We start from the raw sequence: 130,790 nt of genomic DNA, 5'->3' as shown, positions 1-130,790 counted from the left end.
CATTTCAACTATTCATCTCTTCATTTCATGATTTCATCAAATCTAAGACCATGTGCATTCATAATCGAGATGTACCAGGATGTGAAACCACTATATTTTGGGACATGCGTTAGACAACATGGGCACCCGTTCCCCTTCGCATGGTCGGTTGCGTTACCAAAGATGTCAGCCTTGATTGAGACAAGACATTGGTCATGTGATGGCCTTCGGTAAGCAGCAGGCCCACCTATAGCTGTGTCAGTAGTGCATGAGTGACACAAGCAATTCCGACGAGAAATGATCGAGTCAGAATGTGACCATATCATCATGAGACGACCTACTCATTTTATGTTAGCATTTCCTGTACCCCTGAGACGCTATGACTGGGGAGCGTTTGCACTGTTCCTTAACAACATTTTCAAGTGATTGGTATATACATAAACAGCAGATACAGACGGATAGAGGGTGTTCATCACCATGCACCCTACTGATACTTAAAATAGTTTAGTTGAAAGTACTGCAATATACGAATGGATCCAATATGATACTATTGTAAGCTGAAAGTGTATCTCTATTAACGAAGTACTTCAGTATTCTGATGAGTCCAATATGATACTATTGTAAGCTGAAAGTGTATCTCTATTAACGAAGTACTTCAGTATTCTGATGAGTCCAATATGATAATACTGTAACCACATATACAGGTTCGCCTTCTTACACAGGCTAAGCTGTAACCAAGACAAGAGGAAAAAACCCGTACCGCTATGTTCTAGTATAAATTAGGGCAGTATTGATGTTATCACCAAGTCATGGGGTGAGCTACGCGACACACGCCGGGGTCACTTTGTGTGTTATCTGTGTACGTTACTTGGGTCACACGTATCAGTTTGGTTGTTTTTTTTAACGCAACAATATTCCAGCTATGTGGCGACGGCCAGTAAATAATCCAATCTGGATCAGATAATGCAGTGACCAACAACTTAACAATCGATCTCCACAAGTGCGACACACTCACAAATGTGAACCAAGTCAGTGAGTCTGGTCACTCGACCCCGTTATAGTCGCATCTTACGACAATTTTTACCCGAATCTTGTTGTAAATATTAATTACCCATGACATACATGCAAGGACAGATCGACGAAGTGAGGAACAAACACAAGGCACGTGCAACAACGTACATATTGCATTGTGGCGATGCTTTCCTGATTTTTTCGACAACAGTGCATCAAAGTAAACATTTTCAACATTAGTCCTGTTTATGGATGTCAAATGTGCCAGTTACAAATATTGATGGATATGTTGTCACACACACACATGTATATACACCCGATGTGTGGTCACTTACACTCTAAGTAAATGATGGACATATATATTAAACACCTCATTTTTCCAATTGTCCAAGACAAAACTCAAATTTTACGGTGTTTCCATATTTTGTATGTGTAATATACATACATACATGCATGCATGCATGCCTACATGCAGTCACATATTCCTTCCTGTTGGATTAAGATTCGTCATATAAACACCTTTAAAGATAAATTACCCTTTTCCTTGAAACGTATACAAACACATTCATATTAAATGCAAACATGACAACAAAGCAATTGGCCATATTCGGTGTATATATGTTCGTCACCACTGCTTGTATCCTACTTACATAAACTCGCAATAGATCGTGCTTATAACACTGTGATGGACACAACGATATTGTCACTTTATTGGCTCTATTCTCGGTGAGTAGGCGTACCCAGCAACCAAAGCGAATCATGATAGACAGATGATCGGTGTTCTTGCTCCGTAACATGGTTCGTAACATAACTTCCTAACCCATTGTGAACAGTCCTCATTGCACAATCACTGGTATGCCTGGTCCAGAGTTTACCGCAGTACAGATGCCTCTTGCAGCTTTAAACAGTGTGATTGATTATTGGGTGTTATTGATTCATTGGGCCAATCTTCCCAGTTATCTCGGGACTGAAAGAGTTGTTGGGATAAGCAGTAGAAATTGCTCCAGGATTTTCCACATTGGGCTCGTGTGCGTAGTAGGGAGGAGGCTGGTTAACTGTCTGGTGATTGTTGGTGTTGGAAGGTAGCTGGCCCTTTACTAATGACCGGAAGTCTTTGTTCAGTAACCAGAGGAAAGGAACGATAGCAGATTTAGCGTAACTGAGGTAACATATGACAGCTGAGAGTATGAAATACCAGGTGCAGTCCAAACAAGGGAGACCTATCAAAGCCATAACTTCGCTTGGGAAGAAGAGAGCAACCGTCAAGAAGGAAACCAAGATGATATCCACGGGTGCAGTGGGATTGGTAGAGGGTAGGGATACTGCACCTTAACCATACTGACCAAACGCCTGGGGTATTCCCTTTTGACGTAGAGCAATACTGACCACTGTCGTGATGATAGCGATTAGAGATGGTACCCAATAGGACATTACAAAAAGAGCTCTTCCGAATTTTAGTGCTGCATACCAGCCACACGTTGGTACGCTGGAAGACTGTCCAACGATCATTATTGGCACCAGAACGATGATCGGTCCAAGAATAAAGAATGCCACGAGCATGCATGTGACCATTCCTTGGTACGATGAAACTGTACGTTGAAATATAAAGTCCAAGTTCAGGGCGATGATGGCGAAGCAGCTGTTGGCAACAGTGATGTAACTGCTCCCCTTACAGTGCCTTCATAGCTACACACGACACGTCGTCACCAGCATGTGTGTCCACATCGGGAGAGGAAAGATTCCGACGAAAAAGTCTACCAATGCCAAGACCAAGACAATGACATACTTGGAATTTTGTCTGAGTACTTTCTTTGACAAAATACTGCCAATTATTACCAGATTGCCGACTATGATCCCTATTGCAAATAACCTGTTGAAGACGACCTGTGCAATTACATATCCGTTCATCTGAAAAATGAAAGAAGACAACAGTGTTTGGTTTTTTTTATAGCAATAAAAAAACCAAAACAAACAAACATACATATAATGCTTAACACTGGGTTACGAGTGATTTAGCGTCGCTGCAAACCTTATCTAGGCACTGGATCTCAGACTAAAGTGAGGGAGAAAGCCTAAATGATAGGTTCTTTGATAACAACTTAGTCGCAACCCGCGATCACGAATAAACTGCTGATATACCAATAAATGTGTAAGGAGTGAAATGAGTTTCGAAAACACGATCACAGACTCCTGAAGGGCTCAATGGAGGCAACTCTCTACGTCCCTTCCTAACTTATCTTGGCGGTAAATTTCATCTTAATAAGCTTGACCGAAATCAGTCTAAAGCTTTCAAAATAAGCTTTCACACATATAGACACTGATGCATCGAAAGAACCATACAATGATCGTACTGATGGGGCCTTTTGGATACCCAATTTATTGGACGCTCAGGTGGTCAGATTCCCTGATTATCTTTCTTTTTTTACAGCTGAACATTTTGCAAGAATCGCGATGGGTAGATGAACATGACCATGAAACAGTTGTCTTTACATATTCCATGGCAGCAATCAAAGCTATAGAAGCTGGTGGAAATAGATCTAGCGATGACATTGTTCATGACAAATTAAAGTTGGATATATCTTGAAGTGCATAACATACGATACTATGTGGTCCCAGCACATGCTGGAATACATTGGAACGAGATTGCAGATAATTTGACTAAATCCGGATTACAGTTTCCTGAAGTTGATTTATTCAAATGTCAGCCACTCTCTAAAGATTTTGAAAATGTTTTATTGAAATGTATCGAATATTATCTAATTACAGGCCATGGGCATTGCAACATAAGTCCGATGAGTTAGCCAAGGGGCGGTGGGTTAGCCTTTGGGCGGTGGGGACATCTGTGGTTAAAGTGTTCGCTCATCCGTGGCCGTGATATGGCTCAAATAGCGTTAAAAGAGGCGTAAAACTGTACTCACTCACTCGACTAGACTCAGAATCCAACCGGGACGCTTAAGCATAAATAAACGTTAACTGGAAATAATGATATGGTATGGTTTTCAATCACCTTCTAAATGTAGAACCTTCGTCTAATAAAGCCACGTTATGGTGAAAATAGGGTACAGACCTTGAGTGTTAGATAGTGTTGATTGTACGTTAGTTCGGTGGTCTGTCACTGTCAATTGCCGGCCGACTGTTACTATTACCTTTTTATCAAAGACAAATTAATGTTTTATACCTCATTTCGTGTCACGTGATAGATAAAATCACAGCAACCAATAATATGGGGCATATGCTTATCACTTGACGAGGCCCAACTACCAGAAAACATGACAACCTGCCTACCTGGTCCCCCGTTTAAACGCTAATCATGGCATTTATTTCGAAGCAAAACCTGTAAAATGTCTTTTGAATGAATGGTAAAAAACTACTTCAACGTAATATACTGTTTTGACATATATCTATCGAATTATGGTGTGGTTCTTTATTCCAGGTGAAATATATTTTCTGTAATAAATGATAAATATTTCCGTGACTCTCTTAGCTATATCGACGAACGTCACGCTTGCATCAGGTCAAGTGGAGCGGTAGTCATTCAATATTGAGCAATAACAACAAGCCTCTGTGTGTCAAAATAGTTCTTAAGACACTGGTGAGATACTTTCCACGTAAAGAGAGTGAGAGAGTGAATTCAGTTTTCGCCGCTTTCAGCAATATTCCAGCAATATCACGGCGGTGGACACTAGAAATGGGCTTCGCAAATTGTACCCATATGGGGAATCGAACCCGGATTTTGACCGTGACAAGCGAACGCTGGGCCACCCCTTCTCCTCTTTCCACGAAATTTTGCATTTGATACTTTACTAATGTATAGTATGTGTTTTCACTCAACATGTTTCCTTGCTCTAGTTTTCACGCTACTATGTTACATCAAGAGATGAGTCCACCTGGGGTCCTTTCTTGTCGTTTGGATGGTCAGGCTCGCTGACTTGGTTGACACAAGTCATCTTATCCGAGTGGCGCAGATTGCTGTTCATGCGTATGATGTTGATCACTGGTTTGTATAATGCAGACTTGGTTATTTACAGACTGTCGTCATATAGCATGTTAATGCTGGTGAGGGCGGCGGTAAACAAGAAACCAATCAACCAACCAACCAACCAACCAAACAACCAAACAAACAAACAACCTGGAATCGTCCCTCGCCATGGAAGACCATATCAGTTACCTTTAGAGCACTAGTTTGACAAGGGCATTTCTTGGGATCAACTTCACAGACTGCAAAGAGTGCAGAATACAGCTGCAAAGCTAAATACTAATACTAATTTCTGCCTAGAGAACACATTCAACCTGTACCCAAACCACTTTATTCAGGTAGTATATTATTATATTCATCATTAGTATATTCATCATCAACCACTCTTTAGAAATATTATTTATATACTTGCCTTACAATTCACTTGCCCTAGCTGTCATTTGGAAATTCAATTCAATGCTAATATGTTAGTGAAATAGAGTGGCTGACAGGAGTTGTAAATTGGTTTGCATGCAACCCCATATTTGGTGCACGTCGATGGATCGCAAACATGTTCCGGAATGGACACAAGTAACCATCAACTCTTTTAAATGCTATACTCTGTTCTGGGTATTTGTGATGTGATGTATTTTTGTGTTTTACTGGTAATATATATGAGGGCTGAAGTAGAATATGTTAAGAACCACAAGGACAATTCAATGGTACCAGTCAATCCTTATTAATATTTGAAGAGATTATACTACAAAAAATGCGAAAATGTGCCCAAAAACCTACCTAGAAGATTTTGTGTAATCTTAGTAATCTTCTTAAGAAGGGCTGAATATCAGCATATTGGCAATTAGATCTGCCGAAGACACCCCATTAAACTTGAATATCCAGGCTTTCTTCAATATCATTAATTCGTTGAACAGTGGAAATATGCACTTAAATATTAAGAGTGAATGAGTTTCCGTCACTTTTAGCAATATTCCAGTATTATGACGAGGGGGAAAACCATGCATTGTATTCATTTGGGGAATCGAACCCGCGCCCTTTGTGTGACGAGCGAACGCTTTAACCACTAGGCTACCCCAGCTCGGGCCTCTTTAGAAGAGAGAGCAAGGGTTTCGAGCTATTGAGGATAGGCGGTGAATATCCTTACTGTAAGCGACTCGTAGCTTGAAACGAACAATAATCCGTGATCTAGTTTTGTAGTATATGAATACAACATCATGAGGTATATGGTGTTGATTACACCGACGGGGCGACATGTGATACTGCCAGACAATATCACTGACAAGGAACTTGTTATGAAACAATTACCATGTCGCAGATGGGTCTTATTAATACTATAAAGGGTAGAATTTCAAATCTAGTCAGTCAGTACATGTACATGGTTTCACGTAGGTACATTAATATTATATTCAGTTTAATCTCACAATATAATCAGTCGGCTATCGACAATGTGCATTTCTGTATAATCTCACAATGTTGCCAGTTTTCGATAATGTGCAGTCTGGTACAGTACGAAGTGTATATTTATCTTCTTTACCTTTCATTGGTGTCCAAAAGAAAATAAGAACAACGATGACACACAACCCCCTTACTCATCACGAACTCCAGAGCCAGAGCAATACTCTTATGTGTCTCACGTTACACCGCCTTACCTATTGTGTGCTTTGTATCTAAGTATTGGCACAGCTATGATAGAACCATCAAACTACTGTATGCAGGGTGTATTTCCATACTGTCTTCAATTCCAAACTGCCTACAGGCCTACAGGTTAAACACTATGAAACGGTCCAGTGACCAGGACGTGAAGGTAATGGTCTGACATGTTCTACCCTTGCTAAAATGAACTTTACCAGTTAGTTGGTTAATGAACTGACCTGTTATGTAGCGTGTGCCTACAGAAGTTTTAAAAAATAACAAGTGTTGGTTGGTAAGACATCCTTATTCATTCTAAGAATTCTCAGTCTTTAGATGGAGATATGGATATATCATGAAAAATTGTTGTTTTACGGTGGTTTTGCAATCTGTAAGTGGTTTTTCTTACACAGTTGCACAGAACTCACAATCACTTAGCAAACTTGATGAGATGTCCAGCACCATCTAGGTACTGAAGAGGTGTTTTTTCTGCGGGTGCTCCTTCGGTCTGAGGGTTCTGGCATTAAGTTCCCCTTAAACAAGTTTGATTGACTTTGGGAGGGCACCACAGTTGAGCTGACCTGAAAACTTGTGTTGGCAGTTTGGGATGGAGGCAGTTTGGAACTATAGGCTGTATGGGATCTAATTAACCATATTCAAGTACGTACAAGATCAGTCACTTAGTGAGCAAAGGCGGTTCCTAAGGGCGTGAAGGATTTAACGTGGTGAGTGTAGCAGGGGTGCGCACCTCTCCCCGTTTTTCTTGAATGTTCATTAAATGACCGTTGAAACTCCCATGAAAACGGGTGAAAATGAAGTGAACAACGCACCAAGCCAGCGTGAGCCAATTCCACAAACCCGCGATTTAATATAGTTTTGACTTCTTAGCAGCGCCTGAGAAAACCCTCCAATAAAGATGTCAATTTGGACAAGATAGTTTCTTAAACAACACTGTTCTGTAATTGGTATAAACATAACAAAGACAGTATTCATTCATTCATGTGAAAATATTGTAATCTGAATGTGTATCAATATTAACGGGATACTTCAGTAAGCACAAATAATGTAAGCACACATGTACGGGTTCGCCTTGTTTGATGAGTCACACCTTCGTATACAGGCTATAAGCTCTAACTTAAACAACAGAAACAATATCCGTACCGCGATACACTGGTATAAACTAGGATAGTATTGATGTTACCTTAAATATATGACCAATTCATAGTGTGAGCTAAGAGATACAAGCTGGGATCAGTTTGTGTGTTATCTGTGTGCGTTACTTGAGTCACGTGTGTCTGGTTGGTTGTTGTTCTACGCCGCACTCAGTGATATTTCATCTATGTGACGGTGGCCCTTAAATAATCCAATATGGCGACCAACAACATGGGCATCTATCTACGCATCTGGGATACGATGACGTGTCAATCAAGTCAGCAAGACTGACCACCCGATCCCGTTAGTGGCTTCTTACGGCACACATGCGTTATTGAAGATTTGTTTCTAACCTTGAACCTCACGGATGTGCATCAGTGAAAGTGCTCACGACATTGTCCGTTTCAGCTTATGCTTGTAGATATAAGTCTAAGGCTTAAGACAGTACGGAGGTTTGTACAATGACACCAAGTTTGTCAAGTTCAGTGACTTGGATGATTTTGTATAATTGTACATCGACATTTTTTCATTTTACTCATATTATCAATCACTGGTTAGTCTGTTTTACTCCAATGTTTTAGAGACCACCATCACACTGCAGACATATTGCCAATCCATGCAACTTGTTCACCTTCAACTGAGCCCATGGAGAACTGGGTTAGAACAATGGCCTTCATTAACCCATGCCTCGTTCACACATGTCATTGGTTCCCACTTGTGCAGATCCATGTTCAGGCTGTTGATCACTTGATTGTCTGATCCAGACTCGGTTATTTACAAAGCGCCGCCATATGGCTGGAATATTGCGGAGTGTGGCTCACTCACCCCGTCAGTTGAAAGAATGCCCAGTCTTGTGCACAACCAAGACACACGTACATGGTGAGCACTAGGTTTCGCTTGGTAAAACTGCGATGAGTGGTCCCCTCTGCAAGTGGTTAACATTAATTATCCTTACCGTACTTGCAGGGACAGATCTACGACGTGAGGAACGGAGACATGACCCAAGGCTCAAGATTTATAAATGTTCTTTAACAAAAATCGTTCCATTTTACAAAGTACTCACGATACACACTCGTGATATTTATAAATGCGAATTCACATTCATCATAATCGATGGGGGCAGAAACTGGATTAGGTGAAAAAAGTGATCGGTTCGAAATCTTGGGAAGTCTTCCGTTATATATACACAAACGGAGAGTGAGAGATTTTAAGTACCTCTTCTCACCAACTGCCATAGAGCAAGCTGCGAGGAAAAGCCTCGCCTTACTTACATATAGCAATCATTTATTGAAGGTAGCAGTAGGGTTTTGTTCCAGTTGGTGGTTGGTGGGACTGCCTTGTAATTACTGTGTTCCACTTCGGGTTGAGGAGAAACGAAACTAAAGCATTCCATGCTTCTCGTAAGAGGCTGTCTCAGTTGTGGAGATCAATATAGTAAACAGTCACATATTCCTTCGTGGATTAAGATTCGTCATATAAATGCCTTTACAGATCAATTACCCTTATCCTTGAATCGTATACAAACACATTCATATTAACTGCTAACAAGACAACAAAGCAATTGGCCATATTCGGTGTGTATATGTCCGTCACCACTGCATGTATCCTACTGAGATACGCAATAGATCGTGCTTATAACACTGTGATGGACACAATGATATTGTCACTTTATTGTCTATATTCTCGGTAAGTAGGCGTACCCAGCTACAAAGCGAATCATGATAGTCAGATGATGATCTGTGTTCTTGCTCATACCATAACTTCCTATCCTATTGTGAACAGTAATCACTGCACAATCACTGGTATGTCTGGTCCAGATTTTACAGCAGTGCTGATGCCTCTTGCAGCTTTAAACAGTGTGACGTGGTCCATGGGACGACACACAAATCTTTATTGATTCATTGGGCCAATCTTCCCAGTTATCACGGAACTGAAAGAGTTGTTGGGATAAGCAGCAGAAATTGCTCCAGGATTTTCCACATATTGCTGGTGTGAGAAGTAGGGAGGAGGCTGGTTAACTGTCTGACGATTGTTGGTGTTGGACGGTGGGTGGCCCTTCACTAATGACCGGAAATCTTTGTTCAGTAACCAGAGGAAAGGAACGATAGCAGATTTAGCGTAACTGAGGTAGCCCATGACAGTTGAGAGGAAGAAAGACCAACTACAATCATAGAAGCAAGCGCCATTTATCAAAGCCAGAACTTGGCTTGGGAAGAAGAGAGCAACCGTCAAGAAGGAAACCAAGATTATATCCACGGGTGCAGTGGGATTGGTAGAGGGTGGGGATACTGCACCTTGACCATACTGACCAAACGCCTGGGGTATTCCCTTTTGACGTAGAGCAATACTGACCACTGTCGTGATGATAGCGATTAGAGATGGTACCCAATAGGACATTGCAAGAAGAGCTCTTCCGAATTTTAGCGCTACATACCAGCCACACGTTGGTACGCTGGAAGACTGTCCAACGATCATTATTGGCACCAAAACGATGATCGGTCCAAGAATAAAGAATGCCACGAGCATGCATGTGACCAATTTCTTGCACATTCCTTGGTACGATGAAACTGTACGTTGAAATATAAAGTCCAAGTTCAGGGCGATGATGGCGAAGCAGCTGTTGGCAACAGTGATGTAACTGCTCCCATACAGTGCCTTCATAGTTACGCACGACACGTCGATTTCCTGAGTCACCATTAGGTGTATCCACATCGGGAGAGGAAAGATTCCGACGAAAAGGTCTGCCAATGCCAAGACCAAGGCAATGACATACTTGGAATTTTGTCTGAGTACTTTCTTTGATAAAATACTGCCAATTATTACCAGATTGCCGACGATGATCCCTATTGCAAATAAACTGCTGAAGACGATCTGTGCGGTTACGTTGCCATAAAATCCGACGCTCATCTGAAAAATGAAAGAAGGCAACAGTGTTTTTTTTTTTTTGGTTGTTTTAGAAAAAAAACAAAAAACATACATACAATGCTTAACACTGGACTAAGAGTGATTTAGCGTTGCAGCAAAAGGTATTTAGGGCAGTGCATCTCGGTCTAATGTGAGAGAGAAAGCCTAAATGATAGAGGGCTTAGATGACAATTTAGTTGTAACCCTCGACCACGAGTAACCTGCTGATCAACCAATAAATATGTGAGGAGTGAAATGAGATTGGAAACCACGATCACAGATGCCTGAGGGGCTCAGAGGAGGCAGTTCTCTACATCCCCTTCTAATCTTTATCGGTAGCTCGATGTCATCTGAATAAGCTTGACCGAAGTCAACCTATTCTATGACTCCTACCTCATCACTTTACTTTGAGTGCTAAGAAAGGCCCTCCACCTTCGAAGACAACATGTATCTTTGAAATATTTCTTTTAAAATGTCTGTGTTACAAATGTCATGTGTGACTGGACTCATGGCAAATTTCATTTTGGGCTGAATATACAGAGGTTAGCTGATCAATATGGTATTTACAGCTGTAATCCAGTTGACCCTTGTACTCCGCCTGCCATCCCGCCTGAACCTACTCCGCCTGAACCTACTGCTTTTTACAACAAATCGCATTTCATGTTGGAGAAACATGATTATTTGAGGTTTTCAATCCAGAACACCGAGGAGCGTTATTTGATATGTGTATACATTTATCCCAATTTATGTTAAAAGTGTTGTCGTTCTTTTCGTCTCGATTGTTAATTCCGTTTCAAATTACCTGATTGTTTATTGTGTCAAGTCAGTGGCCCATGTCGCCCTAAAACTACAAACCAGCCAACCTTCCAATTTATGAGACAAAACATGGGATATTCCTTTAGTACATGTGTATATTTTCAGAGGTAACATTCAAGTGAAAGAGTCATTTTCAAAGAGTAAGTGTATGGTTTTACGCCGATTTATCAGTACTCCAGCAATATCACTGCGGGGATACATGAAATGGACTTCACATATTGTACCCATGAAGGTATTCGAACCCGGGCCTTCGGTGTGAGATGGCTGGTGGGTTAGCCCTGGGACGATGGGGGTAGCCCTGGGGCGGTGGCGAAATCCGTGGTTGTAGTGTTCGCTCGTCCGCCGCCGTGATATGGTTGGAAAAGTGCTATAAGTAGTCTATAAGTAAGCTATAAGTAAACTCACTCACTCACTCGACCAGACTCAACCGGGACGCATAAGCATAGATAAACGTTAACTGGAAATAATGATATTGTTTTCAAGGGATTTTCAAACACCCTCTAAATGTAGAACCTTCGTCTAATAAAGCCACGCTATGGTGAAAATAGGGTACAAACCTTGAGTTGATTGGACGCTTAGTTCCGTGGTCTGTCACTGTCGATTGTCCGCCGACTGTTTCTATCACCTTTTTATCAAAGACATATTCATGTTGTATTTAGACATTTACCTCATTTCGTGTCACGTGATAGATAACAACACAGCAACCAATAATATGGGGCATACGCTTATCACGAAGCCCAGCCATCAGCAAACATGACAACCTGCCTATCTGGCTCACCGTTATAACGCTAATCATGGCATTTATTTCGACACAAAACCTGTGAAGTATTTCTCAATAAAAAGGTAAAAGAATATTTCAGCGTAATCTGCAATTTTGACGTAGATCTCTCGAATTACGCTGTGGTTCTTTATTCCAGGTGAAATATATTCTCTATAATGAATGATGAATATTTCTGTAGCTATGTTAGCTATATCGACGCACGTCACACTTACACTGGGTCAGGTGGAGCGGTAGTCATTCAATATTGAGCAATAACAACAAACCTCTGTAAGTGGAAATATTTTAAGACACTAATGACCACGATACTTTCCACGTAAAGAGAGTGAGTGAGTGAATTCAGTTTTTATATCGCTTTTAGCAATATTCCAGCAATATCACGGCGGTATACACTAGAAATGGGCTTTGCACATTGTACCCAATGGATTTTGTACCCGGATTTTGACCGTGACAAGCGAACGGTGTAAACACTAGGCTACCCCTTCTCCTCTTTCCACGAAATTTTGCATTTGATACTTTACTAATGTATAGTATGTGTTTTCACTCAACATGTTTTCCTTGCTCTATTTTTCACGCTACTGTGTTACATCAAGAGATGAGTCCACCTGGGGTCCTTTCTTGTCGTTTGGATGGTCAGGCTCGCTGACTTGGTTGACACAAGTCATCTTATCCGAGTGGCGCAGATTGATGCTAATACGTATGATGTTGATCACTGGATTGTCTAATCCAGACTTGATTATTTACAGACAGCCACCATATAGCATTAATGTTGGTGAGGGCGGCGGTAAACAAGAAACCATCCAAACAAACAAGTAACCAATCTGGAGTCGTCCCTGACCATGGAAGACCATACCAGTTACTCTTGCAGCACTAGTCTGGCAATGGCATTGCTTGGGATCAGCTTCACAGCCTGCAAAGAGTGCAGAATATATCTGCAAAGCTAGTTACAAATACTAATTCAAGCCTAGAGAACACATTCAATCTGCACCCAAACCACTTTATACAGGTAGTATACTAGTATTATTTCCATCGCTTGATAAGTTTTCTTTTGAAATATTATTTATATATTTTCCTTACAATTCATTTGTCTTACTGTCATTTGGAAATTCAATTCAATGCTAATATGTTAGTGAAATATAGTAGACAGATAAGAGTTGTAAATTGGTTTGCATGCAACCCCAAATTTGGTGTATACTGTCATCAATCTCAAACATGCCTCGCAAATGACAACCCCTTTAATTACTATAATCTGTTCTGGGCATTTGTGTTGTGCTTTACTGGTAATATACATGAGTGTTGAAGTAGAATATGTTGAGAACACAAGGACAGTTGAATGGTACCAGTCAATCTTTTGAAGAAAGTATACCAAAATGAATACGAAAATGCGTCAAAGAGCCCAACTAGAAGATAAATAAGAGAAATGCGCTAAGTAATCTTCTTTAGCAGGGCTACACATGAACACATTGGCAGTCAGATCTGGGGAAGACACCACATTAAACTTGAATATCACTATCTTTGTTTAGTGGAAATATGCACGTTAATGTGTGAGTAATTTAGCTTTTCGTCACTTGTAGCAATATCCAAGCAATATCATTTGGGAAATCGAATCCGGGTCTTCGGTGTGACGAGCGAACGCTTTAACCACTAGGCTACCCCACCGCCCCTGCACGTTAATGACACTGCTTCTTTCTCTGAACGCGTGTCTTAATTCTTCTGTTCCCAGTTTCATTACGTTTCGCACAGGGAGAACATTTTAATCTGCTGTGTGAATATTGAAGCATATTGAATACACAAACACATGCTGTTCGTCTGTCTGCAACACGTCAAATCAGTCGAACAGGGTGTATAATACATGTTATGTTTGGGATTACACCTTCTCAATAAAGTACAGATTCTAGTACTAATAGACACCTAATTCTGAAGGTATGGATTTGAATTCCGTATCGGGAATTCAACCCACGAAAAAGATTAGTATTTGTACTTTACTGACAAAGTGTAATCCGAAATATAGCTTTTGTTGCATTTGACATCTTAGTATATTTAGTATTCAAAACATGGGATTGTTTGTCTATGAATGAGTTTAGTGTTAAGGGGCGCTCAACGATATTCCATGTAAGTATATGGTGGTGGTCTGTAAATAATTGCGTCTGGATCAAACATCCCAGTGATCAACAGCATAAGCAGCGATACACGCAAATGGGATATGATTGCATGTGTCAAACAAGTCAGCGAACTCGACCACCTGATCCCGTTAGTCGCCTCTTACGACAAGCTTGGGTTACTGAAGATCAATTCTAACCGGGATCTTCATTGTGGTTTGTCAGTTAGAATACCTACGATTGTGCCTATCGACCTATGCCTACAACTCAAAACATTGATTACTGAACAATCCTGTTTCCTGCTGACTGCGTTCCGTCCTATTGCGCAACTTGTATAATCACTAGTTCAGGATTTTGTGACCGACACATTCAGCTGGATATATAAATATTAATCAATATAGTTTCATAGTCTTTTACTTGTATATTGCAACACTACGCTCATTCGAATCGTGCAGCGTGCTCTTTTGCACAGCGTGCTCTGACAAACGGAAATCTGGAAATCGTGGAAATTTCAAAACGAGGCACGGCCACTAGAAAAGTTTGGCTGTCTGATGCGGACTTGGTATTCTGTCAATCACACATTGCACGCTACAAAGATACACTCAATGAGCGCAAGGAACACATTACAGGTGTAACTAGTGCGCCAGGTGAACTGTGAATCATTGTACGACCTCTTCACACAGGGGCAATCTATGCCGTCTTAGTTGACGACATGCTGCCTAAACGTCAACATAAAATATAGAAATACGTTGATTTTAAACTTTAAAATGAAATTTAATTTGTAAATACCATTTTGTTATGAAACCATGAATTGGAATCCAGTGTAACCAGTGTTTACTGTGTCTCTTTTCACTTTCACAAGAGAAAATTCGGATCGGCTGAAAAGTAAGTCATTGTCTGAACTGGTTAATGAGACTCACGTTTCGGTTTTCAACTTTAAGTGTAAGAGTTGCGATGACTGGTCACCACTGCAGGTGGTAAACGTAAATTACCCGTGACTTACTACCAATGACAGATCCAGGAAGTAAAGAATGGACACAAGGCACAGGGTTCAGGATTTTTATATTGTTTAATAGAAACCATTTTACAACGCACACATAATACACACTTGTGGTGTTTACAAGGCCAAAGTCCCATTCAATCCGAATCGATGATATCAGCAACTCACAATGGGGATTAGATGGAATTATCCGAAATCGATACTGGAAAGAGTAATTGATACTCATGCAATGAACAATTGACACGCTCTCTTATTTGCATACATTAACAGAGCAGTACATCTTTTTAAACACTGACTAATGTGTTCAAGATCAAGATAACCCTTACGTTAGTGCAAAGTGTATAGGCAGTATTGATGAGCTTGGTGTGAAATGTTGTAAACACTATATCAGTAGTATTTATCAGTATATACAATACAATTATATGCGAGTGTGTGACGTTAACACGTCCATATAGTCACACACAGAGATACATAGATACAATCTACATTTCTCAAACTCACCAGCGCCACAAGGCAAAAAGTGAATAGTGCCGACAATATTAGCAGAGTGCATGAATTACATTGTTGAATTAGCCCGTGATAAAGATATATAACAATAGCTATTGCATAACCCGCTTGTCCACTCGGATTAAATACCACTGCACTTACAATTGGCATTCAGCAATCCATACTTCATCATAGGATGCTTCTAACGGGTCTTGGTTGACTTGGCATTTCATGGTACTACATTTGTGTACATACATCCTTAGATGCTCACCACTAGATTGTCTGGTGTCCCCGATGGTGGTGTCAGATTATTCACAGCCATTACAGTGCTGCGTTATGAAACAACATCATAAACTATCACATGTTCCTTCAAGAATAATTATTGATCATATGAATATCTTTAAAGATCAATTACCCATTACTTGAATCGTATTCAAATACATTCATATTAATTTACCAATTGTCCATATAAAGTGTTAATACATCGGTCATAACTGCTTGGTTTCCTCATGTTTTCACAAAATAGGTAATGCTTGTAACACTGCGATTGGTACAATGGTGTTGTCACTTTACAGAACATATTCTGGGTAGGTAAGTGAACCCAGCAGCCAAAGAGAATCCTGATGTCAAATGATCCGTGTTCAGGCTCCGTAATATCCCATCCTGATGATTTTCAACGATTCTCATTGCACAATCACTGGTATGTCTGGTCCAGATTTTATAGTGCTGCTGCCAGTGGCGGCTGTAGTCAGCATGACATGGCCCAAGGGACGACAGGCAAAGTTTTACTGTTTCGTTGCCTCATCCTTCTCAGTAACCACGGCACTGAAAGAGTTGTTGGGATAAGCAGCAGAAACAGCTCCAGGATTTTCCACATATTGCTGGTGTGAGTAGTAGGGAGGAGGCTGGTTAACTGTCTGGTGATTGTTGGTGTTGAACGGTGGGTGGCCCTTCACTATTGACCGGAAATCTTTGTTCAGGAACCAGAGGAAAGGAACGATAGCAGACTTACCGTAACTGAGGTAGCCCATGACAGCTGAGAGTATGAAATACCAGGTGCAGTCTAAACAAGGGAGACCTATCAAAGCCATAACTTCGCTTGGAAAGAAGAGAGCAACCGTCAAGAAGGAAACCAAGATAATATCCACGGGTGCAGTGGGATTGGTAGAGGGTGGGGATACTGCACCTTGACCATACTGACTTAACGCCTGGCGTCTTCCCTTTTGATGCAGAGCAATACTGACCACTGTCGTGATGATGGCGATTGCAGATGGTACCCAATAGGACATTGCAAAAAGAGCTCTTCCGAATTTTGGTTTGACATACAAACCACACGTTGGCGCACTAGGATCCTGCCCAACGATCATTATTGGCACCAGAACGATGATCGGTCCAAGAATGAAGAATGCCACGAGCATGCATGTGACCAATTTCTTGCACATTCCTTGGTACGATGAAACTGTACGTTGAAATATAAAGTCCAAGTTCAGGGCGATGATGGCGAAGCAGCTGTTGGCAACAGTGATGTAACTGCTCCCATACAGTGCCATCATAGTAAGACACGACACGTCGATTTCCAGAGTCACCAGCATGTGTGTCCACATCGCGAGAGGAAAGATTCCGACGAAAAGGTCTGCCAATGCCAAGAACAAGACAATGACATACTTGGAATTTTGTCTTAGGTCCTTGTATGACAAAATACTGCCAATTATTACCAGATTGCCGACTATGATCCCTATTGCAAAGAAGCTGTTGAAGACGATCTGTGCGATTGTGTTGCCATAAACTGCAACACCCGTCTGAAACACGAAAGAAGGCAACAGTTTAAAACCCTCATACATATGAAATGCTTAACATATTTGGTTAAGCCTGATTTAGCGTGGCAGTAAGTAGTACTCCAAGCGCTGCATTTAAACTACTGGGAGAATGAGAGAGTGAGTTTAGTGTTACAATGCACTTTGCAATATTCCAGCTATATGGCGGCTGTCTGTAAATAATCGGATCGGGAAGTCTTGTGTGATAGATGTCTTTAATAACAACGTAGCTGCAATCCCGCGACCACAGGTAAACCGACTGACAAACCAAGAAAAAACCGAGGGATGAAAAGGGAATCGAAACCGTGATCCTAAAGGGCACAAGGGTGACAACACTCCACGCCCCTTGTTTATGAGACTTAAACCTTGGATATTGATATTTATATGAAAATTATTCTGAAAGCCAATTTTTTAATAGAAGAAGTTAAGAGTGAGAAAGTATATGGCTTGACGCTTCTTTAGCAATATTTCAGCTATATCACAGAAGGGGGCACCAGAAACGGTGCCCATGTGGGGAATCGAACCCGGTCCTTTTACCTTAGACGGATCCACAATAGAACCGAAACATAAACGTTAACAAGAGCAAACTGTAAATGAGGGTGTTGTTCAAAGGATTTTCAAACACCTCTATATGAAGAAACTTCGTTGTTTGAAAAGCGTCTTTATGCTTGAAATACGGTACAAACCTTCATTGTTAGAGTTGACTGGACGTTTAGTGCAGCGGTCTTTCACATTCAGGTGTCGCCTGATTGTTTCTGTTACCTTTTATCAATGATGAATTTCGGCTGTATTTATATATTTACCTCATTTAGTGTCACATGATAGATAGCATCACGACAACCGATAATATGGGTCATACGCATATCACTTGACGAATCCCAGCCATCAGCAAACCTTGCGTACCTGCCTCCCCGTTATAACGCTAATCATAGCATTTATTTGGACACAAAACATGTAGAATGGTTGTCGATGACTTTTAAAAAATTTATTTCAACGTAATATATTGTTTTCACGTATATCTATCTAATTACGCTGTGGTTCTCCATTCTAGGTTCCCTATAATGAATGGTGAGTAGTTTCGTAACTGTATTAGCCTTATCAGCGCACGTCACACTTGTCTTAGGTCAGGGGGAGCGGTAGTCATTCAGTATTGAGCAATAACAACACGCCGCTGTGAGTGGAATTATTTCTTAAAACAGTGATGATGATGCTACTTTCCACGTAAAGAGAGTGAGTGAGTGAATTCAGTTTTTGCCTCTCGTAGCAATATTCCAGCAATATCACGGCGGTGGACACTAGAAATGGGCTTCACTAGTTGTACCCATATGGGGAATCGAACCCGGATTTTGGCCGCGGCAAGACAACGCTCAACCCATAATGCTATCCCACCGTCTCTTTCCACGAAAGCAACAACAGAGTAAACTATATGTCGCACAAATACTTTCTGCAATGGTTCAGTACATATCAGTTTGCATTTGATACTTTGACCAATCAATGCATGCTATATGTTTTCACTCAAAACGTTTTAGTTGCTCAGGCTGCTGTGTTATCTCAACAGATGAGTCCGTCTGGTGCAAATATACACTGCATTGCAGTAGCACATCTGAGATATCAGTGCCACAAAAGGCGACTATGCCTGTCGTAAGAAGCGACTAACGGGATCGGGTGGTCAGGCTCGCTGACTTGGTTGACACATGTCATCGGTTCCCAATTTTCCCAAATCGATGCTCATGTTGCTGATTACTGGATTGTCTGGTCCAGACTTGATTATTTACAGACCGCCGACATATAGCTGGAATATTGCTGAGTGCGTAAAACTAAACTCACTCACACAGCGATGTCAGTTATGTAGTACTTTACTAATCATAATTAGTATATTCCATTGCACACCACTGTTCTCTATCCTTGTTACGAGTATTGTTGCTATTGGTGGTGGCGCTGCTGCTATTGCTAAACGCCTTACCTTAATGTTTGGAGCAGACAATGTGATATGTATGGTTTGTGCAGACACATTCAATCATGACACCGGGTCTCTGAAACCCAACCCATGGCAGAACCAGCACAGGTTGCTGGGGCCCTACTTTACACAAGATGAACCACGAGGACGTTTTGTTGTATGCTTCACCAAACATAGAATCTGAAGTTCTGAAAATTTAATATTCACCGGCTTAGAAGCCAGTTTAATAACAAACTGTGAATGCATGCTCCAAAAAGTCCTACAGAACGTCTGTCCATACCGCTCCCGAATTGGGAATGGACATTGCCTAACAGGGTTACTTGAAATATTTTTAATGTTTTGTACTTCTGGAAATTTCAAAGGTCATTAAACCCATGAAATACTGCAGAAGGTTTTATATCGTTCAGAGGTAAAGCTGTATGCAGCATATTAGTCACACGAGCGTGGTCCTGGACAGTCGAAGGTCATTAAACCCATGAAATACTGCAGAAGGTTTTATATCGTTCAGAGGTAAAGCTGTATGCAGCATATTAGTCACACGAGCGTGGTCCTGGACAGTCAAAGGTCATTAAACCCATGAAATACTGCAGAAGGTTTTATATCCTTCAGAGGTAAAACTGTATGCAGCATATTAGTCACACGAGCGTGGTCCTGGACAGTCGAAGGTCATTAAACCCATGAAATACTGCAGAAGGTTTTATATCGTTCAGAGGTAAAGCTGTATGCAGCATATTAGTCACACGAGCGTGGTCCTGGACAGTCAAAGGTCATTAAACCCATGAAATACTGCAGAAGGTTTTATATCCTTCAGAGGTAAAACTGTATGCAGCATTTTAGTCACACGAGCGTGGTCCTGGACAGTCGAAGGTCATTAAACCCATGAAATACTGCAGAAGGTTTTATATCGTTCAGAGGTAAAGCTGTACGCAGCATATTAGTCACACGAGCGTGGTCCTGGACAGTCAAAGGTCATTAAACCCATGAAATACTGCAGAAGGTTTTATATCGTTCAGAGGTAAAGCTGTATGCAGCATATTAGTCACACGAGCGTGGTTCTGGACAGTCGAAGGTCATTAAACCCATGAAATACTGCAGAAGGTTTTATATCGTTCAGAGGTAAAACTGTATGCAGCATATTAGTCACACGAGCGTGGTCCTGGACAGTCGAAGGTCATTAAACCCATGAAATACTGCAGAAGGTTTTATATCGTTCAGAGGTAAAGCTGTATGCAGCATATTAGTCACACGAGCGTGGTCCTGGACAGTCAAAGGTCATTAAACCCATGAAATACTGCAGAAGGTTTTATATCCTTCAGAGGTAAAGCTATATGCAGCATATTAGTCACACGAGCGTGGTCCTGGACAGTCAAAGGTCATTAAACCCATGAAATACTGCAGAAGGTTTTATATCCTTCAGAGGTAAAACTGTATGCAGCATATTAGTCACACGAGCGTGGTCCTGGACAGTCGAAGGTCATTAAACCCATGAAATACTGCAGAAGGTTTTATATCGTTCAGAGGTAAAGCTGTATGCAGCATATTAGTCACATGAGCGTGGTCCTGGACAGTCAAAGGTCATTAAACCCATGAAATACTGCAGAAGGTTTTATATCCTTCAGAGGTAAAACTGTATGCAGCATATTAGTCACACGAGCGTGGTCCTGGACAGTCGAAGGTCATTAAACCCATAAAATACTGTAGAAGGTTTTATATCGTTCAGAGGTAAAACTGTATGCAGCATATTAGTCACACGAGCGTGGTCCTGGACAGTCGAAGGTCATTAAACCCATGAAATACTGCAGAAGGTTTTATATCGTTCAGAGGTAAAACTGTATGCAGCATTTTAGTCACACGAGCGTGGTCCTGGACAGTCAGCGATTGTAATGAACGGCTGCTGATCGAGTCACTACGAGTCTTTTATTTGTGGACATCACGGTAGAGGTCGGGTGTTCACCAGTCCATTTCGGAGCTTTGTTTTCTTTTCTTTTGTCTTCTTTCTAAACGCATTCAGGAAACGGATTTGTTCAAGGAATTGCGTAGTGAAGCAGTATCTGTATGTGGTATATGTAATTATGACAATGTATCCAGTTTTAAAACGCCTAAATCTACACCAGGTATGCTCATAGCGCTAACAGTGAATAAGTATTAATGAAGTCAATTGATAAACGTTTTGCATAGGAATGTTTTAAGATGAAACCCAAAGTGTGTAAGTGTTAGAGCTTAAGTCGCCAGGGAAGGAATTGCATAGAGAATTCCACTTAACCGATGCCATGTTCTGGCAAGACTTGTATCCAAATGATCTGTGCTTTCAGCTTTCTTAATGTTTGCCTTAGGACTAGCCAGGAGCCAGAATCAAATTTGCATTAGTTACGTCATGCCTACGACGGTAACTCCGGCTTGTGTATGTCATGATAATTATTTTTAGATTTCGATTCTTATTTTCTGCTTCCTACTTTCGATATGAGAATACATGAGTACATATCTTGATACTTATTTGTGATTTTGTTGTTTAATGTATGCGTCTTCTTTACCGTCTAATAAAAGAATTTAAGAAAAAGGTAATAATTTCTCCCGGAAGCAAAATGTTTTATCTAATTAATTTCATAAATGAATGAAAATGATATGTTCAGTTTCAATAACAAAAATATAATACAAATATATCATTTCATAAAAACATCATCATCTAAATTTGGACAAAATCAGGGCCTGCTTTAGCGAGATGTAACGATCTCTCTTTGAAACAAACAACAACAATCAAACTGCATTATAGAGGTCTAAAAAGCGTCTTCGTTATCACGACATCGCAGTACGCTGTATGGCTTGAACTGTAGGCTGGAGACCCGTCTCAGTACCCAGACTCGTCATGATCATGTGACATAGATTAAACATTCTGCTATGTAAGTCTTTCATGATTAAAAGGTTGGTTTGTCTTTGAAGATTTAGACCGCGACTTCTGTTGAATATATATGATACATGATTAAGATATTGAAAAAATCTAAATATTAACCTCCGACCTCCGACCTCCGACCTCCGACATCAAAACCTCTGAGATCAAAGTTTCAGGTATCATTGCTGGATAAATGGAAAACAAACTACACCAATATTTACTGCATGAATTATGGGGACAATAAGACCTATACAAGTACAGATATTGACAATATTCCTACACATAATATATAAAATCTACTGACTTCGTTAACTTCTGGTATGAAATATTCCCTCCCGTCCTACCGCTCTAAAGGTGTTGTTCACATACTTAAACTTTCGATAAAGTCATGTTTGATAACAGAACAGAATCGCACCCTTGTGTCTTGTTCCATAGCAAATATATCAGCATTCGTCCTAATAAAACTGTTGTATTGACAGTTGTCAGCAGGGAGAGTGACATAAAGTACCAAAACGACGCTACTATTAACCATATTATCACACTCAAATGAAAATACCTATGTATTTAGAATCCAGTTCACACTGAAATACTATGGACCAGTTATTCAACAAACTACACCAAAAATAACTGCATTCCCTTAGAGTATATCCAAGATTATACATTTGCCTCTCATAGAGGCAGATCAGTACTTTGAGTTGAAGGAATCGGCCGGTCCGGTTTATCTGACAATGGTATGTCCATCTTTGACATTCACCTCCTGATAACACCAATTACAAAGAAACTATGCCATTTGTGAGTTGCTTCAGAGTATATGTAATATGACCCTACTCTAAAACTGATAAACAGCCAGGGACTGTCGATGTTTTACGACATATCAAAACTAATCACCTATATGTAAGATTTGTTCTTGAACTGTGTTTATAGGAGAAAGACATTATGGTATCCGAAAAGCTATCACATCAAACACGAAGGTCAAATGAACAGTTTATAGATCCTTGAAGCAGCAGCGGCGAAGATCAGAGCATCTGAAAAACAAAGTGTAAATCAAGAGGCAATACGCTTTTGACAAATTGAGAAAAAACATCGAAATTTGAGAGAGAGAGAGAGAGAGAGAGAGAGAGAGAGACAGACAGACAGACAGAGAGAGACAGAGACAGAGACAGAGACAGAGAGACGGGGTTGGGGGTGAGGCTTACCACCGAAACACAATGAAAATCGTATTCTGTTCTAAGTATTTTAAGTGGCACAATATCAGTATGTGAATCACCACATCAAACCGCGTTGCCGATGTTGCATAATCTGAATGTTACCTCAGCAGCAAGCTAAAGAAGAAATTGAACCCAACTGTAACCATGGATTAGTCTCACTACGGCAGTACATTGACGCTGTCTCTGTATAACTGTTCCGTTTTGTAAACATTTCTAGAAGGTTAGAACGGCCACTAAAGACGTTGAAATCTCAACACTCGGCTCAGTCTGCAGTTCACACGCTCATCTCGATCGCGGTGGACTCCATACTGAACGGTGGAAGCCATACTGAAACTGGATGCATTACAAAACCCCTATCTAAGTACTGAAATCAACTGGCTCCAAATAAGTCACCATGTTATACAAACTTCAGTCAAACACCCTTCTGTGGAAATTTGATGTGTCCCAACTTGGTCCCATCTTTTCAATATGTTGTGATCGTGAACGAGGCTCAGCCTTAAGTGGCGTCATCGACACCGTGGGTTTTCACTGGATGTGGAAGAATTGTTCAATGTGCGGACATGCAATACCTAGTTTCCTGTGAGGCGTTAGAAGATTAACAGGCACACGACTTATCCCACAGGGTATCCATTCTTCTTCTTATTAAACACAGGCAATTTTGAACAACCTCACTTGTCTCAGGTGAGACAACATGTAGCATCATTGTGCTTCATTGTGGAACAGAACTGAAGTCTTTAAATTGTCAGGAGTCAAGCTGCAAAACACGGTCACCCATTCAAGTAACTCTCTTTGATCGAGGCTGATAACTTCAACTGAATTGTGACGTGCACAGAACCACATACTTGTTAATTTATATGAGATTATAACCTTCAATACGTACCAACGAACCTTGATCTTGCCAGAGATGCTGGGCTGGTTAAAACTACAAACACAGAAGATGAGAAACACATAAGACTAATAAGACAAGACCACAGGCCCGAGGATTAAATATGTTAGCAAATACACAACGCGTATGATGTACTGCACTATGAAGCATTTCGAGTTGGTGGTCATGTCAAAAGAGTGCATGAATCTTTAATCCTCGCAAAGACACCAAGGCCTGTGTATAGGAGGTATGGTTCCTAAAAGTAAACGTTTACGTTATTTTGATAGGCAATACTTCACATGGGGTATAATTTTAGTTGTTCTCTTTCAAAGGCATAGGTAGTGATATTTGTATGTATGTCCAATAATACGCACAATACGGGGTATTCGACAGTTCATGTGCAACCCTTGTCAAAGAAACAGTTCATGCACGCACAAACGTGGTTAATTCATTCGTGGATTTAGTTTGCAATGAGATCACAATGTTTGCCGGCATGGTTACAATGTACGATGTGAGTTTATGTCAATGTTTATGTCGAAATCAGCCATTGGGGCAGGATACGCTCACCTTTTGCCCGTACCATAGTATTGTCATTATGTGACAGTGATTCATAGACAAACGTTCATGATCAAGATGGCGGGGCTGTGATACCGACTCTGTTCTCAGCAATAATGACGATAGGTTTTGTTTGTTTGTGTTATTGTTCAACGTCGCAGTCAACAATATTCTCACCACTTGAGTGCGAAGGTATGAGAACAATCGAATCAAGATTAGATAATCAACGTAAGACAAGTAAAATTTAAGCATACCAACTTTTAAACTGTAGCATATTTTGTTTTTCTAATTTTAATTTTCGGCTAAATTTTCCTTCATTTGCCAGTGGCTGATGAGATGGTGTAAATTCAAATAGGGTCCATTCAGGTAGTAAAGGCACTGTAAGTCCCCATGGTCCCTAGTATGGTGATCTATCCTGAGTTGTTGGCGATCTATCCTCAGTTGTTGGCAGTCTATAGCCCTTTTTCACACTCTTTTGTCCAGCATGATTTTGCTCCTTTTAAAGTTATCTGCTAGCTACTTTTAACTTAATTTGTGATAATCTAGTGTTTTTACTGTCCTTCGTCGACAGAGTTTTATATATTATATATCTGTCTTATGAATTTAGAACTAGTTTTAGTCACGATATGACTGAAAATGCCGATGTGACTTTAAATCTTCACACACTCTCTCAGATAATCAACAGCATGATAATAGATCTATTCAAATGAGATGCGATGACATGTGTCAACCACTTCTAGATGGAAAGAAATGCGTCTAGTTTGAGTAGTTTCGTGAAGCGGTCGGGACATGCTCACAAATGATTGATAAATTAAAAGATATTTCATAAACAAACCATGTAGGTCCTGGCAAAGAGGCCCCTTCCAGTAGGTTTGACATCCATGTGGACATACTCCAGTGAAAGGGTCACACGTATCTCCTCGACAGTAGCCACACATCCTTCCACAGTTTTGTCCATAGTACAGCGAACTACATTTCGTTGTGCACCGGGCCCCTCTCCATCCGGCGTTACACCCATGAGGACAAGCACCGTTAGTAGAGTTACACCTCGGCCCATCCTTACAATTCCCACACGGAATTGAACACTGTGATCCATACAGTCCAGATCGACAGGCTGGAGCAGAAACATACGTTTTTCACTTTCAAAGAAACGACAACTAAAGAGCAAGTCTGGTGGGTATATATCAGGTATGGAATGTCCCACTGACAAACTTTATGGACAATGGTGCAAGAAACGGTATCTAAATGTCGCAATCACGAAATGAAAAATGTTATCCATAGAGTTTGTCAATATTGTAAACCCCCACTTCTAACACACCACTCAAAGCAGTTGTGTTCATTTCTAATGCATTATGTACCTCTGAAAGTAGTTACGACATGAGGGAAACATGTTGCGCAAGTACTAACCCTCCAAAACCGTATTTTATCCTTTAATGTCATGTAATGTTTTCGAGAATTTCAGTTAACCGTTCATATAACTTGGGATGGGATGAATGCTTCGTTGGGTAACTGAGGTTATTCTTTGGTCTGGGATTTACGTTTCATAAAGGTGTCATGTTAATTTTCCATTCATCATACTTAGGTCTGTAGTTAGTGTAGGCATTCTGGAGAAACTCTGTGATCTCAAATAGTGACACTTGGTTGGTTACCCTCTATATGCGCCTGGGTTTCACACTAGTGGTAAACACTTCTGGCATGTATCAGGTCTTTTCATCCCTTTAATGCACTTAATACTTGCACACAAATTCCCCAAGTTAATTGTTGTACAGAAATGTTGGTACAGTCCAAGTGTCTTGTTTTTTATTGTTAATAGTCATGTCTGCTTAGCGCTATTTGACTTTAACCAAGACGTGCATCTTCACGACCCGCTTGAAGAAAGCTATTTAACAAACGCATTAATCGCAAAAGATGTCTTTTGTGTACCTTTCTGATGGCACGTGTCTCCTTCCCAACCTGTTTGGCAGCCGTTCGGACACTTTCCGCTCACGTGATTGCATGTAGTTCCCTCTTTACAGTTGCCACATGGGGAACACCTCTTGCCGAATGTTCCAGGTTTGCATGCTGGAAATTCACCGTTTACATGTTCAGTAGGCTTATCTAGACTGGGTGAACATAACTCACGATGTGTAAAGAGGGACATAAACAACATGCTCATCAATATGCTGTCCTTTGGAACACAGTTGGCATGTTAGCGCATTGTGTACAGAAGTGCTTGCTTGTAATTTCGTAAATATCCTGCCCTTTCCAAAAATACCATTAGACGTCCCCCCCCCCCCCCCCCCCCCCCCGGCATCAGTCAACATAGTCAGGCCACAGGACTTACCCTTAGAGCAAAAGTTGCCATCGTAACCTGCGTCACACCCACCCAAGCAGGATCCAGTTGTCTTCTCACACAGGGTCATTCCACCGGTACACCGTCCACATACACTTGTACACCCAGCGCCGTATCTTCCGTCCGGACACCCTGATAAGTTAGTGTGAATAGTTACACAAACTACAGAAAGTCAATATGTTTTCATGTAGTAAGACGACCGTGATTAGTGAAGACCTTGCCGATACTATTTTTGTGGTAGACAAGTTTCTATTTTCAACAATATGAGTGATGTTTTCATTTTTTTCAAGGCTTTTCCAAGATCATTTCTATTTTTTTAATGAAACCTTTGGCATCTTCACCCATCGAGCTTCCTGCACAACAAACCCACACCATCAAAGAGTCTGTCATTGGGGCTGTAGGGTTTCATGGCTTGGTTTATAAGGTTTCACTGTGAATACACATTGCTCTCCACCGACATGACCTCTTATTCGTCTGTTCCAGATTTGATTGTTGACAGCCCGTCTTCATATAGCAGGCTTACGGGGTGTGACACAATAAAGCAGAAAAACCTCTATGCGCAACACAATAGATAGTCCAATGCCAATAGCGTCTCCCCATTGCATTGTTTGCAGTGTCAGGTTTAGCAATGGAGTGTATGTGTGTGTATATGCACAGTCGAGGGTGACAATCTTCAGGGCATATTAATACAAGACTTTTTCAGGGTTCGGGAAAGTAACGCCTTTCCATTCTTCCTTGTCCCACGATCTGCACAAACCATCCAGAGTCAGCACAGCTCGACATGGTGACACACATAGTGACACAAATCAAGGGACTTGATGACAATGACTTTTTTTCACCAACCAGCTACATTGTAGATATTTGTAATGCATTTATGGTTGGTTTTGCCTTCTTAAACACATCCGTTGTAAATATCTACTTGTACAGTTGGGTAGTTAATGTTATGTTTAGGACCCACATTTACATTGTGGGTGTAGAATTTAATGGCGTGCTTTCCATAAATTCGATTTCGGGTATTCCATTTTACTGAACCCTGGTAGCTTGTATTAACTGCTGTTGTTACAGAGCTACAGCTATTCGTAGGGGTTATTTGGTATACACCCCGGTGGGTAATGGGTGGTAACGTTTAGAGAACTGTATCATAAGGTTTAGATCAAATACCTTTTTTGTTACTCTTGAGGTCATGGGGATGTATGTACTTGAAGTGTTATTTGTGACTTTATTCTGCAAGACTAGGTTTTTATTGAGGCTTATCCCATCAGGTTTTTCGTAATCTTATTTGCCTAGGAGACATATTCTAGGGCTCGACCCCACGTGCTCATTTCTACAACACTAACCACGCAGAGGCGTGTACACAGCTATTAAGCGTTGATTTAGTAAATTCCTTGGACATAGCCGACTAAAATGGTTGTCTGGTTGCCTTGTTGATTGTTTATGCAGAGAATGGTCTCAGTTATCTTTGGTAATAGCGGTGGGTATTAATCGGCTCTCCTTGTTATAGCTAATTGAGATCTTGGCACCCAAAACATATCACTTCAGTTACATGTACCTACATACGATATAAATGTGTGCTATTCTTTCTAGCGTTACATTAATCTCCTTTAATACCAGACTGATCTCAAGAGCATAGCTTGGCGAGGATATATTCCCATATCTGAAAAGAGGTCAAACTCATTCACACGTATGGATTGATATTTATGATTCTATAATTCTGGGCATTGCAAGAATTAATTAGGATTAATTATGAATAGGACATTTATATAGTGCACATATCCACGCGACTAGTACATGCTCAAGGCGCTGCTTCAATGCAAGTGATGGTCACAATCTTTATATTTTGTGATTAGAGAAATATGTTTTATGTTTAATGAAATGAGTTCCTCTGAAATGCATAAATGAAACCCATTTGCATGTCATACCAAACCAAAATATAAGTAAATTTGCCCGGAATATAGGAGTAGGACGGATTAGGAAGCATTAATGATCACGGATGAATGATTTTTATCCTGGTGGTGGGTAAGGCTGACATCAATTGTCCTCGATGAGCAGGACGGACTTAAATAAGCCATGTTACCTGTTTCTCCAAAATTGGGAGAAAAGACGTGAATTCCTGTTAAGGTTCTGAAAGACTTCGAAGAAAGTAATCCCATGTGCGTATGGTTCCGGTTTTCAGGGATCACTCGAATGCCCCTGTAACACATAGTAAAGAATGACCATTATTCAGCATTCTTGACTTCTCGTAAGGCGTTCCATTCCATCATTGGGGAGATGCCCTGGATAGTACATCTATTGATGATTTTCTGTGATTTTAACGCCACACTCAGCAATATTCTTGCTATGTGGTGACAGTACGTAGGTAATCTGGACCAGAAAATCCAGTGATCAACAGCATGACCATCAATTTACGCATTCGGAATACGATGATATGTGTCAACCAAGTCAGACAGCCTGACCACCTGACCATCCCGTTAGTCGCCTCTTACGACAAGCATGGGTTACTGAAGACCGCTTGTAATCCGGATCTTCACGGGCCTTTGAATGCGTTTCAGTATTAGTATACTGATTTTACCAAAGTTAATTATATTACCTGTATGTTCTATCAATGATGTAGAGAAAACCATTGAAGACAGCGATGTCCATCAAACGAGGTTTGACAAAAGTGTTCGTGTAATGAGTCTTTCTGTCGGACCCATCCTTCAGGATGGAGTACACGTTCCCGTTGTATTCGCACCAATAGAGACGCCCGGCTTAGAGAGAAATACAAGCATGATAAACAAAGACATAGGAACCAATTTAATAGGGACGATATTGTGATTACTGTATATTCGGGGAAAAACAATCATAATTACGGGGCCGTGAAGATCAGGGTTAGAATTGGTTGTTAGATCGTTGTAATTCTATCACAAAATGGATGCTCAAAACGATTAGTGGATTGTCTGATCCAGACCGCAATGTCGTATTTTTCCAGATGGATGGGGAGTGAGAGAGTTTAGATTTTCGCCGTCTTTAGCAATACTCCACGGAGGGGGGACACTAGAAATAAACTTCACACATTCAGCCCACATGGGGATTTTAACCCGGACCTTCGGCGAGATGAGCGACGCTTTAACAATTATACCACCCCATCGCCCCTCTGTGACCTGAAACAGACTCAGCTGTGTGATATGACAACAAAATGTTCACTTTTTTCGTTGATAGTGAGTCCAGTCGGCGCATAGATTCCAGTTGATGTGAGGACCTTTCTTCCACTGCCGTCATAGTTGCAGGATTCAAGGATGTCAGTGTCGTGATCAAGCCAGTATAGCTTTCTAAAAGCGAAGGATATGACAGTAACTATACTTAATTGCCGAATGATTAACGCACAGTACTCCTGCTATATGACGGTGGTATGTAGATATCGGAATCTGTAAACCAGTGATTGATAGAAAGAACAACCTCCAAAGGGCAAATATCTGTCAGAACATCCTAAGTCAAAACAGGAGAACTAATACGTCTTGTATGACAAGGTCATCTGTGTAATTACGATTGCACACACACGACTATATTGATGGAACGAATAACCTGTTACCTGTCACTGAGAAAGTTACCTATTAGTTACCTGACTTCCGTGGACGTGAAAGGGGCGCTATATAAATTACTAATGATCATTAATAGTCATACCTGTCCGTTTTGTCTGCGACGATGCCGATAGGAAAGCTCACGTTTGCACTCGCAATGACTGTACTATTAGATCCATCCATGTCGATGCTACCAATGACTTCATTTCCTAAGTCGGTGTAGAAGATCTTGCCGTGTCTACCATCAACGGTTAGGCCTTGCGCGTTAGAAACTGTAAAATATTTTCCAGTAAACGTCAGACCACTTCCGTTTCGTTCTTTGTTGGTAAACATCGCACTCAGAAATATTCCATCTACAAGACACTTGTGATAGACATCAAGAGCATAAAGACAAACAGTATCACATCATAGGCATAAAGACAAACAGTATCACATCATAGGCATTAAGACAAACAGCATCACATCATAGGAATTAAGACAAACAGTATCACATCATAAGCATTAAGACAAACAGCATCACATCAAAGGCATTAAGACAAACAGTATCACATCATAGGCATTAAGACAAACAGTATCACATCATAGGCATTAAGATAAACAGTATCACATCATAGGCATTAAGACAAACAGTATCACATCATAGGCATTAAGACAAACAGTATCACATCATAGGCATTAAGACAAACAGTACCACATCATAGGCATAAAGACAAACAGTATCACATCATAGGCATTAAGACAAACAGGTTGGGGTACGATGACAATCGACCATATTATGACATACATCAGGTACTTTCCAACCTTTACTTATGTTCGATACATTACACGACGTCTAAACAATCACAATTCACCAACCATTGTTCAGTTTCCGAACCAGAGTATCATTTCCACCATCCAGTTTGGAACTCCGGATTTCTTCTCTGCTGATATCCGTCCAGTAGATTCGCCTGGTGACATTGTCATAGTCGATGGCTGTGGGTGTGATTGCAGATGTGAGATTGTGCCGAGTGATCGTGTCCTTGAATACGTCCCACCTGTACACGGATCCCACGGTGAATAGTGAATGGCGTTCAGTCAAAAGTATCACAACTTCAGGTTGATCTAAAACAAACACATTATTGGTAGTTTTGCAGCGTCAACACTCAAGGCTAAAAAACAAGAATCAGCGTTCGAAAAACGTATCCAAATATCCGCCATTATTGATAAACATGAGATGATGCTGAGGACGAGTGAAATGGATTGAACATCGGCCTCTTCAAGAATCACACCTCACTTTAAGTGAAATCAAATAATATGTAATTATGTAAGCTGGGTTGATGGGAGGTTTAAGCTTAATTTTTATATCTGTCACAAGTTGACAATAATCTATTTTGTAAGTTGTTTAAGTATCTCTCATTACAGCGAAGTGAACTACCCAACTCTTTCCAATTCGTATTTAATGATGTGCCTGATGTCAAAGGAATAATAAGCATTGCATAACAGCGTTACAGAATCTGGTGACGTCACCTTTCATCCGTAATTAATGTCAAAAGGTAGCCTCACAGCATTTGTGTGTTTTTGTTATGTTTCGCGCAAAAATATGAATAGACGGATTTCACGTAGATACTATAGTGTTACATAAAGGAACCTTTCAATGCAGACGCTTCATTAGCTTAGAACCAGCTACATTTTTGTATTTCTTGCCAGGTGACATTTTTTATATTAAAATCAATATGTTTATCACATTAACCTTATGAGCAATAAAATGTTATAAATTATATCTAATGATACAGGACCAGATACTCGGTTTTTCTTATATGAAACAATGGTACATGCAGTTTAACCTTATATCTAGCTGTAGACGACAAGAACTTGCTTAACAATGTATTGTTGCAATACCATCATGAAATTCCTCGTAAATATTGTTCTTGTAACATTCTCTACTTATCAAGTAGTTTTATAGTAGCTACAACATTTCCGTATGGACAGAACAAGTTGAAATACAGTAATCACACAACAAATGCATAAAGAAACCGTTCATGTTAAAATATGAAATACAAATATATTGGGTTTCATATCCAATAATCTCTATAGGCTTGTAAATTAGGGGTTTAGAAATATATTATATCCCCCGAAACCAGCAAACATTCAATTACCTGAGCACGCAACAGTGTTGCGCGTGACATTCAAAACCATTTCTAATGGTGTTTGTTCACTAAGAACGGAAAACACGCAGTCACCGTCCAGTGTTCTTTCGCTGACTGAAGGTAATCCATGTCATGGTGAACCAAGTCATTGGAATGGTTAAAACAGGAAGAACACAAAGGGCAACACGGATACATCACTACAACGTCAACAACAAAATGAAGTCAGAGATTCCCCACGTTTAGAACGACCCTGAATGACGATTACTGCTCAGGGAGAATGGATAGTGCTCAGTGAGGAGCCGGGTGCAAAGGGCAGCTTTGACAGTGTCAGTGTCCTACCACAACTATGTAAACTGAGGCGTCTTACCCAGGATCTATGTGATGCCACAACTACCCGTCGGTGTAAACTGCGGTGTCTTTCCCTAGGTCCGTGTCCTGTCACACCTGCCCCCCGGAGTAAATTGAGGTGTCTTTCTCTAAGTTCGTGCCCTGTCACACCTGCCCTCCGGAGTAAACTGGGGTGTCTTTCTCTAAGTTCGTGCCCTGTCACACCTGCCCTCCGGAGTAAACTGGGGTGTCTTTCTCTAAGTTCGTGCCCTGTCACACCTGCCCTCCGGAGTAAACTGGGGTGTCTTATCTAAGTCCGTGTCCTGCCATAACTGCCTACAGTGCAAACTGCGGTCTCTTACCCTAGCTCCGTGTCCTGTCACACCTGCCCGCCGGTGTAAACTGAGATATCCTACCCTGGACCTGTCTCCCGCCACACCTACCCCAAAGTCAAATTAGAAGTGTCTTAGCCGGGTGTCTTGTCCGAGTCGTGTTACATCTGCTTGCCAGTAAATAGAACAGAAATCTGTGTCCTGCCACTACTACCCGCCAGAAGAAATGGAGGTGTCTTACCATCCATCTGTGTCCTGCTGAACATAGGTGTCTTACCTTGAGTCTGTGTCCTCACAACGAGACCTATGAAGAACAAGACACATACCGATGCTTTCATGTTGTCACGACTTGTGGATAGTGGCAACCCACGTAATCAGGGTGGATAGCTGTGTACTGCTTAATGTGACCCTCCCTGACAGTTCATGTGTCACAAATCAAGTCACCGGTATCAGTTCTAAAGCTGATGTCTTCCAACGGTATAATTTTCATACAGCAGGAAAATCCCCCACAGTGTTTTTATGTCTATTACGTATACAAGGAAGCAGTGTATGTAATTTGATTCTTACCTACAGTATCTAGACTGACAGAACAAACAGGCCTTGAACTAGCATAGTTAAACATAACAGCGTTCTATAGAATAGGATTTCAATGTGCTGTATACAGCGATACATGAAACTTTGTATCTGATATAGTAAATGGATAGCATGCTTCATTTTTCTATACGTTCAGTATTCAAGTAATTGTTGAACAGGTGGTCTTATCTTGTATTGCTGTCCTCGTTCTGGGCACCTGTTTTGGCTGATACGCTCAGTTGGCTTTGTGTGTCGCGTAGTATTCTGTGTTGAGCAAGTACAAACAGACGTCCCTATGATCCCATTCAATAGAGAAGGATATATATAATATGTAAAGATCGCCATAGGCTCTATCACGTGACAAGAGAATATAAGGCGCCCTAATTGTAGTCAGCTACCCTGCAAGTGTACATGGAAGTGGGGCATATGTTCTTTTATGTTTGATTCATGTTTGATTTATTATTTGTCTGTAAAACAGAGTTTATTCACCAGAAATGAAATGTGCAAACAGAGGTCATATGACCTTCACCATGTTTCCAAGCAAACAACAGCATGTAAAGGTGATTTAGTTTGTCATAACAGGAAATGTAAATCATAAGTAAATCAATAATTCCTCTATGTTACGCCACAGCATGTAATTTGTGGTACTTAAAGAAAGCCAAAAGCAGATACATGTACAAGCAAATAATATCTCTGCATGTAAGTGAATACACTGTGTATTAGCATGCAGACGTGAAGCAAATAATATCTGCATGTAAGTGAATACACTGAGTATTAGCATGCAGATGTGAAGCATAAATGATTGACATGTACAGAAAAAAACCTTTGCATGTAAATGTGATGCAAAAAGCATCTGCATGCAAATGTGATATAACAATACAAATGTATGTAATAAAGCGGAAGAAATTAACGATTTCCTAGAGCATTTAACTGCTTATAGATACAAATAAAGGTCTACTGAGCTTGTATTGCTGTCTGTTTGGTGTGTCCATTTAGTGTGTATTCAGTCATAAATATCAGATAGATAAAACCAGGATGTTTTGTTCCCCATGTTTCGTTGGTTTGGAAAGCTCATGCAAAAAGAACACCGTCCTTGAAACACAAAATTCTTTGTTTTTCTAGATTCTTACACTATTCTTTACCTCAGTTTGATGACGGTGTAAGAACTGTGAAACTTTGCCGTTCTCCATAAAGTTGAAGGCTTCGTTATTTACTCTTATAGCTAAAATACATAGAAGTGTCATGATACGGACCTCCTGTTATCAGCGGGCCGCTGCAAATGATACCGGACCGCTCAACCCTAACGACGGGCCACCATTAGTTCTCTAGTGAAGTGATGTCATAATAGGTGAGTGGGCAGCTTTGATGCGCTGACAATACAAGATGGCGGCGTCTGACTGTATTGGCACGACAGCGTCGGCTCGAGAGATTGAAAGGGCGCTCCCTTAAACTACCGATTCGTGGAAAAATCGAAATTGACAGCGGTCTAGATGAAAAGACTCTTGATATACCCCAAATGGAGAAGAAATCAGCAAATACCCCAAAACAACCAAATGTATGGGGGACCAAGGCATCTACCGGTGAGCCTTGAAGCGAAGCCTAATTTTGTAACAGTTTTGATATAGTAAATGATGAGCCAGATAAAATCATCACGATTTGTTTTTACAAATGATATTTTCATTGCTTTATTGATTGGGCATCTCGATGTGACATAAACATTGATCTAAAATCAGTAAAAGCGGCAGAACTGACCAATATGTTGAGTACCTACAAAGAAGGCGGAGCTTCCCTCTAAAATATTATATTTCAGGATTCAGAAGCATTCAAGAGAGAGCATCTACTGACATACTCCAGTGTATTGTCAGCCAAGGTGCCTGCAAACACTTGGGTGAACCACTTGGGTAAGCCAACCTGTTGACGTGAAAGCCGAGTTTCGGTTCAAGAAAATGACTTACGGCCCATTCGACATGGGCTTGGGCTGGTAGATATTCTGGGGCAAACAAGTCAAAGCAACCCGAATTCCAGCTTTAGCAGTAATATTGGCTTTCCTACTGGTGGTAACCTTTACAATTGCACTATAAACGTTGTTGTTGGACCAAACCGAACAATGGAAACTGACGTTGTGTTGGATAATGGCGACCATAGTGTGACGTGTTGCAGGTCAAGGTCGACTATCGTCACGTTCTGTTGTCACGTCACTTGTGTTGTTCGATGACGTAATTGCATTCGGTCAGTCAACCCCGAAGTTGGCTTAGAGTAAACATAAAGTCAAATTCCTACATTGTTCCCTTTTTCTTTTCAACAAAAATTCCATGTGTTTTAACAATAAAAACGGTGTCCATGACGGTAATGCTATTTTTGAGGGCATTATCATTTGCAGAAGCCCTCGGTCTTTTTTAACTGCCCTCCTTAGTCGGGCAGCTAATGGAAGAACTAGGGCTTCTGCAAATGATAATGCCCTAAAAATGGCATTACCCTTATAAGAGTCACTACTATCTGGAATTCCGATCGGGGATTTTTCACGAAATAAATACATTCCAAATGTCCATTTGTGTAAGAATGAAGATTTTTATGTATATCAACTTCTTTACTGTGAGAGCACAGCGTTTTGGAGTTAATGCTTGTGTTCTCATAATAAAAAAGTTGATATACATAAAAATCTTCATTCTTATGTATTTCACTTCTAAATGCCCTTCAAAGACCTGTCCATTTGTGTAGTTACAAATGATTCAGTTATCTTTTCGCAATCACTAAGTTTGACAATCGGAAATTGTACGATCACAGATAGGGAAATGTTACAATGCACGAAAGGGTGTGGGGTATTCAGGTGATTATATCGTTCGCTTTTCCCACCCAAAATGGGGATCGTTTCCCCACAAGGATATAATGTGTGAAGCCCATTCCTGGTGTTCCCCGCAGTGATATTCCTGGATATTGCCCAAAGCGGCATACAATCATACTCATTGACTTATGTCAGGGTTTTCTGGCCCAGGTTCGATTATCTATAGAACTCTGTCACATAACCAGAAAGCTTCTGCATCTTGGCAATCTTCCTTTAGATGAAGATATCACGTGTAGCGAACGCACGTGCTCACGTAGGTATTGAGTACCTTGTACACTGACTAAGTACATTGTATGTACCTTTGACGCTTGAATAAAAGATCGCTTTACTGCGACGGGTTTTGACTCCTGGTGCTTCAAGCATTGATGTTGCTATTGATGTTTTCAGTAAATCGTCACAAAGGTCTGGGAATAAACCAAGGACTTCATTTCACTGTCTGTATTATGGAAACGCTCAGTTTCTAGAGTTTGAATAAGTAAAATGGTTTTTTGTACCACAGAGTACGGTTTTAATATATGATGATTACATTGCACCAAGCTTAAGGTGAAAGATGAACTTTGATGGTTCTTGCACAGATTATCAACCACCAAGTCCCAAATGAATGACTTCTAGTAGATGAAACGATGTATTTGTGTGTGAATGTGCGCGTGCGAGCGTGTGATTTGTAGGTATACTGAACCCAAAAGAAACTCCACACGTGTTACTTTATATCCCAAACATACCCATATAGAACGAAATGTGCAGTTACTGGTAAGTCTGGTTTATGGATGAGTTGAGCGTACACTGAATCAGGTTTAGGCACTATGGTGCGCTTGCTGCTCCTCCACAGACAATAGCACAATAGGACCATGTTTCATATTTCACAGGAACTAGACATCTGCCTTGGAGATTGTTATACCGCGAGTGAGTGAGTTGGGTTTTACACCACTTTTAGTAATATTAATATCCCAGCAGTCCCACGGTTTCATACACTATGCCCATGTCGGGAGACGAACAAGGGTCTTCTTCATGACTAGCCTAAGGCTACTCCACCTCGCTAACCACTAGGCTATCCCGGCGACCCCAGCACGCCGGATGTCGTTCTCGAGGGAAAATCGTACTGTTTAATAAACCCACACATAAGAAACGGTTACCTGAATCTCAGTTAAACCTGAGGACACGGAATCTTGATGAATATGAACAGACGCTGTCGCAACAATGAGCCTTTTCCAGAACTTCTTATTTACTCAAATAATTATTTGAAGATTTATTTGAAACTTAGAAGTATTTATTGATTTTGTTACACCTATCTACAAACTAAACCTCGAGTCTGATTGTTCGATAGCCATTCTAGAAGTTAATGAGTAAACAAACAACTGATTACAGCCTCTTGTTTATTACATAGAGCAGTGTTTCAGTTTAAATTCTTTCACCCTTAAGAAGCTTTCATAATGTCGTTTGCTTCATTAAACACGAGTGATATTGACATTCCACATATTAACATGAGAGGGGTATGTATTCAAAGTCTCCTGACCTTCCTCCCATGTATTGTACTTACTGCAGTCAATACCGTATTGTTGTGTATTTCCAACTGGGTGAAACAAGATAGTAGGTGTAACTTCTGTTGCAGAAGCAATGTTTGCATTAGACAAAAAGTTTGAATTTTGACCCAAATCATGAATGAAAATATCAGTTTTCATATTAGTTCAAATGTATGAAACATCTTAAAATCCGCTTTAGTAAACTTCCATTGGATGTAGATGCATTGAAGTACTGACAGTTGGGAAATTATTGCTACTACATAGATTGTGGCATAAATGACCATAATGTTTATTCATAAGAGGTGGATCAGAACAGTTCATTTCAGAGCTGAGTATGTGCCAGTTGCCAGGTGTAACCAAATATCACCACCATCATTAAATAAACGACCTCCAGCACTTTGATTATGATATAAAAACCAGTTAATGCCCACAAATGATGGTGTCAACTAATGTTTCCAACATGCAGGAAGTTGGTCAAACAGTTCGTCAAGAATGTGCAATTGGGAATGTATTGTGAAGGGAGCAACAGTTAAGTAGAATGTAACACAGCGAGCGGTCTCACGGCGGCTATGGAGATTCAGGCGTTGACAGATGCAGAAAGATATTACTCCAGTTAAACTGTGTGTCCCCCTCAACACGGCAACTAGCCTTGATACATATACTCAATCATTTCCCGAAAGTTCGGACACATGCCACCATCGCCAACACTGTAGAAATCTCTCGCTGTCTGCCGGAAGTAGCAAATAGAAAACCAAGAGCAGATAATTTCCGGAAAACCAGAATCCTAAAAGTGTTGACCATCTATTTAATGAAATGTGACCCATCGTAATTATTATTCAAAATACTAAACATTGTGATCCAATAATAATTATTACTTAATTGATAACACAATATACAGAAAATACACACTCGTAACACATACATGTGCTGGAAGTTCAAACCAGCATGGTTCCGTCATATTAATGTTGGTCATTTACAGAGTTGCAGGCGAAGGTTCGTGGTTTGTAATTTTTTGTGTTTTGAGACAAGGAAGCCTTAGGACCTAAACTCGTTGTACGGATAATACTCTGTACTTTGGTATATTTCTGTACAATGGTTACACAATTGGTATGTTGTTTTGATTTTGATTAATTTATTACGGTCAAATGCATTTCTATAACTTTCCTTTCTGTCGTGTATGAACCAGATATGTTTTGAGGAAATGCGGCAAATAGGAAAATTACAGCATATTTATTCGGTGTTGCAAGTCACTGAATAGTATGATGTAGTTCCAGAAACTGTAACAGGAGTTGACACAGAGTAGTATCATATAGCTTCAGAAACTGTAACAGGAGTTGACACAGAAGAAACCACCCACTGAATAGTATCATATAGTTCCAGAAACTGTAACATGAGTTGACACAGAATCAGCAACGTACTGAATATGATATAATATTCCAGACACCGTAACAGAAGCTGACGCAGTAACTTCAGTGACTTCAGTTAACTATGAACCTGGTGTGATCTAACTTTCTTCTCATGTTCATGTCCGATTGATCAAATTTCAGATTATATCCGTCATGTCGTACAGCCTTTGGCTGGTTGTTTAACGTCACACTCGGCAATATTCCAGCTATATGGTATCGGTCGGTATATAATCTGGTCTGGACCAGACAATCCACTGATCAACAGCATGAGTATCGGTCTACGTAATTTGACATGCGATGACATACGATCCTCTTGGTCGCCTACGTTGCTGAAGGCCAACTCGTACCTGGGTCTTCACAGGTGTGCAGTCATTGCGATAGCGGTCATCACACTTTCCACCACATCTGTGGTGACTGACCCTTATGTTGCAATATGTTGTCTCTCCAGAAATGAATAAAACGTCTTTATGGGGGTAGCTCTAAAACGTTATCACTCTTATTCATATTTGAGAGACAACGTACAATATCTAAGAATGAAGATTTTATGGATATCAACTTCTTTATATGAGAACACAACGTTTCGGAGTTAATACTTACTCCTTCATCAGGTGATTGAGAAAGGGGTACAGAGCTATATAGCTCTCATATAAAGAAGTTGATATCCATAAAATCTTCATTCTTATGCATTTCACTTCTAAATGCCCTTCAAAGACTTGAAACGTACAATGTCATGTGCAATGCATTTACTGCTGTCTGTGGTAACTTTAATTAGCTAGACAGTGTATTGTGGAAAGGAGGCACTGCGTTTGGACATTATTCGTGCATCAGTAGTATCAGTAGTATTAGTAGTATCAGTAGTATCAGTAGTATTAGTAGTATCAGTAGTGTCAGTAGTATCAGTAGTGTCAGTAGTATCAGTAGTGTCAGTAGTATCAGTAGTATTAGTAGTATCAGTAGTGTCAGTAGTATCAGCAGTATTAGTAGTATCAGTAGTGTCAGTAGTATTAGTAGTATCAGTAGTATTAGTAGTATCAGTAGTATCAGTAGTGTCAGTAGTATCAGTAGTATTAATAGTATCAGTAGTATCAGTAGTATTAGTAGTATCAGTAGTGTCAGTAGTATCAGTAGTGTCAGTAGTATTAGTAGTATTAGTAGTATCAGTAGTGTCAGTAGTATCAGCAGTATTAGTAGTATCAGTAGTGTCAGTAGTATCAGTACTATCAGTAGTATCAGTAGTATCAGCAGTATCAGTAGTATTAGTAGTATCAGTAGTATCAGTAGTATCAGTAGTATCAGTAGTGTCAGTAGTATCAGTACTATCAGTAGTATCAGTAGTATTAGTAGTATTAGTAGTGTCAGTAGTATCAGTACTATCAGTAGTATCAGTAGTATTAGAAGTATCAGTAGTATCAGTAGTATCAGTAGTATTAGTAGTATCAGTAGTGTTAGTAGTATCAGTAGTATCAGTAGTATCAGTGGTGTCAGTGGTGTCAGTAGTATCAGTAGTATCAGTAGTATTAGTAGTATCAATAGTGTCAGTAGTATCAGTACTATTAGTAGTATCAGTAGTATCAGTAGTGTCAGTAGTATCCAATTCAATAACGAACTCGAGCAAACTGGCATTACGCCAAAGAAAAAATCGCACAGACAGCGATGCCTTTATCAAACTTTTATGGCTCCTCTCATTAACATTTTAGTCGCTTGTATTTCGCTGTAGATGATGAATGTACACTTGGTGGTCTGTGTAATGGTATTTGTTTACGCTCTCTGTGCAGGCAGTATCTTCTCTGTCGGACAGTGATAGAAGCCACTTAAAAATGTATGGAGCACATAAACTCTTTTCAACTGTTTTAGTGCTCACTGTTAGTCATTCACCATACGCAGAACATGAAACCAGCAGCCAGGACCTTGCTTAAAGCCTTCCTTCACCTCCAAGCTATAATTTTCACTAATGAACGTCTTATTGAGGAAAATGTATTTAAATACAGGGGGACTAATGTACATATTGACGTTCAGTACAATCATCTTCTGACGACAATATCTGACATACCTTCTCAGGTAGAATGCGCTATCTACGTTGCAAAGAGACTTCAGTTCGTGTGGTTTGTGTACAACAAACAGGAGAAGACATGTGTCTCCAGTGAATGTTGGTCACTTCCCGTACAACAATCACAGTCATCAAACAATGTATATTACAAACAAAAAGGTGAGATGTTATGTCACTTTTATACAACATTTGTGGATATATGTAGTTTGTAAATGGCATCAGTGTCTTATCGTCTACGAGTAGGTAATGGTTAATAGTCAAACAGGTACAAATACAATATACAAATATTATTAAATTACCAGAAGGAATAATCTTCTTTCAGATCTACTGGAGTTTTCACTAGTTCTTCATTAGTTAAACAATATAACATGTCATCCGTCGTTTCATAATTGAGCATGCAGGCAAGGTTCAAATAGACACACCATTATCAACATTCTATGCGTGATTTTGAACAGTAAGCATGAACTGTCATTTGTAGAATATACTGAGTAAATGATTGTTTGAGGAAGTACACATTCTACATCATGATTCAAACAAACACCACCGCATAATAACTGCATGTACGCATCAACCCTACTATCACTAAAATAAAATACTACACAAAAATAAAGTGAACGGAATATGTACAACAATGTAAACGTAAATATGTATAGAAACGTAAATGCAAATATATCCAGCAAAGTAAACGTAAATATGTGCAGCACAGTAAACGTAAATATTAACAACAATGTAAACGTAAGTACATACAACAATGTAAGCGTAAATATGTACTGTACAACAATGTAACCTTAAACATATACAACAATGTAAACGTAAATATGTCCAACAATGACTACGTAAATATGTACATGAATGTAAACGCAAATATGCACAGCAATGTAAACGTACATATACACAACAATGTAAGCGTAAATATATACAACAATGAAAACATAAATATGCACAACAGTAAAAACGTAAATATGTACATCAATGAAAATATGTACAAGGAAAACGTAAATATTGAACGAACAATAAAGATGTGCAAAGCAAATGAACAGCAATGAAAACGTAAAAAAATGCACAAGGTAAATACAAAAGTGTACAACATTCAAATCTTAAATATGTAACCAAATGTGCAAACGTAAATATGTGCTAGATATACGTTACGTTGTAAGCCAAAAGTCACTATGTTCTGTAAACTGATTGGTTGAAAAACATGATCAAATGATATTTGATTCCCGGGAACTCCAAGACTGTACAGTACGTATTGACACGTAGAAACTTCCCAAACAATTGTTTTGTTGTGTAATCGGTGGAGGTGACATCATTCAAATCATATTGTGAGGTAAAGTTAGAATGACGTCACAAATGAGCCGCCCAGATGCTACCATGGGGACCAGCTGAAACGGGACCAGCTGATGTAAACGAGTGCAGACAGTAAAACACTTTGGTTTACTTTTTGGTTTACAATGTCGATAAATATCATGTGTTATTGAGTATTTGACGCCGTTGGGTCCAAATGCATTCCCGTGCTTCAAATACTCAATAACACCCGGAAATTGGCCAACACATGATGTTTATCTCTTAAACGTGCAACGATGAGCTAACAATTACGTCCAACCAGCAAAATGGATTGGTGACCGTAGCTAGCCGGATACTCAGTGAAGGATAGTGGGAAGCTCAAACAAATTAACAAAACCTGACACCTTAACCCTGCCAAATGTATTGTGAAGCGTGAAGCGTCACTGAAGACCATCACCATTGTCTTCTTTGAATTTTGGCATGTCTGCGGATCCGTCGTTCACACTGATTTCGACTCGGTATATGTCCTTTGCATGTCCTTTGTATGCTTTTAGCGACGTTCTTTGGGACGCGCTGTAGAGTCCTGGTAGTCTTTGTCTCTGAACAACTGTCTGCTGGTGAAGGTTTTTAGTCACATATATGTTGCGGAAATGACGTAAACTGATTTTAATTTGACGTCACAAAAAATCAGCAATTTATCATTCGAAGCGGTGAAGGTAATGCTATGGGACGGGATTTACTTTCACCTGAAAGCCTGACTATCTGAATGTGGGAAATTCGAGAATTTTTATTCTCTAGTGCTTTTACCGACTCCGGAAGTTCGCTGGTTCGATACCCGTCCGCGTCATGCCAAAAGACGTTCAAATATGGTATATCTGTTCCAATAATGGGTTAAGCAAGGACAAGTCGATTCGAAGTCAGTATAGTGTGTCTGAGTGCCCGCATAAGTCTGGGACAGTACAAACAGCCATACATACACACATGCAGGTCGTCATATGAACCAAATGTTCTCAAGTACGACTTTAAACTCTATTTCCCCTCACATCTGGTCTTTTATAACTATGTCAATATGTTCGTGACAGGGCTAAATGCCCTGAGTTTTATGGGCAGTTGTACAGCGTATAGTCCGATACAGTAAGAAATTGCCCGAAACCGAAAACTTCTCGTAAGATGAAGGTTGCTAAACTGTTAGGTTGTCTTCACAGGAAATGTCATCCAGTCATGTTCTGATGTGAAAAACGCCGATTCCATTGCCACTGATGGTGAGTACTGGATCTTCCCTGACGCGCCAACCTTCATGGGATGTCGGACCAGGATCTACTGTCACGACATGGGCACCGCATCCCCTAAAGAGTTTGTCACTTTGTCTGTCGCAAACACCGCTGTATACCCCCACCTTGGGAACCCACTGTGTACAGGTGAATCTGCTTCTTTACTACCGGAGGTAGCCACGGGAAGACCTGGCACATGGCACTTCTTCAAAATCAGAGTAAACATTCAGGTAACCCTTAAACTATTCAATTTTTCATGATTCGTGCCATTCACAAGGATCCAAAACGAAATCGTCATAATCTACACTTTTCGATAATATTCAACAATTCTTAGTAAAATCCAAGTAAACATACGGAAGCAGTTCAATTTGAAATGAGTGAGATGTCAACATTGACGTTGTCCAGCCAATACGATATAAATACTAGCGTCGTCATTATTGACATTATGAGATGTCATTATTGACATTATCTACCCAGTGAGATGTCATTATTGAGAGCTGTAAGACACTGCTCCATCATGTGACGTTGGTTTACATATTCCAGGCAATTAATAATAAGCCATATTGTCAAACTTTCTCAAATGTCTTTATTAACAAGGTTAGATTTTCAGTTTGCGATGTCGAAGAGGTATCTTGTCGGAGAACCTCTTCAGTCCGGAGTTTCTCTTGTAATCTACAACAAATGCCTGTTTACTTAGGATGCTTCGGCATGACCACCATTGCTTAATTCGTGGTTTTCTGTCTTTGCATCAGCCTTTTTATTTCCAAGTGGTCTAACATCAACAGCTCCCGAAGATAAAGAATCCAAAAGGCCAAAACTTCATTGATTGTAAAGGACGAGTATAAGTGAAAGAACTATACACAATTGCTTGTACAACGGTGAAACTTTCACTAATTGACCGCTGACATAGTCATTAAGAATTAATGAAACGTAATGCTCCACGACTTCCAGAACAGACAGTTTGCCACTTGGTGATTGAGTGAGTGAGTGTTTCAGCAATATCACAGCAGGAAACAAGAGCCCGGGTCTTCCAGCCTATGTTTCCAAGAATCGGCCGAGTGAGTGAGTTTAGCTTTGCGTCGCTGTTAGAAATAAAGCAGACATCACGGCGGGAAACACCCATGTGAGGAAATGAACTCGAGTCTTTGACGTGACAAGTGATTGCTTTAACCACCTGGCTACCCCACTGCCCCACCATGGTGGCATCTGGTCCTTGCACAGAGCTCAGGTAACGAATTTGTTGACGTCAGGCAACGTCCAGGTATAGTCTTTTTATGGGCGCCCGTGTTTGGCATGTGACCCATGAGAGTTTCTAGGACGTCAGTCCTGCCCCATAACGAAGCACATGTGAAACATGTGGTCACACCTTAGGCACGTTTGTTCAAAGTTGCCTCTGTTCACTCAGCAGAAAATGGGTACCCGGTTGGATAAAGTCATGTGACTATAACCTTCTTGCGCCTAAGACGCAGCTTGTGTTATTTGGGGTATTAAGAATCACATTCTGTTTGTGCGCCGCGGGCAATCGCTTGGTGTTTTGAGGCTGTACACTATGGAAAATGACTTATTATGCTTTACAGATTAAAATGCAGTAGAGGCGTTCGGGTGATCCTGGCACAGTCAGGCCGGTAAGGCTCATTATCAGCTCAGGGCTCTTGTCCCTCTACACGCCCGGACAGCCAGTGGGATTTCTCCCGGGAAGCGCTGCCCAGTCGAACCCACCAAGAGCATCCCGGAGAATATCAAGACTCCCAAACACTGCAGGCTCCTGCATTACCCACAGTGTCAGAAAGGTGTCACCAAGAGATCAGGAGACACCAAACCACGTACACCGACAACAATGGTCTGACGACAGTGCACTTGGGATGCAAGAAAGACATTTCAAAGGCAAGGTCCGCATACTTTGCATGTTCTTCTTGAATCTTGCCAATCACGTTGCAGTTTAAAAGGACAGAAAATTCCAAGACATAAATAAAATAATTAGTTTTATCAAGAAGGACAAGATCAGGTTTGTTAACAGGAAATCTGATGTTGATGAAATTTTCTCATACAAATCATCTACTGTCTAGCATTAACTTTATCCTGATTTTTATTCATCTCAAAGGCAGCTTGCCATTTTATTAGGAATTAATATAGGAATGAAAATGTTCTTATAATCGAATAATGATATCATGACATAAATTTGAATTTATCCCCAAATTCATTCCGTATAGATATGTTTATGAATTTTTAAAATATTGTAGCTATACTTATGCATAGTGTCTGCTAAAATACACATGCAGTCTCATACAAAATTATCAGTGAAAATTTCAGCAATGTCTACAGATACAGAATTGATACAGAGAATGGACTGCCCGGGAATGTTCTGATATCCTTCCCGGAAAGCCATAAACAATCCAACTAAGGTCTGCGGTTCAGGATCACGCTATCACACAGATTTATCAAGTTCTTGTACAAATGTTCAGTTGTTCTCAGTTCTGGTGAAAGGGGAAGGGGGGCAATGTTGCGCAGAGCAAGAAAATCTCTGGTTAATCGCACGAGGCCATGTTTTTAAGGGCATTGGATTCAAACTTGGAAATGGTTTACATACTGATACGGCACACATACGATTCATTTTCGAACACTACATGGAAAATACTAGCTATGCTTTCCGTTTTCTATATGCATTAGACTACAACTTTGTCCGCAAATACCACTGAAATGTGAAAGTTAGGTCGTGTTTCCCTTTCATGATACTAAACCTTATAATCCGTTTAAGACTATGGCTGTTGTCATGGAAGATCGTACATTCACAAATTCAAGTGGAGGACACATTCGAAACTACGGAACCGCTGCTGACTGCTACGTTGAGTCTAATCCAACCTGTGGTCCAGTGGGTACATTCAGTGTAAACACCCACGGAACCGGAACTGTCATCGATAAGAACGTAAGTGGCTTAGGAGTCTGTATAAGAAATCGTCACTATATGTAGCCTCACCGGTGTGGTTTGATTGTTGTTCAAAGCCATATTCAGCAATATTTCAGCCAAGTGTAAATAATCGAATCACCACCAGACAACCTTGTGATCAACAGCATGAGCATCGATCTACGTAACTGGTAGACGATGACACATGTAAACCAAGCCTGGTAGCTTGTCAACCTGATCCCGTTGGCTGCCTCTTACAACCTCATGAGGAAACGTGTGTTTAGGTTAAGCTGTAAACAACGGTTTGTGTCCCTGTAATGTCTTTGGATTTTCAACCAAGTCATTTGTGTTGGTGCATGGTTTGACTTCAGTTAACATAATCACTTTATATAGAGAGTTTGACATGACATACAAAATGAGAAGTTACCGTGCTGGTGAGCTCACTCACGAAGAGCATATTTTCGTCTACTATCGTTCTATGTAATCTTAGTACTTTTGAAAATTAAACGTAAACTCTCCATAAGAGAGAGAGGCAATTTGACCACAGATTCATCAATCCGAAAGACACATAGATGGGTCAAAGAACTGATCTCTGGGTTGTGAAAATGTTAAGACATTATCACATACTGATGCATATCCTGTTCCTTACAGCTTAAGTGGGCTGGAGATGGGCATCGATATTTTGTTCCTTCTGTAACGAGGTCTGCAGATGGGGTACGGATCGACCTCCTGTGTGGAGGGTATTGTGGGTACTGCAGCCCAGTCGGACCAATGTTCCTTCACAAGAATCTTAACGAAGGTACTGACATCATTATTTTTGTATACAAACCGAATGTGTAAACATCGCAATCGTGATCAAAAGACACGTGACAACAAAGATGTGTGGGGTAACTATGTATTTTAGCTACTGAGGAACTCTAAGTTCCAAAACGGATCAGCAAAGAACCTAACTACATTTCATAATAAAAAGGACATCGCATTTCCAGCTACAACTTGATTATACGGTGCCCTTTTTATGTCTATCAGCGCCAGGGAAGGGCCTCTGTGGCAAATGCTTTCCATTCGTTACATTGTAGTTCCTACATCTGAAAATATAAAATGACATACTTAGTCACACTGCTATGGTTTACAATGCCTGGATGAAGACTCAAACCGGCAGCATGCTTCTGGAGTCATATATGCACGAGCATGCGACATTCCACCACGGCCAGTGTATGTGATGACTTCAAGAAGAGGAGTCGTAATAATTACCATCTCTGTACATTACCTCCTTTACTCATTAGAATGAAGGAACATCCGCGGTTTTTTTGTATGGACACGGAAAGACAGAAACGGTCGACAGAAAATAATGAGTTGGACAAGAGGATGATGATGATTTGTGTACAAACGTCTTGGTAATGGACAGGCCATTACTGTGCTCTGGTAATCCCATTTTCGTTGATGAGGTTGATTTCTTGGTTTGGTTTTGCATTCGCTCGTCATGCGGAAGACCCTGGTTCGATTCCCAAAATGGTACAATGTGTGAAACTATTACTGCTGTTCCCAGACATGATAATGCTGGAATAATGCTTAAAGGTAAAAACAAACTGACACGATAATCCCATCAGTGACGAATTTCATAATCTCATATGAAGGGCCTATATGTTGGTCCTGGAGCCATCATTTGAAGGAGGCATCTATGATCTGTCATTGTAGGTAAGTGACCAATACATTCGATGTACAGGGTCATTATGTATTTGAGTAAACGACATATTTCACTTTCAAAAAGACCAGTGACAGTTGCGAATGGACGATACATGACTTCAGTTGTTTTTAATGTGGCGTTTATTTTTCAGAGTTGGCAAGGGAAGGCGCCGTGTTTGTGAAGAAGACATCATGCTGTCTATAGTCACTGAAATCGCCAGTCAATCACAACCGTCGTCTTTTGTAAATTGCTTTGCTGTTTGTTGTCATGGCAAAGTGATTGAAGTGCTAGTAAAATGTAAAATGTCAGATAGTAACACTGACTTATGGCACCACACACGCTGATGAACCAAGGTGAAATTTATCTCTATGAAGATTTGCACAAGGAATGATTTGTTAATTAGCGTCGGGTAGGCTTGTTTACCTTTTACCTGTTGTAAATTTGCTGTTGAATTTATTTGAATTTATCACATGTTGAACGATTTGCCTATCAGTATTCAGTCAGCTTTTAACCAATTAGATTGTTTAATCATCTTAATCCTTACATTATATGTTGCTTCAGTAATTGTGTGCTAGTTATTTTGACTTGGCATTTGGAATCAATCAGTGCTTGTTGGTATCCATTACCGTTTCTTGAGCACGGAAACGGTCCTCTCACAAGACATCCGACCAGGACCAAATTTTGATAATTCATCACTGCACCACTATTTACTCATTGCTGCCTGCAGACCATCTGACCCATACGTAGTTCCATGATTGATTGATGACCGAAACCTATTTGTTTCAGTATGGTAAATTAATTCATTCTATTGTATGGGCATGTACTGATTTCAATTTCTGAATAAACCTTTTTCAACTTGAAAATAAAATGAAATACAAAAATGGCTTATTTTAGGCATTATAAACCTTACATGTGATTTGAAGGGCCAATAAATTTGTAAGCATCTTTGTAACTGTCATCTTTTGTCGGTTATCTTCATATAACGTGATATCGCAATTGTTTTATATACCATTAAATACGTAGGGCATATTGGATTTACATGCCTGATAAAATTTAAATAATGAAGCCAAATATGGATCAGACGATGTAGAGAAATTCAGAGAAAATGTGACAAGTTATTATAAACTTTAATGGATCTATATTACCTTTTCTCCTATGCATTGGTATTGGATAGTGGTATGCTCGCAAAAAGGAATCTCCCCTACATTATTTATGTTCATGTTCTTTGAAAAAGTGGAAAATGGCACGTAATCTATGTGAAAACTGAAATGATGAAATCAGTGGTATTTACCCCGAGATTATATTTCAAATTAGGATTTCATTTTGTGACGGTAAAAATTCATAATTATACAGAATATTTTCAGGCCAACCACAGTATCCATCTATGTAGAATGTGTACACCTCTCATTGGTCGTTAAGCTGTTTTTCCTTTCAGCTGGTTAATGGGCTGTGATTTTGGGTGTTGATTTCAGTATATGTTTATTTTTGTATTTTCCCAGTGGAAAACCGGATGATTTCCGTGAAATTGTGACTAGTTTGCGACATATGCCGCACTGCTGTCACGCTCATTTGCCGCCTTCAGTCATGGTAAAGGGATGTTTATCTTGTAATTAATCCTGAATGCGATCGCACATTAGTTGTCATCGTTTAAAAATTGCCTCAGTGATAACATTTGAAGCCTACAAACGAGAAGGTGTTTGGAAAATAAAGGATCGTGTGTTGTTTCTCTCGCATGGAACATTCCAACGATTACACTGTACGCTGACACCACACTCAGGTATATGGCGGCGGTTTGCGAATTATCGAGTCTAGACCTAAGAAACCAGTGGTCAACACCATGAGCATATATCAACACAACTGGGATGCGATGACATGTGTCAATCAAATTTACCAAAATTCCCCCCGAGCATGACCATCCGATCCAGGAAAACTCTTAATCGCCTCTTACGACTAGTGTGGGTTGCTGAACTGTAACCGGATGTTCACGGGTTGTCAAAGCAGAGGAACTGGAATGGTGTAGCATAGTGAGGCAAATGAATGAAACTTTAATGTAAATAACGGAAGTAACTGACAACAGTTTGTGATATGTCTGACATCAGACAGTAACCACTGTCCACAGAAGGTATCCGTCAATATGCACAGAAAAGAGCGATATCCAGTCGTGGTCAGCAGCGTGTAGGACCATGTCCTATTTGTGACTCAAAAGATTATTCCCCTCTTGCTGTAGTACATGGATATAGTTGGTTCTTTCCATGGTGTCTGACGCAGCACTCAGCAACTTTCAAGCTGTATGGCGGCGGTTTATATGTAATTGAGTCTGGATCAGACAATAAATACAAGTGTATGATGCCAAATACACATGCGCAGTGGCAAACATCGAGACACGGATGATAACAAGGGAGTAGTAATTAAGTAATTAATGATCGATGTACTTTTACTGTTTATGAACTGACCTTTATTATTAAAAAACACGTACACATGTCTGATGTATGCAAATATCAGTATCTGTTCATGCAAAGTGTCATTTCCTATGTTGTTCAAACGTCCGCCCACACCAGAACGTGGCTTCGACAGTCACATACAACTAATGGATTTTCCTGCCGCTTCACCAGATCTGACACCCACTGATCATATTAGCCAATCATCAGTGACAACGTAGAAAACTTGGAAGACACTGCAGAGTGGAAACGAGCTGTCTGAGGAATCTTGTAAATTCCATGCCTCAGTTTGCAGAAAAATTGGTCATACTGTCAAACTAGTCATTTACAAAACGCCGTTTTCCAGTCCGTGAAAGTCTGCTCAAAGGCGCTTCAAGGAGCTCTGAAATGGTGGGCTGTCGGGGTATTAACGCATTTTGAACGATTCAGTAATGTACTGTGTGTATGTGTGCCAATTTGCATAGACTTACGTCATATTTATATCTTTGTTTTATCGGAATTATACAGTGGGAAAACGCTTCCACTGTTTGTAAAACTTTGTCATCAAACTATAATCATCTGCGCACACCCAGAAACAGCAGTCGATTCGCGTGTACAATTTATTGAAAGATGCTGATTTTAAATGCGCGATTTGCAGAATAGAAAAAACTTCAGCTGTAACGAGTAACCAACAAATGTGTACAGCCATGTTTACAGACAGTAGCCCTGTCTCTCGTCAGGCTCTGTTGCCTAATCCAGTAAGTCGACTCCAGTGGACAGTGTTATTCAGTCCAAGAAAAGTAAAAACCTCGTTATCTCCTGAAATCTCACGATGCCCCTGTGACTCAAAGTGATTTGCGCTAGACCTTTGACCGTTTTCCTACCTCACACACAACCTGTTTAATCAACAGGACAAACGTTGCAACTTAATCAATCTGAATGTCAAAGATTGTGCAGCTAAAATAAACACATAGGAAGAAACATATCCGTAGAATTAAAAGTAAATGTGCAGTCTTATTGATGTAAGTGTGCATATCATATCAGGTGGTTAGGGCATGAGTACAGTAGGCGATTATTGATAATTTTCATAATCATAATATAAAGTAATAATATATTAGATACTCTCATTCTTTTTAATTTTCATACAGGGGAATGTTACCCGCACCTGTTTTTAGCAAACTTCCAAATGTAACACATTTTTCAAGTTTTTAACTGCGATCCCTTTCCAATTACCGGTATGACCTAAACAACTGCCTTAGTAAATTACAGGTTGTTTAGGCATTTTAAAACCTCGATACATACACATATGTTAAAGGCATAAGCAAGATCGCTACCGTAATGGTGAGCAGGTGCATGGTAAACCAATTTATTTCGTGTAAGTCCGGTGGCTTGTAAAACTTTATACTTAGATGGTATTGAGGGCTTACCCTACCTTTTTAACAACAGTCATATGTAAGTCCGGCGATTTTCTAAAAGGGTATATACGATCCTAGTGAAGATCCTGGCTTAAACTAGTACTGATCTCCAGCAAATCATGCCTTAGCTTGGCCGCAGTTCTGATCATCCATTTATCTACTAATGCAATGAGTGTCTGTAAGAACGAAATTGTTTGAGAAAAAATAAAAATGTGTTCCTCCTTCGTCACTTTTTTTCTATCAAAAATTAAAATAAAGTCCTACTTTGAAAAAAGGATGTGCCCGAGACACATTTAGTTTTTATGTAGCCTAATCATGAAACAATATATTATGTTATTGATGCAGGATATATGTAGAAGGACAGTTTCTGTATGGGTTGAATCAAGGACTCCTAGAAGCTCCTGTACACAGCAACGATGATGACAGCATCTGGAATAGGTTTGAATAGACGTTTACCGGGCTTTACACAAAAGCATGCATGGTGTGTGATACAGACGTACATGAAAGGCATTTTCGCCAACCCGAAGCTGGTGGTTGTACGTTATCGCTTGAACATAGTGTGACAAACTCAATATCAAAGCACCAAAGGAGTCTACAACATACAACCGTAATCCCCTCGAGACGGAATATATGCGTCAGTGAAACTTCCTTCATTTACCGCAGTTTCAAATGTAGTATATTTGTTAATTCCTGTTTGTTTGCCAATATTGCACACAGTGGAAAGAACTGAAGGAAGACATAATCAAAAGAAGAGGACTGGTGAGTCGGTGGGTGAATGTTTTTTTTATGCCGCAGTCGCACATGTTACTAGAGAATAACGTGCATGAACAAAAGAATACACATCCGCACGATTGACGTTGAACATCATCCATCAAACTGGATGATTTCGAGAATTAATTCCATTTAAGTACACAGATGGGGTTTTGTTGTTATTTAGAACATCCGCGTTTCCATAGCATAATACATGTTCATGGATTACATGTTAAGATATATTATTAGTAGAAATCCTTACAAATAGCCACTGATCCTGCCTTGTAACTGCATGCCGAGTCATTTGGAGGCGCTGGGATTAAAAATACAAATTAAATCAAAGGATCAAATAATCATATATTTTAGTTCAAGGTATACTCAACATAAATTGTCAGCTGAACAGACAAATATTAACGTTACATTCGCTTTCCAGTTACAGACTCACCTGCTCTGTCCTGACATTCTTTGCCGCTAAATTCTGACTGACATCCTGTCGGACATGCACCGCTCACAGGGTCACAGATGTCTCCATCTAGACAGTAGCCACACTGCCTGATGCATCCTTCACCATAGGTGCCTTGTAAGCACCTCTGCTTGCAGGTAGAACCTCTCCATCCCGCACTGCATCCAGCAGGACACGCACCTGAACTTGAGGAACATGATCCACCAAACTTACAGTTGCCACATCTGTTCTGGCAGCTACTTCCATACAGTCCCCTTGAGCAGACTGAAATAGATTCACCCGTGAAATATCGATACTCGAAAACATTCTGAATCACAGCGTATGTCATGGACTACAAAGGATAATGTCTTTTGTGTTAATATTGCATCTGGTATAGTATTACATGCTAATATATGTTAGGCGTCATAATAACAGGTGAAATCATATACAGCACATGTAAAGAAAGGTTTCTCAGAAATAATAGCACTAAAAGTGTCACCGTAATGTTTAATGAGTCGACAAACGTGATACATCGTGATATGTGGACAAAATGTTAAAACAGCACTGGCAAACACCAGTAAAGACCACCCCACCATCTCAAATATCTATCTGAAAAAACTGTCTCTAGCTCTTTGGGTTTTTTTTCTGAGACTGTAGGTATGCCCTTCAGATCTACGTCAATGCGAATATATGCAGCTTTTGTGGTCATAGAATGATGAAAATGCCGCATTTATTTGGGCTGAATTTGTGAACAGGGACAGAAAAGAAAGTCTTGAGAAATACGTCAGTTTGAAAGTCCACACGTGTTGTCTCTTTGTACTGTTAGTCTTTACATACCTCTGTCCTGAGACTGTTTGAACAAGGTGAATAAAAGATTGGGCTTATGAAAATGGCGACAGAAACATAAACACCAAGAGTCAAGTTATAGTATCCTATTACAGAATTTTCTGTTACTTCACCCAGTGTTGTTCGTCCTTTCATGTACTGTACCTCGTTCCTTGCACGTGTTCCCCGTCCAACCTGGCTGGCAGCCGCTTGGACAATATCCAGTCTTATGTTGACAAGTTGTCCCTGACTGACAATTACCGCACACCGAAGAGCATTTCATGCCATATGTTCCTCGACTGCATTCTGTGATGAACACCCAAAAGTATACGTTAGTTGACGGACAATATTCGGTCTCCATCAGGAATACACCAATTTGGAAAAATACCTTCAAACTGGATGTAATATAGGATTTTCGAAATTTTTCGTTCATCACTACCAATAGAGGTTCCCTTTCAGATACTAATATAAAGATAACAAAACGTAATGATAAAGGGAGTCCAGTGACAAATGAAACGAAACCAGCATGGGAAAATGATTCCCTGTGTTCCATGCTTTCTCTAGATTATTTCAAATTGTTGCTGAGCAGGAGATGTTCGTTCATGGGTTTGATGAGCGCACAATACCCCTTATCAAGAAAGGAGTCATGACTGATCCTGAAAGCCTCTGCTGTATTACATGTTTGATTACGTAATACCGATTCTTTACAGTCTGTTTGAGAAACGTCATGTCGTCATGCTGCTCTTCCAGTGATATTATGTCTAGAGAGCAAATAGATGATCTTGGCAGAGCCAAAACATACCCCCATGATTTCTCGATGTGTTGCATTGGCAACTAAAATGCAGACGACTGTCTCTCATAAATGGATTAATGAGACGTTTCGTTGTTGTTAACCTGGTTGAGGGACTTCTTCGTTTATTCAAGTCTTCAAGAGTTGCTGGCCCACTCAAATAGAATTGTATTCATGTTGGCTTCAGATGCTATTCTATTCCAATCAGAAAGGGATTATTCTGAATGTATTGGGATTTTTTATTTCGTTTGCGTTTTCAGCGCAGCAGAGAGAAGAGTTATCATTCTGGGCACCCACAACACGGATCCTCAACAGCCCTTACTTAAAGCTTTCACACGAATGACATCAGCATCAAACTCACAAATATTCTTCTTTTGCCAGTTTTTCTTTTATTTCTTTGGGGTAGTTGTTTAAAGCACGAAATCCAGCGTCTTTTGCACACATTTGTTTATCTGATTGTTTATCTAATCTAACCGACTCTTTTACCTGGATTAATTCGGTTGGTCTAAACAGTGTGAAAGGGGATATTCTTTGATGCTGCCCTGGGCCAGCCACTTCCCACTCGGAATGGCGTACAGTTGCAACAATTGCTGTATGTGGCGATTACATTCTCAAATCAAAATGGAACAGGGTGAAATCTGGATTTGACAGCTGGACATGAACTTTCACAGATCCCTGATAAGAGATTAAGTTGCTTACCCTGAGCTATTCATGACTGGCATCGCACCCAATGTAAGAACGTCCAAGGGGAAAATATTATTGTTTTGTAACGTGATAAATGGTATGTGCTGGTATGATTATATACCTTCCGGTATAAACCAAACTGCATCTCCGTTCACAGCTAAATGTAAATATTGCTTTGAAATGTATATGAAACTCAAATCTAAACACATCCCATAATCAGCAAAATTTTATAACATGGGGAATTCAGTGGATAAGGAACAAAGATTGTCATAACTCCCTTCATAAGGATTAATAAGACTCCATTGTTTAGACTCCCAACTCATAAAGCTGAAATACAGCTGCTTCGACTACATAACATACAAACTCGATGCGTCATGAGTCGAAAGAAGCGGGAATAAAACCCATCTAAACGTTTTGTTGTCAGTTAGAAATAGTCTATAGTCCAATGTGGCCTCTAACATTAGCACATTTTGCCACTATACTTAGACTGACTGAGTGCTGTTTAACACCACAGCCTTCAGCAACTCATGCTTGCCATAAAAGGCGACTATGCTTGTCGTAAGAGGCGACTAACGGGATCGGGTGGTCATGCTCGCTGACTTGGTTGACACATGTCATCGGTTTACAATTGAACAGAAACATTAGAACATGGCTTGGAACCATATCACGAGAGCCCATAACCAGGTTCACCTACAGCATTTTTACATAACTACCCCATCATGGAGTGGACATATGCACTTACTTTCAGCGCAGAAGTTCCCAGAATAACCTGTGCCACACCCTGCCAAGCAGAATCCCGTGGTCTTCTCACACAGAAAAGTGCCACCGGCACACTGACCACACACACGTGTACACCCAACGCCGTATCGTCCGCCTGCGCATCCTGCACAGAAAGGTTAGCCATAAGGAGGTACTTTACATCTAATTTGATTTTACCTGTGAAATCTTTGATTTGACACAATGGAATGGGCCAGGTGACAATAGTAATATGTTAAAGTAGTTACAGATGTTGTAATAGACCTTAATACTTTACTCTCCTCATATATTCATCAAATCTGACACATGTCAACGCCATGTCCTCTGTATACCAACAGATCCGCGAATATCCGGGGTAGAATAATTCCTCAGCAACTTATGCTTGCCACAAAAGTCGACTATGCTTGTCGTTAGAGACGCTTAACGGGATCGGGTGGTAAGGTGCGCTCTCTGGGTTGACAAATGTCGTCGGTTCACAAATGCGCAGATCGATGCTTATGCTGTTGATCACTGGATTGTCTGGTCCAGACCCGATTATCTACGGACGTCCGCCGTATAGCTGGAATATTGGTGAGTGCGACGTAAAACTAAACACCCTCACTCACCGTATTCGACCACATATCCACACCATTCCGTCAAGATCTCAAAATATGTAACACCACCACGACATGTTTAGAAAGGTACCATAAACATAATTGTCACTGTATCAACAGTGTTACAGTTAGTTGCTGTATTCTATAATTTACAAGGTTTACAAATCAGAACAAATTAATCAAAAGAAATCCATGTAGTAGTACAAAATTCGATGCATACAAAACACAGTGGCAGCATGCGAACAATAGGTAGTGTTAAAAACATGAACGTTTGGCCATATGGTCAACATACTGTTAGCTTTGGCCTCATTGTATCTCTTTAGTGCATATTGTGTAAATGCGTAGTTTTAGACGTAGGATTACTGAAAGTTTTGTTTACCTGTCTCCACTGAATTTGGAGAAAAGACGTGGATCCCTGTTAACTGGTTGAATGATCCAGAAGAGAGTTGAGCTGTATGCGTATGATCGTCGTTTTCTGGGATCACAAGAATATTCCTGTAAAACGAACATTAATATTCAATGGAACATGTGTACCTGATGAACCTCTTAGTGTCAGTTATCAGCTTATCCTTTCACAAATATATAAATGGTTGTTGGGTTTGGCCGCTATCAGCAATATTCCAGCGATATGGGGGGTGGGTAGTAAATAATCAAATCTGGACCAAACAATCCAGTGATAAACAGCAGGGGCATCGATCTACGCAGTTGGGATACGATGACGTGTCAACTAAATCAGCGAGTCTGACCACCCGCCTTTAATTACAAACCCGGAACATCACTGGTAATGAATGAACGATTAGGGTTTTTAACACTGATCTTCAAACAGTAATTATTGGTTCATGCAGGGAAGATCAAACATACCCTCATCAACGAAGAAATTCATAAACTGCCATGGCTTAACTTAATTTGATTGATGTTCCTGACATGTCATGCATGTATATTCGCTCCGTATGCCCTGTACTGAGACAAGTATCAAAATATGCTATCAAACCTGTTAGTTCTATCAACAACGTAGAGGAAGCCATTGAAGACCGCTAGGTCCATAAAGTGAGGCTTGTTCACAATGTCCGTGTAATGTGTTTTCCTTTGTGTGCCATCCTTCATGATAGAGTACACGTTCCCGTTGTATTCGCACCAGTACAGACGTCCGGCTGCACATGACAAAATCATGCATTTTGTATACGAGGAAAATATTTCACGAACAAAAACTGACACAGATGTATTTACTGAGTACGTTTAGTTTTACGCTTCACTGAGCAATATTCCAGTCATATGGCGGCGGTCTGTAAATAACCGAGTCTGGATCAGACAATCCAGTGATCCACAACATAAGCATCGATCTGCCCAAATGGGAAACGATGACATAAGTCAGCCAAGTCAACGAGCTTGACAACCCGATCCCGTTAGTCGCAACTTACGACAGGCATGGTCACCTTTTATAGCAAGCATACTAGGCTGCTGAAGGTTTATTCTACCCCGGACCTTCACGGGTCGACACAGATGTATAACTTACACAGATATAAGTTATGGTCATATATAAATATATAAATAATTACAAGAATATACAAACTAACAAATGGAATGGAATTGATCAGTTATCTTTGGGATAAATGAAAACTCAAATACATCTATGTTATATTCATTCTACAACGCATTTAAGAGAAGTGTTACCTTGTATTTTCAAAAAGTACATATATAAAGATCTGTCAAGTTGAATTACATAAAGCATTTCCGGGACTATTGTGGGCTACTGTGTAAAACATGATGGTTCTCTAAGCAGGCTTTCGTAACTTTACATCCTGTAGTAACTCTATAGTTTACCACTGACTTACAAACACCGTAGCGGTATGAACGTTTTGTGGATCATCCTAGCTATTCTCGAAACGTTCGTAGCCCTACGAACTTCTTAAGCCTATTCGTAACATATCGGCAACGATCGAAGTTAAGATTTCTTAGGGCTACGAACGTTTCGAGAATAAGGTGCCTGGGCCTTGAGACCGGTTAGTCAATACAAAAATGACAGTTTCTTCGGGGTAGATTATAATATCATACACTTAAATGGACGTATTGTCAATGATGATATAAGTAAGTATAATCTATGTGTTCAATGTGGCTCCAACAGCGCGTGTGTTCCATGACTTACAAAAAGGCGCAAGAAATGATTTCCTTCGTAGGAAACCATTTGCAGTCATAAAAAACAATGAAATAATTACCTGCGATGAATATGTACCTCTGTAACCATCACCGAATTATAATGATCACTTAAACGGTGAGAAGTCTACTTGAAGAGTAGTTTATGTCATATGCTCATGAATCTATACTTAAACAAGTATATAAAATTTCTTATGTATCTAGGGGCGGTGGGGTCGCTTAATGGTTAAAGCTGTCGCTCGTATGCCGAAGACCCGGGTTCGATTCCCCACGTGAGTACAATGTGTGAAGCTCATTTTCTGGTACCCCCCGCCGTGACGTTGCTGGAATATTCATAAAAGCGGTGTAAAACTAAACTCACTCACTTACTACATATTTATTTTAATTTATGTTTTGCAGATTCAATCCTATATGTTGAGTTGAACTGATTATTAGAAACTGTCGGCTGGTCTCTTCTAATTATTATAAGAAAATTAAAACCACTTGTAAAACATCACTGAAACTGATTACATGGGTAATGAAAATACCTTTATATATTCTCTAACATGTCCTATACCATTTTCAAATGCACTAACTATTATCATGTTTCTTTGCGTTGTAATAATGGGGAGTTGGTGTAGTTACACTGACATTATGTTATGAAACCAAATCCTCAACTCACTTTGCTCGTTGATGGTAACCCCCATTGGTGCATAAATGGCGTTAACGACATGTGATACGACAGTCCTTCTTCCACTTCCATCATAGTTGCAAGTATTGATTGTGTCACTTGAGTGATCAACCCAGTACAGCTTCCTGAAATGTCAATGTACGGCCACCTGCAGCACTATATATCAGCGTCAAAATAGATCAGTTTCGTGAAGATCAACGGCAAAATAGATCCGACCCGTTAACTAAACCCACTCACTCAGTCGTAAAGAATTGACATTCACACGAAACTGTTCGAATTACTAATCCAAAACGTTACGAAAACCGTCACTGCCATAGTGCTGTCACGAACGTTAATTCGCTGTGAACTGTAAGAACTCAGACATAATCATAATAGAAACTGATGGCGTGTGGTCCTTTGCATAGAAATTAGGCCACAATCTGGAGAAGCTGAGCACCGATGCCCGCGGACAGTGCTCGGATGGGTGCCCGGTAGCTAGACGCCTTGCAGTTTCTTGGACTTCAGCCCTGCCCCAGAACGAAGCACATATGATACATTTGGTCTCACCTTATGCAAGTGGGTTTGTTCAAAATTGCCTTTTCAAATGAAAGTCAATATTTTTTAAAATGTTTTGATTGTGACCTCCATGTCAGAGACAGTTGCTAAAAATCCAGTCACTACGTAACTTGTAACACCGCGGTATGTAATACAAACTTACAAGTTAAAGCAGTATGACAATTAAAAAAAGCGCTAGTACAATCTGCGGCACTGGTTAACACAACATCAAATCATTTCTATTTATGTTGGGAAAAAATGTTCTTGTCATTCTAAATATGTAAATTCGTGTTGCTGAGATATTGTAAAGATGAAATACATGCAAGAAACATTTAGTTTAGTTATGCTTAAGTTCATACCTCTGATACGTATTATTCACTGTTCAAGGTTTCCGGGATTGATGTGTATATTTACAACCTGCAAAGACAATATGTTGTGATTGACAAGCTGTAACCATTGCCGATTAATACTAAATGTTCTTACCTGTCGTGTTTGTCTGCTATGATGCCTTTGGGATAGATAACATTTGAACTCGCAATCGTTGTTCTTGCAAACCCATTCAGATTGATGCTGACGATGACCTTATTTCCTCTGTCCGTGTAGAAGATCTTGCCGGCATCACCATCAACAGTGAGGCCTTCCGGGTAAGAAACTGAAATGTAAATAGCGTGAAACGATCATGCCACACGTTTGGATCCGAAATACTCGGAATGTGAAAGATCCTTCGAGGACCCCATCGGTCCAGATCTTTGCAGAAGGGAAAACAACTTGCCTGTTTGCTTATCTTATCAGAGGAAAGGCCATAAGCGCCTTGACCTCTTACACAATGGACAGGAAAGTGATCTGTGCGGGAATGTAAAGTATTTATGAATCCATGGCTAGCAAGAGCACAAAAAGTAACTGTGTGACTTTGCTTTGTCACCTTAGAAGTATTTCAGTAACGTCATGGTGTCTCATATGGGGGAAAAGGCCAAAGTGATTTAAGTCCAAAATGATGAAAATCTTCTGCGTTTACTACTTTGGTAAACCGCAATCCTGACAAATGTAATTAGACTGATAGTAATCGGCTTTGAAGACACTAAACACTTCAGCTCATTTTACAATAAAACTTTCTTCCTTAATAATGAATTCACTTTGAAGACACTAAACACTTCAGCTCGTTTTACGATAAAACTTTCTTCCTTAACAATGAATTCACTCACTGTTGTTTAGCTTTGCTATGAGAATATTATTTCTAGCAGTGAGTTCAGCACTCCGGATTTCCTCTCTGCTGATATCCGTCCAGTAGATTCGTTTGGTGACTTTGTCATAGTCAATGGCTGAAGGGGTGGTGATAGAAGTAAGAGGGTGTTTTGTGAGCTTGTCGCCATACAGATCCCATCTGTATACAGATCCTGGGGTAAGTAGCGTGTGGCGTTGAGTCAGTAAGATCACAACTTCAGGGGGACCTGAAAACACAACGAAAACAGAATGGTGCATTACACAAACATAAACGAAAGCCCAGTCATCAACATTTCGGATCCATTAAGCTTTCAACTATTTCTACAGTATTATAGAGCGACGGTTGGGTAGCCTAGTTCGCCCGTTCCGCCGGAGATCCGGGTTCCCTAAATATGTGCAATGAGTAACATCCATTTCTAATGTCACGCGCCATGGTATTGCTGGAAGATTCCCCAAAGGGGCCCCCTTATTCACCACTCTGTCATGACTTCTATCCTCCTATCGTTGCGTATAAAGCTACTATTTAACCGACAGTGGGACCTGTTCCTCAAAGTGATCGTAGCATTAAGATGATCATAACTCCTATACTTTAACATTAACTTACGACTGTCGTATCGCTACGATCGCTTTGAGGAACCATCACCTGGTCTGTTTGGTTGTGTTGTTTCTCTGTACTTTGAATTAAATGCATTCAATAAATTGACCTATCAAACATCATTCTTAGGTGCCTTTAGAAGTCCTTTCGTTTCCCGTGTTTCCAAATGTTATGCAGATATTTATGAAAGTCAGTTCTGGTGTTTCTTTATTTTTCTTTATCATGGTATTTTGCTCTTAAGGAGAGTCATTGCAGAAAATGCTCCAAGTATGACTTGTACATATTCAGGTAGATGGAACTACAAATGAGATTATTGTCTGTGTTCGGTCTAGTTTCATACTAGTGGACCAATGTGGCAGGCTTGAAAAGAGAACTTTCTGAAAAGTTGAAATTGGTTGACAATTTTAAATGTACTTTCTGTAACAAAGCGATAAAAATTTGTCATATATACTGGGAAGGTGAGGAAACAAAAAAAAATGGAATGAACTTCAGTTATGGATTAATCAAAACATACAGGAACTACGACTGACAAAATTTCAAGTTTGGTTTGTTACCTACTACTTTATCACACGATACTTACTACTTAAAAATATATCCGCCCTGAAAAAATAATACTTAACTTAGAAAACTTCATAAAGATTTTAAAAAATGTGTTCACGGTGGAAACATTTATATGGTCTCCTCTATTCCCACTATTTGATTTAGAATGACCAATATTAACTGCTGAACTGCCATGTGCGATATACCTACATATATATTTAATTTTTCAGCATTGCATACTCACATATTATTACATGTATCAATATCCTCGAACCTTGCATTGATGGGAACAATGAAAAAATGTGAGGCCACATACTCTCGTCTTAAAATGTATCAAGATGTGGATAACTGTATCGATGCACGGAATATCTGCCTGGGGTCGAAGCATCAAAGGAAAAGAACATCAGCCATGTCCTCACAGTGGCTGTTACGCGTGGCATTGAACGGATACAAGTGTGTACTTCGTGGCATTGAATCCTGCATGGACTCACATAACGTGTAGTTTATGGAGCTTGGGTTTACCTCCATCCTGACACTTGTTCCCTGTCCAACTCGTTTGGCAGCCGTTTGGACAGTGTCCAGTCACATGATGACACGTGGTCCCTGTTTGACAATGACCGCACCTCTCAGAGCATTTGCTGCCATATGTTCCTTGACCGCATTCTGTGATTTCAAAACAGAAACGTACATTTTTAACTTTTCCTATATGTCTTTGGACCAGGGTATTACCAGGAGCTATCACAACTACCCAATTTCAATGCATATTTCTCACACTCGAATGTCCCGGAAGGATACATTTTTCATCATGTGTCCATTTGTGAGTAATTCAACCCGGAAAAGTTGCATATTTGTCTGACAAACGTGTGTATTTTCATAAACATATGGACAGTAGATAGCAAAGTTGAGAGCTTCTGCATCCTTTCCTTGACTGGATATAAGCTGTCCCTTTGTTCCCATTGAGACAATGACTAAAGGTGCTGTGTAGTACACAGTGGAGCAGGTGGTTGATCTTGCCTTCATCGTTGAAGAAAGCTTTAACTTCAAGGCCAAGACAAAAGGTGGTCGTGTCAGGAAAGGGTGTCAGTCATCACAAGCAATAGACCTATACTTATAACGGTTACTGCTCGTAATCTTGGAATATTCATTCACGAAAGAAAGCCCCCAAACAAGATAAGGAAACAAAACAGATAAGGGTAACTACCTTTTGCGGTTTAAAAGCATAGTCTGTGCGCAAAAAAAGAACAGTAAAAAAATGGCTATATCTTGGAACATTAATTGAATACTGTATGCATCACAGAAATTAGGCTAACAAGTAAGGATGCTGTAACCATCAAGGAAATGCTACCAGCAGGACATAATGAATGTCAACAGGAATGGTCACATTGGAGGAGAAGATGCCATGCATAATGAAATCACTTGAAGTGAAATCAGCACCACATCTGTGGACTTCGAGTGAAAAGTCAAACACAAACCATGACCCTTATCCGTTTCTACAGGCATAGAGGTCGAAGAAGCATGCATGTCTCAATGACTTTACATCCATGTCTTTAGAGCTTCTTGAACGTATGTTATGTATCACCGACAGTGTGTTCTTGCTTTTAACTGTAGACTTCAGTGTTCACTTTGAGGATGCTAACAAGTTCTGTGATTACATTGCATATGCTGGCCTTTACAACACATGAGCGTTCCCATACAGAAAAATGGACATACAATCGACCTTGCCAACGTTACTGTCAAAGATCCTATTATCTGGCCATCGTTTCGTCTGTACGATTGCCTAAACCGAATCATTTTCGTAAATAAGTAACTTGTTAAGTGTCAAAATGTGGCTCTTTTCAAAGCAGTCATAGCTGCTTCAGACTTAGGAAGCTGAATCCCGAAAATGACCGAAACATACAGCCAGCCAGCTGAAATTATAGACAAAGAATATCCAAAGAAGCTGTACAAGATCATTAAAAGCATGCTGATGACATCAGATGGTGACATTTCAGTATTCTTCAATGATCGAACAGATCCGCCTTGATACAGATTATTCTCAGGTCCACCATGAACCACGTTATCTCTATGTTTTCAGCTCATTGAATTCAGTGTCACTCCAACTTGTTTCAGAAGAGGAGTTGTCAAAGATCATACTGAAGTCTACTATCGGAACTGAAGTTCATAAGTAAACATTTGTAGGAAACAGACATATATTCACTCTGCACAACAAAACGTTCCACAGTAGCGAGACTGCCCCGTTGCATATTCGGAACGAGAGACTGTCATCCATGGACAAGTAGGAGGTTGTCGTGCTTATTCTTTTGGACCTCTCAGTCGCTTTTGAATCAACCGATCGCAACATCCTCCTACAGTGGCTGAGAGTCCCACTTGGTACCACAGGTACAGTTCTTATGTGGTTATAGTCATATTTGCATCTTTGGTCTCAGTGTGCAACAGCCGTGAAATCTACATCTAAACCAAGACCCTTCTCATGGCGTCACCCAAGGATCGGTCTTGATCAGCCTTGGGCCTACTGTTCTTCACCATGTACACAATTCCTCTTAGAGATATCTTCACAAGTTCCGGAATATATTTCAGTGGCAACGTTGATGACACACAGAACCATATTGCTGTCTGACCAAAACTCATTACCACTGAACTTGACAGACGAGAAAAATGCATTTATGAAGTTTGCAACTGGATGAAAATTATCTTTCTCAAATTGAACGAGGGAAAAACTGAAGTTCTTCTTGTTGGATCCCAGCAGCAGCTACAGAAGATACACGATTCTATAAACGCATGCAGATGTGGAGATACACCAGTAGTATAATGCAAACAAGTACGGAATCTGGGTGTTATTTCTGACTCCAATATGACAATGAAGAATCCAGTAGCAGCGGTTTACAAAACAGGTCATTCCACCTCCATCAGATTGGAAAACTCCGCAGATACCTTTCTCAAGATGCATATAAAATGCTGAATCACTTATTATCTCAAAACTAGATTACTCTAATTACCTGATATATATATCATATTCTCAACACTCCTTCATAAACTGCAACTCTTCCAAAATATTTCTGCCAGGATCATTACAAGGGCATATCGTATCCGTTATTAGACAACTCAATTGGCTATGAGTTCCTAGCAGAATAAAGATTCCGTATTTTCAGGACTCTGCTCCTTCTCATCTCACCACCCTGGTTCGGCCTCACAAGCCGGACACTACATTCCCAAAGACAAGGATCCTCTCCAAAAGTCTCACTGTAATACAGCTCTGGGTGAACCCAGTTTCATATGCGCAGCAGCATCCATGGGGAATGATGTTCCATATCACATTTATTATCAAACAGAAAAAAAATTCTTCAAAATTGCCTACGACTGATAAAACAGCGTGTATACAGTGTAAATATTGTGTAGATATTGTGAATATGTGAAAGCGCCGTTGAATAGTCAACCTGGGACCTTCAGCGCTATTCAAAATGACTAGACTACATTAGATATGATAATGTGAAAAGCATGGATAAACAAAGCCACAACTGGTTATTGTATTATATTGAAATATCTATTTTCAACACTTCCACATATGTCAGTATAGATATACATCCATCTTACTTGTAAGAACTTTTTAGTTTTTAGTCCATCAACTGAACATGTGTGATCATTATTTATAATCATCCACGCACCCCCTACAGCAACTGACAATGTGTTAAGCTTTATATTTACCATCAGTACAGAAGTTCCCAGTATACCCTGGGTCACACCCTGCCAAACAAGATCCCGTGGTCTTCTCACACAGCGTCATGCCACCAGCACATCTACCACACACGCTGGTACATCCAGCACCATATCGTCCATCAGCACAATCTGGAAAGGAATACAACATATGAGAACACATATCACAGAACAACTGTACATTCAGAATGCACTCACTCACCATTCCATGATATGCATTCATCATGAAATAACAATGCATTCACCGTACCATCACGGTGCATTTATCACACTATCATCAATTTATCACCATCCATTCATAATATCATCACCATACAGTTACCAGTTAATGACCACACCGTCACCATTCATTCATCATCCATTCACCATATCATCACGTATTTACTGCAATATCACCGCATCATCGCTATGCATTCATCCTACCATGGCCATTCATTCGCCATATCATCACCACCCATTCAACATATAGTGATAATTCATTCACCAAAATTTGCCATTCCACGACCATGCAATACCACCATAATACCAAAACTATACACGTGACATCACACCAAGATCGTCTGCATCCTCAAAGCATCGCTGCAAACCTACCAGAACCATATCACCGCTAACTAAACTAAACTAAATGTCATCTCAATGTCAACTCCACACCATACTGCTATCATGCACATACCTACACCATACCACACCACCCCAACGCCACAACTATTAACATACCATCACCATACTGCAAAAATAGACATACCAAGATCAGAGTGCTACCAAACTAAATGCTGCTATAAGACACATGTCAACACCATACTGCTACTAAACACATACTTCTACCAAACAAATACCAACACAACACTGCTACCAAAGACACTGCAACACAACACTGCTACCAAATACACACCAACGCAATACTGATACCATTGCCAAAGACACACCAACATAACAGTGTTGCCAAATACATACTAACACAATACTGATACCAAACACATACCAACACCATACTACAAACTAACACAATACAAAACCAACACAACGCCACGAAACACATGCCAACACCATACTGCTGCCAAGCTCATACCATCACGAAACTGTCACCATGGACATACGAACGCCATAGGCTTGTAATCTCCAAACAATGTCATCATACACTTGGCAACCACATAACATCGCCCTACCAACATCACACAACCACCATACACATAACACCACCATACCATCACCATCCCAACATCATGCACGGGTGTCCAAAACGTTTGTGGTCGGACCATGAAATACTGCAAGTGTGACAAAGTATTTCTTATATATTTCACATCAGGCTGTTCCTTCTTTTGCTCCTCAAATCGTCTCTTTGCTCCTCTAATCGTAACAAATACTTAACTGCGTCAGTATTTTAATGACAGTTATTAAACAACATTTATGCCTTTATGACATAAAGTCAGAGTTTGTCTGATTATAGTCAGCGTTTCATTGAGTATTTGGGGTGGTTGGGTAGCCTAGTGGTTATAGCGTTCGCTCGTCACACCGAAGACCCGCGTTCGATTCCTCATATGGGTACAATGTGTGAAGCCCATTTCTGGTGTCCCCAGCCGTGATATTGCTTGAATATTGCTAAAGCTGCGTAAAACTAAACTCACTCACGTACTCACTCATTAAGTATTTGATGTATATTATTTTCGATTGCAAGTCATCGGCCCGTTTTTCAGTCAATCGGACTGTAGTTTAGTAGTTTCCTGTCGCAATCCCCCCTCACACATAGGAGGAAATAGTAAGTTGTGTTACCTGTCTCCACTGAATTTGGAGAAAAGACGTGGATCCCTGTTATTTGGTTGAATGATCCAGAATAAAGTAAACCTGTTTGTGTATGGTCCTTTTCGGGTATCACAAGGATCTTCCTGTAAAAACAATTACTATTAGAATGTGTATGTCTGGTAATGGGCGTTTACGGCACCATACATTACTGCATAGTTCAACCTAACCTCATAGCGTCAGTTGTCAGCGAACCGTCATCACTATTTCATGTTTTTGAACTATAGATGGATGGATGGCCAAATGGGCGTGTTGACGGTGTGTGGTTGAGTGAGTGTTTGAGTGAGTGGTTGAATGATTGTTTGAGTGAGTGATTAGTTTAGTGAGTGGTTGAGTGGGTGAGGGTATAGTTGACTGAGTATCAAATATAAAATATAAACGATACACCACACTGCAAAAGAAAACAATCAAGCAATACCCTTGGCAATGTACAAATACACAAATTGCCATGGCTTGTCTTGTGGTACCTCATTTATCAAATAATCAAAGAAATGACTTTGTTGTATGCTTTTTTCTACACATGTGCACTGATTATACAAATCATGTAATTCACTATCAAACCTTTTTGTTCTATCAACAACGTAGAGGAAGCCATTGAAGACCGCTATATCCATTAAGTGAGGCTTAGTCACTTTGTCCGTGTAATGTGTTTTCCTTTGTGTGCCATCCTTCATGATAGAGTACACGTTCCCGTTGTATTCGCACCAGTACAGACGTCCGGCTGCACATGACAAAATCATACATTTTGTATACGAGGAAAATATTTCACGATCAAAAACTGACACAGATGTATTTACTGAGTACGTTTAGTTTTACGCTTCATTGAGCAATATTCCAGTCATATGGCGGAGGTCCGTAAATAACCGAGTCTGGACCAGACAGTAGAGTGATCAAGACCATGAGCATCGATCTTCCCAATTGGGAACCGATGACATAAGTCAGCCAAGTCAACGAGCTTGACAACCCGATCCCGTTAGTCGCAACTTACGACAGGCATAGTCACCTTTTATGGCAAGCATAGATTGCTGAAGGTTTATTCTACCCCGGACCTTCACGGGTCGACACAGATGCACAACTTATACAGATATAAGTTATGTTCATATATAAATAAAAATCATAATAAGGGACATGGTATTAAGGAATTTTGTGTCCCAGGAAAATACTTCACGAAGAATCTTTGACACAAATATTTGTTATGTTCAAACATAAATGTACTATTCAAAAAGAGAAACGCATAGCTGAAAATTGTAATCAGTTTATACACTTAAGGTTCAGTAATGCAGATGAAAACCTGAATGAACATTAACGGTCCAGTGCTGCAAGAAGCTGTACGTCACAAATGACGTGTTCCAAGGTCAAGGTCGCAGAGCAGTCAGTATCTTGTGTGGCCACCATTAGCATCGATGGTTGCTTGACATCGGCGTCCTATAGACTGGACCAGATTCCGGATGAAGTGCCTGGGAATGAGTTGGTACTCTTCCGTCAAGGTCATAAAAAGTAACGTCTGTGGTTGAGGGTCACGCTGTACACACACTACGATCCAACAAATGTTCAATAGGGTTAAGATCCGGTGATCGTAAGGGCCAATCAAGAACCTGAACGTTGTTCTGGGCAAGAAAATCAGTGGTTATTCTTGCTGTATGCGGCTGAGCATTATCTCGCTGAAAAATGACCTTCTGGCGGTTCATTGAAGGAAGGACATGAGGCCTGATGATTTCATCACGGTAACGTCGAGCTGTCATATGGCCCTGGACATGAATGAAATATGTCCCGACACTGTTTGAGATGTCAGTTTAAACAATGACACAGTCATCACCAAATCTGTCCACTTCCTGTCCACAGTTTGCAGCGTAGCGTTCATTACGACGTCGAAATGCACGTGCTCTTCTGTCGGGACGTCGCAGCATGTAACGTGACTCATCACTTTTGATAACAGTTCTCCAACTTTGCAATGGTCATGGGAGATATTGGCGACACCGCTGTCTGCGTTGTTGCCGGCGTTCACGTGTAAAGACAGGTCCTCGCAAAGGTCTTCTGGAACGAATACCAGCCTCACGTAAGCGGTTCCTCACAGTCTGATCAGAAATTGTCCTGGCACTACCGATGTTGTGGAGGATGCTGTGAAGAACGTGTTCCGCAAATGTCGAAGCCGAATAACCCGTCCTGAGCGGGCGTGGTCACACGTGTTGACCCTTGCTGCTGGTAGCGATGCCAAAGTCTTGCTGTGGTACTCTGTGGCACATTCAATTGCCTTGCAATCGCCTCCAAATAAACTTATCGCATTGTTGCACTAAGCCTCAGTAAGTATAGGCATACCCAACTGTCGCAAGGGCAATGCAACCCCCCGACTTTTATTGTAAATGATGTATGGAATGTGCGAGCTAAAGGAAACGCATGGATTTCTTCCTGTTCACAAGTTATTGCATTTATTGAGGAAAACAGGTTTTGGTGCCTTTTGGTTGTCCTCGATGACAATGGATTCAAACTCACAGCTTGCAGACAGCGTTCACCATAGCTATACTGGTTATATAGACACTAATAATTATTCAAATTCCAAAAGTTACATGGAAAAATACTACCTATGCGTTTCTTTCTTTGAGTAGTTTATATATAAGTATTACATACAAACTTGCAAACAGAAATCGTTGAATAACTAAACTCTAAAATACGAGTATATATTTATTTCACGACACATTTAAGTGAAATGTGTTACGTTTGTGTAATTTGTCACAGTACAACATCTGTTAAGGTCCATTAAGGTTGAGTGCTAAGCACACAAGTCATTATTGATGAGGTCAATTGTTCAGAGGAAAATACTTGCGCTTTGAACCCTGTTACTATTTCCCAAAATGATGATAATTTCAATTCACTCATTACATTCATTAGGGGCTTTAAACCATGTACATACGCTAATATACGTATGAACATATGTTGTGTTTTTAAAATTTGTTTTCTAGCTTTCACCTTAGATACTTGAATGTAACATACAGGGCGGGAGCAGATACCGCTTTTGGTTGATTGATCATTCAGCTGGTAATGGATGCAGGATGTCACAGATCAGAAACTGAATTACCCGTGGTAGTTCTAGTGCAGTCTTTAAGGAAACTTTCCATGAAACGAAGCCAACGCACAGTTCAAATGATGTTCGCAATAACGAAGTAGTCGTGTCACCCCATATTATATATAACGCTATATGCACTCGCATTGTTAAAACGACTATGCTCGGCAGAGCGTGCGATCTACTTTGTTGAAGAAAAATCCTTCTTATTCAAAAAACTTGAAACTACGGAAATCATTTTGTAAAGAAGTGCCGAGTCATTCAGCTCTCACCCGGTGTCAAATACCTGCACCTGTGAATACTGGTTTGGATGTGGACGAACATCCATCGAAGCATACATTTTAGAATATATGACATGTGGACATGCAGAGTGAACATCTACTGGAGCAAGATATTTACTCATGTTCTATACAAACACTTGTAATACTCATCACTTTGACATCTTGTCAACGCATATATAATACGACCCGTGACGACTCGGGTTAGAACTGGTCTTCAGTAACCAATGCTTGTTGTAAGTAGCAACTAAAGGGATCGGGTTGCCAGGTTCGCTAACTAGGTTGAAACACGTCATCGTTTCCCAGTTGCGTAGATCGATGCCCATGTTGTTGATCATTGGATTGTCTGGTCCAGATGGTATCCTCCATTTGTTACACATGCCAGTTGTTACACACCCAAATACATATAAGGTCACAGACCACTGCACACACCTATTACATTTTAGTGAAGAAATGGATAGTCCACTCTCGTTACAGACATTAGAAAGAGAACACAACACAATTGATTAGCACTACATATAATTTCGTTGCATTTTATATGCATTTGTTTGCACTGATGTCATCCTTGTAGAGTCATGCTAATCCCAAGATTTCTGTCTTGTTCCACATGGCTTGAGTGAAATGACAGAGACACCCCTTGATCTCAGCATTAGGAAACACAGCTTCGACAGCCTGGATAGATGCAAGTTCAAGGCCTGAACCTTTGATGGAGCAAGGCCTCTGTAACTTCTCTTGGGCACGGGTCTTGTGCAAACTGAAAAATTTTCTGTAATTTGTCATCTGTCTGTTCGGAAGCTGTGCTTACACCAGGGAGAAGGCTGAGTTATCAGCTCGAGCATGGACGATATACCCCTGATCCCAAAGCGCAGAGCAAGACGTGAACGTATCCTCCACGTAAAAGGTATCTTCCCTTGCAGATCTAAACAATGCATCGAGGCGCTGACATATCTGTCGTGTTGTGGACCTATTTACAGACCGTCGCCATATAGCTGGAATATTGTTTAGTGCCACAACTAATCTCACACACTCGCTCACGCATATATAATCTGAAATAACACTTCAATAGATCTGTATGCATGTTTACTATGTATTCATGATAGTATTGCGACTTCCATAGGCTTCTATAGGATTGTCTCGCACGCACATGATTTTAAATGAGACGTCTGATCGAGAGCGGCTTGAGGTCAGTACAAGATGTCCTGCTTCTGTGACACATACCTCGGCCAACGGTTAAGATGGCCAGGGTTTATTTACCTGTGTTAACGGCAAGAACAGACAGAAATATATGTACCACATACAAGTGTGCCTTGAAGCAGAGGCAAACAGTATCGCAACAGAGAGAAATATTACCAGTTTTCTTATATGCCAGCGAAGCTATCAGGGGTTGATAATGGGGTTTCCTCGCTTCGGTTCAAAAAATGTTTTTAATATCCAGACAGAATATCGTCACCATCGAAGGTGGGTATCCTTTTCCTCACAGGGCTGTGTTTATACATGTATTTAATAATACTTTTTTTTTACTTACTTTCAAAGTTACATGTTACCGCGTAAGATATTTTTAAGGCCCCGTCTATGTCAAAGGATCGAAAGCCAGATGACTTCCCTACAAAATGAGCTAAAAGGTCACAATCGGATCACTATTTTAAAAGTTATACGCCACGAACCATCGGAAAAATAGTTACCTCCGCAATTCCACGCTAAAATAATGGATCACCCAATACGGCGAAAACTCACCTTTCAAGTTCGTTTATTAATTCCAGTTACGTTGACAGCACCAGCGTTGGGCTGGATTCTATCGGCTGCGGCACTCCGCGTGTCGGAAATATTATTGCAACATCTACATGTTATTTTCCCGACAGTAAGCAAGCATTTTCCCCCAAATCGCCGGCAATCCTACTCACTCGTCGGCCATAAGTGACCTTGACATTCAAGTGACCTGGTCAGATCCGCACAAACAGACTCGGGCCGTCCGATTGGTGGGAAATAAAATATACAATGGGAAATTATGTTTATAAATATTTCACCTCTAAAAATATTATTACCAATTTACTGTTCCGTACATTATTCAAACTGTAAAAAATATTGCCAAGTTCATATTTCGCGCTCATCAGCAAACAGAAAAAAAATCCCAATGTAGGTGTTGCAATAAGTTTGCGATGTTGCGATACAAGTTCCTATGTTACGTGCATTATATGTGATTCATAAACTTCAGCGCCACTCGTGGCATTTCAAATCGTCCTCAAGTATGATGATGATTGTGATGATGAGTAGAACGATCAGAAATATATATCAGAAATATATATCCATGTTGTTGCTATCTCTGTATCAGAATCTAGAGGTTGGGAAAAAAGGCCGTTTCAACCCACGTGCAATCTGATTCATATTTTCAAAATACCCTGTACACTCAGGCACTCGCATAACGACAAATAAACGAACACATACGTTAAAAGGAATCGTGAAACTGGGACTCTATGGACGGAAATAGTTCAAAAGCATGTTATGGCCATATCTTATATAGAAGACAGAATGACGAAGATACTAGTAGATGAGAGCGGGCACAATTGCCATGAGTATGCTTGTGTAACTCAGGAAAAGCGAGCTGAAAATTCAAATACAATGCGTATGCCAAGAATTGTGTTTCCCATACAACAATGGACTTATAATCTTGAAGGACTGTTGAAGTATAAACTACCTACCACGTAGACATCAACATGTGAAAATGGAGACTGAAATCCAGTTGTTTTCAACTTATCACCATTTACGCTTGTCTTACGAATATATTGAATAGATGTTGCCACTTAAATGAATCGGCTTGGAAAGACCGACCTGTTGATGTAAGACTGTGTATGGATGAATTAATGTCTGAATCTGAAGTTTGGCACACAAAAGAGTACATATTCATCATCGGGCATTTCAGTTGGTACATATACACCTTTATACAGTATGTCAAAGCAGGTCTTCCTGTGTTGTTATTTGTGTAACTCCTGTATTTGTCCCTCTCATGTACAGCCCGTCCCCAGAACATGCCTATACTTACGCAACAGCCAGTCAGTCAACACTGTGGCATCATGAACGTTGCAGTCACACTCTGTCTTCTTGATCATGACATGAATAGAAAGTGCTCTTTATTCCGTAATGTAGGTCGCACGGGCGATCGCGGCGGTTTTGAAACGTTATATACAATACTGAGTGACATGACTACCTGTCCATAGCGAGCATTGTTTGAAATGTGCTTTGTTTTCGTTTCATTCAAGATAGCATGAGTGAAGGAAAACAACCAAGGCTTAAGTAAACCTTCTGACCCTGTCGTCCATGCACCATTCCTTTCTGAATGTGTTCTCGCGCACATTCATGAGAATCAACCGAATCAACCAAAAAGGGGATCTGCACCCTTTGAAGATAAAACATGTCATTTCTAACATCCCTTTAAACCATTTTCAAGCTTCTGTTGAGCTTTAGTTATGTAATTGCCATCTTTTAACCATTTTCAAACTTTTGTGGGGTTTTAGTAATGGGGAGTCTTGCAATTTTCATAGTGACGTCATTTCGGTTTAATAAATACAGTGAACAACTCACTTTTTTCGTTGATAGTAACACCCATTGGTGCATAAACGTCCGTCGATACGAGAATCCGTCTTCCACTTCCATCATAGTTGCAAGAATTGATAGTGTGGTTTAAATGATCAACCCAGTACAGTTTCCTGAAGTGTAAATGTCAGTGAGTTAACTTTTACGCCGATATTAGCAATATTCCTTTCAGAGTGGAAATATCAGAAATGGGCTTCACACTTTGTGCCCATGTGGGGAATCGAACATGGGTCTTTGGCGAGACGAGCGAACGCCTTTACCACGTGCATACCCTATCGCCCCCCAAAGTAAATGTAATCTACAGTAATACATAGGCTATATTGGAGCCAATGTCAATATATATCCAGTTGCAAATCATCATAAATTGATAAACCCCACAAGGTGCAAGTTTTCGGATGGATGACTAATTCAACACAGAAAATGTCAGATGTAACTTAAGGACATAGAGCTGTGTCCAAAAATATTTCGTTAAAAAGACAATTATGAGAGCTGCATGTTGACAAAAGTCGAGACCACACCTAACTCATATCAATCATTACATCAAATCGTTTTGATGTGTCTTTAAAATATTCGTCATTTCTTTCTTTTTTATTTCGCTTTGCTGAAAGGTAAGATGTTTGTGAAAGTGAAAATAATGTGATACAAGATTGGCACTTTAGAACAAAATATTTGATGCGTCAAAGCTTTTTTCATTCTTGAGTACAACGTGTTCTAGTCCCATCATCAGGTAAAGATGAAAGTAACAGTAAGATTATGTAACGCAGAAAATAATGTGGATACAAACAATACCTTTCATTCATATCATTCACATAAAGAGTAGTAGGTATACATTTAGGTAAACAATTCCCTTGTATACTGACAGATCTTCACAAACAATATCTTTGTAGTCACGTTGCAACAACAAGGAAGAATAAATAATGTTCCTACCGGTCGGTTTTGTCTGCTACGATGCCTTGAGGGTAGTTAATATTTGAATTCACGATCGTTGTTCTTGCAAACCCATTCATATTGATGCTAACAATGACTTTATTTCCTCTGTCCGTGTAGAAGATCTTGCCAGCATCACCATCAACAGTGAGGCCTTCCGGGTACGAAACTGAAACGGACGCCGATGAAGAGTGAGTGAGTGAGTGAGTTTAGTTTTACGCTGCACTCAGCAATATTACAGCTATATGGCGGCTGTCTGTAAATAATCGAGTCTGGACCTGACAATCCAGTGATCAACAACATGAGCATCGATCTGCGCAATTGGGAACCGATGACATGTGCCAACCAAGTCAGCAAGCCTGACCACCCGATCCCGTTAGTCGCCTCTTACGACAAGCATAGTCGCCTTTTATGGCAAGCCTGGGTTGCTGAAGGCCTATTCTACCCCGGGACCTTCACGGGTCGCAGATGAAGAGATCGTATCATTCTTGAATACAAGAATAGCTGGCACAAGAAGAAGAAATGCATGATTCATGTCACGAGGGAATTATTTTCACTTTTTGTGAGCTTTTTGAGAATTATTTGGTGAGATTATGGGTAGGTCAGAAATCTATTCTCGAATGTAAGTACCCAAGAGTCCATAACAATAGACTACAAGAGTCTATCACCATCCTACCACCACAAGCGACTGACTTTGGTTTATTGCAACAATGAAAAGTATGTCAGTATCATCTTGACGTGTCCTCTATCATGCAGTGAAAATGCCAAAATGACACAAGTCGTTGGCGCTTACTGCTTCGGTGAAATTATCGAAAAGACCTGAAATAATCTGAAACCTATCAGGGCTACCTTACATACGGCGACCAACCTTGTGTAATTAATTCCTGAAAAGTAAGTTTACTTACTGTTGTTTAGCTTTGCCACAAGTGTATTATCTCTAGCAGACAGTTCAGCACTCCGGACTTCCTCTCTGCTGATATCTGTCCAGTAGATTCGTCTGGTGACATTGTCATAGTCGATGGCTGAGGGGGTTATGATAGAAGTAAGAGGATGCCGTCTAAGTGTGTCACCATAGAGATCCCATCTGTGAACAGATCCTGGGGTGAGAAAGGTGTGACGTTGGGTCAGTAAGATCACAACTTCTGGGTGACCTGAAAAACAAGAACGAAATTAGCCTTTGATGTTAAGATTTCACACATATAATGTAGAAGCGAGACACAAACTCCTTTTAACAAGATTTCAACACGGATCATGCGACTCTTACGCAGATAGTGTTTGATCACGGTTACAGCTGCAGCACCCAGGGTCTCAGTAAAACTTCCAAGAAGTTTTATGATAGACACAACAGCCAGAGTTACGTTCAAAATGAGGGGATTTACAATCCGGCCTATACCTACCCAAAATTTCATTTCGCCTACAGTCGCATTTTGCCTACACTTACATTTGGTGAGAAATAATTAGTGGCAGTAACCCACACCCTCATACAATAATGAGTCAATAAGCAGTGTTAATCTGCTAATTTAAAACAACTGATATGCAGGGGGGTGATTTTATAAAGAAACATTGGCATTTTGGCTCAATGATCTGTGAGTACAGGGCTGTTATTATTCATACCGTATATTTCCGTATATACTCCATACTAACAGAGTAAAAAACCTTGTTACAAAAATGACACAGCCATAAATCCACATCTATAATCTCTTTACAAATTCAATTGTTTAAGCCTGCTCTAATTCTTTATAATAACACCACTAAACTCACATATCACTTAACTCCCATCTGTAGTAGTTCAAATTATTCTCTTTGAATTAATTTGAACTACTATAGATGGTGGCTAAGTGATATGTGAGTAGAGCGGTGTTATTATTATGAAGAAGAAGAGCAGTCTTAAACAATTGATTTTGTAAAAAAAAATGACATTTTAACTGACTCAGAGTATATTTTCATGGATGGAACTTCTTCATGTGTGCCCGAGTTTGTGGTTGCAGATATATACAATTCATTGCATGGTGCAAGATCATATGTTTCCTGTAGCTTATTGCCTCTTACCCAAGACGAGAGACACATATTGCCGAAGGAGATATCTCAACAGAAAATAGGAGTTGAACCATGCCCAGCATCAGTGCAGACAGACTTTGAGAGTGCTGCCATTCGTGCAACAGAAGAGGCTTTTCCAGATGCAGATATACGAGGGTGCTTTTTCCACTACACGCAAGCGATCCAGAGGAGAGCAGCAGAGGAAGGTTTATCCAGAGACTACCAGAACAATCCGCACGTTCAAGCCCATGTTCGTCGAGTTTGTGCACTTTCACTCCTACCCACTGATCGAGTCCAAGATGATTGGACTGAGACCATGGACGATGGCCCAGCAACAGAGAGAATCCAGGCTTTTAATGGCTATGTGACAAGAACTTGGTTAGACTATGACGCTGTGTTCAAAATACCAATTTGGAATCACCATGGAACTGTTGGTACCCAAACAAATAACCATTTCGAAGGCTTCCATAACAAGCTAAAAATACGTGTAGGAAAACCACATCCTAACATATATGAATTTGTCAACAACTTAAAGAGGGTCGAGGCTAACGACAGAGTCAAGAGTCAGATTGATCTTGGGGCCTCAACACGCCCTCGCCCACGTGTGTATAGAGAAATGGATTGTCGCCTAGAACGCCTTAAGAATCAGCTGGCAGCAGGAACTAAGACACTATGCAGTTTCTTGACGCAGATGGGCACTTAGTTAAGTTTAAAAGCTCATAAAATTGTTACAATCATGCAACATCTCTGGCTGTATGCGGTGTACATAAAATCCTGGAATATGCTGTATGCATACAAAATTCATTATGCAATAAACTCTGGTTCATAAACGCATATTTTGTTTTCTATTCTAAATCTAGTATTCTTAGTTTGTCTTTACAGTTAACAGTTATTGGACTAGTCCATTTATGAGTACAGGGTAATCAGGTGGCAATTTAAGTCTTGTGTTGGCGAAATTGAACTGTAGGCGAAATGCAACTGTAGGCGAAAGGGTGCCAATCCGCGATGGGGCCTAGGTTGCAACAAATGATATCCACAAGTGAACTCAAGCTTTTACGACCTTTTAACTTAACCTGGAGTATATGGCTGTGATCACTGAGGCATAAATAACAACGCTTTGATGTAATGAAGAATAAACTTAGTCTATTACTAAGTGCAGTGTATTATTGACGCTGGATTTTCATGATCCACTTCACATATATATGCCATTTAACCCAATGGTAGATATGTTCGTTAACAAACGTTATGTACAAAGGTAAATCAACAATATTACAGCAACAACATCCAAGGGGTTTACATATTCGCTTCAGTACGATTGATGTGAATAAATTATTTCATATGATTTATGGCTTTTCAATTATATAATAGAATATGAATATTAATATGTTTTACATACAATGCATATATCTTTACGTAGAACATTCCTGATATTTGTAACATTTTAAGGTATTTATACAAGCTCTAAAACAGAAAACATTAATATTTAATACGGGCACGGATCCCCACTAATTCAAACTGAAGTTTTGACAAACATGAAATATATTGGTCTTCATATATTTTTGGTTTTTTAGCAGTTGCTTGCTTTAATCAAAACACTTAATCATCGTAACATACTGTTGTAATTTTGGTGTCATTACGTTACGTTTCCGAAGTATCTAAATGGTAACGATGGCTTCTAGTCATAATTTTCAGTGTAATGACTGCGACTCTCATACCCATAAATGTATGTTTAACATCACAAAACCATAACAGGGTTTGGGTTGCTGCATACGGTAATACCTCGAGAACATTCTTGGCCTCATTGAAGCTAAAATGGATAGAACTCATGGTAATAGCAGCATGTGAATCTACACAAGTAGTATTGTATACAGTTTTTCACGTACTTTGTAAATATAAACCAGCAACATAAATAAATAAATAAATAAATAAATAAATAAATAAATAAATAAATAAATAAATAAATAAAACTTTCTATATCCATATGGTTGTTGGATTCCGAATATGTCACGAGTTAATAATGGTATCAGATGTCATATGTCATATTTTTGATTACACTTTCATAGTGAAGTACAAATACTAGTATTTCAGAGCTTTCAGAGTCAAGCACCTCATCGCCAGTGGAAGTTGCGGTGGCTGAGCGGGTTAGGCGGCTTTGTGTGCTTTGTGTGCTGGCTATTCGGTGTCTGGCTCTGAGCCAGCCTCCAAAGTCCACGTCTCAGCTGAATAATTTTCCTTGAAATTTACCGCATGACCAAATTTTAGACACGCAAAATAACGCAGCTCATATAACACAAGTTTCACCTATTGAACTTCCTTCAAGGTGGAGAGTGATGATCAGGCAAGGTGTATACTATTGATAACACCGATGAACAAGGCACGCCCACTTCGTCGGTTACAAGTCTCTTTCTTAAGCAAGTATACTTTAGATTAACTCGAGCTTCGTCTGTGCTTCTACCCGTATGTCATCCCATACCACGCGCCTCGTATCCAAACATGTATCCTCTTACGTAATAGGGGCGTTCGGGTAGTCAACTGGTTAAGGTGTTCGCTCGTCACACCGAAAGCCAGGGTTCAATTTCCCATATGGGTACAATGTGTGAAGGCAATTTATGATGTTCCCACAGAGATATTGTAGGAATATTGCTAAAAACGGGACAAAACTATACTCACTGTCACACTCTACGCTGTATGAATTTTTATTTACTGTGCATTGATCTTACGTTAACCAAGTGTTGGGTCATCAGTTGCATTGGTCCATTAGAACAAATGATTAAGGATAGAACTCTCTGATCTGTGACGTTTTGCATACATTTTTTATTGATGCTTAAACTTCGAATTCCACATAAACGAACATCAATCCGCGACTGACCCCATTTACTCCCATGACGTCATGCATATATTTGTCTATGAATGAAGTAAACTGCATATTAGTGAGTAACAAGTCTATGGATCTGTGACAAAGGATACATGATTGACCTCTGTCACCCGTGAAGTCATAGATAAATTTGCACACTAACTGTGCAGTCCATGGATATCCCAAAATATTATCTATTGGCGGGTTTTGCACCTGATGCGCGATGCTCTCGATTGCTAATAGCTAATATATCTAAATCAATATGCGACGCTCGAAGCATCAGAATAATCCATAGAACTGGAGAAAGGCAAACGGAAGTAAACAACCCAAACTCAAGGACGTGGATGCGAGGCGCAACTTAACCCGCGAAATTTGAAGTTGGCATTCCTGTCTTTCTCCAGTTCTATGGAACAATCACACAAACAAACATAATTATGATATGAGTACAAATGGCTATACAGGTGTAAAGAATTATAGATGTTGCGATACATTATCCCATGTGTATATACGGCATAATATACTAAGTCAAAAAAGAAACTTTACATTCTTTCTTCAGGGCACTATAAAAGAACAAGAGATAGTAAGATGGTTAATTTTAGATATCAGCCCTAGTTCGTGTAGCCGGCAGAAATCTGTCACGTAGGTGACGTAGGGCGATATGACGGTCTTCACTCGTGACGTTACACGTGGATGACCTGACCTTGGGCGATCAGAAGTGGTGCCAGTTTGTTGTTGACGACCTCACAAGTCATACACAGTACGACGGCTGCATCCCATTGCTCTTGCGATGTCAATAACTGATCTTCCCACTTGCAACGTGCCAATGACACGTTCACGTTACACATTTGACAATCGTGGCTTTCAAAGTACCGTTAGAACTGTGGTTTAACAGTGTTTTTGTTTTCAATTCTTGGGGCCAATGCAAGCAGGTGCAAATGAAGAAATCTGCGATGCGAAGGTCGAAAGATAAGGATTCCATTTCGGATACATGGATGTATTATCAGAGAAAAATTATTCATCATTTTCAAAAATTACATTTTGTGAAGTTTCATTTTTGACTCAGTATACACATTAATTGGCCACATATTACTTAAATTCTAAGTGATAATGAGTGTTAATTCGCAGGAATTACTGCTGGTAAAATATTCAGATATATATGTTAATCCTCAAACAATTGCATACTAACTTGAAAATATTACGTTTCCTCCCCTGCAATTAACATGTTAAATACTTGTTACGTATCGTGGAACGAAAAATCGATTGTTAAGACAGAGATTGATTTAACAATTACCCGACAATCAGCTTTATACTATGTTAGTAATTAACTGAATAAACGTGATTTAGTCTCATTTATCCTGTCCAACACCCCCCTTAATCCGACAATTTGCTGCGCAACTTGACTGTAAAATGCTAAATCGGGGTTTTGTAGTCGCTGTCATCACTTTGAAACTTTAAGTTTACATTCTCTCATTTCGAACGTCCGTATTCCAAACCTCACAAAACGCAGACATACAGAATACACTTACCCTGGGATTGCGCGGTGGAAAGGGTGTTTGCGAGGACTATGAACACCCAGATGGCTGAGGAGGTCGCCATAGTGTCAAAGGCACAAATGTTCATTCCACACAAGTCTGTCTGGTTTAACCCAGACAGCAAACAGCTCTGATTTCAGATAATGCACCTTTGCCGTGATAACCATCTACCTTCCTGCTGAGCACTTCACTGCAGGTGTTATACTTATTTTGTTCATGAAGATTCAGTATACAGGTTTTCGCGATGGAACATGTACACTCCAATGAGCACAACGTAAGATAGTTTGGGGGACACTTATTAAATACTCAGTCATGCGAAAAAAGCGCACAACGTAAGACAGTTTGAGGGACACTTATTAAATACTCAGTCATGGGAAAAGAGCATCATTCTACCTGTTATGTCGTCAAGGTTGAGCGCTGTCATAGGGGATGACCTAGCTGGTCCCTGGATGTTGCAGCGTTTTGTTATGCCTCCCATAACTGATGAAGCCGACATATTTCGGCTTCCCTTGGTGAAGCACCCTTGATTATCCGGGTTTGAATTGATCTTCCGTAACCCATCGTTGACGTTAGGCGACTAACAGTTTCGGGTGCTCAAGATGACACATGTCTTCGCATCCCAATTGTGTAGATCGATGCTCATGTTTGTTGATCACTGGATTGTCTGGTCCAGGCTTGATTATTTACAGACCCGAATATTGCTGAGTGCGGCGTAAAACTAAACTCACTCCCTCATCCAAATGAACAATTACTGACAGAATCCTTTTAAGGTTTGTCAGAAACATAAACCTATTCATGTTGAAAGACAGACTTTCCATAAAACATGTGGCAAGATACGGACAGAATTGAAGCTTCATAACTTCTTCACCATGCCACAGCACCGACCGTAAAAGACCCTTGACAGATGCAGAGGCATTGCATGACTACATGATGGTGAATCCATCAGAAGTGTTGTTCGTCGTCTTCACGTGTCTCCCTATGTCATTCGCAGACTGAATCCTGGACAGATTCCAGACCACTGGTAGACTACAGGACAGATTTCGGACGACCCACAAGAACATCAAGGGCAATTTTACATTTTACTCAAACTCCACGAATACTGAATCAGTTGTGTCACTGCATGTTCCAACATGTCGTTTAAAGTGCCCTTTAAGCCCACACAAAGTTAAACTTACCTTAGATTATAATGAACTCACCATGTTTAAGTTTATGTATGAGTATCAAATTTTCGTGTGTTCCGATTTTTTGGCTTGTAGTGTATTTTCCTACTTCGACGTTGTTGAACTTTGTTTTCTTGTAGTGCCTCTTGTAAGTATAGTTACCCCTTTGATACTGCCTACTAGTCACCTGATGAAGGACCAAGCATACACTCCGTTTTGTTATTCACAATAATGAAGATGGCATCCATAAATCTTGCTTTTTGTATGTATTCCTCTTAAGGCCAAGAAAGTCCAGTGATATCAATCACGTCAAAACGTTTAATTTTGTCATTCGTATTTGTGTGGAAAAGAGGAAATCATCATGCTACGAAATGGCCGTAAAAGTCCAATTATTGCTTGGAGGTAAACATTACCCTCCTAGGTATCATTACCGTACATGCTGATAGTCTCTAATACACTTGGGTCATAGCGCTTTCAAAGCAAATCACTGTACGGTTTCTAGTTAGTTCGTGTTATCATTTCCGAATAATTGAAGTTCCTAGTTATAAATTTTGCTTTATTTTCTTACGGTAGTGCTAAAGTCAACACAGATCGCATAAATCGAAGAAATGTTTTGAAATTCATGTCGGGTATGAAAATCACTGACACAGTGGCAGGGGGAAAACTCCCCAGTGTTATGTATGTTCTTAATGATTCCAAAATAAACTTCACAGTTCCTGATACTGTCCTGATGTTCTGGACTAAGTGAAGGTGCAACACCATGCTAGAGACCATGGGGACTTACAGCGCTCGTGCTGCCTGCATAGACCTTAGCTGGATTTACATCATACTTTCAGGCTTGGCGATTGTTTAGCAAAATAGTCATACTTTGAAAGAACAAGTGTGTTATTATAAGAATTCAGAGAAAGACAAAATACTTAGAATGAAAAGTCACTCATGTAGACGTAATCTAATAACTGTACATTTGCATTAAAAGCAATGATGATTGGAGATCCATATCGGTGTTTCAATCAACACCTAAATAATCCTAATCCCTACATATGCCATTCCCAGAGAATCATGGTCAAAAACAAAGTAACTGTTATATCAGGATTTGGATTTAACCTTAAGATGGACGAATAGTTGTATCGACCTATTTTAGGTTTATGCTAGAAACTCGTGTTCATTCACAATCTGCTAGAAAAATCCGCCATGAAAAATACCATAAGATGCAAGTTAGGCGATACCGTTATACAAGTTATATGACGGATATAATGTTTATAGGCCTTTAGACTTCTCAGCACCGAACAGACCCGCGAAGGCACTCAGCAGCCCACGCTTGCCAAAAAAGGCTACTGTACTTGTCGTAAGAGGCGACTGACGGGATCGCTTGGTCCGGCTCGTTGACTTGTTTGATTCATGTCATCTGTTCCCAATTGCGCATGCTCATGCTGTTGATCACTGGATTATCTGGTCCGGAATCGATTATTTACAAACCGCCGTCATATAACTGGAATATTGCTGAGTGCGGCGTAAAACCAAGTATCGAATAAAGGCAGGATGATACTGATACCAATCCGATTCCGATATATTGTACATGTACTGAATATGTCATAAAAATAATAAAATCCCGTTGTCTACCTAATATAAGGGTTTATGTATTTAATAAACAGCTGACGAATTGATCCATACCTTCGAAGTACGATGTAACACAAGTGACAAATCGATGATACACGTAGTCGACTGGTAGTCATTCAATATTTTGAGAAAATTGTTGAACACAACCTGTTGTCCCGGGATGTTATCAAATTACCAATTGCCAATTGCCAATGAGTTTACGCAGAGATTAAAACGACGTTGTCTCAAGCGATAACCCCGTCTTCAGCAGCTCACGTTGTCCTTGTATGATTCTTACACACAGTTCACACTCCGTTAACATTAATCCAAATAAAGCATCCGATATGGATATTATTGCAGTTACACATTTAAGTGAATCAAGAAGTCTTTATGTAGTGTTTGTAAGTGGCGTAGTTGAAATGTTTAGAGACGGATAGCGTCGTGAGAGTCGACACTCCCTGTGTCAATATAGTAAGCTTTGCTTTTTGATTTCGAAGGATTGTTTTTTTTTTTGCTGATCTAGCTGCCTGTCTGTCGATGTTATAAAACTGTCGGTTTTACGTAGAATTACAGAACCCCATATGGGAAATCAATCAGCAAACCCCCTGGGACGTTTTAACATTCGAGCTTTAAGTAACTTAGTGTGTGTATGAAACGTGCCCACAACGATGCGTGTATTTGTAGTTAGAGATGTTACCATACTTACTGTGGATGGACGCTTCGTTGTGTAATCCCCAACTTTACCCCTCAGCTCGATTGACAACGTAAATCACGCGAAATATATATTCTAGTTCGTTGAACGTATTGAACGTCAACTGGCCACCACTGCTGTCAACATCGATCACGGCACGATGTAATGACAAGAACATTTCGAGTTCTAAACAATGTCTGGCGTCGTTGTTTGTTTACACCAGGGATTGAGATATGCAGGGGTTGAGGCTGGAATACTAACATCAGGGGTTGAGGTCATCATACATTGTACTAACATCAGAAATTGAGGTCTCATACTGAAATCAGGGTTTGAGTGAGTGAGTGAGTTAATATTTAACGTCACGTCGGCAATATCTCAGCCATATCGTGACGAGAACATTTATCATATCAATGAAATATATGCATATTGTAAAAATCTGTCCAAGAAGGACAGTAATACAACTAGAATATCACAATTTGAATTAAAACCAGCATGGAAAGTTAAAACTAATATCACTATTATATAGGCAATACAATATAAAACACACTATAGTTCGCCCCAAAAAAGAAGGTAGTTGGATATACACCGTCCTTTCAGCTGCTGGAAATTGTAGAAAAAGTTAGCCAAAATTAAAACAACAAAAGTACCACGTTTAAAAAAGCCTGGTAAGTTAACACAGACTTGAAAGTTTTTGGACTTACGTACCCTCTCAGGAGGACAATAATTTTATAATACTTCAACCCCCTTTGAGGGTACAGCCACTAACAATTCTAGTTACTTATCTAAACTACCAATCGTTAAAATGCATCTGTCTACAGAATATATTACTCAAAATTCCACAATGAAATCAATTTCCTTTAAATAAAACAATAATTAAATAAGCACTGACTGTGTTATACAGATCCTGACCAGTTTTTATAGTAAAACACTTATCCCTTATGATGGAGAATTCAACAGTCAAGCAGGATATGCTTGACCGCGACTCTCTCATCACAAGGGATACAAAACGGAGGATCCTCACCTTTTAACATTTATGCATGGGTATATCTTGTATGGCCAATACGACATCGTCGCAAAATGACATCTTCAAATCTGGACTGACAACCCAAGTAGGTCTTTATTTCATGTAGTTTATTTATACCCATTTGGGTGTTCCACGTCTTCTGCATCAGATCGCGAGTGTAAGCTCTAATGGTAGCTTTGTAGTCAGAGTGCTTGTCAAATTTCTTTGAAAAATAACAAACTGGATGTTCAATTCCTGAATCATCCTCTTGAATCAGGACAGCACCTGCACTAACATCACTTGCATCAATTTGCAACTTTAATGCTTTCTCAAAATTTGGTGCCTGCAATACTGGAGAATTTATGAGTATGGCCTCGACTTTTTCAAATGCAGTCTGACAACTGCTATCCCACTGAAATTTTACCTTTTCCCCAAAAAAGTTGGTAAGTGGAGATGCAACATCTGAGGAGTTTTGACGAAACTTTCTGTAATAGCCAGTCATACCCAAGAATCTCATGAGTTCTCTCTTAGATTGAGGTACTGGAGAACGTACAATTGTTTCAACTTAAGCATGAACTGGTTGTGCCTGGCCGTGCCCTATAACATGCCTTAAAAATTCAACTTGTGCCTTCCCGAATTCACACTTGGCGAGATTCACAGTTAACTTAGCCTCAGACAGTCTTTCGAAGTAAGCACGAGACCTCTTCAGATGATCATCCAACTCCATGTCGTAATCGATGACATCATCCATGTAAGCCTCGACACGATCAAGGCCTGATCTGGCATTGTTGACAAGTCTCTGGAACGTTGCTGGAGCCTTCTTCAGATCAAACGGCATCACCTTGTATTGATACAGTCCATCTGGTGTAGCGAATGCCGATATTTACTTTGCACGGTCTGTGAGTGGAATCTGCAAGAAGCCCTTCAGTAAGTCAAACTTACTTATATATTTAGCTTGACCAACGCGATCAATGCAGTCGTCCACTCTCGGAATAGGTTCGTGAGAGCGCATTGACAGCTTTCATGTCAGCACAGCAGCGCCAACCACCTCCACTCTTCGGCACAAGAACACACGGTGAACTCCACGGACTGTCACTGGGATCAATGATGTCATTTTTAGCAAAAGAAATATATCAAAGTTTCATCCCCTAGCATTCTAAAAGAGTTGTATGGATTGCGAGGCCATTTGCCTCAATTTACTGCCAACTTTTTAAGTGACAGACAAATTCAAATTCGTGGGGGTTCGCCCTGTCAATACCTTCAGGATCAAGGTATCCTAAAAGGAAGAAGTTTGTGGACTTTATGAAGTATCAAGATCAACAGTTTACTGGAGGTTTTAATTGACGCAATTGATGAATAACGTTTTGTGGGTGATTTTAATATTTCTATAGGCAATATTTAAATAGGCAATACTGTTTGAACGGCAAATGCAGTTGTGTCTAAAGAAAAGAAATAGATGGCGTTTAGGGAAATTGTTTAAGTTTAGTCCCAAACTAATTGCATACATTTATGCCGTAAATACAAACCACAAACGACCCTGTCAACGGCACACCATTCAAAGATGCAAAAAGAGACCAAGTTTCTGGGACTTATTTTTTTACTCCCGCTTGACGTTTTTGTCGCATATTAAATCTCGTAAGGCTAAATGCTTGAAGGCACTCGACTTGTTAAAAGTTGTTTCCAATTCAAAATGGGGAGGCGATCAAACTACCCTACTTCACTCATCCGGATCCCTCATTCGCTCCAAACTTGATTATGGATCCATTGTATATGGTGAAGCCTTCCGTAAAATCAACCTTAAAATGTTTTATACATCACCAAGGCTTTAGACTTTGTCTTGGATTTTTCAGTCTCTAAGTCGAGGCAAATGAGCAATCTCTTACACACCTACGTAACAAATATCTTTACAATATACTTCAATCCTATACTCTAACAAATATAACCCTGCATTTAACTGTGTCTTCGATCCCCTCTATGAGAATTTATGCAATATGAAGCGCTCGCTTGTTCCGCCTCTTCGGCCCGGAATTAAACCTTTCATTTCTGCTGCCAGTATTGAGTCAGCTGAACAGTGTCTATGAGAAACTCATCACAGATGAAGAGCACGTGTCATGTAATGGACAAAAGGGTAGGAATAACACCGTTCATAGATACAACACGCGTCAGTCATGGAATGTCAAGTGAAGTCTCTGGTCACGCATACACATAGTAACGAGTGTGACCACCAGCAATACTTGCCCAGACAGCCGACGAATGACGTCATTCGGCATCCTATTCTACTCGTTCCTGAGAGCGTCTGCAAGTTCTTGTCGGTTCGTTGGGGGTAGAGGTCTTCTTCTCACCTGGCGATTCAGGTGATCCCAAATGTGGTCTATGAGGTGTAAATCCGGCGAACGTGCTGGTCATGGAAGAACTTGGTTATTCTGGGCGTTCAAGAACTTGGACAATTCGGGCTGTGTGGAGCCTGGCGTTGTCATGCTGCAGATGCGATCCCTGATGTTGCTGCAGAAGAAATAGTATTGCCACAGGTTGAAGAATGTCAATTCTGTAACGTTACAGTGAGTGAGTGAGTGAGTGAGTGAGTGAGTATAGTTGTCCGCCTTTCTAGCAATGCTGCAGCAATATCACGGATGGAAACACCACAAATGCGCCCCACACATTGTAAATATATGTCGAATCGAACCCGAGTCTTCGGCGTGACGAGCAAACGATTTAACCAGTGGCTACCTCACCGCCCAAAACTGTCACATGTGCTGATAAAGAAGATGGTACCTCTAAATGACGGAGAGCTTTGGCTCTTCGTAGCTGTGTTTGTTTTCGTTTTTCCTCAATGAAACAATCGTCATCAAAGTTTGTTCATTTTGTATGACTAGTTTTTGCTCGTTGACCTTTGCTTGTCCTTCAAACAAGATAAGAGTTGTCTGGTTAGAAATGAAATATCTAGTCTGAAGAGCTCTATTTCACAAATGGGGCTTGTATGACTACTTCTCATGTTGAACTGAATAAACCGCAACCAGCTGTAACCATACTCGAAGTCGAAAAAAAACCTAAACTTTCTTCAAGGCCATTCTTTCTTCAAGGCACTATGAAAGAACAAGAGATGGTAAGATGGTTAATTTGTTATTATTTCATTCCTGAGATCTGTGTGGTGTACTCGATACACTGACAGTGCCACAATCAATTCCATTAGACTACACCGCCGTTCCAAAACATGGGTATACAGAATGTCAAGTCACAAGAATATAAATTCGAAATTTCTCAGTTCAATATGACCCGTGAAGGTCCCGGGGTAGAATAGGCCTTCTCCAACCCATGTTTGCCATAAAAGGTGACTGTGCTTGCCGTAAGAGGCGACTAACGGGATCGGGTGGTCAGGCCGCTGACACACGTCATCGGTTGCCAACTGCGCAGATCAAGACTCATGTTGTTGATAACTGGATTGTCTGGTCCAGACTCGATTATTTACAGCCCGCCGCCATATAGCTGGCATATTGCTGAGTGCGACGTAAAACTAAACCCACTCACTCAGTCAATTCAATAGTGTGTATGGCCACCCTGCGCATTCACCACTGCCAAACACCGTCTCCTCATCGACTGCCTGATGCTTGTGAACACGTGGTTGGGGATTCTGCGCCATTGCTCTTGCAAGTTCCTGCAAATTCTGAGGTTGGTTCCTGAGACCGCGAAGCCTTTTCCCAAGTGCATCCCAAACGTGCTCTATTGGATTTAGGTCAGGGGACCTCGATGGCCAGTCCATGACGTTGATTCAGGTGTTTTGAAGGAAATTTCGTGTCAACATTGCGGTATGCAGGCGAGCATTATCATGCTGGAAATGTAGATCTGGGCCATGAGCCGCCATGAAAGGAACGAGTTCAGGGATGAGCACCTGGTTGCGGTAGGCAGCAGCTGGGAGGTTTCCACGGATGACCAGATGGTGGCACCATGCAACTTCGGCCCCGAATCTGTCGACTGCCTGTCCACAACATTGGGCATGCCGTTCACGGCGTCGTCTCCAGACTTCTGCCGTCCGCGAATCTGAGGGTAAACCTGGATTCATCGCGAAAGACTCGACTCCAGTCTGCCTGGGTTCATCGGAGGTTATGTTGGGCCCACAGCAGACAATGACGTTGATGAAACGGCGTCAATATTGGCCCATGATATGGACGTCCAGAGTGGAGATTGGCAGCCCACAACCGATTTCGAATGGTCTTTGAGGACATTCGACCTCTAAACATCTCAGCCGTGATTCGTGTAGCCGGCAGAAATTTGACGATTTGACGGCGTTCTGCTCGTGACGTCACACGTGGACGACCCGACCTTGAGTTATCAGAAGTGGTGCCAGTTTGTTGTTGACGACCTCGCAAGTCATACACAGTATGCCGGCTGCATCCCATTGCTCTTGCGACGTCAATAACTGATCTTCCCGCTTGCAACATACCAACGGCACGTTCACGTTGCACATTTGACAATTGTGGCATTTAAAGTACCGTTAGAATTGCAATTTAAAAGTTTTAGTTTTTTTCAATTCTTGAGGCCAATACAAACACGTGCAAATGAAGAAAACTTCGATGCGAAGATCACGTGATCGACTGCACGTGGAAAACCTGATTTGGCACTTACGTCATTTGTACGGCGAATGAATGGGTTTGAGTGGGTTTAGCTAACGTTCTCTAGAGTCCAAAGATAGGGATCCCATTTCGGATACATGGATGTAAAACTATTCATTATTTTTAAAAATTACATTGTGTGAAGTTTCTTTTAGGACTCAGTATGTTTTTCATTCCTAAAACCGCTTACTGCAGCTGGTTACATATTACTGCAATACGGTTTATACACAGGGCAAGCTGATGCTGGAAGAACACGTCGGTGTAACTGGAGCTCCGATTCAATGCAACGTTCATTTAACACCATTAATTCGTCACTTTGAGATAGAATTATCACCAGGTGAAGACATAAACCAGCTTTACCAACATGAGAAAATGTAGTCTTGTTCATCGCTGGAAACTGACAGGCAAGTCTCTTCGTTGATGTTATTAACCTCATCATGATTTCAAACAGACACACACACACATTTTGCTAAAGCAAACGCATATACATGATGATGAGTATAGTTATAGTTTGGTATATCAATAACAAGGGATAAATATTTCAAATCACGAATTATGAAACGTCTTTTAGTAACATAAGTTCTCGTTTAATTATTTCATTTTTAAAAGATTAGATTGGATAACAGACTTGTCAGTGGATAATTATTTTATGACTGGAAGTTTCAATTAATATCTAAGATTGTTAGTGGCTGTATCCTCGAAGGGGAAGGGGTGTAAAGTACTATAAAATTATTGTCCTCCTAAGAGGGTACGTAAATCTACAAACATTCAACGTGAATTGGAACTCTCCGCTGAGGGGATGGTGTAAATCCAGCTAGGGTCCATGCAGATTGCTAAAGTAATGTAAGTCCCCATGGTCCCTAGTATGGTGACCTGCCTTCAGTCGTTAGTAATCTATAGGCTATTTTTATATCGTACTGTCATGCATAGTTAAAACATTTTGGATTCAGTAACTAGTTTTATATTTATATTTTTAATCTAGTTGTTTTACTATCCTTCGTTGCCAGAAGTTTTAAATTCATCTATAATTGTTATTGATAATATATTTACAACTCGATTTAGTCACGATATGGCTGCAATATTGCGGACTGACTTAAAATCTTAACTCACTCACTTAATTTTATAGTTATTCATTCATTATAAGGTGAACATGTGAAAGATACGCGATGGAATTACAATATGGATATATGCCGGTGGTTGAGTCAAAAGATTTGTCAATATCTTGGACACATTAATACAATATGGATAAATAAATCAACCAATTAAGTCAACGCTTTACACCCACGACAGATGGTATCACATACTGACGTGCAAAACCCTTTTCAAATGTGAGAGTATTCCTAGGGGCAAGAACGACATCAATACTGATAAGGATTCCAGCAGTTTACAAGTAATAGTGATGATCACGATCCCGTGATGTGAAGAATAGGCCTACTGCAGACTGCCTATCATATGTTCATGAAAAACCGATTTGATACAGAATTATTGTTTCAGCTGTCACTATAAAATTTACTGTTATGACAACGACCATGTTCGATCAATGTATTGTGTCGCTATTCAGGTTTACCCACCTGTATGGGTGAGTGAGTGAATATTTAACGTCACATCGGCAATAGTTCAGCCATATCATGACGAGAACATTTAACACTGAAATGGAATATATGTATATTATAAAAACCAATCGACGAAGGACAGTAAAACAGCTAGCATATCACAATTAGAATTAAAACCAGCGTGGAAACTTAAAACTAATGTTACTATTTGGACAATACAATACAAAGACTACAGAGACTAGGCTTACAGTACCACTGCAACATACATGGACCCTTGTTGGATTTACGCCATTCCATTACACCAGCTGCTGGCGATCGTTGGAAATGTTAACCAAAATTGATATAACAAGAATATGATTGTGTAAAAATCCCGGTAGGTTTACATTTGCTTCAAAAGTTTTGGGACTCTCTACTCAGGAGGACACTGAATTTACAGTACTTGAACTTTCTTTGAGAGTACAGCCACAAACAATCTCAGCTATTCCTCTAAACTATCAATAATAAAATATTTAATTAATTAAAAGTCATTTAACATATCTAATTCTTCTGAAAACGATAACTGACATTATTGAAAAGGTCCTTCATAGTTCGTGATTTAAAATAGTTATCCCTAATGATGGAATATTCAACACAGTCAACACAACACAGTCAACACAACACAGTCAACACAACACAGTCAAGCCAGACATGATTGACCGTGATTCTTTCATCACAAAGGATACAAAACACGGAACCAATTTTCGAGCTCAATGCCAACAGAAGCAACAAATGGTGGAACAAGAGAAGACCTTGTGTGTACAAATCATCATTAGAAGATAATTTTGTAATATATTGTAAAGATAATTGAATACGGCGTTGGCCGGGGTAAAGAGAAGGTTCATCGACCTCGACGTAAAGACTATCAACAGGAGAAGTTCTAAAAGAACCAAGACAAAGTCTTAAGCCTTGGTGGTGGACAGAATCTAATAGTTTTAGGTTACTGTTGCAGGATCCACCATATACGATGGAACCATAATCAAGTGTAGATCGCACTAGTAGTTTGATGCCCTCCCCTGTACCATGTTCCACATCTCGGATATGGGCGTTCAAGAATTTATTTTGGATGCATAATTTTGGCGAGATTGTCGTTAGTCTGTTTAAACGTACGCCGCACTTTGGCATTTAAAAGTTTGAATTTATTTAAATTATGCACCATAGGATGGCGACAAAACTACTGTTCTGCTTCTTTCCGTGCCTTCCTAGCCTGTTTGCACTCATAACTGAACCATGGATTTCGAATATGTGGAACTGCAGAGGACTGGAATACACGCATCGGCTTTGGAACTCTGTTCATCAGGGAAAAAACACATTTAATAGCATCGGGGACGTCAATTTAACTTTCAGGTTTAACTTTGCAGCACATATCGTTTCATATAAAGCCCAGTTAGCCTTTATAAAATTCCGCCTTGATGATGATATCGTTGGAAAATGGTCACTTCCACAGAGGTCATCGTGAAGTTACCATTCATATTCATTTAGTAGTTCCGCATTGGTAACTAATAAGTCGACAACAGAATAGGCTCCCGTACCAGGGTGTAAATATGTGTTGGAACCATCAATATAGATACGTAAATCATTATCTGAACAAAACTCCTCTAATAATTTACCTTTAGCGTTTATAGTTGCACTACCCCGGCGTGGTTTGTGCCCATTTAAATCTCCCATAATAAGACAGATCTAGAGTTTCGGTAGTTGATCATACAGAGCTTGAAGATTGGGTTTGTGAAACGTTGACGAAGGAGAGACATCGAGAAAGCATAATGTAAATGTGTAAAGTTAGTTGCACTGCAACAGTCTGAAGGTTAGTAGTAAGTGAAACTGGGCTATGGATGACGTTCTGTTTTACTAGGATGGAAGATCCTCCAGTGGCCCTGTCACCCTGAGGTGAAAAATAATGGTATCCATTGCAAACACGCAGGTCAAAAGCATCTCTCTGTTTTAAATATGTCTACTGCAAACATAATCCAGAGGGTGGTAAATCCTGGATTAAAAGTTGAAATTCATGGAAATTAGTCCTTAGTCCTCAACAATTCCACTGTATAAATGTATTATGATAAGCAATCTTCTGGGAGGATATATTTGGGATCTTCCCCGTACGTGTCTGGTGGGGAACAAGCTGTGTGCCTTAGAGCAGACGTTTTCAGTCACGTCCATATTCTCAAGGGATCCATATTTGTTGCATATTTTGATTTCACCGTGGGACCCTTTGGGGGCTCTCCTACTACGTTTTTTTTCAAAGAATCAGGGCCTAGATTTCCGAAGCTCTCTTAGTGCTAAGATAGTCGGAAGTTAATGTTAATGTATGGCACTTTCGACTATCTTAGCGCTAAGAGAGCTTCGAAAACCTAGGCGCAGGCTTCGTACCTTGGCTGTGTAGACTTTAATGTAGACTCTGATGATGCGTCAAGATCAGAGGATGTTTTCACATTGTTTTGACACGTACTAGGAACTCATTTCGGTTGTTTAGGTAGATATTGCAGGTGAGAATATCAGAGGACATTGAAACCCAGGTCAGATTTGACTGACAGCATACAGATGACTTTGGGGTTCTAGTGATTGCTGGTATTCTGGAGATAGTAGGATACTTCTCCTTATGATATGAACTTTGCACTAATGTTTGGCATCCGCAAAACTAATGCTTTTGGGTGAATTTGTCTTTATTTATCTCCATTTGATGATTCCAAACAGAACAGCTAAAGGAGTATGAGGAGTGATCACCTGCACAGATTGTACATTTTTTGACATTACTGCCACAATCTTCTGTTGTATGTGTCCTTTCACCACAGCGTGCAAATACAACAAACAATATGCATATGCAATATTGATGTTACAATAACCTGCTTTAAGAGATTTTGGAGCAGTTGGTGAAGAAGCAGTGAGTTGAGGTACAGTCCGTCATCTGATCAAAAAGAAACTAACAATTTGTTTTCACATAAATGTGCACCATAAGTCCACCATACTGCACGTTAGAACTTGCAGTGAAGCATCTGATTCAAAATTCGATGAGTTTGAGTGTAATGAGACATTATCAAAGACGACGAGAAACAAAGACACCAGGACCGTGTTTGATTCAAACGCCCGAACACAACAGCCTAGTGCATGTGGAAGACAGAGGTCCTATGCAGCTTGAGGCGACTGGGCACTGGCAGCTGTGAATTGGTTTCAACGGGCTTGGAGCACAACACATCTATCACTTGCCCTAGATGTTTTTTTTCTGGTTTTCCAGAGCGAGGTCTGTCCTGTACTCTACCAATGGCCTGAAACCGGTTCCGCAGTCTGAATGGTAGAGAGGGACATCTAAAGCCGGCGAGCAAAACTCGTTGGGTAGGGGAGTTTGAATCAAACTTGTGATGTGTTTCAGCACCCTTGATGGCATAATCAAACCATGTAAATCTCTGTATATGTCAACGAAGGACAGTCTGGCAAGAGAAACAGTCAATTCTTCATTTGTTCCATCGGCAATAAAATCACGAAATACTTAGCAGGTTGCCTCCTTTGGTTGAGCACGGACATGCAGGTGTGAAATTCGCGCCGAGAAAAAATTCACAAACGGAGACTGAGACACATATGGATCACTAATAAGGGCATGGACATTCCCTATGGACATGTTAATACAACTCGAATTTTCTGTTCTGTTTATGAACTATGTCCTTCATAGCAAGCTGCTGACTCAGTTAACAACAACTCTGCCCTCATATCCCTATGCAGTCAAAAGGACTGTTCAAGATCTTAGGTATTATTTTATACAAATCGGAGTATGATGAAAACAATGTACTTTGCTGTACAAAAACTATTTTCTCATGGGCAACGAGGTGTTTCACTCTCAGGCAAAATCATTACTCTTAAGTAACTTCTCTTACATTCCACGGACTCATATTGGTCTAGAATCTCTGACACAGCATTCCAAGAGCATTCTGACACACACTAAAGCGGACAGCAACCTGTCGCAGAATTTCACCGGATTGCCTAAGGCCTATAAGCGTATAGCCCCTTTCAACAAGTGTCAAAAAACGTCTCACTTTAAGCTGCAGTTTCAAAAAGGTACCTGAATAGTAAACGACAGTGAAAAATCATCAATGCATGTGCATTGTCCTATACATTCCATGGCGAGCTACACGTGAAAATCATTGACTCATTGACATTAAGTGGCAGGTGATTTCCATATTAACAATTTGAAGAAAAACTTTGTCTTTTGTAACAAAATGTAACACGTAATAATGACATTTCAACTACCTCATGTGTTTTTCCATTATGTTTAGAAAATTTTAAGTTTTAAGAAATAGTGTTACCTTGACCCCTCACTTATGACGCCGAGTGTATGATTGGCTGTCTTAGGTCACGTGCATTATTTTGTAAGATATGTCACGATCCTTCGATCAGGTAAAAACAATTAAATTAGAAACCAGTCCTGATCCAATAAAATCGCTTCTCACAACTGCGAAAATATTCCAGGCAAGATGCTGATATCATTGATTTTAGGAGGTTTCAACTATGCCCAGCATCAAACGAATTTTCTCGTGCGTTATCCATGCAAAACATCGAAACGGAGATATTTCCCTGTCTCTTTACATGTACATGTTACCAAGCGGAAAATCATTTTCCAATTTCGTAAAAAAGAAATATAAAAAGAGCTTAGAATTATTAAGATATCTTAGAAATGGAAAAAAATGCTCGCAGTTTTTGCTTGCTTTAAGGTTTATCTGGGCATTATATATGTGTAACTTTGCATTTTCATTAAAACGAACTACTTTGGTTGCAGCTGTATGTTTTCAACAATCTTTTATGTATCAACAGTAGGATTAGACCTTTCAAATGGTGTACGGCATATGTTAGCATATGTCTTAGAATAGTCTCTTGGGGTGAGTTAGTTTTACGCTTCTCTTAGCTATAATCCAGGAATATCACAACGGGGAATGCTAGAAATGGGCTTCACACATTGTACGAAGAGGTAACTCGAAGGCGGGTCTTCAGGGTGACGAGCGAATACTTTAACCACGAGCCTACTTCACTGCCCCTGTCTCTTGGAACTCGGTGTCACCGAAGTAAAGGCTTCTAGTTGACTGGTGTTCAAAGAGTAATGTAGTTTTACAACGTAACCAGTACATCATAATGTCATGGTATAAAAACTGCCCTTGACATGTTTTGCGTTTTTTCAGTGTTTGCCTTCGTGGGTGCCGTTCTATTCTCCGTGACGATAATCCCTGATGATATGCCCATACTGATCTGTAAGTTAAATACAAGCTTTGAAGCAGAAATGATGAACGTTCTACAAACTTGACCCTGAGCTGCTTGTTCAAAGCTCCATATTATTCAATGCAATGTGTCCATTGGAATTAAAGTAATATCCAACAGAATCATGTATGAGATTGGCGACTGAAATGTAACGATGGAAGGGGGAGGGATTCAACACGGAGACATTTATCTTCTATATAAGCTGGCTTTATACGATTTAAGCGTTGCAAGGCTATTGTAGGGGCCACGGTGACTGAACACTGTTTGTTTCGTTCCAGTTGGAAAAGGACTTCTTGATTTGTCCCACCTGGAAAAGCCAGTAGCCCTGATAAATTCAGGTAGATACTTCTTCCACACAATATAAATGCAAACATTGTCATCGAAAATTCATTATGGAATGACGTGTTGTTGGTAAACGCAGTTTTCCAGAAGGTAAATTCACATACACAAACATGCACGCTAAAGTCCACGTCCATGCACCTTCATTGGTACATACAGACGGATTTATATTCATTCACCCACACAGAGCATGCACATGGATCAGTGATGAAGAGCTATAAGAAACTAATATGAGACGCTATGTTCCAGTTCCCACTCAGGAGGTCGATTTTGATGCTTTGTTGGAGAACTACACAAGGCAAATACAAGGTATGGAATATGATTAATACCTGATGATTGTATGCAGATGCGGAGGTGATAAAACAACCGGAGTCATGGTGAGAGCCGCATCAACAATAACTCACCTTCACATTGCAATGAGGTTGACAGTTGGTCTGCATCACCAATATATATGACGTACCATAAACTGTTCCCTGAGGCAATGATGTATTCTAGTGGTATGTTGTTGCTGCGCTGAGTTGGCTTTCAAGAATTAATAGTTCTGCACCTGCGAGATATTAACACCTTTTCTTTCCAGCGATAAGATCTTGTTCTCTGGTGTTCAACATCGAACTAGTTCACGGTAAGGGACTGATGCCTGCTGTTTCAATAGCGTGACGCCATCGGGACAAAGCGTGGCCAAATAATACCACGGCTTCTTCACGCATGCGCGAAGTGGTTGTGGCAATGCATGCCCGTGCACGAACTATTCGCGTCGTGCGGACCATGCCGTACACTAGACATAAACAAAGCGCAGAGAATACTTGATAGCATGCCAGTGTGTGACAATGAGCACCATTTCGGTCACGCATTACAATGGATAATAGCGATACGAACTTATGTGCATTATCTAGTCTAATACTTTTAGTCATTCAGTAAATAGTTACAGAAATGAGAGAGAGAGAGAGAGAGAGAGAGAGAGAGAGAGAGAGAGAGAGAGAGAGAGAGAGAGAGAGAGAGAGAGAGAGAGAGAGAGAGAGAGAGAGACTTTTGCTGAAGAGCTATAAGAGACGTATGGCTGGAAGATGCATCACACAATTTCAAGGACAGACGCTTTTGTTGAGGGGTATTTTATAAGTATACACGATCACATCCAGGCACCCTCGGAAGCGCCTTCAGTTATACACACACTCGCACGGACATACGCATGCATGCATGCACGCACACACACACACACACACACACACACACACACAGACAGACAGACATATTCACATGAACATGCAACAGTCATGAAGAGCTGTAAGTGTCTTAGATGAGGTTCTGTGTTCCAGTTCGCCTTCAGAAGGTCGATTTTGATGTTTTGTTGGAGGACTACACAAGGAAAATACAAGGTATGGAAGATGGTTAATAGTGGACTTAGTTAGCAAACACACTTGCCTTGGTTACTAAGGGAAAACAGTCCTGTTTTACGACCTCTGGCAAATTTGAAGGCAGAGAAAATGTAACTCGGAGAAAAAAGTATCAGATCAAAATGCGACACTGAAAAAATTCTATCAAGTTCTATCAAGCGTTCTATAGATGTCACAATGGGCACATGGGCTCATATACCACTGATGTTTATTTTGTGAAAATACACAAAACTAGCGGGTACATCAACCCATGGGCCCAGAGGAACCAATAAACAACGTATTTATCTTACCGAAAACCTCATTGGTAATTTTTAATTGTTTGAAGAACGGATACAATTCTTTTTGAAGCCATCACTAGATTTTGCAAACAAATCAGATTTAGAGTTATCTCCATTCCATCCGTTTGGCATTCGCAAAAAATCGGTAACTTCCGAATATCGGACGTGAGTGAATGTCATTCGAGATAAAGAATTACTACCGTGATGTGCCAACAGAGTTTGGCATTCGAAGATAGGTACATAGAATGTTACTTGCTGTAAGCGGGACATACCAAACTAGCGCTCAGTCAGTCAGAAAGAAGCGAGATTTATGTGTGATGTAGGATGAAATCCTATATCCGAAATCATCATTATCGTTGCGGATGTATCAACGGTCTTGCGAGGCGCTGCTCCCGGTTTCAGGCTCCTTTTGAGTGTGTCATTTTCCAATATGCGAGACAGGTCACGGTTGTTTCTGAAAATCTGCAAAGTGAATTTAAATCCGTGTAAAATTGGGTGTTTTGGAATACTTAACAAACATTCATTTTTTTCCTTTCTGATTTTATGAACGCCAATACACCATCTCACTAATCTATAAAAGATAACTGTCCTAAACACAGGCTATCCTTCAAGACTTAACACTGTTTGTAGGAAGCAGCAATCCTGGTCACAGGCCGGGTTACCTCTGTTGTATAAAAGTGAGTGAATAAGTGAGTTAATATCGCAGCCATATCGTGACGACAACAATTTAATATTACATTGCATACCAAACATATCACAAACTAAAACCCAGTTGACGAACAACCGTAAAACCACTAGTATATCTCAATTAGAATTAAAAATAAGAAAAAAATGGAAAGTTAAAACTAATATCATTATTTGCACAATACGATATAACAACGGGCTATAGATTGCCAACACCTGAAGGTAGATCGCCATATTAGGGACCATGAGGACTTAAAGTATATTTCTTGCATGGTCGTATAAAAAACGTACACTAGCTGCTTGAAAGCTCAATCCCTTACCACTCGTGCAGTGCGTGTGCATTCCAGTCACAAGTTGTATCTCTACATATGGGGTTGTTAGTGGTAAACCCTCAAATTGGTTTTGGAACATCTGTTAGCTACCGTTAGGACTGGTGGTTAGTAGTATTGAGAGAAATGCATTATTTATTTTCATAGACGTGTTGTGTGAAAACAGTGCATTTTATATTAAATGCTATTCTTCACAGTGTGAAAGCTGTGTAGCTGACAAAAAGTGGCCAAAGTCATTAAGTATTCAAAAATCCTTAAAAACAATGTAACCTCACCATAAAGTCACTTGGGGCAATGTCACTGAGGATTAGCATGAATTTCCACAAAATAATGTGGAAACCAGTGGATATATACATGTATATAAGATGGGTCTGATTTGATCACATCACTCTTATCGTCATAAACATTTCATCAAAAAAGATGTCAGCAAGAACATTTAAAAATTCACCAGACAATGTAAATTTGATTTCTATATTATGACCTCCAGTTTTCAGGTTAACATAGGTCCTCGTGTTGCACACTAGTGACCAACGAAGCTTACAACCCTGTGCAACTGCGGTGTCTTACAGGTTCCCATGTTGGTGAACTTTAAAGCAGTTGTGCACGACGTCCGGAAATCTATGGGTCCCGTGATTAATTGAAACTATCCCATTTCAAGTTTGTAAGGGAATTTAGAATACATGACATTGTGGTATTGTAACAGAACTACAAGCCCGAGGTCTGTGGAAGGAAGATGTCGTGAAGCCATGTGAACAGATGCATCACCACCCAGGTTAGTATCTTTGCATCATATCTATAGTTTGCTTTAGCACCTTACGAATATCAATTAATCTCCCTGACGTAAGTACGATTACCCAGGAACAAGTTATGTAGCCAGATCTTTGACAGGAGTAATGGGTGTTCACGCCTATCTGCAGTTCCAGACAACTCATTCCAAGTCACTCAAAACACACTTTGCGTGTCTGGCATGCCTGGCAAATTATTGTAATTAACACACAAACATTGTCTATGTAAACTGAGTTCTAATAATATCATTGTCCTCTTAAGATATAACTAGAAAATGCGGTAGTCTCCCCTTTTATGTTGCTATGTGAGTTATATCCTGCTTATGTAAGTTGAAGTCATTCTCCAGCGTTTATATTTTCTGGGAACGCGGTTTCTATTTATTCAACCTGTTCATCCTATCCTCTCCTATATTGTAACAATAGAGAACCAGAGGCATGCCATTATCACGAATCAGAGTGGAAGTACGTTTAACTATATCCTAGCAAAATGCTTGTCTTGCCATTCACAAGTTCTGCTGCATACCATTTGTGCTTCCATGTATGTATCATCTACATCGGTGTGTAAGTGCGGTAGTCGCTTTCTTGTTCCCAGGGCTAGCTTGTATTGAGTCCTCCTGTCCTCGACCCCAGCCCACTACACCCGAGCACAACCTAAGAAGCGTCTTGTCCACCATGACGGAAATGAACCACACGCAAATGAGTCTCATGTTGGGGCTATTTCCAGAACCCCCCTCTGGCAAGAGAGTCATGTTCGTTACTGGTGCTTCAAACAACCACTTTAGAGAGTCACAGATTCTGTTGTGGAATCTTCACGAGAACGTCTTCCCATTCATCAGTAACTACACATTCGTGTACTATGATCTAGGACTGTTGCCATGGCAACGAGAAAAGGTGATTTGATCATAAGACTTTAACTGTGATAGTAAAGGCAGCCGATTCCCCGTTGGAAGGCTAAGCATGTAACGTACACGTCACTTGTTGGTTTGCTTGCTGTTTAACTCCGCTATAAGCAAAATTTCAGGGATATGGCGGATGTCTATAAAAAATATGGCCGACCAGACAATGTAGTGAAGAACAGCATAAACATCTATCTACGCAGTTGAGTTACGATGACTTTGTTAGTCAATATGCTCATATACTACGAAAGCCTAATGAAAAAAAAATATTTTGTGCTACAAAAGTGGCAGCATTAGGCTTTCGTAATATACACATCAGTAGCATTGCCAACAGGTCATTTGCACACACCAATCGCTATGTGCACAGAGCAAACAAAACGCAATCGGCACGTTTTGATGCATCAGACAGTGGTTTGTTTGGAGACCATGTCAGATAATACGTTTAGCCCAAAGTTGATATGCTCAAAGAAATGTATGACAACGTGTCGTTTATCGCTATAAAATATACCGCATGTTGGACAAGACGAGAGAAATATTATGTTTATTGTTAATGATCATGCTCTGAAAAGAATTAGAACTTCGTTCAGATATTTCAATACAAAAACTTCATTACCAGTTCACATTGAGCAATGCTTTTATATGATTACCTCTTGCACACACATATCCTGATAATTACACATGAGTAACCGTAACACAATTGTAAGTAAAAATAAAAAAAATATTTGTTTGAAGCAAGAAGTCAATTTCTCTGAAATTGACAAATCCTCAAGTCATGTTTTTTTTCTGTACTTGTCACTACAGGTGGTGAAAGACTGTCGTTGTGAATTGAGGCGTTTCCCGGTGAAGCTGATGCCGCCGAGGCTGCAGGATCTACGGTGCTATGCATGGAAGCCTACCATCATACAGGTATTCTCTGCTGGGTGACAACGCATGGATGTGCGTGTTTGAAGTGGTTTTGACATCAGCCGATGTAGCTGCAGAACCTGACAATCACCCAATTGCATGAAGGTGTATGTGTTGTGTGGAGAGAACGAAGTCAGTCAAAGAATGTCACATGGTCTTAATGACGCTGGGTACATTATAAGTTGCTCACTTGTCAAGAGGGGGACATGGGCTGATGTACCACCGATGTTTATTTTGCAAACATAAACATAGATGGTACATCAACCCATGGGCCCCAAGGGACCAGTGAATAACGCATTTATCTTACCGAAAACCTCATTGGTAATTTTGAACTGTTTGAAGAACGGATACAAATCTGTTCGAAGCAACTGATAGATTTTGCAGAAAAAAAAACAGATTTAGAGTTATCTCCCTTTCATCAATTTGCATTCGCAAAAACATCGGTAATGTTCGAATACAAGACGTGGTTCAATGTTATTCGATAAAGAATTACTACCATGAAGTATCCACTGAGTTTGGCCGTGTACATAGAAATGTTACTTGCTTGTAAGCGGGATACATTGAAATCCCATATCCGGAATCATCATTATCGTATCAAAAGTCTCGCGAGGCGCTGCTCCTGGTTTCAGGTTCCTTTTGAGAGTGCCATTTTGCAATATGCGAGATGGGTCACAGTTTACTTCCAGTACCAGATTTCCGGTGACAAGCGTATTATTTTCAAGAAACGCCTTTTTATGGAAATTTCGACTGGCAAATATGACTTTACTACACTGGACCGAGAATATTTGTTTGTCTCTGCAAGTATTGAAGTTTCACGACCTTCTTACAGTCATCTTCAACTCAAATAAATTACATTTACTACAGCTTAATATTATACGATGAAACATGTAGTTTCTCATAAGTACACAATAAAACTAACATGTATTTTCTGATTAGAACAAAATGAAGAATGAAAAGTGCCTCATATTCTAGTTTAGCATGGACTTTCTTGGTTGTATATTGCATCAGAGTCTGTATGACAGACTGGTAAAAGAGGAAGCCACTGACTGGCACAGGTATGTATATGTTTAGTAAACATCAACGAGACAAATGCTACACTATGTGGTTTCTCAAGTAATAACAGTACCAATATTTAATGCTTTCCCATAATTTATTGAGAAAACCTTTGTTTCCGAATACTGATAATGGACTTTTAAAACAGGACCTTGTGTTTTCTCATGTAGTAAGGTACTCAATATAGGAAACTGTCGTATGTTTAAGGCGACATGGGCCAACAAGAGGCCCATTTTGCCCCCTACACATTGACTTTATTTAAAAAACAATTACAGGTGATTTCATCGCCAGAAGGAGTCGCTTAATTAAGATGAAAGAAACGACAACACTATTAATATTAATTTTGAATGACCTTTGCTAAGTGTTACTGATTAAAACCTTGAGTAATCACTTTCATTTCTGAAACATGAAGTACCCATTCATTAAAAAACAGTAGGTTCAGATGACAGAGTGTTAATGATTTAGAACCACAGAACTAAATTTGTCTTTGCCATTTGAGAGACTGCCTAAATTACAACATATTTCCAGATGGCGAGACAAAAATTTAAACTTCCCGTTGCACAGACTCATACATGAAACAGGGGCCCAAAACTGTTTCTAAAGAAAATACATTATCAGCTTCAAGTACAGCACTTCTGACATTATGTGCTACCTTGTTATGTCCGGGACATGTAAATTAGATACTGTTTGATATTTTCAGGCGTCTCCAAATTGCAACGGATTTAGAAGCGACCGTCTTATCTATAATACTCCTGTTAACATCTAGTCCACACTGTCCAGTGAGTGAGTTATAACTTGAAGTCACATAGGCAATATTTCAGCCATATCTTGACGAGAACAATCATGAGTATGAAGAATATGTATATGTTATAAAACCCGTCGTCAAAGTGCGGTAAAATGACTAGAGTATCACAATTCGAATTTAAAAATAGCATATGAAGTTAAAACTAACTCCATCATTTGAACTATACATAATATACAAATAGGCTATAGATCACCAACAACTGAAGGTAGGTCACCATACTAGGGACCAAGGGCCCACACTGTCCAAGTCTGAGACATGACAGAATAGCCCCATCTTTGTACATATGTCAGTCGGTAATACTGGTATCCCAGAAGTGTAGCCAACTCGTTGTGTAACAGACTTTGATGAAACATTTTCAAACCTTTAGAGACTGGCTGATATTTTAATAAATCAACTTCAAGAAACTCTAATCCGGATTTGACCTGATCGTCTGCAGTCTCATTCTCTCATGTATTCCAATGTGTGTTGGGACCCACACAATGTCGCACACACTGTACTTCATGTTTAAAGATGTATCCAAATTTAATATCACATTTCCACCCGCTTTTATAGTTTTGATGGCTGCTGTGGAATCTGTAACGATAATTGCTTCATGGCCATGTTCATCTACCCATCTAAATGTTTGCAAAATGAAGAAAGAACCTTAATATCATTAAGAGTCATCTCCCCGGTGCAGCTTGCTTTGTTGTCATGGTTGAAGAGAAAAGAAACCTCTTTCTATATGAGTTTGAAAGGTGTGTGACTAATGCAATTGGCTTAGCTGGTAGACATCATGATGACATTCGTCTGTCTCCAGAGATCTTTGAAGGCACAAGGCTTAGTCAGATTACGAGTAGAGGAGAACTGAAAAGTGTTGAGAATATTAGAAGGTATGTAAGGAAACACTTTCACAAGAATTTTAAATCTTTAAAAATCATTATTGATGAAATATGCTCAAAAAGAAAGACATTTAAACTGGCAAAAAGGGCCCAAGAAAATCAAGATCGGGATAAAGTTTTCTTTTCTGGTGAAAGTTCCGCCTTCCTTTTCCCAAACTATGTGCAAAGCAGGGCACAAAGTACTGTGACACCTACACCAAAACATTGCCCGCAATTTTACACGTTTGGTGTGACTCCGTTTTGTATTGTGACTGGAAATCTGAAGGAGGAACGATATTAACAGTATTCCATGACGAGGTGAATTACTCGAATTTGAATTTAATCCATAAACTTAGACACATCTAATTTGGACTGAAAATGCATTTGGTTGTATAACCGCTTCAGTGAGCATATACTGTTGCACATACGTTTCCCTAACCACCAACATGGCTTATATCAACAACAACAGATGTGATGTAAATGTTACTGATAAAACATTTATTTAATCTCAAAAGACTCAGTTATATGATTTTTTCGTCTACATTTATTATGGAACCTCGGCATCATATCACCTTCTATCATAAGGGTGTTTAAACTCAATTATAATGAATAGGCCCAACCATAAACACACGATATTGTGTAACTATTTATACACAAGTTACAGAAAAACGTAACAAAGATTTGCCTACCGTCTAAACGGTTTGCTTGTTTCCAATGGTTTGCAGAACATGAGATATCCAGTTCGTTTGAAGTTTGAAGCACTCCCTGAAGAACTGGCTTCTCACATTTTTAAATACGTGTATGTGGAACTTCGCAAGATAAGAGTCATTTAAGCAGCCAAATTTATGCCACCCGAAACCCCACATGTCCCATTGCATCATTGAAAAGGTTCATGTCTAAATAGACGAGAATTCTGCTTGCTGCTGGTGCTGCTGGCTTTTCCTTCCAAGAAAATACGTAGGTCAAACTAACCCATTTTAGTACAGTATTACGACACACTCAACACCAGCCTGTTGTTTTGGTTATATGCACCAAGCTATTAGTATTATATAATCACATAGAAGAAAATACAGTCAAATCCCTATTATTGTTGTAATGATTTCATTTCTGGTTACACAAATTCGTCTCCTAAATACACACGATGACTCGAGAAGGAAATTCTATCCCACGAAATTGTATACATAAGCCAAAGTCGGTCAACAGTTTGTTAGGGTTTTATTTTTGAACAGAATATTTTTAGGTTGCAATATTGGGATATTGATAAAAGCGATGTGAAACTAAACTCACACACGCACTCACTCGCTCGCGCTTTTTGTAACAGATCAGTTTTGGTTACATTTTGGAAGATCAATGCCTTTGCTATGAATACTGTGAACAGTGCAATTCATTACAGGGATCTGCATGTTCCGTAAATGACTGATGGACGGTTCGTATACTGTCCTTGAAGTATATGTTTCTTTCTAACTGACATGGCTTCTTCAGGCTAACCTTCCAAAGACGGACATTTTGGTGTGGGTGGACACCTCTATACGGTTCCGGAACAAGACCATCCCTCAGTTGCTGGATGACACGGAGAGACGAGGCATTGTAAGATTCGCTGGAAGATATTCTGTGGGGCAGCATACTCTGAATGTGACAATGAACTATATGAAGGAAGACGTGTGTAGTTTAGCTCATGTCATCGAAGCTCACGCCGGCTTCCTGATGCTTCACAACGAACGATGGATCCGTGAGGCTGTCATTAAACCTTGGGTGGCATGTGCCATGAGCCCAGAGTGCATGTGTCCGCGAAAACCAGGTGAAGTCCTTAGATGTAACACTGGCATTCACAAGTACCATAAATGTCATCGCTTTGATCAATCTGCAATTAACATCATTCTCACTAAGCTGTTTCGAGATCATACAAGCAGCTTTTACTCGCCATACAGCGAGTATCCAAATGTGAAAATAGTAAGAATATAGTAAAATTGACATTGCCTGAAATCATTTCATACTGTGTATGTTGAGGATACCGAGTTTAATCTTTTCTATGACTCTAGGGGAATATTTCACAGATCTCAAAAATGAAATATGAAGACATCATGCTCCTACGAATTAAAGTAAACCAAGAAACAATGTGTTCAGAAAAAAACAAGTGAACGTGTAGAATACTTGATAATAGAAGCAGGAACATTGCATGTCATCATTTCATACTGTGTATGTGTAAAGTCCTTTTAGTTTTAATACTTTAACATTTTTCAAGACTTAGGGGGATATTTCACAGCTCTCAATTAAATTAAATGCAAAGGGAAATTCGAAGACATCTTGCTCCTACAAATAAAAGAAACCAATGAACAATGTGTTCGTTTTATAATATTTAGCCTGCATAAATATGGATTGCGTTATTTCGCTAACCCTCCTGGCACACCGGTGGATCATCGTATTCAGCAATTCAGATTCAGTGTATACATATACTGGACAAAAATAGTTAAGGATATAAGTATACAAGTTTTGAAATTTTTAATAATGATCTATTTATTCATTGACACTCTGATAAAATATCAATCCTCAAAATACCAATTTTCCTAACTTGTTTTGTCCAGTATATTTTACCACAAGGCCAGTATCCGAGACCTGCATAACCTTCGAGGTTTTCAAACTTTGTGCTCACATGCACCGATAGGACAGAAATATTGTTCAAAGTGGCATGAATACAAATCAGTCATTTGTGAGTGAATGAATAAATATGGGTGGTGCGAAATGCATTTCGTTTCTAAGATGTCAAATTAAATGCTTACCGGCGATTAATCTTGGTAAAACACAATCTGGAAGGCGGCAGTGTGACCGAAATTAACAATCCTCATCCATCGCTAACTGACGTCTTGTTCCATTCACATGGTATTTACATTAGGAACGTTACTATTCACACAGAAAGTATCAGCCTCATTGGCATTGTATTCTACAAGTATTCTACAATCACACCAGTGTTGCTGGTGCTTCAGGAATGTACATCAAATCTCATTGGAAAAAGAATACACCAAGATAACGGTTTCCATTTTGAGCGTCTCTATGTTACTTAAAGAGATGTGTACTAAAGGACAAGGTATGATAAGGGTGGTTTTTGGCCCACTAACAGAATTGGCTGAAAACATGTTATTTGTTTAGAGACAAGTTAGCTTTGCATAAAAATGCTATATTTTATATGTTCTGAGGTGTAATTTTACTGCAGAGGGGCCCAAAATGGGTTTTATCAGTTCCCATGAAAAATAACAAGAAATTTGAAATATCAGTCTGCCATAATGGCTTATTTACAACTGTTGTTTTATTTACATACAAATTACAGCAGTTTTACGACAGGTAGTCATGCTGAAAAACATGTCAATGTCAATCATAATATTTTAACCCCAAGGGGCCCAATTAGGGTTGCAAAACATTGTTAGTTCAGTTACTTGCCAATTGTGTCCCCAAAACTCAGTCATCATTCACAGCATTCTTTGCAAATGTAATCCATGGGTCCATTGCACAACATGTAAGCATGATAACAATCATGTTGTACTAAGAATCACAGGGGCCTGTTTTGGGTAAAGCTTCATTTTGGGCACAGCTTGATTCTAACTAGTGAGCGTTGCAAGTCAGCATTTACAACCAGTTTTAGCAAATATACAGTTAACATCTCAATCATCATATGTTATTACAATAGCCAACCATTTTGCACTAAAAATCACAGGTCTTGACCTCAATGGGGCCCATTTCGGGTGAAATTTCATTGTCAGCGCAGGTTCATATTAACACCATGCACATGTTAAAGTCACAGAGTAATTATTCACAACTTATCCACTTTAAAGATATAAAACATCCACTATTACTCTTCATTCACACAGTCATCAATCTCAGTATCTGATTAACTCTCACGAACCGCAGTATTCAAAAGTGTATAAGCCTAAAGTAAATCAAAATGTATAAAATATGAATTCAAAATATTGGGAACAAAGGCAACTAGACCGACTTGAAAAGGTGAATGGTCAGTGTCTTAAGAAAAGATTTACATGATGTTAATTAAAACTTGTTTCACCAGTGTTGTAACATAGATTACCAAACTTAAGAAAAAAAATTACAATATTTGGATTTGATGTAAAACAGTTTAGTTAAACATTGTAGACTTGATAAACAAACTTTGAAAAAAAGAAATAAAAGTTACATGGACTTGAACCTGCATGTCTGATAACAAAAAAAAACCAACAGTCCACTATTGCAACCATTAGGCTACATATTCCTTTGCCTCACATTGTGAATTTAAGCTTATATATTACACTTTACAACTATGTATGACTTGACGTCTGCTTGTGTTCATCATCTGATAGACTTTGATACAATGTTCTTATTCTAGCTAAAAAAATCCTTTTCATACAGTTAAGTGTAGTCATTTTGTAAATGAAATCTAACATGTCATTGGAAGCATCAAGCTACATAAGTTCTTGGAAAATACATATGTTTATACATGGCAATCCCGTTGAATGACAGTGTTATTTTGACAGTGACAGGTAACTCAAGGGTGTTTGATACACAGATGATAGAAAAACTTGATCAAATTCTTACATAATAACAAAGATTCTCACCTTTACAGTGCTGCTTGATCATATTTTGAAAATCTTCAGACATCTTCTTACTTTTCTAGCAGAGACCAACAACCAAACACCAATGTTTACCTCTCATAAATCAGTCTTGTGAGTGCCTTATGATATTGAAAATTTTAATAGTGATGTTTGATATGTGTATTTTAGAGCACAAAACCATTCAAAATATAATGTATCATGGCACAGATCTGTAAATGTGATGGATTGTTTTTAAAGATGTTAGTTTATGTCAATGTTTATTTTTTGAGATGTTGTATGGGGCAATTTCATAAACCGAAAAAAATGTACTTTTTTTAAGATTTTGATGTGAGCAAACGCGTGACCCAACACAATTTTTTAGGTGTGCATTCTAATTTACTCTCTTCATATGTGGTGAAAAAATTGGGATGGGTCACGCTTTTGCTCACACTTTTCTATCACTCTGAAAATCAGAAAATGTAGGTTTCTAGAAGATATTGTAAAATATGTTAACTTTGAGGTCTTTAAAGAGGAAAACTAACAACACTAAAAACATAAAAATGCAATTGGAGGTAACTTCAACAATTGTTTTAGCTCCTTTTATGCTAAAATTATCGTGTTGTAAAATTTTGATAATCATGACATGTTGTGGGCCAATAAGGGCCTCTATCATACCTTGTCCTTTCAATAGGCTTTATGGACCAGAGATTGCTCTGGATGATAGCAGTTTAATAAAGCTGAGCAAAACTAGATGAACTTAACCCGAGTCAGCTTGGGAGACTTGGTGTCTTCTCAATCAATAAAGAGATATATTCAGCTCAACAATATCTCAGCACACGGGTCAGGTACGGGTCCACACGCAGGTTAGATGACGACTGAATACTCGGTTAAAGATTCCATCACTTGTCCGATGGAGTGATTTTTGAATTTGTTATGCTGAAATTGATTGAAACATACATTCGAACAATCAGCTGTCCGACTGACATTCAGCTTGCCTGTTTACAGGTAAGTACTTTCTGTGAAATAGCTTCAAAACTTGTGCTGTTCGTTGATCTCACTCTCTATCCGACCTCATCTAATTATATGTCACCTCGAATCAATTACCTGTTGTTATCGTTAATCTACGGCTCGTCACCACATACCATGCATGCATATATGGACATCAAGCTTCATCGGTCTTGGTGACCTACACATAATTTTCAAGGTCAGAGCAACACTGATGATGACAGCATGTTACTCTGCTAGTTAAACTTGTCGACAAAATATCTCTAGAATGGTTCATTTTCTTCAGAAACTTACAAGACTTCTCCTGTATGCTTTTATAAGCAATTTCTTTATTACTAAGTTTGCACATTTCTTACATTCATGTCAAGGTCAAAGAGAGTCTTATAATTAAAATATGTGTGTGTTTGAACAACTACAGAGCAAGATATCAAAAGAGGTTGACTGGTCATGTGAAGTGAAATGTTGAGTGAAATTCACGTGCACGTCGTGAATAAAACTTCGAAGTGGTCAGTTTTGCAAACCATGCTTTTGGGCCTATGTCAGAGTTTCAGGTGTACTATGGGTATAACAGTTGATGTGAGGGCACGTTAAGATCACCACAGATATGCCATGACTATCAGGAGTTGAACGTGGGAGGTCCATAGGTATGCTCCAGATGAGGTCGATATACTCTAGCCACAGGACAGACTAAAAAGTAACAGCAAGTAAAAAACGGCATTTGAGGACGTTACACTTGAGAAACCGTTTCATGACGGTAACGTCATCATTGGCGAATTCCCTTGATCACCATATCAGTCGTCAGTCAGTACCATAATAAGGACAGTGTTGAACTCTGAACATAATACGCCACAGACTGCGTTAGGCCTGCGTTGTTCGTCGCTGGCAGAGACGAAAGGAATAATGTGAACGTTCCACAGAGACCAGTGCATTCTCCACACATGTCCCGATCGAGCGCATGTGGCATGCACTAGACTGACGCGCGCGGAAACGCCCTACCTCACCACAGGGTAGACAGCAACATGGCATCTTATACCACGTGACATTGTCTGACGTCTTCGACTCGAAGGTTTGTGTTGATGCCAGGATTGACGCGCAGGATACCGAAGTGATGGCAGTGAAGATTTATTGTGAGTAACTCTGTACCTGTTTATCCTCTATGTGATTGAAAACTGATTTTCAAGGCCTCAAGTGAACCTGCTCATGTCTGACGCCACGTGTTTCTGTGAGTGAGTTTAGTTTTACGCCACACCCAGCAATATTCCAGCTATATTGCGGCGGTGTGTAAATTATCGAGTCTGGACCAGACAATCCAGTCACCAACAACATGAGTATCGATCTACGCAACGTGTTTCTGCAGTATGCGAGTACTTTTTAGCCCAAGGTTGAGTAAAGATGTTGTTAGCACTACTACATTATATTTGTGTGACTTGGCAGTTTGGGTTAATGATAATGACCACTTGAAAGCCTTGTATACTTTCTTTTGCTGATCAGTTTATAAACTCGAGATTGCCAAGAAACCTGACTATTGATAGTTCCTGATTTACTCTTATCAGATTAAATGTGTTATTGGTTTTAGCAGCCTGAGATTGATCATAACTGTCTAACGAATCAGAAAGATGAACACACCCAGTACCTCTGCAAATGACTGTAGCCAGAATCGTCAACATGCTTATCTTTCGCCCAACTGTTTATTGAAGTTGATGTGAAATCTACTTGAAATTTTTCAATTTGTGAATGTCTTGACTTTTGAAATGATCTTTCTTTCATCTCTTTATTGTATCTGTGGATCTCTTTATTGATATAAAATGCATGAAGTAAGAAAGCTTACTAAGGGTTGTACTTCTCTTTAAGTTGCTTGGAAATACTCACTCTTTGCATAGTCCTTTATCTGTTATATTGGACTGGACTCCTGAACCACAGCTTTTGGTTTAATTTGAGTTGACATACGTGTAATAATATGTGCATTTGTATTGCGCCAAACTCCACTCACGACGTGAATGTTCATAGCGCTAACAGTCAAAGCAGGAACATACCCTTCTATTCCTCTACAGGAGATTATAACAACGCCAGGTTCAAACGATAATATCAGATCATGGTCAGGTTGTTACTCCCGTGATGCGTGTCAACAGAGTGGCAGAGGCTGTAGAACCCGTTGATAAATACATATGACTGGGTTATTATTATGCCGGCATTCTCTAGACTCGCAATGGACGCAGTGAATGTCATTTCGCTTCTCTAGCCCCTGTGCCTTGTATCAAGCCACAATTTTAAATGCGTTTGTCCATTTGTCTCTTTGAATATACACTGGTTATCCTTACCCTGTTTATTTGTGAGCTCACGGTAATCGCTTGATTTGTTTTAGCCATGCTTTATGTCTTACATTTGTGCAAAGAATTCCTTTGGTGGGCAATAAAGTAAAGTATCATCTAGATTATTATCTGTATATATTGCTTGAAACAACGAAAGTTTCCTTCCAAACATCCTGCGTAGTTGTTCAGGTGATCACGGCATTTTGAGAAAGTCGCTTCCCAATAGTGATTCAAAACTCCATTTTGGTTCATATAATAAAAACAGTGATTTTTCTGTGTGTAGTTCCCCTTTAATGAAGGACACCGTTTACAATCTAGGCTGCCTAGCAATGATGAATGAGATGAAGTTTGAAGGACAATATTATTTCTCTGAAGTTACATGAATTAATGCTTTTCAATGAGATGATGAAACTTAATTTCCAGCACAACTCTCACAGTAAAGTAATGACCAGTTATGCCAGCTAGCTGATACATTCCGCATAAGTGCCGCTTGTGTTCTTACATACACGGGTGGGTTAGTAGGGGGTTGGGGTTCAATGCCACATTGAACAGTATTTCTGTGGTATCGGCGCATGTGGCAAGTGTTGGAAAATCAGGTCAGGTTTTAGGGAAATAGGTGTGCTCCTGCATGTACTGAATCTATTACCGGTGCGGTCCGTCGGTGTCTACAGATGTTAGCAAACTACAGCAATTCGTAATGGTGTAGGTTCTAATATATATATAAGAAGACACTGTTTATTGGTTTACTTTAATTCGCAGGAGCATGATAACTTAATATTTTCCTTTACATTTCATTTTTGAGACCTATAAAATATTCTCCCAAAGTCATAGAAAAGGCTAAACTTGGTATCCTCAACATACACAGTATGAAATGATTTCAGGCAATGTTAATCCTACTATATTCTTTCTATTGTCACATTTGGATACTCGCTGTATGGCGAGTAAAAGCTGCTTGTATGATCTCGAAACAGCTTAGTGAGAATGATGTTAATTGCAGATTGATCAAAGCGATGACATTTATGGTACTTGTGAATGCCAGTGTTACACCTGATGACTTCACCTGGTTTTCGCGGACACATGCACTCTGGGCTCATGGCACATGCCACCCAAGGTTTAATGACAGCCTCACGGATCCATCGTTCGTTATGAAGCATAAGGAAGCCGCTTTGGTCTTCACTGACATGAGCTAAACTACACACGTCTTCTTTCATATAGTTCATTGTCACGTTCAAGGTATGCTGCCCCACCGAGAGCTTACCAGCGTATCTAACAATGCCTCGTCTCTCCGTGTCATCCAGCAACTGAGGGATGGTCTTGTTCCAGAACCGTATAGAGGTGTCCACCCATACCAAAATGTCCGTCTTTGGAAGGTTACCCTGAAGAAAACATGTCAACTAGAGAGAAGATCATTTTTGAAGGACAGTATACAAACTTCCCATCATTTGATTAAGGAAGATATAGATCTCTTTAATGAACTACACATTACTACATAGGCATTGATAGTTTATAGTGTTACGAAAATGATCTGATCAGTTTTACAAAAGGACGTTAACCTTTACTCGTGTTAACCTTTTAAACATTTTATTTAACTATCACAAACGGTGCTTCCTAAGTTATGGAAACTGGTGACCTATAATGCAACGTTAAGAGTTCTGACCGTTAATGCTTCAATGATTTCACAAAAATCGGTGTAAGTCCATCATTTCATTGCTTATGGAGCCTGCCAGTGATGCACGTTTATGATCTGTGTCGGTGGGTTATTTCGAACCATACTTAACTTTCATGTCCAGACACAACTGAATAAATCATCAATGATTAACATTCTAGAAAGATTGGATATACTACTGTAACTACACATTGTATGCGTTATCTGTCATCTTGAATGCGTCAGCATAACAAGACATAATACAAAATATTCCTTCTGGAAATAACGGAAGAACTAGGAGATAAACACGCTTGAAAATTATGTGAACGTTAGACATGGAATTGATTGTCATTAATTCTTATTAAAAACGGAATGCGTATGAACATAGTATTTGTATGTCCATTCTATCACAACCGATTTCAAATTGAAATTAAAGACACTGCAAAATCCTTCTTGAGAGGCGAACGTGAAATGGTGTGGAGGTCATGTGCAAGACATGGACAGCTCATCCTTGCAGTTAAATAATCAATATTTCTCAAGATACACTTTACACACAGTACACTTCAGTGCCTTGTGTATATGGTATTCAAATTCAGTTGGATTATTAGATGGATATCTTTGTATTGTCAGAAATGCATGAAAATCGTTCTGTTTCTCATGGAAGGAATTATGTTTGTGTTATTGATATCTAATAACGTTAATCAAAGATATTAATGATCTAGCCCTCAATCTACTACAGCTGGTGGTACACATGTGCAACACCGGAACACAACACACAGGGAACCTCAATCCACATCAGTGTATTTGCTCAGGGCCATAGAGCGGAGAAACAGCACAGAACCCATATATGAAAGGGGTGGACCGTGTCGTTCCTATTCAGTATTTTGCTGTAAAATTTGTATAAACAGCTATGCATTCTTGCAAGGCTTTCTAGTTGGTTAAATAGTGTGTGTTTACTGTTGCTCCTGTATATTGTAATTCAGTTTGATTGGACTTCTAATAGAAGTAAATATGATAGTGAGGTTAAAATGTGGATGAGAATAACTGTATTTTTTAGTGTTAATCCATTTCCAACACGTCCGCTCTGTTGATATCAGATATTATGGTGGCCAAGCGGAAGTTGAGCGTTCATGCAACCAGATGTATTTTCAATCCAATGTGGCTAATTTTCTTTGATTGTCCAATTAGTCTAAATCACGTCATCAGTGTGTTAAAGTACATTCCGTATACCATTATTTACACACTTCAACATTTCTATTCCCTCCTCCTTTTAAACATTAAATAATGATACCTTTTGACTTGACTTATAAAGGCTCACCCCTGAACATGCTGAACTGATACAAATGCAACGACAATCATCACTCCAGATATGTGATTATGTACCCTGCATCATTAAGACCATGTGACATTCTGCACTCGGCTGTGCTCTTTCCATACAACATATACACCTTCATGCAATGTTGGTGATTGTCAGGTTCCGAAGTTGCATCAGCTGATGTCAAAACACATCAAACAAGCACACGCATGTGATATCACCCAGCACAAAGAATACCTGTATGATGGTAGGTTTCCACGCATAGCACTGTAGATCCTGCAGTCTCGTCGGCATCAGCTTCACCGGGAAACGCCTCAATTCACACCGACAATCTTTCATCACCTGTGGTGGCAAGTAAAGAAAAACACACAGGTTTATCAGTTTCACTTTACTTCTTGCTTACCAATATTTTAGTGCGATTAATGAGCATTTTTGTGTACACAAAGAAATAAAAAATGCGTTGCTCGGAGCCAATTAGTAATGCTTTTCTGTTCAAATATCTTAAAGTATCTGAATATTGTACAGGTAGGTACTGACTCAAATGATTTCTTTTACAGATGCTCAGATTTTACCGTGATATTCACAGAAAGAGTCACTCCGACCTCCTGATAGCTACACAATGTGTAGAAGGTGTGATTAACAAACTGGTACAGTTTGAAGTCCTTACTTGTTTGATGAAACCCGAAATTATTGAAAAACCAAAACTTTCCCTTGACTGTGTTAGTGAGCCGTTGTATACCATGCTTACACGGGGCCATAAGATTGCGTTCTCTTCTGGCAGAATGCGGAAAAACAGAAGCAATGAGAACTCTGGGTCTTGAGACTCCTGATCCTACTAACAACCAATTGACAGAGTTACAGGATCCTCGTTGTCATTTGGACTTGGGGAGTGATGAATGCAGACACCAAGACCTGTGTATGGACAGTACCCGCCCTCTGACTGAACCTCAAACAAGATCCAAGTCCTGTCGAATTCATTTCAGTCTTAATCTATGCAGATGAAGCATGGTCATTGTCAAATAAACCAGGCAGGAATTGGGTACTTAATCAGAGGTGACACGTGCAGAGTTTGTCATTGGGCTTTGAGATGGAGTCATTCAATATGCCTGGCTGTTAGATAGAGAACCAGCAGAGTAGTTTTGGCACATATAGAAAAATCTTAACAACTCCAGTTTAGTTAATCAGTCCATGGAAAGAGTGTGTAGTAAGTTTCCAAACATTCCGGTAGATATGCTGTTAAATTGTGTGAAGACATGAAAGCTGAAGGTCAGATAAAGACCTTCTATATATATATAAGGACACAAGGGCAATCCACTTTGTTTTTTTTATAATATAGAAGCAGCTAGTAGACAGGTTTGCACTCTTTTAGGCTCCACGCGCTCAACAACATGACCCATATGGTATCAGCTTTTTGCCCAGGACAGACTAAGAGTTCGAGACAGAAACATCAATGACAATCCTCCTCCTCATGGCCCGCCTCGTCAGCCTCACTGCACTCCTTTCCATCCTCATCCTCATGGCCCTCCTCCTCTTCCTATTCATTTGTCTATGCTGACTTTGCAACAGCAGGCACACCCCGTCTATACCAGCTGCAACTGCATTCATCGGAAAGTGCTATCCAGCCGGCTACTACTTCCATTCATAATGACTGCTTTCGGGCAAACCTATTTAGTGAAGCAGATTCTAGAAAAAATGAACATTAAACCTTATGCTGAATGTATTATGTGACTCTAAAACAGATGACAGTCACTGTATAACATCATTCAAGCTGTGTTTATCCAAGAGTTATCCAACAAGCCTAACAATCAACATGACTTTGAACAGGCATATGTGTCCAAAAACGTTTAACTATTTCATGGACCATTAAAGAAGCTCCCAACAGCACCTCCTTGTGATGACTGTGGACTCGTGTTTCAAGACATACACGATTTGCCCATACACAGAAGAAATCGGTATGCCGTATGAGACATGTATTTATGTACATGTGAGTTGAATAATGACTCTGTCGATGAGAAATGGCAACTGTAAATGAAAACAGGCCTAATTGGTGATAGAAAACAAAGTAAAGAAATGAGGCACGTTTGAGGAGATGAATGCATTATGTATGTTTCATATGCGCTGGCGTCCAAAGACACAAGAAATACTGAAGCACGCACAAGACATGAATATGTGTCTTCAAAGTTCTACAGATTTAATCCAGCGTATCAGACTTGACTGATGATGAGGATGGTGATGATGGTGATGATGATATCTTATACACAGAGTGAAGTGTCTAGACACGATGAATAACAGGGGCAACGCAATTCACAAAGAAGTAAGGTAGACTCCTAATGTCTTGTTGAGATGGAACTAATAAATGTCATATGGAATCTATATAACGTTCTTGTTTGTTTATTGTACGAAGTAAATCAGTTGCTGGAGGACTTGTATTAGACAGCTGTTAGTTGTACAACTGATTAAAGATAAAGCAGATAACCTGTCAGTTACTTCTTCCACAATTTCACTGAACCGTTAAGCCATTCAACATGTACACCTTGCTAAAGGATCCAGAATGGTCTGAGTGCTCAAACACAATACCCATTCAGTTGTCTCTACAAATTCTCTAGAAAAGAATAATGTATTCGAAGCAGAATGTCTCCTGATTTGTGTTGCCTCTTTATACTTTATCCTACCGTTGTAGTGTAAAGATCACAAGTGCTCTAGGGAATATACCCCGTCATTAAAGCTGCTCATTTCAACAATTAATTACCTTGAATCAAGCGTTATGATAACAGTGCACAATTCTCTCCAGTGAACAAAATTTCATCCACTCAGAGGGCTGTGTCTCCATGAATTAATACGAGGTAAGCCAGTGTGGATCACTGTAGAACTCATGTACATTTGAAACCGTTATGTTTTCACAATCTGTTGTCACATGCTTTGCTTCCGAAATACAACTTCGTTTTTCAAAGACGACTCTGTCAAAATCGCTTATTGTCATATTGGCTATGAATTGTTATGATACAATCTGTGCCATGTAAAAAAGTCCTTTTGGTCATGATTCAAAAAGAATATTCAAGCACAAGTAGGAAGTAGGTTTGATTTTCGATGATGAAAACAAATGATAATCTTACTGATATTCTCAAACCGGCTTTAGCCAGTGATGCCACAGTTTTTAAAAAAATAAACGGATGCGCACTGTTGCGAAATTATGCCAGTCTGAGAATAAATTAATGTTATGTAGTTTTGTTTTGACTGATGGACAATAGGATTCTGCATGACATTGCTTATCACAATGTCAGTATTGGAAGCAAGGTGGGTGTCGATATAATACTACCATTTACAATATTACTGCAACTTCAACAACATTCCCGCTTCTGAAGAAGAAATAATTATGTTACACGTTGTCTCTCACTTTTAACTTGTAAATGTCTGAAATTCGTCTTTAACTATTGATGATCACACATGTCAACTGTGAAATCTTTCCAACAATTAATATGTTATTTACAAGTGTTTGTATTAAACTGATTGTCAGTTTCAAAACGGGAGTGGTTTTCATGCGGTTTCCGTGTAGGTATGTTTTGAAATGAATGCAGTTACATATAAATAAATATTTAACGCAATGGTACGTGTCTTTGTTGTCACAGTTCATTTCTTATAATCAAGTCACCTTTTCTCGTTGCCATGGTAACAGTCCTAGATCATAGTACACGAATGTGTAGTTACTGATGAATGGGAAGACGTTCTTGTGAAGATTCCGCATCAGATTCTGTGACTCTCTAAAGTGGTTGTTTGAAGCGCCAGTAACGAACATGACTCTCTTGCCAGAGGGGGGTTCAGGAAATAACCCCAGAATGAGGCTCATTTGCGTTTGGTTCATTTCCGTCATGGTGGACAAGACGCTTCTTAGGTTATCCACGGGTGTAATGGGCTGGGGTCGAGGACAGGAGGACTCAACACAAGCATCTCCTGGGAACAACAAAGATGTAGATAGAACATACTTGGAAGCACACATGCTGTGCAACAGAACTTGTGAATGGCAATACAATTATGAGTTGAACGTACTTCGACACCAATTCGTGTTCATAGCAAGGTCACTGGGTCACTAACGTTACAATGAAGGATAGGGTGATTACATAGAAAGCACAGCAATGACCTCGCAAACCAAGAGCAGGACATACCTGACATATCAAAAATAGAAGGGGAGACTACTCCATGTTCTATTTGAATATATGTCCGGAGAGAACTGTCATGCCAGACTCGCAAAGTGTGTTTCGAGTGACTAAAATATATTGTCTAAAACTGCGGAATGGCGTGAATACCCAGTCCTCCTTCAATAAAACATCTAACTACAGAACCTGCTCCTAGGTCATCATACGTGCTTAAGGAAGACTTATTGTTATCCCTAAGGCGCCGGGGCAAGATATGGCAGACATGAGGTAAAGATACTGACCAGGGTTGTCATTCATCTGTTCACATCGTTTGTAGACATTTTTCTTCCAAAGTCCCCAAGCTTGTAGTTCTGTCACAATACAGTAATGTCATTTATTCTAAATTCCCGTTCAACGTTAAATTAGGATGATTTCATTCATCACTAGATCATTGATTTTCGGATGTCATACATTACTGTGTTAAAATTCATTCCATTTAGACACATAAGCAAATCCGTGACACAATACGTTGCACACGCGTGTGAGTCTCGTTAATCACCCGTGTGTATCCTGTGGCACACGCATTGCGGAGTTAACCTTTGAGAACACAAGGAGCAGCACTCAACAAATCTGCGACATCACTGCTACTGAAGTACAGCGGTTTCAATCCAGCTCTTAGATCTTATATCCATGATGAAAAAAAAGTGGATACTCAAGTAGGTGTCAGTAAGTTACATGCATAAAACCAACTATCGGTTTCAGATGCTTTGATTGTCAGTCCACATTTGAAGACGTCATTGAGGGGAACTGACCATTCTCCTTACACACATGAATACTTGTTGGAAGCTTGGGATCCTCCTTTTGTATACTCTGTGATGAGAGAACGACAATGAAGCATATTTTACTTGACTGTGTATATATCGCTCTCACATGGGATCCCCGTTATCTTTCTACTACCTTAACGGATCTTTACTTTCGTGAATACAAAACTGACAAACCTTATGGATAACAAGTTCTCTGTTACGAGAGTGCGACGTCTTTAATACAGATTCTTGTACAGCTGTCATGGAATTCCTGCTTGACAATGGTACTAGAGTACCATGAAGTTAAACCATAGAGTTATCCATAAAGTTTGTCAGTTTTGTACTTCCCAGCATCTAAAATGCCACTAAAAGAAGTAATGTGAATATTCATTTCATTCTTGACTTTTTAAAAGAAATTGAACTTTTAGATAAGTTGTGATAACTGAAGTTTGTTTTAACACTTCATAAATATAATGATCAACTGAGGGTTGGCGAAAATCCTGCCAGGAAATCAGTTATGCAGCAAAAGAACAGTAAGTCCCTTTGATCCCCAGAAAGGTGGTGAAACTTTGGTTGTTAGTGATTTATAGCCTGACTTTAATTGATAAGAATGAATTTATTGATTACATATCTGTCTTAATTCTGATCGGACAGGTTTTATTCCAACACAACAACCGCGATATACCAAACTGCCAAATTACACTCTCCTTTTTACAGATATCTTAAAACGAATACCTTCTTTTAATCGGAACATGGCTGCAATATTTCCGACGCTATGTAAAACTTTACGACGCTATGTAAAACATTACATGACTCACACTATCGTTCACTCACTCGCTCACTCACCCAACTGATCATTTGATGACATGCAATTAATACAAAGAATAAACAGAACGTTATTTGTTGTTACTGAAACCAGTGTTTACTTGTTACGGAAGGTTTACCACAAATAGCACCTCTTGGAGCGATATCACTTGAGCATGGAATACAAGGCGTTCTGTATAACATGTAATCTAGAGCCATTATAATTCTGCTATAGTTCCTCGAATTTTGCAACACGGTAGGTTTGTCTCCGAAGTATCCTGATTCCACAATCAAAGTATGTTCAAGGACAACAAACACTTGGCCAGGCCATTCGTGTCCCGCATTTTTGAGCGCCTGTACAATCAGCGCTTCGACAACAAAACTTCAGGCGGGTCAACATTGTGTCAAGATTTACACATCTCCGTTTTGTTTTGTATGCCACCATTCATTTGACCTATTCTTCAAATGCAGCTAAAACCGGGTCCCATGTTGCATGCATGGTATATGCGTGAGTCAATCGTTGCACACGCCTGCGACACAGGACGCACACGCACTGTATACATATGTCACAAGGGTACACACGGGCTGTGTACCCGTCTCGCATACGTGTTACCTCCGTTAAAATGGTGGTGTGTGGGTTTATGCATAGAGTGCAAGACGCAAATCAGGTGAAGCAGGTGAGTTCTTGGGTGGGTGACCGTGCCTGGCAGCTTCACTCACGAGTGTTTCCAGGTCTCTAGTCCTGCCCAACAAGTATGCACGCAAGTGGTCTCACCTCCACCCAGCAACAAATGGGTACCCGTAAGGATAGGTAATATGAACATTAACCTTCTAGAGCCTAACAGGCAGCTTGGGTTATGCGGGGTAATAATAGATTATGTGCTTTAGGCATTCTGAGGTTTGCAAATAGCTCCACACAAATGCATTATTTTTATCAATCTCAGCAAGTGCAAAGGGGTTGAACTTTTAGACAGTAGTGAGCGTTTGTAACCCGGCAAAGCTTATCCGTGTGCTGCGTCACACAGACATTGTAATCTTGACGGAAAGCTTGTGTTTAGGGGAACGTTACCTTTTGTATTTTAGTGAGATGATGTACAGTCCTTCATCTGATTAGAAAGAAACTAACGTATTTTTAAAGTATATTACCAACCCCCCGCATATGCTGATATATGACAAAACACACCTGATGAAAGTAATTGCGTTAAATTTCGTTGATTTCCAGAAGCAGGAATGGCTGCAGAAACACTTGAACGACAACAGTTACAATGAAAGTCGACGCCTGCTAAGACGGAAACGTTATAAGAACCACAGCTTTATAACTGAGATATCATATTCAGTGTCACATGTGATTTAATACTTTCTGTATACAAGTAACATTTTTTTAAATTTGCCAGAAGTGGTAAATCGGGATTATCCTTCCCAAGGAACCTATTCAAGTGTGCTTGTTAACTAAAGTCCACTCTTAACCGCGTTCCATACCTTGTATTTTCCTGGTGTAGTCCTCCAACAAAATATCAAAGTCGACCTTCTGAAAGGGAACTGGAACATAGCATTTCATGTAAGTCTCTTACTGTTGGTCATCATCACTGATGCATGTGCATGAATCTGATTGTGTGTATGGGTGGGTGGGTATTCGTGCTTGTATAATTCCTTGCGCGTGTGTGTATTGTTACGAGAGTGTATTTTCTGCAATTATCATTGATTATGTGATAGCTGTCATTGGGTCACAATGTTTAGAGTTTGTGTGTGAATTGTGGGTCACTTTTCATATCGTACATGTTCAATGGCAATTGTGTTTTATACGGCAGGCCTTCTTGATAGCCCTTGGTAATCCATTGTTTACTTCCTGTTCGAGAAAGTTCTAGGTGAATGGCGATGCGGTCGCACTGTGCTCGAATGTGTCCGACGCTGTGTCAGTGTATATAAAGGCTAGTTGTTGTGTTGACGGACACACACAGACTTACACTCGGAATTACCGGAGTTGTGTGACTCTGTCTATCACCGTTTGTCAACAGCATCATATGCAAGACTGACACTCCATGCCTGACTGAAGAGTCTACCTTCCATTAGTACATCTGAGTTCACTGTAAAATGCCAAGATTCTGGTGAATTGATATATTTTTCATATTTGTGACCCATTGCCTTGGACTTATGACTCAATTGCATTGTACTAGAAATCTGTATTGTAATTCATTCTAACTTGAGCATTGTTTGCACAATATCTCATTGAATATTTTAGACTTGTCTGTGTTATATTTTGCTGGTTCAGAGGGGATTTCACATACCTTTTGACACGCCATTTTATTAGCCGTAAGAATATAAACTGAAAGAGCTTGATGCTTGGACGTGATCGTGTATGTTTATGCACGGGTAGAAACCCTTAGCAAAAATTGTCCCTGAAGTTGTGGTATGCATCCTCCATCTTGAGCGTGTATGTTTGTGCATCTGAAGTATCCCTTTGCAAAGCCTCTGTCCTAGAAATTACGGGGTACATACAACGACAGTACACTTTTTATAATAAATTTTATATCAGTATTCCTACAGTCAAATGATACAGAAGTATACCCTTTACCTGGTTCTGTTAGACCATATGGCTTTTCCTGGCGGGAAATATCAAAAAGTCCTCTACCAACTGGAAAGAAGCAGATATTGTTCAGTCACCGTGTTTCCTCTAAAATTGCCTTTGCAACGTCAAGGTTGTCTGAACACAACTTTATGTGAACATCTATCCTTGCTGAATGCCTCAAATTTACATTCTCGATACGTTTAGATCGTTTGTCTCATGCATGATTCAGCTCAGATCGGGGAATAAACGTAAATGAAGAGGCTTTGTCATGTGGGTGAAGACAAAAAAAATATTATATACCCATGTACAAAGTACAAAGTATACAGACAAATGTCAGGCTGCTTGGTTAAATCAAGTTCAACTTTGTTGTAAGTCCATCATTTCTGTTTCAAAGCCCCTTTTTACTTACAGACCAGTATGGACAAATCAGCAGGGATCTTCGTCAAGGACACAAGGACAATTACCGCGAAGGCCAACACTGAAACATTTTAATTTGTATTTTTATACCATGATATTGTGATATAATGTCTAGGTTACTAAACTATCTTACGGTTAAACAGAACCCCTTCCTGTCATGATAGCGAGTTCCAAGAGAATACTTAATACATTGTTGCTACTATACCTCTCACACCATTTGAAAGGTTGACACATACGAAGGCAATTTGTACCATAATACTGACATTTACAACTACAACTGACGTACATTCATTTCAATGAAAATGGAAAGTTACAAATATGTAATACCCAGATAAATCACGAGGCAAGCAAAATAATTCGAACGATTTGTTTCCATGCTTAAGGTGTCTAAATATTTTCATAACTATCTCTTTTTAAATTGTTGTAAAACGATATCTCAAACAATATGTATGTTCGACTCCTTCACGAAACAGTGGAAATACTGGAAGAGAAGGAAATGCCTCCGTTGTCAAAACTTTGAGTGAATAACACGTGAGAAGATTAGTTTAATGTTGAGAATCTTTCGAAAGCTCCCAAAATCCGTGATAACACCATTTTACCAGAAGTATTTTCGCACTTGTCCGAAGCGATTTTATTGGATCAGGGTTGTTTTCTAATTTCCCCTTTTTGCCACAGTCTGCTTAAAGGATCGTGATTAGTCAAACTCATGCACGCGACCTAAGACAGCAAGTCATATTGCATCAATAAAAACTGTCCTCGTGAACGACATCGTATAGACTTAGAAGACAGTTTGGGGTAAAAATGTGCTATGCCAAGTAAGAAATCGCCGTACGTGCAGTATGGTATACTACCGTGCCAGATGGCGAATGTCGTTTGACTAACATTACATCTTGACTGAGATGGAGATGACAGCTTAGATGTACGTTTGACACCTTTTATGTGTACTTCAGTTGATTATTTTCATACGTTTATTCAATTTCTGTAAGGATTTCCTTGAAACATCGTTATTTTGCTCTGTGACGATTTAGACGTGGATCCCCTGCCGAAGCATGAGTCCGAGAATTGTTGGTTCAATAACATTACGAAATCAGATTCTAATTTAGAAACATTGTCAAAGACTGTACAGCGATAGATAATCTTCAGAACACAGAACATGAAAACAGAAGGTTGCTTCTTTTGCAGTGGTTGTGTATGACAATAATCAAAGTATAAAATAAAAACAAACCCCACTAAACTACAAACTGAACACAGTTTGATCAATGGTTTTTTTCCTCCAATATTGCAGTAAAAGATTCATTCACTTTGGTCATACAGTCACATATATAGGTCAAGTGGGCAGCTAAACGTATCTGAAAAAAACATTCATAAATGTGAACTTAACAACTTGAGAATTGAAATAAACTGATTTGCTAAATATTGAATGCAATTTTGCCATAATTCAAGTTACACATCAAAAGTTCTTTGATCTTTCTGGACTTGATAGCTTACTAATTTGCACACTCTATATATCTAGACTCGTTTGAACTTGTTTCTGTTTTTGTGGAGGGCGCAATTCTTCAGAGTCAGAAAGATGTCACTCTGCCAGTGATCGAAAAGGTCTGTGGTGTTTCCTTTGTTCCACAATATACATCGCCATTTCCTACAGGCAACAAGTTTCATGTCGACAGTACTGTCTTCTTTAACGAATCCAAAGTGGTCCCAAACTCCAACGAATCCAAAGTGGTATTTTCCATGATATCGAGAGCAAGACCAGCCGCCATTTTCACCATATCATCAGGGGCAGATAACTCCAAAGTGGTTCATTGTCCTCATTGCGCTGCGCATCTACGTCGAAGGAAACAAACGTTTTCTCATCGACAGTCACAGTAACTATCGATTTATTGACAGTAGTTCATATTTCCAATCGGTTAAATACTATTGAAGCATAAACTATTGCAATGTATCGATAGTTCGATCTATTTTTACACCCCTAAATTGGATCGTATGTCAAGTTGGCTGTTAAAATTATAGCTTTGACGTGATTAGAACCCGGCCACTTAACCTGGCTTCAGTGCCTGTGGTTATGGCCAATTATTGAGCCTGTGGCGTTACATAGGTTAATTATTTTGCCCTGGGTGGTGATCATCATAAGGCGATTGCACGATCTTTTTCATCAGGTATGATTATCACTAGGCACCTTTTACATAAAATGAGGTCCTTTGCTCCTAAATACAACACTTCATTATCATAAGGTATACGGACATCATCATATATGCGAGGTCTCTAATCGGGTTACAGTCGTGTCGGGGGTTGTGCAGCCTCAGACAAGCATACATATAAATTTCTATCTCGAAAGTGAAATAAGAGTGAAAGAGAGGAAATCGAACGCCTAACCTAAACTTTTTAGGATGCTGAACCGGACTTTGTTCTCATTATCGACAGCACTGACAAGAATTTGTTTACTAAAAGTGCCAGGATCAACTAGTGGGGAGCCTATTAGAAGTGGCGACGATAACAACAGATAGAAGTGAGTGACGTAGTCATGACGGTAATTAATAATATGTTTCATCATACAATCTCCTTCGTAGAACTTAATATCTCCTATGTAGGGCTTACTGTCTCCTACGTATGACTTAGTACCCCTGCCAAAGACTTTTGTATCTTCTACGAAGGAATTAGTGTTTCCTGTTTCGCCCATTTTCTGTTAGTCTACTGACATGTGTTTCATTCACTGTTTGAGTCTGCTGCCAGGTGTTTCATTCATTATTACAAGGCTACTATGATGTGGTGTTTCATTTACAGGACACTCTACTAACACTGTACTGTCATTTGTTTCAGTCACTGTTACTGTCGTCTACTGTCATGCGTCTCATTCACCATTACTGTGTACTGTGTGCGTTCATTCACTAATGAAGTCTACAGTCATGTGTTTCATTTACTATTAGAGTCTACTGTTCCATTCACTACTGGAGTCACGTGTTGAACTAATCGTTGCACCTTACTGTCATGTGTTGAACTAATGGTTGCACTTTACTGTCACGAGTTGAAGTATTTGTTTCAAATTAATGTCATGTGTTAAAGTAATTGTTGCACATTCCTGTCATGTGTTGGACGAATTGTTGTAGTTTACTTCCGTGAGTTCAGTTTGCTGTACTATTACGTGTTGCTGTATGCTCACTGTTTTGTAACTTTCTGTTACATTTTTCTCTTATGTTGTGGAGACTTCAGTGGTCGGTGCACATGGGTCAAAAAGTGCGTGCTTACCTCGAACGCACAGACCTGTCTTAGACTACATGTGGCAATATATGCCTTCTTATTCACACAACTTAGAAGACCATAGAGTGTAGTTGGTAAGTCGATACAGAACATGTGCCAACAATACGTTTCCCGACCGTTCTCCAAAATAAAACACCACGTCACCATTTTTTTGCGAATAAATATTATTGAGTTGTTGAGTTTGTAGCATTTCCCAACATTGGTATTCAGTGTCAGAACTAGACCCTATTAACCTAGGCTTATGGACCTGTAAACAATCACGAACAAACAAACCGTAAACAACGAGCG

General features: G+C 39.8%; 6 protein-coding genes and 1 pseudogene across 6 annotated transcripts; 1 reads left to right on the top strand and 6 right to left on the bottom strand.

The window, feature by feature from the left end:
• Window positions 1-1,917: 1,917 nt before the first annotated feature.
• On the bottom strand, window positions 1,918-4,967 carry LOC137278973 (uncharacterized; annotated as a pseudogene).
• A 2,617-nt stretch (window positions 4,968-7,584) lies between these two features.
• Window positions 7,585-12,078, bottom strand: LOC137276994 (histamine H3 receptor-like). The gene is made up of 2 exons (XM_067808650.1): window positions 12,022-12,078; window positions 7,585-10,651 (listed from the first exon to the last, which is right to left on the bottom strand). The coding sequence occupies exon 2, from the start codon at window positions 10,649-10,651 to the stop codon at window positions 9,635-9,637; it is 1,017 nt and encodes a 338-aa protein (XP_067664751.1). The 5' UTR covers window positions 12,022-12,078; the 3' UTR covers window positions 7,585-9,634.
• Window positions 12,079-15,391: 3,313 nt separating this feature from the next.
• Window positions 15,392-18,410, bottom strand: LOC137276993 (octopamine receptor beta-2R-like). The gene is made up of 2 exons (XM_067808649.1): window positions 18,328-18,410; window positions 15,392-17,626 (listed from the first exon to the last, which is right to left on the bottom strand). Exons 1-2 carry the CDS (start codon window positions 18,331-18,333, stop codon window positions 16,613-16,615), a joined length of 1,020 nt encoding a protein of 339 aa, XP_067664750.1. The 5' UTR covers window positions 18,334-18,410; the 3' UTR covers window positions 15,392-16,612.
• A 3,753-nt stretch (window positions 18,411-22,163) lies between these two features.
• On the bottom strand, window positions 22,164-34,321 carry LOC137278321 (pro-epidermal growth factor-like). The gene is made up of 11 exons (XM_067810589.1): window positions 34,065-34,321; window positions 31,858-32,103; window positions 31,106-31,274; window positions 30,629-30,753; window positions 30,033-30,192; window positions 29,520-29,635; window positions 27,437-27,577; window positions 27,037-27,174; window positions 25,949-26,227; window positions 24,574-24,615; window positions 22,164-23,510 (listed from the first exon to the last, which is right to left on the bottom strand). The coding sequence occupies exons 1-11, from the start codon at window positions 34,123-34,125 to the stop codon at window positions 23,458-23,460; spliced, it is 1,530 nt and encodes a 509-aa protein (XP_067666690.1). The 5' UTR covers window positions 34,126-34,321; the 3' UTR covers window positions 22,164-23,457.
• Window positions 34,322-53,060: 18,739 nt separating this feature from the next.
• Window positions 53,061-83,671, bottom strand: LOC137278320 (low-density lipoprotein receptor-related protein 6-like). The gene is made up of 18 exons (XM_067810588.1): window positions 83,476-83,671; window positions 77,964-78,209; window positions 77,059-77,227; window positions 76,120-76,244; window positions 69,769-69,928; window positions 69,181-69,293; window positions 67,402-67,542; window positions 64,222-64,362; window positions 62,546-62,791; window positions 61,827-61,995; window positions 60,801-60,934; window positions 58,980-59,139; window positions 58,368-58,483; window positions 57,382-57,522; window positions 55,331-55,471; window positions 54,344-54,625; window positions 54,161-54,211; window positions 53,061-53,577 (listed from the first exon to the last, which is right to left on the bottom strand). Exons 1-18 carry the CDS (start codon window positions 83,567-83,569, stop codon window positions 53,540-53,542), a joined length of 2,667 nt encoding a protein of 888 aa, XP_067666689.1. The 5' UTR covers window positions 83,570-83,671; the 3' UTR covers window positions 53,061-53,539.
• An 8,107-nt stretch (window positions 83,672-91,778) lies between these two features.
• LOC137278972 (uncharacterized) lies at window positions 91,779-109,644 on the top strand. Its single transcript, XM_067811466.1, has 8 exons — window positions 91,779-91,956; window positions 99,287-99,355; window positions 99,951-100,010; window positions 101,015-101,074; window positions 103,087-103,155; window positions 103,761-104,059; window positions 104,866-104,970; window positions 109,165-109,644. Exons 1-8 carry the CDS (start codon window positions 91,779-91,781, stop codon window positions 109,642-109,644), a joined length of 1,320 nt encoding a protein of 439 aa, XP_067667567.1.
• A 6,819-nt stretch (window positions 109,645-116,463) lies between these two features.
• Window positions 116,464-129,924, bottom strand: LOC137278971 (uncharacterized). The gene is made up of 8 exons (XM_067811465.1): window positions 129,801-129,924; window positions 127,240-127,308; window positions 126,837-126,896; window positions 125,744-125,803; window positions 122,960-123,028; window positions 122,177-122,475; window positions 118,765-118,869; window positions 116,464-116,943 (listed from the first exon to the last, which is right to left on the bottom strand). The coding sequence occupies exons 1-8, from the start codon at window positions 129,922-129,924 to the stop codon at window positions 116,464-116,466; spliced, it is 1,266 nt and encodes a 421-aa protein (XP_067667566.1).
• Window positions 129,925-130,790: the final 866 nt, after the last annotated feature.

Source organism: Haliotis asinina, chromosome 3 (genome assembly GCF_037392515.1).
Source record: "Haliotis asinina isolate JCU_RB_2024 chromosome 3, JCU_Hal_asi_v2, whole genome shotgun sequence".
NCBI classification, from domain to species: domain Eukaryota; kingdom Metazoa; phylum Mollusca; class Gastropoda; order Lepetellida; family Haliotidae; genus Haliotis; species Haliotis asinina.
The sequence above is the reverse complement of the archived record's forward strand: the minus strand, read 5'-3'. Positions and strand labels throughout refer to the sequence as shown.

What these genes read in the sequence shown, in the direction of transcription:
- LOC137278320 (XM_067810588.1), bottom strand. Translation starts at nt 83,569, where the DNA reads ATGAACATTTGTGCCTTTGACACTATGGCGACCTCCTCAGCCATCTGG. An exon ending in CATAGCAAAGCTAAACAACA is followed by an intron (nt 61,996 to 62,545) that starts GTGAGTGAATTC and finishes TTTACATTTCAG; the next exon opens with TTTCTTACCCGGAAGGCCTC. An exon ending in GGCAGGATCAGTGGCTATTT is followed by an intron (nt 53,578 to 54,160) that starts GTAAGGATTTCT and finishes AACCTATTCCAG; the next exon opens with ATGCTGTCATCATCGTTGCT.
- LOC137278972 (XM_067811466.1), top strand. Translation starts at nt 91,779, where the DNA reads ATGAGCCGCCATGAAAGGAACGAGTTCAGGGATGAGCACCTGGTTGCG. An exon ending in ACAGATGCATCACCACCCAG is followed by an intron (nt 103,156 to 103,760) that starts GTTAGTATCTTT and finishes TCTTGTTCCCAG; the next exon opens with GGCTAGCTTGTATTGAGTCC. An exon ending in GGAAGCCTACCATCATACAG is followed by an intron (nt 104,971 to 109,164) that starts GTATTCTCTGCT and finishes TGGCTTCTTCAG; the next exon opens with GCTAACCTTCCAAAGACGGA.
- LOC137278321 (XM_067810589.1), bottom strand. Translation starts at nt 34,125, where the DNA reads ATGAAAGCATCGGTATGTGTCTTGTTCTTCATAGGTCTCGTTGTGAGG. An exon ending in AGACACGTGCCATCAGAAAG is followed by an intron (nt 26,228 to 27,036) that starts GTACACAAAAGA and finishes TTTCTGCTCCAG; the next exon opens with CCTGTCGATCTGGACTGTAT. An exon ending in TCTTTGCCAGGACCTACATG is followed by an intron (nt 24,616 to 25,948) that starts GTTTGTTTATGA and finishes CTGTGTTTGTAG; the next exon opens with TTTTAACCAGCCCAGCATCT.
- LOC137276994 (XM_067808650.1), bottom strand. Translation starts at nt 10,651, where the DNA reads ATGAGCGTCGGATTTTATGGCAACGTAACCGCACAGATCGTCTTCAGC.
- LOC137278971 (XM_067811465.1), bottom strand. Translation starts at nt 129,924, where the DNA reads ATGGGCGAAACAGGAAACACTAATTCCTTCGTAGAAGATACAAAAGTC. An exon ending in CTACACCAGGAAAATACAAG is followed by an intron (nt 123,029 to 125,743) that starts GTATGGAACGCG and finishes GTATTGTGACAG; the next exon opens with AACTACAAGCTTGGGGACTT. An exon ending in TACCATGGCAACGAGAAAAG is followed by an intron (nt 118,870 to 122,176) that starts GTGACTTGATTA and finishes TTGCCACCACAG; the next exon opens with GTGATGAAAGATTGTCGGTG.